Here is a 123,845-nt window from a genome sequence, read left to right on the forward strand (position 1 = left end):
ACATTTTCTAGAAACATGATTTTGATGAGGTAAAATGCGCACAATTTTACAAATTATATGAGCAATTTTTCTATAATCGTGAACTAATTTTCATTTCTGAAGACAGAATGTGGATAAAACGAATCTACGGTCGAAATATCCAAAATCCATTTGTTTTATTATCGGCCAAAATATTTACTCGTCAAGAAATTTGTATTAACTAATTCAACTTATGACTATAAATATCATTTCAGAGAATAGGTAAAGGCGGAAACATTTGAAAATGTAAAATTTTTTTAAAATGCCACCAAAATTCAAAAAGGAAAGGAAAGTTCTAAACTGAACTCTGATAAATCTCGGTTATTTTCAGTTTATAAGTTGTAATTATGTATGAATTGTTATTGGCTTTTTGGATAAGTATTTAAATGAACTCAAATGTACGTGTTTTAGCTTGAAGATATGTGATTATTATTATATGTAATCCCAGTCTCCGACTATCACTTGCTTGTTCTTGCAGTGATCGCTCTTACATACCGTTTTCTTCTTCTTGTAAATCTCATTTTCAATTACTGTTCCAATTTGCCGCTTACTAGCGTATTTAAACTTAATACTAAAAAGTGCTAAGCCAAAATTCACATTTTCACATGTTAGTTCATTCCGGAATTATGGTCGTAGGGCCGCCCCTAATTGGGACGAACCGTTTCGCCATATAAGGGGATAGCCCAAAACTAAAACGGAAAAAACAAAATCCAAAAGTTACTGATTTAACTGATTTCTCAAGCTTCCCATCCCCGAAAAGTGCAATCTATTAGTGAAAGATCCGAAAACTGCTAAAATATTCACTGAAGCAACGGAACTCACTGGTATTTGCAAAATAAAATTCACACCATACGGTGCAGATGTAACAACCCCGCTGATTGTATCCAAGTGCAATGAGCAAACTCTTCACTGGAGCATCCAGCTTCTGCAAATACATGCCCGAAATTCATACAACAAAAACATCTTTTGAAAATCAAAAAATCAAAACGGAGAACAAATGTACAATTCAAGCAAATTATTAAAAATATCGCCCCCATTGCTGGTCAACAACGCTCTTACTCAACCGTTATCGCCTCTCCCACCAAACTCATACCTACAAAGAACAACATTGACAATCCAAATTCTCTTACTCCTATTTCAATAAGCAACGCCACCTATATTCCATAAAACACAACTAGAACAGTACAAAGCCGATACGAAATTAACTTCCACAAATACGCCCCTCTCATTCCACAAATCAGCAATAATACAACAGAAAAACGTTAATCTCACTCTCTCTTCCAACATCAACAACAGTCCAAAACCATAACAATAGAATTAACATCCGCAAATTACAAGCCCAATACAAAATCTAAAAATGGAATTAACTTCCACAAATTACTTAACCAAATAACAAGATAACATTAAACAAATAAGTTAACTTAAATAATATAAATACATCCAAACAAGGAACTGCAACCCTTTTACACAAAAATATACGACATGAACGTATATAATTAAATACAAATCTTTCCCTAATAATTCTAGAAATTTCTCGCATACATAATTCATTTACACACATTGACCTCTCCCTTTGTACATTTAATTTTTTGCCATACTTGAACTGGTGCGCAATAAAATACCTTCATAATAGTGATCATTATCCAATAACCACACACATTACAGATAACTCGATCATTCCGGGGTTACATACAGTTGGAATTTTCAAAAAATCGATTTTTGTTTTCTTAATGTACATATATTTAAGAATACACACAGAAAATTTCATATCGGTCCGGTGAATATTTTCGTAAGTTGCACGCAAGTTTATGCGTTTCAAAGTGCTTGGAAGTACAAGGCCGGAGCGGGAGAACTTTAAACGAGTTTTTCTCAGAATGGTGTTTTCAAAGTCGGTGACCAACATTACTCGAAAACGGCTAAACCGATTAGTCTCAAATTCAAGCAAGAGCTTCTCAAATATATTTTTTAGTAATTAATCGAAGATTTTTTCTCTCCGATAAATATTTTTGGTTTTATAAACAATTTACGGCCGAAGTTTCCGGGAAAAATCGATTTTTTTTTGAGAAAAAAATTTTTTCAAAAAAATTTATTTTGCTTATTCCTTCGATTAATTACTAGATTTAACATTACTTTAACGAAATCTGTTTAGTTTTTTAATTTCAGGTGATCCAGTTCAGAGATATAGTGGTCACCGCAAAACGTATTTTTTGAGAGGAGCTCCCAGAGATAAGCTGTAGCTCTTTTCCAAATAAATATTTTTATTAGAAATAGGTCTTATAGTTAAAAGATACCTAAGAAAGATACATTTTCTGATCAATAAATTTAAAAGTTTTCACAGAAAAACTTCTGAAAAATTTACTTTTTTTGGCCTTCTAACTGTATATAACCCCATAAAGTATATTAATACAATACAAAAAAAGCAAACTTTCCAAAATTCCACAGCAACATAGAATACATACATGACCCCTACAAAGATCAAACTAATTTAGCTTCCAACCCAAGGCAAGTACAACCGACGCCTCCTTTATACCATTTATACTCCATAGACGACATTGTAACAAAAAACCTGTCTGCACGCATCCACGCGTGATAGAATAGAAATTCAAGTCGTTCTGAAAAAACTACGAGATTGGGGCATCGGCCGAAAAATGTACAATTTCACTAAGCTGTGTAAGGTCAACAACGTACTATCCTCTATAGCAGCTCTATACAATGGAATCCTCCAGGGATCGCCCTTTTCAGTGACGCTATTCATTATCGCCTTCGATCACCCAACCAAAATCATCTGGCAAATTAGGTATGTCCAACACTGCATCTATGCTGATGATCATAGCGAAACATCAAAATAACAGCGAAATAAAAAATACACTAAATACCATCATAAAGGAGATATCAATTTGGTCAGACAACTCTGGGGCCCGTATATCTCTTGATAAATCCAAACATCTGCCCATCTGTAATACAAGTATTTGTAACAGCTGTGAGTTAACTTACATCAATAATATAATCGACAATGCTAAGCAATTAAAAATGTTAAGCAAATAAAAAATTTTCTTAGATTGTAAATATAATTTTAAGTATCATTGTAATCAAAATCAGAAAAAGCCTAGCTGCCAGGGTAAATATCTATCATCTACAAAAAGCCATGTACATACAAATTCCTTACTACAAATTACCAATTTAACCATTCTTTCCAAAATTGAAAATGGATTGCCTATGAACAGTAACACAACCAAATCCAACTTAAAATGCAAAATAATATATGTACCATCCAGCTATACGCTACGCAGAGAGCGGTTTTGAATCACTTGAAGACAGTCTCATTAACATAAAATGTCGCTCAATACCAAAACTTTTTTGTGCACGATCAAATCTCTTATATAACGCGCTCCAGTTAATTAAACGTCGTACAACCAAGATGAAGCAGCCTTCAGAAATCAGCCAATTTCTCGAAATAGCAAAAAGGACCAATGTGGCAGCTTATTCCAAGATCTGCATAACTTATACTCATCCACCCTGGCATCTCAATCACAGCTGGTTTATTAAGGAATTTGCGCATTTACCAAAAAACACGACAAACATTTTCATCGGGTAACCCATGCATACAACAAACTGGAGGCCCTTATTTTCTAATTTTTTTAATGGTAATAAAGTCTTAAATAATAATAATAAAAATAATAAATGTTATCCAAAAATTAATTTAAATAAATGTCAACTTTCGTTTTCGACGGTCCCGAAGCTAAACCTAATGTATTTATGATCAGGGAAGGTATGATCGTCCAGAACTCTTCATTCCGAGATCAAGATAGGCCTGGAGGCTGGCGTAACTCCGCCGTACTAGTAGTCTCGAAAGCGGAGAAGTTCTCTCTTTTGCAAATAAATAGGTTTTCACTAGATATAAAATCAAAAAGTGACTCACCTCAGCATCATGCGGCATACAGGCCGAGACAAGCCATAGTCCTCCGGCACTTTCCTCTAGCCCAGCTATGACGACATCCTCGTTGCCATACTTAAAAAAGGAAAACCTTAAATTTATTTTTGGTCAACAAACAAGCTCTGGTTCCGCCTGTATTACTTGCCGGCAAGAGTTTGTGGCTCTTTGTCCTTAATTCAGAGATACTCCTGCTGCCTAGCTACGGCACGGCTACTGGATTAGAAAAACATCCGTTTCGTCTCTTCCTCCACTAATCGGCAGAGGCCATATTAGCGTGCCTGACTTTAATTTGAACGAACTTTATACTCTTAAATAAATTTAAAAAACTAAAAAAAAAACACGCTTTAAAGAAATTTTTAAACTTCCTTCTATAAAGCTCTTCCCTATTATTTTGTTTGTGAAAATTAATGCTTATGGCGAATTTATTTCGTCAGTTATCGCACTTTTAGTATATTTACACAACTGTTATATGGGGAGTGGGCCTGGTTATTATCTGATTATGCCCATTTTCACAACGTATGAAAAAGGAATAAAAGGACTTTCTCTCAGCAAATTTGGTTGAGTTAGCTTTAGCGGTTTGAAAGATATATAGATTAAACCATTTAGGGGCGGGGTTACGCCCACCTTTAAAGTAATGGGGAACTGTTATCAAAGTATTGCATTGTCATCATTCCTTGACACGTCTGCAAAGTTTCAAGTAGATCAGACTTGTGAAAACCGGTGAAAATTGAGCTCTAAGATTCCATTACAAACATTACGTATTAAAAAACACAAAATTATACAATATATCACTTAGTAAATAAATATATGTCAAAGACCTAATGGTATTCATATAGTGAAACTTCGATCTTAATATTTGTAAAAAAAAAAAACCAAAATTAGAAGAAAAAAGGCGCAGATCTCTTGTTAATATATTGTATTTATGTCAAATGATTATAAAAACCTACGAAACTAACCACGAAATCATCAAGCTCAATGGGTTATTCAAATATTTTGCTTAAATTTGCGAAAAAAACTAATTGTGAAAGTATCTTTATTTAGTGTATATATAGGAATTTCAAAAACAAATTGATTTTCTTAATTTAAGTGGACAGAAAGTTAGTAGTTGAATTCAGTTAAGCTAAGATTTAACAATCATTCAAAAGCCTGAACAAGTATCTAAGTGTTATTTTAGAAAAATTTGCGTAGATATTTAGTAGATATGTTTGCACTTGTAATAATCTTAAGTATTCAATTTAATAATCAAATATGCTGAACTGCGCCTTGTGCTGGTAACGTTGTTTTTGTTGTTTTTACATTAACCTTAGATAAAATTATTTCAATCATGCGAAGATTGTCAAAACAAGACCCTTAAAAATTTACCAGAACAGGCTGTTGAGTTAATCCTACGTGATTAACATGGAAATAACGGTAGTGATGATAATGATAATGACGTTGGTGAAGGTGAGGACTATTCTAATGTCAGTTTGGATAAAAATGGCGACGATACTGACAAAAAGCTTTTTACCTCTGTTTTTTATTATAACTGCATCCAAATTTTCTTAAAAACTTTTTGTTTTGACTAACTGTAGTTATATTAAAAACTAATTATTGAAAAATCATAGAAATCAAGCTTCAGGGATTTGATTCGTAAAAATTGGGCTCCCGACTCCACTGTGCGATGGGATCCTCCACGAACAAGCCGTCGAGTCTGAAGACGCATCCATTGACTAACGATCTGCCCCCCGTGTTTACAGCGTCTAAGATGATAAAGTTGATTTCCATATCCGTTTGCGTCGCCTCTCTCTTTTCTTCCGTTCCCACTGAAGGCAGTGGGCTGCTCGCCTCCGTAGCGTTCCAAAATCTTGGCTGTCAACCGATGGTCTGACTTCAGCTTTTTAGCAGCCGGCACATGACCCTTAGTCTTCGCTGGGGAACTTGTGGTTCCCATAAACGTAGAACGGTAAGCCCTCCAACATCTCCCGAAAGATAGTCGCTATATATGGACCCCTGGTTATCTCTGTTACTAGGCCAAGGCGAGAATTGAGGCAAGCAGTTATGAAGCAGTGCCTTTGGAGCCGATCAGCACAAAGCGGGAGGCATCTCAACCTACACCTATCACAACTTCATCATCAACTTAATGATGACCGGAGGGGAACCGGGTTTTAGCGGGACTGAGGCAGCTTTGGCATTAACTCATTAGTTATTTCTGATACGATATCAGCACTGCATACTCAGGTGAAGGGATACCTCGACCATTAACATAGGGTTCAAGCAATTCTTCTAATAGTCCTAAGCAAGCTTCGCTTCGAGCAAAGAATCAAAACTCCGTAGGAGTCTAAAGGGTCGTGGAGAACGCAGGTCTCTTAACGCTACCCAGGATGTACTACGAGATGGCGAATCTGCTTTACATCCCTTTTCTGGGTATTGGACCCTTTTCTGATTGAGTCATATGTACTTTCTCAGTTTTTTGAAGTAAGCCTTCATAATAGAAATATTTGTCTTCGTTGTTGGACATTAAGCTTACATAAAATATCATTATTAATTATAATATGTAAATTTCTAAAAAAAAATTCTGTTTTACTGTCACGCTTATATGACAGATGTTATAAGCGTCCAAGGTCGGATCGTCAAAAAAAAGGTTAATTAAGTAAAGTAGTGGTACAAGCCTGCGCTTACATGTCTTCTGAAGCATGTGCCATAGTGTTATGATTCTTACTTAATGGAGAAATTATTTTTTTCGCATTAAAAAACGTTGCAGTAACTGTTTATTTTTGATTTCCACAAATCACTATACTTGTTTTAATGTCTAAATTTTTACAAATAGAAGCAAAAAAGGAAAAATGTATTTTCATTTGTCATTTGAGCCCATCACAACAGCAAGACTGATCTAAAATATACAAAACAAAACTTGGTAGCATTGAATGAGGTATCCGCATACTCTCTTGTACGAATTCAACTCGTGAACTTTGTTATTGCTTTCACATGTAACTTTTTTAACAAGAGAGCAGAAGCCGGCAAAGAAATGGCGAATCGAATACATTAATATACTTATGTATATAGAACAACTTAAATATATTTTATTTCGAGTTTCACTGAAATCCGCCAATCAACATGGATGTAAACTATAAAATACTTTCTCCTGTAAAATTTAATTTTTGGCGCTTTCCAACAGAAAATTTTGATGAGGTGGATGATGATGATGAATATGATATTAATTATGAAGATGAAAAAAATAAAGATTTAAAGTAATTTGCAAAAAAAATATATATACATTTTTTCTTTAATATATTTTTTCAAATTTTAATACAGAAAAGCTTTACTACGCATATTAGGGGAAAGAGTGCTATGTCACTTTTACAATTTTAAACTCTTAAAACAAACTTAAGCCTGCTCAACACAAATTTACTTTAAAACAATTGATAAAATTTCACTCTAAGTGATTACTTCAATTTGATATCTCCATACATAGGATAGCGGAAAAACTATAAAAAAAACATTTTCCGAACGGTTTATTAAGTAATGCTTCAGTAGGAGGGAATAGTAAAGATTATGTATAGGTATAGAGCCTGTGAAGCAAGATTGCATATTCTTGTTATGAAACACCAATTCCTATTCTAAAGTAATATAAGCTATTTGCAAAATTTGAAAAACTAATAGTTTGGCAAACGCGTAGAGGAGTTCCATAGCATCACGTTAGCCTCAACGAAAATTGTATCTTTGGTCCCGGAATTGATAGTTCTAGACGATCAGTCCTGCTCTAAATGTAGGTTATTTTAGTTTTAGTTTGGGTAGAGTGCACCAGCTAGTAGATCTGTACCACAGGATGTTTTGGTCCTCTCTTACAGTCGCACACAGCAAGGATTCGTTCCTTAACTTCGATTGACGAGTTTGTCAAGGTACCAGCTTTGCGTGTAAAAAAGCTCTTGTCAAGGATCAACAATTTTCATCGATCATACTAGTCACGGGGCAGGATTTCAGGACTTAGTACATTGTGCCTAGAGGCAGAATTTGCCAAGAAGCTGGATTTCCAGACTATTATCGCTGCAATTGAAGATTGGTGGATTTTAAACTGCATGTTCATAAACTTAATCTTGATAGTCAACAGAATTCCAAACAACCGTATTTTCATTAATTAGCTCGATAAATAAATGTTTAAATGAGATGTTTCTGTCCTTTGATTAACTGTCAGGTCTTGCTATCTCTATATTCATATATTCCGGTATAATCTAAAATAATATTTTTGTTAGAAAGTTTATATATGAACTGATTTCTACATTCTGGATTTTCAAACACGTACAAGCGCTACGTCGGATTTGACTTATTCTTTAAAAACATTGAAGTAGTAAGTGGAAAGGCTAATAATAAAATTTATAAATAATTTGAAATATTCCTTTACTAACAGGTATAAATCCTCCTCGGAAGATTCTCTACTTCAACTCGATTTCCTTCTACTGTAAATAAATAAACCAAACACAAATTATGCTATTAAAATGTACCAACTCTTATATAAACACGGTCGAAATTGCAGTGTACCTTTTGTATACGATAAGGAATATAGGAATCTTCAAACCTAGAGACGACTTTATATCATAAACTAATTGCTGAATATATCGGTCAGCTTATGATTTTTGTTAATAAAATTGGGAGGAATTTTCAACTTTGCGGTTGAATTACACCGGTCAAATTGTGAGATATAATACTTTAATGAATTTAAGATAATATGTTTTCTTGACCACAATGTGGTTCAACTTCAAAATTAAACGGCCCAGACGTCATTCTAACTCATCTTCACTTTACATAATTAATTTCGACTCTTTGGTTGACTTATTATAGTATACATTATAAATCTTAACATATTAAACAAGAATATTTCGATTAGTACTACACTATTCGGTTGTGATTACTTAGGTTGATTTTAATATAAATAATTCGGATGTAAAAAAAATATTTAGGGATGAAAAGAAGATTGAAACTGTAGATTGAAAAGTTCTTATTTATTCATCAATATCTATTTTGTTCCCTTCAAATACAATACACTTGTGCCAACGCCTTTTCCAATACTCGAAGCACTTCTGAAATGAGTTTTTCGGTATGGCCGTCAGCTTTTTCTTCGATTCTGACTTGATCTCATCAATTGTGGCAAAACGCTTTCTTTTCATTAGTTTCTTCAGTTTTGGGAAAAGGAAAAAGTCGCAGAGAGCAATAGTCACCAGTTATGACTCGTTTGAGCAAGCCCGGATAGTTTTTGACGTCATTCAACAACTCCTGAGCGATACTAATGGGACATTGCTTTTGCTCTAAATTTAGCAATTTCGGAACAAACTTCGCTGTCACACGTTTCATGCTTAAAACATGCGAGAATTGAATGGCAACTTCCCAGGATGCTCATAATCATCAAAATCTTCTCGGCCTTCTCTAAAGCGCTTGTACCTCTTATAAACACTTTTTTGAGACAAAGTGGACTCACCAAATGGTTCAGTAAACATCTCAAGTGCCTTTGGAGCACTTTATTCCATTTTTAATGTAAAATTTAATACATATTCTTTGATCCATTTCCTTCAAAAGTCAAAGTCGAAGAGCATACAAAAACGTGACTAACCTTTTCTGTTGTTAAAAACAAACTACTAATCGAAATGATTAACATATGTGTCCGATTTAAACAAAAAACAAAACATCGATAATCGAATGTACACAGCCCGTGAAAAATCAAAATTTATTCATTTCCTCTGAACACACCTCGAGATATTAAACCTAATAGTAAAAGCGTACAAAACTTATATTTTACTATAAAGGTTACATTCTTTTAGAAAATTACATATACTAACAATATTTACATAAGATTTTGTATTTAACAATGTATTAATTAGACTTAAGGTGTTTTTGCCTTATATTCTCTAAAGCTGGGCAAATATTGCATATGTGTTTCATGGATAATATGGTGGAGTAGTATGGGTATGATGGTTTAGGGCAGCCCCAGAGAAGAGCTATTTTTCTTTTATGTTTAATGTAGACATCACGAATTTTTTATAGCAAGACAGGCTGTCTGAGCAAATAACAAACTGGCCTTTTTGTAGGATAGTGTATATGTATATTCCCATGGCCTCAGCGGTAAATATGGATGAATATGGTGGGATAATTCTGCCTGTAATAGTTGTCCTGTAAGCTGTTGTAACTGCGTAAGCTGTATTCGTTGATTTGAACCCATCTGTTTAAATTGTTTTAACTTTTTGTTCTCTAACATATATTTTGTTGGTGATGTGGGAAAGGCGTTTAGGTTACGACGAATCGAGTTTCCAATATTTGTGTTCGACCACCATCCGTATATCGGCAGTCCGTAGTCTATTTTAGAGAGTATTATGGCTGTTGTGATATTAATAAATGTATTTTTGTATATAAATGAGCGTTAACTCGATAAATACTTAATTATGTTTGGTCTACTTGAAAGCGATTTTCTAGGGCTAAGGCAGTTTTTCTTCGGAAAAATTTCCGTCATCAGAATATTGCGACCAATGTTTTGCGAAAATTGCTTCAATATCTATGGAATCGCTTAGAACCGTTTCACTGGATTCAATGACTGTTATAAGGAGGTGTGGAATACTGGTTAGAAGTTTGATGTCATACCAAATTTTTTTAGGGGTTGATGAAGGGGAAGCTTTTTTAGAGTTTTCTCGCATTCAATTTTTTGGGCGCGAAGATTTTTGAGCTTCTTGTTCCACCAGATGGAGGAAGTTGTGGAAAATTTTTGTTTTCTTTGGGAAATTGATTTGTACGCGGCAGAACGTCTAGTTTTTTTAATAATAGATGATTCCTGGCTTATAGTGCCTTTCGGTGAGTTTTTTTATATTGTTTATTATTTCTGCTTGAAATTTGTTCTATTTTGCTAAGTCTGTCTTAGGGAGGTGAGTATATTTTGCAGGATGTAGGTTGGTACTAATATTGATTGAAAATGGGAAATGGTCACTGCCTTTATGGTCACAAAAAATTCTTCACTCGATTCTGGGAGAGTATTGGGGAGAAGAAAGGGAGATGTCTACATTGGTAAAAGATGAATGGGTTGAAAAGTGGGTGGGCGTGCCATTACTAAATAATGGACGCTGGTGGTTTGTTATGAGATTTTCAATTATCAAGCTTCTTGAATTTGATTTGGGAGAGCTCCAAAGTGGGTTCTAAGCGTTGAAATCTCGTACCCACAAAAAAGGTTTGAGAAGCTGTTGGTATATATACCTTAGGTCGGTTTCGTTGAAAGCTTGCTGAGGGGCATGTATTCATATTTAACTTTTAATTTGGGTTATTATCTTTGATACGTAATTGTAACTCATGGTAGTTGTTCCAATCATCCATCCATCCATCAATCCGTTTACGTTCTACAGATAATTTTTAATACCATGTGATGTAACCGAGAAAAAAGCAGAATGTGAAAATATGTGTTCTTGTGCATAGTTGTATATAGGTAAGGTGTTTGGTTATTCTAACATTTCGTTTTCTAATGTGCTTTATTGTTGAATAGAGGCGAGAACTTGAGAAAGAGTTGGGAGAGGTTGGTAATATGATTGAAATTGTGAGGACGAAATGGTGAATTTGGTTGGAGGGGTGGGTTTATATTACAATTTGTTTCTATTTCGTTGGGATCTGTGAGTGCAGGTGAAATTTCGAAAACAGGAGAGTCGGAAGAATTATTTAGTTTGCTGGCATTTATTGTTGATGAAATGTTGTTATTTATTATTCGGCTGTATGAGATTCTATTAAGATTGAGTCACGTAGGTTGGATTGTTTGACAGGAGAGATGGGTATGTGGGAGTGATCCATGTTTAAAATGTTTTTGTGTTCTTTTAAGTTATTTATACTAATATTTTGTTGTTTTTATTAATTGTTGAATTGATTTTGTTATTTGTTGCGACTGTAGTATAGCTTACATTGATATTGGCATTCTCTGGATGAGGAGGGCTGTGGTTGGGAACAGTTGGCGCAAAATATGCGTTCACATTCAGAAGGGGAATGAGGAGGGAGTGAACCATTTTCACAAAGAGGACAGCGTTGGCATTTATTTTTTGAATGTCCAAGAATCTGGCAAGATTTACATTGCATGGGAAGGGGCATGTATTGGCGAACTAATACTTTACACCACGCTATGTCGATTTTGCTGAGTAAATTGTAAAGGTTGAAAGTGAACAACACAACTACCGATGGTAATAGTTTTCCATAATTTTTTTTTTAACTTATATACTTCTACCACAGCTTGGGAGGTTAATTCTTGGATGATTTCTTCTTCTTCATGCATGGTTGAGTGATGTGTGTAGCGTGGCTGATATGGGGCACACTCCTACAATTTGTTTCACTTTTAGGAAATTTTTCAGCTATTTTGCTCTTTTTCACAAAAAGTAATATTCGATCACGAAGAGTAGATATGTTGTGCACTTCACTGCTAATTTACTTAATAGCATGATGTATCGCGAAGCATGAGTATCTTTTTAGGTCCCATATTAATTATTGCGAAAGGATTCTCTCTGATATTTGGTGGCTTCCGAACCATCACACACGTGTAATTGATGAAGTTTAAAAAGTTGAAATGTTAGTGAAAATTATACATACGAATAATAAAAAACTAAAATAGAGTACTTGCGAGCGGTGAGAATCGAATTTTATAACAAAAGTGATCAGAAAATAATCAGTTAGCGCAAAAAAAGGCTTCTTATCGGTGCGAGATCGATGACTGATCACAATTTTAATTTTCATATGTTTCTTTCACATTACATTATATAAATCAAACACCAAGTACTTCGTCATAATATATATATCGGAATAAAACATTGCACAAATAGTAACTTAAAGGTATATATTTCACGTCTAAAAATTGTCGAAATCGGACTATATCGGCTCAAGCCTCCAGACGCCAAATATGTGGACCCCAGTGCCTGTGGCTGATTCCTGACAGAAAAAATAATCAATATGTGCTTATTACAGAGGTAATATTTTGCAGATAATAATGCCCCTGTGTGTCTTAACTGGGTCAATACTGCCCCTGCCCCCATATACTTAATATAAAGATATTCGAATTTGCGGTTAACAATATGTAAGTTATCTTAATAACGATCAGAGAAGGTCTATTTCTTTTAACTGTGTACGTGTTTATTAAAAATATTAACAATACAATAAAAAAAGGACTGAGTGGTTTTATGAAACCACGGTAGAAGTGAGACTTTTTTTCACATTATAGACATTTAACAAAAATTGTCGGAATAATATTCCATTAAGGAATATGCTTCATCAATCTTAACTTTATACTTGGAAAGTGGGAATGATAATGGGAAATGAAAAAACTAGACTAGATCTCCTAATATTTTTAATGAACTGTGGCTTAGATTACGACATACTTAATACTTACATGCTCTAAATACATACATATTAAAAAACTGAAAACAATATTTTATAACGTTGAGTCATTTTGATCCGTTTTTCAATTATTTTGAATCATTCTATTATCAATTCCATCTTCATCATGAGTTTCACAGTGTTCGTTGTTTTTGACGTTAAAATTTTGCTGTAACAATATTTGCAGATACAGGCTTACCAGTTTGAACGATACTAGTACCCATCATGGCATCTGTTAAATAAAATTAAATATATTGAATGGACTGAATATATACAAAAATACGTAATTTATTATTCATACGAAATAAGTTAAATGATAAATTAAAGCACTCAAAATTGAAAAAAAATTCCCTAAATAACAACATGCACGCAAAAGTTCAAAAAGTTCTATATAAAAACTATTGTTACTCATATTTTTCCTTTTGCTATAGTCTGTCGAGCGCCTTTCGCTTTACTTCTATTCTGCGGCCTACCGTCACGCGACATTCAACACACAGACGAAAAAGTTGGAGACGATGTAATAAAAGTTTCACTTTAATAAAGTTAACCTAAAACTAAAACCTGAGATAAAGAAATGCCCAACTCATCTCTCACTGGAAATGAGAGAGCAATTGCTAAACGTCAAAACCTCCTGAACTCAGGCAACTGTCTGATTTCAGGAGGTCTGACGTTTAGCAATTGGAAAAAATAGGATGGCCAGATTGAAATTCTACCAAAAATATATGTGAACAGAGAGATTTGTTGCCGCTGTTGAAGATCACTACTAAAAATTGGAAAGCAATCAAAATTAAAGAAATTGAAATATATGTGATGAAATCTTTTATGATGCCATGCTTAGTAGTATTAATTTTCAATTAAAAACTATAAAAAAACATTAATTATTTGAGAGCTAAACCATTTATTCTTTTGATTAAGTATTGAATATTCAAAAATCAGTAGGTTTAATATACCAGAAAAAAGGATTTAAATAGTTTCTCCATGTGTTAAATGGATACATATATTATAAGTATTAGTCTTAATAAATGTTGGGTGTTAATTTTAATGTAATTAAATTTAAAATTTAATTAATTTAATTGCCATACAATTTTTATTTTGACTGATCTGGCTACAATGCAAAATGTTATATAAAACGCCAATTTTGAGGAGCTCTCACACTGAAATAAGTTGGGCATCTCTTTATCCCTGGCTAAAACAATACATTCATAACATATAAGGATTCGTGATTGTGTTGAAAACTAAAACGTCTTGAAGCACGTAGATTTGGTTTTATCTTTTTACATTTAGCACTTAACATGGCGCAAATTTAGGGTATAAAAGCACGCGTATGAGTAGATTTCGAAATTCTACCTATTTGATGTTCGAGGAGTCGGCCTTCTAGGTACGCTATCTAAAAGCTTATCATATGGGTCTCTCTGTCCAGAAATAGCTTTGTCCCAAATCGCTTCTTCGTCAGGCGCATGTGTTGAATTTTCTCATTTAATATCCATGAGAGCATCCAAACAAAATATACAGTTTCAATGTATGCATATATATATCTATACAGTACATATATATTTACATACATTCGTAAGTATATAGATGTATATACATATATAGCGTTAAGGACATTGCATGGTAGATACTTATTATATAAAATTACTGTCGCCTCAATTGGCCAATGACAACCATTCATATGGTTGGATTTCAAATCTAAATTCAGCTACACTGAAGGGTGGGTCGGAAAAACGACACGCCTCACATGAATAATGAAAATTTGTCCTTCCCAAATAAACTGGAGTTAGTGAAACTCATCATAGAATTCTTTATCATACGGTTGTCTAGTTGTAAAATCTGTTCGGGTCCGTTTAGTTTAAACAATCGTGAATTCTTGTGAATAAAGTACTTTAGATATAATTATGTGCGTGTTTTTATATTAGTCGTTTCATAATTCATTAATTTGTAATTCATAGTTAGTTTTGGATCGGTGCTAATATGTGCATATACATACAAACATACATGTGAAAGGTGCCGTTGTTTACGAGTCAACGGTGTGAGAAAGAAAATCGAATGATAAATAATATGTTCCATCTTTATTAAGAAAATAGTATTTAAAAGTTTAAAGAAAGAAAATTATAACAAGTTCCTCAAATTTCTATTCGCTAATATCTTGTCCTGCATATTTATATGCGGGATATAAATAGATTCAAAACCAGTGCTTCAAAATTTATTCGCCGACGACTTTTGACGCCTCTCGGGCGTTTAAGCTCGAGGAGGATTTTGTAGGGAGTTGTGTAACAATGTCGATGTATTCAACGACGGATAAAATGAAAATGTCTGCTCCTACCTGCTTTCCTGGTCGATACAGCCCGACTTACAGAGGTCCGGATCAAATGAGGAGATGTATGCCGAATCCTTCTGTAAGTATAATAAAAGTGTGTAACTCTAAATTAGTGGGAAATTGGTATCTTTGAAAGTTAAAGAAGTCAAAAAACAAAAGGATAATTTAAATATCAAGATATTCGATGTGGTGTATACATTAGACTGCTTTTTTTTTTGAACTATTTTTTTTTTTCGATCCCATGGTGAAATTTTTTTGGAAATACCAAAAAAAAAATTCCCTAAAAATTTGGGACTTTAATTTTAATATTAAGTACCACTTCAACTTAAAATCTCTGTATCTCAAAGAGTATTAATATTATCGATTTGGTGCCAAAGACTTTTTTGTAGGAACAATTTTCTGTAGCTAGTGTTGTTTACGAGATAATTCCAAAAAAACGCGAATTTCATGGAAAAATTAGGTTTGGGGGCCCGTACTACCCCGCAGGTGCAAGTTTTAACTTTACCGCAATGGAGACTTTTGTAGAGCGTTCAATTCTGAGGAATACCTAATGACGGGTGAGATAATCCCATCAACTGCCGCTGAGTTATAAAATGAAAAAGAAAAAAAAATCAAGTTTTACGTGTATTTTATATGGGAAATATTTTCAGGCCTAGGTCTAGTACTTAATATTAAAATTAAAGTCCCAAATTTTAAGGGAATTTTTTTTTTTTGGTATTTCCAAAAAAATTTCACCATGGGATCGAAAAAAAAATAGTTTAAAAAAAAAGCAGTCTAGTATACATACAAGCAATTCGGCTTATATAGAAAATTAAAATTTATAATATAATTAGGGTATTCACAAGGTGTCATATTGTGTCATATCGTCGTATTGTCTTATTTTTTTATGACTGTCATATCAACACTGTTGTTGTTTCCCATACAATATTGAAATACGACAAATACAACACGGCGAGGTATGTTTTTTGAGTGTGCTACTCTATCAGCATATCTGTTTACTTTTTTTTTGTTGACGTTTAAGTGTCTAAAATTAATAAATTAAATAAATTTCATCAATTTCTTTAATAATATGGAAGGAAGCCACGATATTCAGGTAAATTAAGTTGAAGAAAAGTAATATATAAAAATATTTTGTTGTTTATGTGGTTGCAATGTGAATCAAAATGCCGCTGTTTCAATATTAAGAATTTTATTTTTATTACTTTCCTGTGGCATTTTTGTATTCTTAATTTTTCATTACCAGCTGGTGAAGTGTAGAAATATTACATAATATGACATACAACAATTAAGGGGTGCTCACAAGTGTCGTATTTTTTAAGCTATTGAAATACGACATAAGACGAAGCTTGTGAATTGCCTAATTATAAATATTCTTATATCGCTAAAGTTTTATACACATATACATCAGCTGAAGGCCTTGCCGCTAGTGCTGTTATATTTTATAGGTAGTATATTTATTTATAATTGTATTTTCTTTAATAAATAAATAAAATAAATAAATAAATACATATACATATATGTTTATTTACACAAAAAGGTAAGCCAACATGGGTTGTTGAATCAAAATGGAGTTTTTTAAACTAATGAAAAACACATTTTTATAAAATTATCTATTATACTTGTATACATAGCTATATCTTCAAAGTCGGCCAAAAAATGATCCGTCATAGACGCTGAAAGTCTTAGTGTAACCGCAGAGATGAAAAACTGTTTTTTAATGTGTTTATGCATTCTAATTTTTAATGGGTAAAACTTTACAATACACATACACGGGGCGTTCCAAAGTAAGCAGGAGTTTAAAAACAATATAGAACAAATGGTTTTATCGGCAAAATCAATTAATTTTATTTAAAATAGTCTCCGTCTGCTTTAGTACAGCTTTTTGCACGGTCCAAAAGCATGTCGAACGAGTGTTTTAGCTCGTTGCACGGTATGGCCGCCAGTATGCCGGTGCAAGCCTTTTGAATGGCCTCCACGTCTGCATAACGCTTCCCTTAATCGGCAAATGCATTTTTCCGAAAAGGTAGAAGTCGCACGGTGCCATATCAGGTGAATACGGGGAGTGGTTGATTGTTAAAATGTGATTTTTGGTCAAATAATCGGCCACAAGCGTTGATCGATGAGACAGCGCATTATCGTGCAACAAACGCCAACTTCCATCTTCGCGATATTCCCAATTTTTGTTCAGATAATTAAATAAGAAAAGGTGGTCGAATTTTTTTAATACCTTTATGTATATAAGTTTTTTTGGGCAAAAGTTTTTATGTAAAAGTTTTGGACTTTTATGTGTATACTTAAATTTGTGAACGTAAAGCAAAAATGGTTTCTGCTCTATAGACATTGTAATCTATAATTTTCTTTACAGCAACGGACATGTAGTCACATTTTTTATTCAGTAAAACATTTCTTGTAGAATTTTTACAAAGTAATATGCACGGATATTAAAATACAATATGAGATATGGCTACTAAATGAACAATAGTCGGAAGAAATTCTAAAAGCTCAAAAAAAATATTTTTACAGAGTTTAGGGAAAATGAATTAAAAGACTTTTAATTGCTTTTGATGCCTTGCAACTAAGGAAAAGAAAAGTTTGTAAAATATTAGTAAAAATATATTTAAGTTTTGGAGTGAGTTTTGAAATAACCTCGCCTTCTTTCTTTGATAACTTACTTTTACTTATTTTTATATTTTAGCTTATTGTGGTTACTTTTTATTAAAAACTTATAAAACTCTTCGGCATTGTAATTTCGATAATAGGAATAATCTTTATATTGCAATAACAAACCTAATTTTAAGTTGTTCAGTGTTCAGGCCTTGTAATGGCCTATAAAAATTGAAATTCGTTTTCAAATTATCTAAAATAGTTAAATTAAACTTGAATTATGGTATTTGGATATCGCACATAAAATAAAGATATCGCAAATAAAAACAAGTAAAGTGCAACTTCGTGTACGAACATACGTACATAAGTGATTTGGAAATTAGTCTGAAAGGTGATTTGATAACAAGAGTATAAGTACACTTACTCAATTGCTAAATCAGCACATAAACTAAGGTTCACTAAAAAACCGTTAGCTTTTAAACAGTTTTATATAATTCTCAGCTTTTTCAGCTTGAACGAAATTCCTCAAGGCCAACTAATAGAACTTTATGGAAATAAAATAGTCACTCTAGCAGCAATTTTTGGTAATCTAATTATCTCGGAAATGTCACATTCAGACAATTCCTCAACATAAAGATATATATACCTATTTATTATTTTATAGTTCGAATATTATAAATATCTCCTAAAGATTTAGTTCACTTTGCTTTTAATTGCGAAGATGTCTGAAAAAAAGTTGTAAAAAGAAGTCTCCATTTTTCATCTCGTATTTTCTTTTCGTTGTGAATAATTTCGAAACATTTTTCAAGAAATAGTCAGAATTAATAAAATTTTACAATTTTCACTATAGATGTAGTATATAATTAAAAGTTACTTGAAAAAGTGTTGGCGCAGGAGTGCATAGAATAGCTGAATAGCCTATCAGCATTCACATACACTTTCAGGTTATGTGAAAAACGTCTAAATACGAAAGTTATAGATCTTTTCATTACCTACAATATTGCCATATAACGTTTCGTAATTCAACCATGTCCTCCCCTTCCTTTTCCCGACCACAGATCGCCCGTAAATTAATTTTCCTATAATGTTTGCTATTTTAACTTTCCTTTCCAAAGGGGTTCAAACCTACTATTAATTTCTTCTTTTTTTTTATCATTATCAAAAGCTTCTGCCTTAGTCTAGTATTGAAGGCAGCTAGTATATCTGAACTTTAACTCGTTGCATGTAAACATATGTATGGTATAAGAACAATTTTAGCAGCTTTGTTATTGGCATGGAAAGTCCAATTGTTTGAACGTGTTTAATCAAAGAAAGAAAGTGTTCACCAACGCGTAGTGGTTTGTTTGTGCAAAATTTGTTCGGTTAGTTGCTTTTTATACTCTTGCAACATGTTTTTTTCTGTATCACCTAAAGCTGATCGAGATATATATAGGGTTATATATATATAAATGATCAGGATGACGAGACAAATTGAATTCCGAGTGACTGTCTGTCTGTCAATTCGTCCGTCTGTCCGTCCGTGCTAGCTGTAACTTGAGTAAAAATTGAGGTATCGTCATGGAACCTTGTACACGCTTTCCTTGGTCTAATGACGAGTTCGTAGATGGGCGTAATTAGACCACTGCCATGTCCACAAAACGCCATAAATCGAAAACCTATAAAATATAACGAATTCTTAAATTTAGATACAAAATGGTTATTTTGTTCAGGGGATCGCAGAAGTAGCGGACACATGTGGGCTGAAATTTAAAAAAAAAAAGGGCGTGGCCCCAACCTGTAATATGTTTATTGTATACATCTACCAAACAAATGAAGCTATTTCAGCCAAATTTGCACAGGACAAATCCTATCAACAGTTCTTGCGATAATGGGAAAATAGGTGATATCAGATGATAATCCTGCCCACACCCCATATAAGGGTTTTGTTAAAATTTACTTAAAGAGCGATAAATCAATAACAAAATGCGTCAGAGACCTTAAATATTACATACACATACAGGATGGTACAAGAAGGCTTTATAGGAGCCAGTGTCCAAATTAAACGATGGGCGTGGCGCCGCCTAGTTGCAGGAGAATAAAAGGAAGAATTACACCCGAACTTAGCCCTTCCTTATTGGTTAGTTTTAATTTTCATTGATGATAATAAGTTATTTCTTATTTAAAATCGCAGAAACTCTTAAGTTAGGTTTGGGATAATCTGAATTTCGGTTTTTATATATCAATCTTGGGTCATTCCATGTCAAATCGACAATTAGTTGGAAGCGACCATCACCGATTCGAATGAATTTTGGTGGAAAGTTTTATCTTATACGAAGTTATGCCAAAGGAAAACATTTTGAAAAAATGTTCCTAAGAGTTAGGCGAAATTGCAAATTTCACTGTTTTCCCGATTTTATTAGTTTATTTGTTTAATATTTCATAAACTACTGTATATTTCAAAGAGCATTTAGAGGTATGGGAATAAAATTGATTTAAAATAAAAAATTTGAAAATTACGAAAATTAAAAATTTTGAATTTGTCAAAATCCTAAAAAGTTACCATCGCGGGAAAATTTGACCTCAAAAATTTTTATACTATACCTTTAACATATTTAAAGAAATTCTAAAATTTTCAGAGGGGTGTAATTTTTCGTTTCAAAGATATGAATTTTTGAATTTTGGCAAAATAGTTTTTTTTCTATTTTTTCAACTTTTTTTGTTGAATATCATTACTTATTCATGACCCTCTTGTGTTTGCTAATTTTTTCTTTCAAATATAATGATCTTAGTAAAGAACAAAATTATGTCCAAAAACTTTGACTTTGTTTCACTCGTTCTGTCCAATGTTGAGAATATTTAGGGGATTCAAAAAAAATAAAAGTTATACATGGAGATAGTGTTACCCTAGTCGCAAAGGAACAGGTGACTAAAAGCACATCCGAAATTTTTTATAGATTGATCCTTTTCTTAGATTCTTAGTCTGGGGTTGAGTTTCTATTGATATCCAACTTTTTTGACTTTTGACCGGAAAATGGCTGCATATTGTTATTTTCTTAAAATTTATGGAGAAGTTGCACCAAAAATATAGGTTATATGTAAAACTTTTATATGTTTTCAAAATAAAATCTGTTTACTTTAACATATTTTCTTAAAGGAGCGGGTATTATTAGCAATTATTAAAATAATTATGTTTTATATACATGCATATATGCCTCTTTTGAACTATGGTAAATTACTAAATATTCACCACTGAAAAATGTTAAGTGCAATTAAGCAACCATGTCAGAAACAGGACCCAGAAAATGCATATTCTACGAAACTGTTTAGAAGTTGGCAACTAAGTAATTGCGGATTTCACTCATAGATGGAATTTTTAGGTTTGCTGGCGTAGTCCAAATGTAAAACGCATTTTGTTATTTGATAGTTGGCAATTCAGCTGTCAATCAGTAAAAAAAATTTTTGATTGGCTGCGTAGTTTTCGGTTGGCGTTCGTTGAAAAATGGAAGTTCAAAAGGAACATTTTCGTCATATTTTGCTTTTTTATTTTCGCAAAGGGAAAAACGCATCGCAAGCTTACAAAAAGTTATGTGCTGTTATGGCGATGAAGCCATAAAAGAATGGCAGTGTCAAAATTGGTTTGCCTAATTTCTTTCTGGTGATTTTTCAGTCAAAGATGAAAAATGCTCTGGTCGTCCAGTTGAAGTTGATGACGACCTAATCAAAGCAATAATCGATTCGGATCGTCACATTACAACACGTGAGATTGCAGAGAAGCTTCAGGTATCATTACGTAAATAAACGTAATGAAAATTATCCATTTTTAAAACGAATGATAACTGGGGATGAAAAATGGGTTGTTTACAAAAATATCGAGCGGAAAAGATCGTGGAGCAGGCCAGGTGAACCAGCTCAAACAACATCAAAAGCTGCTATTCATCAAAAGAAGGTTTTGTTATCAGTTGTGTGGGATTATAAAGGAATTGTCTACTTTGAACTCTTACCACCCAACCGAATGATCAATTCTGCTGTCTACAACTAACGAAATTAAACTATGCTATGTTGAAGAAAAGCGGCCCGAATTGATAAATCGAAAAGATGTTGTATTCCACCATGACAATGCAAGACCACACACATCTTTGCTCACACGGCAAAAATTATTGGAGCTTGGTTGAGATATTTTGCCACATCCACCATATAGTCCTGACCTAGCACCATCGGATTACTTTTTGTTTCGATCTTTAAAAAACTCCTTGAATGATAAACATTTCAATAATGATGATGATGACAAATCGTACCTGATTCAGTTTCTTGCTAATAAAAACCATAAGTTTTATGAACGTAGGATTATGATGCTGCCTGAAAGATGGCAAAAGTTAATATTGGGTAATTTTGATAATAGTAAAGCTCTAAACCCGAATGGACATCATTTTAAAAATATTCAAATATATTGCCAGTATTTCTATTGAACTGGGCGTTACAGGGTTGCGTAAGCAAATTTTATACTATACAAAGAAATATTGCACATATTTTAATCGCTGAATGCTGAAATATAAATCGTTAAAAAAATTTGCGATTAAAAAACGTATACCTAAATTACAGAAAATATTGTCTCTATTGGTTCAAGTAAATTATTATGACTTATAATAAAAAATTATGTTACAATAGTTATTTCTACCGGTCCACAAAACGCTAAAAGGTATACTGCGATCTATTTATAACAAGACGGTATGAGTTAATTTTTTTTTAACAGAAACATCATTCTATAACCAAAATTTAAAATAGTTATAAAGTTACAGCTTTTTTTGTTTTGCGCAACCCGTTCTGACCACTCGCCACCCTGATCACCAGAGGCGGCCATGTTGGTCTTATTGTGAACGAATTCTCTGGAGGTGGGATTGTGCTGTGAATGGTCACTTTCGCTACTCCTTTATACCATGGTAAATTCACCTGCCCTAATTAATTTTAAAATAGTTCTATAATTTTACAACTAATCAATTTCCAATTATGTCCTTAATGTATTTGTCTGGGATAAATTAGTATGCTATCCTAATTTATAATTCCTATGCTATTATTAGTAATGCTCTCCCTGCATTGAAGATTAGTTCATTATCAACTCTCTTTAAAGAATACTCGCACAATTTGCATAAATATATAATATATATTTTAAAAGGCTTTTTTCGGTTCGTAAAGCTATCGAATGGCAGTATTTTTTAATTTCGGTGATTGATTCATTCTTCTCATTGTCTTTGGCAAAAGAAATTAAAAATTAAGAAAATAGCGTTAATGTCGGTTGCACTGAAGCTAGAGTATACATAAATAAAAAAGATTCCTTGCAAGAACTTGATTTTGATTGGTCAGATCGTATGGCAGCCTATGATAAAGTTTTTTTTGGAGATTGTAACGTTGTTTGGTATAATATGAAGAAATATTGTAAAATATAAAAGTTTTCCATACAAGGACACGATTTTTATAGTTTAGTAGTCTCAAAAACTTCGTCGTAGATTATAGCATTGACTATGGGAATATTACATGCCCAATTTCATGAGTATAATTTGTAAAATTCGGTTGCCCTGAAGCTGGAATACCGTTCACAAATAAAAAAGTTTTTCATACAAGAACTTGATTATGATTGTTTAGTTTGTATGGCAGCTATACGCTATAGTGGTCCGATATCCGGTTCCGACAAATGAGCGGCTTGTTAATGAGAAAAGGAAGATGTAGCAAACGATATCTCAAAAACTGAAGGACTAATTAATATAATTTTCTAATTTTAATGAGAATTTGATGTAAAGTTGCCGCTTTATTTCGGCATGCCACATCGGAGTTAACAAAGAAGACCTGAATGAGTAAATCCACCATCGCGCGCAACAATTTGAGTTTATCCCATCCACTTTATGTAAGATTATGCGGAAGTCCGAGTTTCACTAGAAAACTTTGTTCAGCAATAAAGCTCAATTTTGGTTGAATGGGTACGTTAATAAACAAAATTGTCGAATTTGGAGTGATGAGAATCCATAGGCATTGTTGATAATCCTCAAAAAGTCGCTGTTTGGTGTGCTCTATGGGTAGAGGGAATCATTGGTCCATATTTATTTAAAAATGAAGCCAGCCATAATATTACAGTTGAATGGGTACGTTAATAAACAAAATTGTCGAATTTGGAGTGATGAGAATCCATAGGCATTGTTGATAATCCTCAAAAAGTCGCTGTTTGGTGTGCTCTATGGGTAGAGGGAATCATTGGTCCATATTTATTTAAAAATGAAGCCAGCCATAATATTACAGTCAATGCGGAACGATATAGAACCATAATTAATGAATATTTTCTGCTTAATTGGAAGATGTTGATGTGGACGATTTTGGTTCCAACAAGACAACTAAACAGTCCATTTATTAAAGGAAACTTCAAGGAAAGTTTTTATTTAAATATAACTCAAATATTTTCCCCCCACATTATTCTATCCGTTCCACTAAACTTTTTCACCATTAAAATAATAAATTAATTATATTGAACGAATTAACAAAAGGGATTATGTTTTTGTTTACAATTGACAAACTATTTCAGAGTTTTTCTATGTTGCCTCTTCTCATTCTAGAAGAATGACGTGGCATGAATTTGGAAAGTACAATTTGTAACATTTGGCTCAGCCGAAACCGATAAAAGTAACGGCAAATACTTGGCATAATCTCTACTTTATCAGTCTTAGTTTTGCAGAATATTTCTTAAAAGTGGGCGGGATTACGCCCATTATCTAATTTTCACACTGAGTCACATTCAATCCTATCGTGCACACTTTCGTAAAATTCTAATACCTTAGCCGTTCTTCTGTGACGAGTTAACTCCCATGTAGTAGTTTTCAACATTTGTTTTTAAGTAGAGTTAAAATGCGATTTCACTTTTTTACAGTGTACAACGAAATGGTAGAGGGAAAGGTTTTCAGCAGGTTTTGTTGATATACCATTAGTATTTCATGAGATATTTATAAAACCCATTGGGGGCGGATTGACTCCCTTTCTACATAAATATAATCGTAAATGCCTTTTTCCACTTTGTTCTTCGGCACAAAATTTCACATTTGTAGCTTAATTTATGACTTCTTTGTAACACTTTATATTTTTTCGATTAACGAAATTTTATGGGCGTGGCAGGGCAATGTCAATCACCCCAGAGTGCAAACGAACACCTGATTTCATTCAGACATCTTGATTTTTAAGCCTCGCTTGCGAAGACAGACGGACGGCCCTAAACTCGTCGCTTCATCCTAGTCATTTTGATATATACGTCGTAACTCTATAGAATACTTAAATAGGACAGTTACCTGATTGTATTTTGTAATTATTTGCAAGTTTGATTCCAGCACTGATGCCCACGGCAGAAATTTATTGTCTTTATATGTAGGTGCTTCGATGTTCCAGCCTTTGGAAACATGTTATATTATATATTGAGTGGGTAATCAATAAAACAGGTTTGATTTTAGTAAAAGTATTGAGGTTTGTTGCTCATTTTTGAATACCTAAAAAAATTTTCCCATATCATCATATTTTTCTCATACATTTATATCTTTTTCTCTATATAATATTATCAATATTGCTTGTACATATTTTCAGACCCGTATTTTAGAAGACGCTTCCCTTTTATGCAATTCTTGGTCAGCTCGTCAGAATGTAAGTAACTATGTTTGCTAATTGCACAATTATTGTACATTTTAGTGGATAAATTTCGTAAAACATTTCCAATATGGAGACAAATGTTTGATATGTTTCTTTAAGTTATGTGTATAAATATAATTCTCCGAAAAGGCGAAATCAGCATTGGGCACTCATAATCTTTAATAAATAAATATTTATGGGTAAATTTAATTTCGCCAGCGTCAAAGAAATGAAGAAACTAAATAATTTATGCCGGAGATAACAGAAAGCGATAATTGTTACTTACATACAACTATGTATGTATGTAGTATTGTTTAAAATTTGGAGTAATGCTTAGGATAATATTATATAATAATATATATAAAGTTTACCAAAATATTCCAAGTACATATTTGCCTTTTTCGAATTATTATCTTTTGCAAAAGGTGTTTAAAATTGAATAAATTATAAATATTATAATATATAAATATTAAACATAAGTTTTTGGAAATAATACGCTAAATGTATTTCTATGATATAGTTACATTACGAAACAGTAATTTGGTTTAAATTTGTTTGGTTCACAGTTACTCTTAATTATTATTTTTTGGATGAATACATATTGAGTTATCTGCCACCCGATTTGCATCTTCATTATTTTTATACTACTTTATCAAGGTGTTGATACGTTCGACTGCTTCCGAGAAACCCTCTTTCGCTTGTTGAATATCTTGCTAAATAAATTATTTGATTGAGGATGCATTCTGGTGATTTCGAATTTTAAAATCGGGCAAGTCGATGCACAATTACATCGGTTTATGTAATGTTTTCTTGTTTGTTTCATCATATGTGCTCTCCCTTCAATGACGTTTTTTATTGTGCCAGAGCCAGGCCAAGCATTCCTCCGACACACAAAACAAAACTAACCAGACTCACATAAAATAAATAGAAATTCCGAGAATACCCGTAAACAAAGAGGAGCACGCACTTGTATTTGGCGGCAAATAAACTTTTGGTTTAAAAAAAGAATACTCCCTGATAAGTTAACTCAAAAGCTCACTATTAGAGTTGTTCGTGAACGCTGAAAGTCCGTTAACTTAGCCGAATTTAAAAACTAAAGTATCACTAAACACTTTACTAATATACAATGTTTATCTCATTAATTTATATAACCACTTTTGAATGACCTGATCCATCAGAAGAAGAGTATTGTGATGTAAAAATAGATGTACTCATATTATACTCTCGTAACATCTTGCTACAGAGTATAATAGTCTTGTTCACCGTACAATTGTTTGTATCACGTAAAACCAATCGTGATTGATATAGGGTTATTCCTTGGCACGCAAAAAATGTGATTAAGTTATAAATAGTACAAATGAGGTGCATCGATATAAAAATTTGACAATGAGGGTGCCACCGTTCACTTTTAGGTGATGTGCCATATTTCCGGAATTACTTATTTTAACTTTATTCTGATTTTTTTATGTTACATTGCAAAAAAGGATTACAACCACACCTACCTCCTATATAACACAACCATACAAGTATTCCATGGTTCCAGTATACAAATGAATCCAATCTAATGAATATATAGGAATATAACTTTGCACAAATAGGTATTTAAGGTATGCCATCTCGAGTCTAAAAATTGTCCAAATCGAACCTAAACTGTTCCAGACCCCATATACCGAATATGTGGACCGCAGGGCATATGGCAGACTTTTTGCTGCAAATATCTGTTAATCTGTGAGATATATAATATTATGGAAATTCGGGGAGAATGTTGTCTTGATTAAAATACATATTCCTAAAATAAAAATTTTCGAACTTCCAGTTGACTTTGTACCACATATATTGGCCAATAAGTGAGTTATTTTAATGAAATAAAATGGATAAAATCTAAAGAAAACTTGCCATAGCCCCAATATAACTGATACTTACGATTTTAAAACATCCGGCTGACATTACTCCATATATGGTATATTGGTAATGGTATGTGAGGTAGTTGGCAAAATTAGATAAAATCAGGTTAATACTATCCTTATTTCCCATATACCCAATAAAAGATTTTCAAACTTTCCGTTGCCTTTATACCGTATATAACAGTCAACATGTAAGATATCGTAGCAAAATTAACTGGGCGTATAATATGGTATGCTATAGTTTAATGCCGAAAATAAGTGATATTGTTTGTAGACCAATTTCCATATATTATCTATAATATATAGTTAAATACCATATATATAAAATTGCCTGAAAATATGCTGTCGAGTATACCTGAGCAATGTCAAAAATTAATGCAATCAGCCCTTCCATCTTCCCCAATATACCCTATATAATGATTTTCGACTTTCGCCTTGACTTTAAACCGTTTAGGTTGATCAAAATGTGTGATATTTCAATGCAAATAATTGAAGAAGTTTTCTTAAAAGTTATAAAATTATATTAATTGATTAGCGCTCAATATAATTGGAATTTATCTTAGTCTAAACCTCATACCCCTAATATAATAAATTCCGATCTTTTGGTTGACGTTGTTCACATTAACTCAATATATTAAATTTAGCCTTTTCGGTTGAGTTTATGTCCGGCATATCTTATTTGAAGATGATTTTGATATAATTTTCGATGACGAGAAGTGAAATATATTAATATTGCTAATTGAGTCTATGATGTATGATATAAGTTAATAACATGCAAATTTGATTGTAATCCATTCATGATTTCGTTCAACAAAGAATGTTGAATTCTTTGGCAACATTTTTTAAAATAAAGATTTGCCAACAACTGAAGCTATTTCCCCGCCTTTGATCCTTGCAAGTTGTAAGAGTGTGAAATATTCGGCTACACCCGAACTCAACCCTTCTATTCTTGTTTAATATAATTATTATATATTTTGCCAACATCTGAAGGTATTTGTCCGGCTTTGATCTCTGCAAAATGAGAAAGTATAAAATGTTTGGTTACACGCGAACTTAGAGCTTCCTAACTTTTGTAAAACATATGTAATTCTTAAGTTAATTACGAATTTCCATTAAAATACTCATATATTAGAGTGCTACTGTATCATAAATCCGATTGAACAAACTGGTAAATTGATTCTTCAGTTAATTTTTTATGTGTTGTAAATGGAGGAATACAGAATTACTTAGTTAGAATTAAGGTTATTTGTTTTGCTCACATTGTACATTATTGCAATAATATTTAATTGTTAATCGGACTTTATCCGAAATATTCAATATATTAACAAAATAATTAAATTCTCACAATCAATCAAAATAATTTAAAAATGACTTTATGCAATGGAGTGCTACTATTAATGTCATTTTTGTAATCAGAACAGTAAGGTCTATATTTCCTTAAATTATAAGCCAATGAAAAGTCCCCACATGTTTCATTAATTTCTTTAAAGACAATACTATAATAGTATTAATTTGAGAAACATCAAATATTAAACCTTTCAAACTTTCAATACCAAGCTTCGGAAATTTTCTACAACTGTAATTAAAACAATTATTTCCACGTCCAATTCTTTGACAAATTGGTTAATCATTCTTAACTTGATCACGTATTAAAGCACTGAGTTCATTTTGAGAACATAACTTTGGTGTATTTGTTTCACCATCCCTCCCATTCCCTTCCATTGGTAGAATGTACTGTTGCTGCAATATTGTATCAGGAGCTATGGTTTGTTAAAGAATCTTGTTGGACCCATTTAGCACTTAAATTGATTTTGAGGTGTGGAAATAATAGGTCGCGAATAACTTTCGTGTAATAATAAAGTAAAAGAAGATTTACTGCCAAGAACAGAAGTTATATACAACAAATCAATTAACATGATATTTAAATGTCGTAGTGATAGTTAAATCTTTTCTGTGTAAGGTTCTTAATCGAAGCACTTTTTGCAAAATATTTTAAAATCGAAGGAGCTCCTGCTTAATTTGATGGAAATATAGTCTAAGATTTTGACCTTTCAAAATATAACAAAAGAAACAGTTTTATATTTTCAAAATATAACATTGAACTATACCCCATTGAATTTAAGCACTATGAAAATAAGCTGTTCATTAAGCTTTTAAAATAATTACAGAGTTTGTTTTTAAATATTTCTTCTAAATATACATATGTACATACCATACGTATGTCGCATCTAAATTCAGCGTTCCTAGGAAATTTGGATTCTACGTAAAATTCTTAGAAAAGAAGATTCTAAACCTTAATAAAAAGGACACTTTAATAATCTGTATGGCATTTGTGTCAGATGTTATAACCATCCGATCGCCATGATTTTCCTTATCAAATATCTTCTTATGATTGATGAACACCTGTTGCTCTTATCAAATTATTTTTGTGTATCAGGTTTCATACCTCATAAACTAAGGACTATCGTACTTTTAAATAGAATAGAAGAATACAAGTATATATCTTTAACCTAGATATATAGATTTATACTCTCGCAACATGTTGCTACAGAGTATAATAGGTTTTGTTCATCTAACGGTTGTTTGTAACACCTAAAACTAATCAAGACAAATATAGGGTTATAAAAATATAAATGATCAGGATGACAAGACGAGTTGAATTCCGAGTAACTGTCTGTCCGTCCGTTCGTCTGTCTGTCTGTGCAAACTGTAAGTTCAGTAAAAATTGAGTTATCGCAATGAAACTTGGTTCGCGAATTTGTGGATGGTCGTAATCGGACCACTGCCACGGCCACAAACCCCATTAATCTAAAACTTATAGAGTGCCATAACTAAGCACTAAATTAAGAAATACAACCTCGATTCAGTAGAGGGGATCGCAGTAGCAGGGGCAACATGTGGGCCAAAAATTTAGTAAAAAATGGGCGTGGCCCCGCCCTCTAAGAGGTTTCATGTTTAAGCATAATAACCAAACTTTATCAGTATAAATCGCTTAAGCAGCACTATTGACACTGTAAAAATGGATGAAATCGGATGATAATCCTACCAACTCCCCATATAACGATACTGTTAAAACTACTAAATGCGTGACAAATCTATAAATAAATTAAAATTAGACCTCAAAATTATTGGATGGAAATTGGATGTGGCACCGCCTACATTAAGGTGGAACCCCAAATCTCGGAACCCGCTTTAACCAAATTCCGTAGGTGGCATTATTTTGACATTCTTATGCCGCAGTGTAAAAATTGTAAATGTAAATTAATTTTAAATTACATCTGATTCTTTCACTTTCCAGTATACAAATTAAACACCAATGAATATATCCGAATAAAACTTTGCATGAATACTGACTTTGAAGTGTGCTAGCTTATGACCAAAAATTATCTAAATCAAAACAAAACTGTTCTAGCCTCCAGGTATCAAGGTATCGAACTTTTTATCGAAAATATTGTCAAAGAGAATCTTTATCTGATATTAATATGCCCGTGTGCCAAAAATGGGTTGAGTCGGATCAATAATTCCCTTAGTCCCCATATACCTAATTGAACAACTTTCGAACTTCCGATTATATCGATTTATCTTAATAAATAAAAAATTAAAGGAGCATGTTTTTCTTATAACAATGTGCATAAAATGGAAAATATCTGGATATGTACATATAATATTAATTTAAAAAAATTTGTAGGCAAGTCAAAATATGTAGGTACGTTGGGTACCTTACGTAGGATATCTCTCTCTTTCTTTTTTTTGTTAGGTGCTTCGTTGCACGCAATAGAAAATTTCTCTTGCGATTGAGTACCACTTATCGGACCTTCCCCTCATGGGTGTTAATCGAGAGACACATAATTTCCGTACATGTGTCCTGAATGTTAGGGTTAAAGGTAGTATTTCTGATGTTAAAATAATATGAAACAAAAAATAATAATTTTTATAATCTGGCGATAATCTTAGTCAAAGTATTTTTTATTACCAAATTGTTCGCACTCGTTTCTATTTCTCACACCACTTTGAAATATTATTTAGAGAAAGTCACAATCTAATTTGAAACAAATATGGAGGCAGACGTGTAGCTTTTACGGGAAATACCGAAAACGTATTTTAATGAAATGGTCGAGCAAGGAACTTCGAGCAAGTGAAATCCACTTTTGAAAGGTATTTTATTTGTCATACTAAATGAAAGTGACCCTGCAATTCAGTTTTATAGTATTTGGTATTACTCTACTCTATATATGAAGGCTCCTTTTAATATAAGTTCATTTTGTTAAAATTTGTAATTTATCCTATACACTCTTTAAAATATATATCCCTACTTTAAAAAATATACACTTCTTTTGTACACATTTTTTAATATTTTTCGCAAATTGCTGCCGGTTGTCAAAGTAACTACTTTGGTTTATATCATATGGCTTATTATATTATTTTATTAGTTGTAGTTACTTGTATACTTAGGTACAAGTATATGTAAAATAAATTAATGAATAAATTTCGTTTGTACATTACGCATAACTTTAAATATTTAAGGCGAAATTAAACAAGTAAAAGAAGCGTTATATTTCGGGTGTAACCAAAAATTTTATGTTCAAGGGTCAAAGCCGGCGAAATAACGAAAATCATTAATGAAGTATATGGAAGTTTAGATAATTTGTAGACCGATTTCACATTGTTTCGGCATTAAACTATAGTATATTCAATATTATATGTTCATTTAATTTTTCTAAGATATCTTACTCATTTATCAATATATATGGTATGAGGTCATTGACCCGATTTTATCTATTTTTATCATTACTACATATTATTTACAGAAAAAGATGTACTCTGCGTTTCATTAAGGTGCTTCACATACCATCACCAATATACTCGTATATTTAAGGCTCACAGATGCATCGTTATTAGAAAAACACGCCTGCACAATTTTATTAAGATGACTCACATATTGGCCGAAATATGCGGTATAAAGTCAGCCGGAAGTTCGAAAATCTTTCTATTAGGTTATGAGGGCTAAGCGAAGTGTTGACCCGATTTAATCCATTTTTGACATACAGACATAATATTATCATGAAAGGGTTTTCTCCAAATTCCAATTATATATCTCATACATTGACCGATAATTTCGGTAAAAAGTCGACCATGGACGCCATGAGAAGATGTGCACCCAATCTTCGGTTTATGGAGGCTTGAACACTTACTGCCCGATTTCGACAATTTTTAGGTTTGAAATGACTATCTTGAAGGCACTCTTTTTGAAAAGTTTTATTTCAATATAAAATAATAAATTTAAAGCCTCTGACTTATTTATTTAATTCGTTATTGCAATTTTAGTAGTTTTAATCAAAACCGTTATATGGGTAGTGGGCAGGATTATCAACCGATTTCACCTATTTTTACACTGTCTGTAGGGATGCTAAAAATATTTGCCCTGAGTGAATTTGGTTATTATAGCTTTAATGATTTAGGAGAAATGTACATTAAACCTATTAGAAGGTAAGGCCATGCCCACCTTTTAAAAATTTTTTAAACTGCAGATGCCCCTTCCTAATGTGATTGGTTGTACCAAATAAGACTATTGTATGCTATTGTGGAGTTTAGTTAAGATAATTTCATCAAGATAAAATAAGAGAAAATATAGACTTATTGAAACAAAAACCAAACATAACAAGTAAGGAGTGGTTAAGTTCAGGTGGAACCGAATATTTTATACTCTGAATACTATAAATACTTTCACTATACTGAAAAATACTTTCAGGTGTTGGCAAAACTTTATAATATAATATAAAATGTTGCGAAAGCATTCAACAGTCATTATTTGAAGAAATCGAATGGATTACATTGAGTTAAGCAGCAATATATCCAATATTAAACGTTCACTTCATTTTGCTACGAGCTATAAATTCAACCAAAAGTTTTAAATTCATATTTATAGGTATATTGGCCCAATTTTAGCCATTTTACGTACAAGATAACACTGTTGCTCAGGTCATCCGGTCAGCAGGAGGAAGTTCGAAAATGGACCGATATTATCCATTTTTGGCATCATTACATATAATTTTTAGAAAAAGGTGCCATCTGACTTTCATTATGGTACTTCACAGATTGACCGATATTTTCGGTACAAAATCAGTTATAGGCACTGAGTTCCACATATTCTGTATCTGGAGACTTGAAAAGTTATGGTCCGATTTGGACTATTTTTGGAGTTGAGATAGCATACCATGGAGGCTTCGTTTGAACACGGTTTTATGCCAATAACGTCATTGCCTTTAAAATTTTGGACGATAAGAAGAAAACGTGGTTGTAGAGCGATTTTGCTCATTTTCACAACAGAAGAAGAAGAAATCCAAATTAACACATGGTTGAATTGGTGAAGTAGTTCTTGAGGAATAGAATTTCATCAAAACGTGACTGTAAATATCAATTGGTTTTACCTATTTTCACAGTACTTGAAGAGAGATATGTACATTAAACCTATTTTTTTTTTTTAGATTTTCCACTAATAGCGTTTTGTGGGCGATTCTGTACAATGGTCCGTTTCTGCCCATCTGCAACAACAACAACATTTTCATGGTGCAAAGAAACATGTGTGCAAAGTTGCATGTACATATCTAAATTTTTACCAAAATTTTACTCAAGTACACCTTGAACAGACGAATAGACAGTCACAGTTTCAACTCGTCTCATAATTCTGACCGTTTATATATATATATATATATAATATTTATATTTGTGATGGTTCGTAATCCTTTGGGCATACTCTATATTTTGCCGACTTCACTTTTTTTTTTTTTTGTTTTTTTTGTTTGCGGGGGAGGGGGTGAAAAATGCCTTCCGCATCATCACTGCTGTCGTCACAACAGCGGTATGTACCGCTTGCAGGTCACTAAAAACCCCCCCTCTAGGGAACCGTCGCCCACCCTGGGACCGCGTTTGCATTACTTCAGGGTGGCGTTCCATTTTTCTCATTGAGAGATTTACATCTGCGCACCTGCGTCCAGGTCCCGCTTTTTGCTGCGTAGTAAAATTGCTGCGAACTTCTGGATGTTCCCCCAGTTGATTTCACTCTCCAGCTAATTAAGTTGTCCGTATTTATTGGACCAACCCGGTCTTCTACGGCGCTGCGTTCCCGTTGCCATCGCGCACATTCAAAGAATGTGTGTTCAGCGTCGTCTTCTCTCGCGTCGTTGTATGGGCATGACGGCTCTTCGACTTTTCCCATTCTGTGAAGGTACTTTTTGAAGTATCCGTGACCTGATAGCAGTTGTGTCATGTAGAAGTCGACTTCTCCAAATTTTCGGCTTGACCATTGATTTACATCTTTTATAAGTCTGGCCGTCCATTTGCCGCGGCTCTCATTCTCCCATCTTCGTTGCCATGCTGACATCGTGTCTTTCTTTATTTGTTCGATTGCCCTTTTATTATTCTCAGATGTTTCATTTAGCTTCCACAGCTTTTTTCTTTCGTATGCCAGGAGGTCGATTGGGATATTACCGCTGATAACTAATATTGCATCGCCCGACACTGTTCGGTACGCTGATTGCAACTCTGAGAGCTGCGTTATACTTTGGCCAATACCTTACGCTGGTTTTCCTTTTTTAACACATCTGCCCAAATCTCTGCTCCGTATAATAGAACGCTGATGGTCGTGGACATAAGGAGCTTATTTTTTTCTTGGCTGGGCCCCCCTATGTTGGCCATTAGTCTGCTGAGTTGGTAGGTGATTTTCGCTGCCTTTCCTGCGGCGTGCTGGATTTGCACCCAGAAAGTTAATCTGGGGTCCAGTCTGACGCCTAGGTAGTTTACTACTTTTTGAGTCTTTAGAATATCCGTGGTCGTTTGCATACTTATTTCGAGAGGTATGTGTTCCATAAGTCTGGGACTAAAATGGATCCTTGTGCTGCTCCTGACGTAACCGCTATATGTCGTGGTCCCTCTCTAGTTTGGTACGACAATTTTCTCTTGCTGAGGTAGCTCCGCACCACCGCCCTGAGGTAGTCGGGGATTCTGAAGATTTTTTCGAGAGCGTCGATTATGTCCACCCATCTAGCGCTGTTGAAGGCGTTTCTGACATCTAAGGTCGCCAGCAAAACTATTCTTTTGTACTTATGACATCTGCGCTGTGCGGCTTCTACACTTTCAGTGATGCATCTGATAGCTCCTAAAGTTGACCTGCCGGGTCTAAATCCATGTTGTCTAGAGGAGAGTCCTCCGGCTTCGTTGATGGCCGGTTCAAGGCTGGGCTTAAGTAGCCTTTCATAAAGCTTTCCCGCTGTGTCGAGCATGCATAGTGGACGGTATGCTGATGGCAAGTTGGGATCTCCTTTTCCCTTACTGATTAGGACTAGCCGTTGTTTTTTCCAAGGTTCAGGGAATATTCCAGCTTCGAGGCAGGCGTTGTACATATTCAGAAGTACTGCCAGTCGCCCTGCAGCGATTATTTTAAGAATTTCTGCTGGGATTCCATCCGGGCCGGGTGATTTATTAGTCTTGAGCTTGCCTGCTGCCAGTTGCAGCTCTTCGTGTGTGGGAATAGCGCGCTTACGATGTGGTCCATTTTGACAGCGGTTAAGTTAGGTGGTTTAGCTCGGACTCCTAGTTTTTTCATTACTATTTTATACCCGAGTCCCCAGGGGGTTTTGTTAACATCCTCGCGTAGTTCCTCCCCGCTTGATATTGCTCGGCTTCCTGGGATGCGGCTCCTCTGCCCATGGATCTCGTGTACGACCTGCGAGCGCGAAGACATGTGCGTCTAAGTTGGGCGATATTTTCTGTCCACCAATAAACTGCCGCTTTACTTTTGCTGTGGGAAGCTTTGGGCATTGATTTGTTACAGGCTCTTGTTATGTTAAGCATTGTGTGCTCGACAATTTTCCTCGCAGTTTTGGGAGAGCTGCTAGATGGGTTCTGCTCGTCTATTACGGAGATTAATTTCGAATTGTTTAATTTCGAAACGTTCAACTTTCGGCTGGCGGTATTATTTCTCTGGTTTTTATCGTGGATGCCGGTGTCAATCGCGAAGGAGATGTACTGATGATCGCTGCCAGTATATACTTCTAGTACCCTCCATTCCTTTATTAAGCCTGCCATACGTTCTGATGATAGCGTGATGTCTGGTGTGGTTTCCTCGCACCCGGTCTTCTAGACGTAGTTGCGTCTCCTGTATTTAGCACTATTAGACCGAGGCGCGCTGCAGTATCTAGGATGCGCTTACCTCTCGAGTCGATGTTTGGCATATCCCACTCTATGGCTTTCGAGTTAAGGTCTCCAGCAACAATTAAAGGTCTCTCTATGGACCTAGCCGTATCTTCAATGTCGTTGAGCTTTTCCTGTATGCTATCGCTTGGCGTCAGGTAGCAGCTTATTACTGTGAAAAGGTCGCAACTGGCCCAGACGAAACCGTTGCTGTTCCCTTCACATGTGATGGTGATTTTACTTCTTGGGGGTAGCCATATAGCGACGGTTGAGCTGCTATCTTCTAGCCAGATTCCACTCTCTTTCTTTCTATATTGTTCGCTTATGATGATTAAATCATAGCCGTTCTCCACCACCATCTGGGAGAGTAGTGCGTCAGCAGCCTTGCATCTGTGCATATTGGCCTGTAAGATATTCACTTATTCAGGTATTTCCTGTATACTACGCATTTTGCAGAGCCCGGTATATGGTCAACCGGTTGATGTTTGGCTTCTGTACAGAGGCAGCATAATGAAGGCTTTGTGCACTCTTTCAGTTTGTGACCTGGTTGGCCGCATTTTATGCAGATGCCTTGCCCTCTTCTATCAGGTCCTTTGCAGTCCCAAGTTAGGTGTCCTCGTCCAAAGCAGCGGAAGCACCTCTTTGCATTTTCTTTGAGTCGAATTCTACAGTAAACCCAGCCAATGATGCGTGCCTGTCGCATCAGCGCTTCTGCTTTCTCAGTATGGAGCGTTATGTACGTCTTTGCTTGCTCTCTTGTGTTAGGTTTACCTTGATGTCTTCGTTTAAGTCCTTAATCGCCTCTTTTACAGCCTCTTCGACTTACTCTTTTGTTGTGAGAGAGTCGAGGTCTCTGATCTCGATGGTAGTCTTTTGTTTAAGGTCGGCCACCATTGCAGATTCTCGAAGGGTGCTTTTGAGTGCCTCGCAGAAGCTGGCCTTTGTGGTTTGCCCCTTCTCCAGTTCTAGTAGTATCGCCCCGGCTCTTGTTTTGCGGATTCCTTTGATCTTAACATCTGCTTCTTTAAGAATCACCTTGCTCCGGATATTCTTCAGGACCTCGGCGTAGCTATTACCTTCTGTTGGCTTAATGATCACGGTCTCTGATTGCCGCTTGATCCTATCATTTGCAGCTGTGTTCTTCCGTTGTGGTCTTACTTCTGCTGTTCTTTTCATTTCGTAGCCGCACTGTTTCGCGAGGTTCCACAGGGCTTGTCGCCCGTCGCTTGGAAGTTGTTGACTCTGGGCTTGCGTGACGTCTGCTTAGATGCTCCCGTCTTGGTTATTTTTCCGCGGTAAGCCAGTTTTGCGGTAACTCTTGTTTACGTCGAAGAGTTCGTCGAGTTGTGCCGTTCCATTCTTCACGTCCATGCTGACATTCTTTTGTTTTGCCATCGCCATCTTCATTTTTTGTACGACACCCTTGCACTTCTCTAGAGACTCGTCTTCTGCGAGTCTCATTTGGGTAATATACTCTTCCTTCGGTAAATTCTGAATGGTCCAAGGCTCTACTGTGGTGGCAGCTGGAGTGCTCCCCGCTTCTGGTTGCTTTGCGGTTTCTGCTTGTGTAGACGGAGTTTCCCTGTCCGTCTTTCCTTCTTTGTCCGGTTGTTTTGGTGTGACCGTTAGTATAAGATACCTAAGTATCCTGCAGCTCCTGCGGAAAGCTGTTCCGCATTCCTCGTCTTGGATGTCTTTGTTTTGTTGTTTTTTCCGTATTGTTCTTTCTCTTGTGATTTTTGTTGTTTATGCTATTGGATCTCCGCTTCAAGCCGCTATCTCCTCACGTTGTAGCAGTTGCCATATGAACCCCGTGGTTATCTATGCGAGCAGGGAGGCCACGCAAGGGTTGACAAAAGTTCTTATGAGTGCTTATGTTCAGAGCCAGGTTCGGGCACGAATCAGGAGTTCGTCTCAATTGAACCTGTACGACCAAATTAATGGCGACGTGCATTGAACGTACTTGAAGTCCTGCCAGGGTTTTAACGAGACAGAGGTGATTACAGCATTACCCTGTCAGCCATTTCGGTGAGATTTTACTCTTACCTACTGAGGTGACAGAATGCTGCTCTCACCAGCCCTTTGTCTACCTGGTCCGTTCCGAATTTCCAGTATACCATAATCAGAATCTTACTGGTCTCGATTCTGATGAGCGCTTGCCCGGAGTTTCTTCGACATCTTTGCGCATTTTTGGGCTGATCGCTGGATTGGTCCCTCTTTGCTTTGTTGCCTTCCTCTCGTTTGTAGGTTCTACCTTGGTGCAACCCTGGTGGGAGTTGTGGACGTTTATTTACAGGCGGCATCTATTCGCCTCTTCGCCGGAAGTTCATTGGGCGCATGAGGCTTTTTGAGCCAAGCCCTCCTCTCCAGCAGCTCTTGGTCGGGTGCTGCGTATTACTATACGCAGCTAACCTACTTAATCTAGGCCGTCCACTATCCGCCAGCTGTGACCCCGGTAGTAACCAAAATATATATATACCATATTGTTCCTTAAATACTTAACCCTTAAGAAATGTGGAAAATCCTGGGGGTGCTCCCCAAGGACTATCAGGTGGATGTACACCATGATTGTGAGACCGATTATCACGTATGGAGCGGTATCGTGGGGTTCGAAAGCATCGCAGACTTCGGTAGGACTTAAACTGTCGAAGCTGCAAAGACTTGCCTGCATCTGCGCGTCGGGAGCAATGCGAACGTGTCCGACCGCAGCACTGGAGGTCATGCTAGAACTTTCACCGCTACACCTGGTAATCAAACAGACAGCCAAACGAACTCTGCTCCAAATGACAGCAGAGGGAGCTGGCAAAGGGAAGGTAATCTCATCCCAGCAGATGAAAGAGCTAAGTGAGGAAATACCACTAGCCCTTCTCCCAAGGGATAGCATTACCAAAGTAGTAAACTTCAGCAGGAAGTTCCAAGTAACCCTTGGCAGCAAATCTGAGTGGAAGGACTCTGCACTAGACCTGCTGCTAAAGGGTTGCACCATCAAGTGGTACACCGACGGGTCGAAAACGGAGGAGGGGATTGGTGCAGGGGTCGCTGGGCCAAGCACCAAACTCTCCATTCCCATGGGAAGTTTCCCTAGCATATTCCAAGCCGAGGTCTATGCTATAAGTCGGTGTGTAGGAATAAATCTCCAGCGCAACTATCGCAATAAAAGTATCGCTATACTCAGCGATAGTCAGTCGGCACTAAGAGCGATCAATGCCTATTAGGTCAGATCTCTCCTAGTGATGGAGTGTATAGAACGGCTGAACAGCCTATCTGAGAACAACCGAGTGCACCTTATTTGGGTGCCTGGCCATAGGGGTATAGCTGGGAACGAACTAGCCGACGAGTTAGCTCGCTCTGCAGCCTCTACAAGAATGGTAGGGCCGGAACCATACTTAGCGGTTGGTCCACATACCATCAAAGAGCTCCTCCGCAGGGAGGAAAGATCAGACAGGGAGATACACTGGCAACAACTCCAGGGCATGCACCATGCCAGACTGCTAATGGAGGGTTACGACCTCAAGCGGTTCAATGCCATAATTAATCTCCCAAGAAACAAATTCCGGCTACTGGTAGCGTTCTAAACCGGCCACTGCAGGCTCAAGAAGCATCTCTTTAACATAGGCATAGCCTCTTCTGCAAACTGCCGGTTCTGCGACATAGAGCCGGAAGCCCCCGAACATCTGCTGATGAACTGCACAGCAGTCTGCAGACGCAGAATCAAGGCCCTGGGATCCATGTTTCCACACAGGGATTGTATCGCCTCACTAGCACCCAGCAGAATTTTGGAATTTATCAATATGCTGGGCCTAGATGACACGATATGACTTAGGGGAGGGCACAATAGACCGTAGGTCGCGGTGCATACCTCAAAATTAATCAATCAATCAATCAAACCCTTAAAATAAGTTCTACAAACCCATGGTATGATATGACTTAATAATGAATCAAATCGCTATGCTTTTAAATTAGCCAAAGGTCCGATGCATTTCATGTAAATATTAATTTAAATTAATAATGATGTAGTTATGTATATGTACATAGAGTACAATAACTTATATTTTATTAAGTGCTACATTTTATATTTCGCAAAATAATATAGTTTTAGTGTCTAATTACGAGGTAGCTTACGAATCGTGCTACAAAAACAAATCATAATCACTTTTTTTTATCACTTCATTACATTTATTCTTCTTTTATTGTATAGAAAATTTTAACTTGTTTTACAAAATTAATTATTTTAAAAATTATGGACCGTAAATGAAGTCCATGCTTAGCTAAGCTTATGCGACACCTAATTAGAAAATTATTAATTGCGACCTGAAGGGTTGAAGCCGTTCCTCAATTATCGATTTAATAGACTGTTTCAGTTCAGTCAGATTTCTGGGCTTTGGCTTGTGTACCTCTTGCTTGACATAACCCTATAAAAAAAAGTTTGGTGCAGTCAGGTTAGGTGACCTTGGGGGACAATGGAAAGTGGATTTTCTTGATATTAATTTGTTTTCAAATTTTCGTTGGAGCTCCACAATAACCAGTCTGGCTGTGTGTTGCTTGATCTTGCTGGAACTAAACGCTATTGAAAGGGATATGTCTTCAACGTAGTTTTGGATAAAAACACTCAAAAACCATCTTTAAATAACGGTGCCCATTGATAGTTACTGTTACACCGTTTTCTTCAAAGAAGTTTGGCCCGACATACACCTTGAGGAAACTGCGCACCACACAGTGACTCGTTCTGGGTGAAGTTCCGTTTCGAAATTTTGGTTGCTAACATTTCCGTTTAGATAAAAATGTTAAATCCAATTAAACAATGATTCAATTTAATTCTCTTTGGACGGAAATGACGGACTGCAACATAGTACCGCTGATCTTTTTGGTATCCTAATTTTAAAATTTTTTAATAATAATCTGCCAAATAAACAAAAGCAATTATTACCTCATATATTCATTCTTCATTTCTAATATTATAAATAGGGTGACATATTTGCGGGAATCAATGATGGTATCCTTAGTAGAGCGGAAGCACTGGCGGCGGTAGATATGGGTAAACATCAATCCACACATCATCACAGTCAAATGCCGGGTCAAATCAAACATGACGTTATGTACCATCATCATAGTATGGCTGGACCTCCGCAACGACCACTACAGGTAAGACTAGACCGATTTCATTCATATTACACACTTAACCACATTATGACTAAGATAAAATATTACACGTCTTTATAAATATAAACGATAAAAAGTCAACTTAAAAGTTGAATATCACTATATTGAGTATATCTGAGCCGATGGACTAACATTTAATTTTGCATTACACTAAATTAATCTTCAGACCACGCTTCCACGCAATTTGATTAATGTAAAATGCAACATCACACACCCATATACATATTTAGTTCGTGGATTGTATATTTGTATTTCTTTAATATATCTCACAGATTCATCGATATTTTTGGCAAAAATTGAGTCATTCGCACTAAAGTCCTCATATTAGGCATCGGGGCTTGAAAATTTATTCGAGTTTTAGTTATTATAGTTTTCGAATATTTTTAGATAAGAGTTTCTACACATTGAATACACTTTTCATGCAAAGTTTTATTCCGATATCGATGCTTGATATATACATTTTAAAGTGAAAGAATCAGATTGAATTGAGAAGTAGTAGGTGTGGTTGTAGTCCGCTTTCACCCATTTTAAAACTGTAACATAATATACTAAGGAATTGTATTTCACGTCAAAATGGGCGGTGCCACGCCAATTTTTCATGTTTAATTCCAATTCCTTTGTATTATCAAGCTAATGCACTTATAGTATACTTTAAATAGTAACTGGACTTGGTTATAACACGATTTGAATAACTTTTACGCAGTATGATTAAATACTAGAAGGCTCTGTTTCCACCGACTTTGCTTAGTAACAACCTTGCCGGCCGACCCGCTGTGGTTCGACATTTTTGGACAACTTTAACCGGGTAACAACCATTCAGCGGACTGGCGATTAGACTAAGGAGTATAATACTTTGTCTATGCATTCAGAGCCAGGTTGTTATTTGAAATTCAACATGTGTCTCTTTGTCACTTTACTCTCAATATTATGAGAACGATTGAATTAAATGTCATGAAACTTTGACATGTTATTGAATTTCTTACAGCAGAAAGGTGTTATATAAGTTTCATTAAGATAACTGACAAGTTGAACGATAAAACCACGGATACCACTAGATACTTCGATGCCTTGTATCAAATTAAGTTTGGTTCATAACTTCTGGCATAGTTATAACACTTTGTAGTATTTCGTTAACGGCATTTTGCGACTGTGTCAATGAAATAATTCCGTCTATTTGCAATACCAAACGTTTTACTTAAGTTATCACTTTCATGCACGGACGGACATACAGACAGTCCCCCGGAATTGGACTCGTCTCTTCATCCTGATCATTATACATATACCTATATACCTCTATATCTACATATATTGATTAGTTTTAAGTTACAAACAAACAAAAAACTCTGTTGCAACATGTTGCGTGAGTATAGTCGTTTTTGTATAGCCTAAATGTTTTTTCCACAAAGATGAATATATTATTTATTCTGCATAAAGTTAGCCATTTCGCTATAATTTCTATTAGAATGATTTTTTTTGCTAATTTAACGGAAATTTGCTCTTGTGAGAAATTAATTTGGTGAGGATTCTTCTAAGATACTGCCACAGTACAAGTTGGTCAAATTGTAATCGTAAAATCTATCAAATACGGAGAAAATAAATGTCACTCTTGTGATGAGCTCAGTATGTTCTACGTGGGCAATGATTAGTTACTTTTGGCTAGTTGTGTATCGGCTGTTAACTTGAACCCTTGAATTTGCATAACTTACGAATATTTCTACTGATTGTTTTCATTTGACTTGCGTGAAAAAAAATCTGTTAACGAATTTCCTATACATCAAAAAAAAAGTGAATAATTGAAAAACATTAATATTGATGAAATAAATACCACCACTAACTTGTGCTAGCAACGTCTAGCTCTCATTGTGTTAGTCAAAACGAACAAGCGGATTGATCGTAAATAGTTTTTAGCTATCTCGCATTCGCTCAGCTGAAGTAATCGAATTCTCTTTTAATGAATTTATGTGTAAGAAGAAATGTACTTTAAGACAAAACAAGAGAAAACGTTAACCTTGGTTGCACCGAAGCTATAATACCCTTCACAAATACAAAAGATTCCATACAAGAACTTGGTTTAGATCGGTCAGTTTGTATGACAGCTATATGCTTTAGGGGAACACTTCGGAGACTGAACAATTTCTTTGGAGATTGCACAGTTGCCTTAGAAAATATGAAAATGTAAAATTTTTGAAGATATCTCGTCAAATGAAAAAGCTTTCCATACAAGCGCTTTATTCCGATAGTTCAGTTTGTATGGCAGCTACATATACAAGGTGTGTTCCAAAGTAAACAGTAAAAAAGTAACAAAGTAAACTCTAGTGGCGCCATCTATATGTCGACTAGTGCGTTAGAATCTGCTATCCTTTATCGACTTCCAGTAAAAATTTCATAACATTTCATCTATGAGAAGTGTAGTTATTGCAGTATGTTTTAGATAGATAGAAAATGAGCTTCGAACAAAAAGCCAGCATTAAATTTTGTTTTAAAATTGGTAAAACGTTTCAATTGATGAAACAAGTATTATATATGGCGACGATTGCCTATCCCGTAGTAGAGTGCACGAATGGTTTCAACGTTTTCAAAGTGGTCGTTAGGACATATAATAAATGAATAAATAGACTCAGATTATGATTTTTTGCATCCATCGAATTTATATATATATATTATAGGGTCCCCGATTTTTCCTTCTAGGTGTTACAAATTTCATGGAAATTAATTAATACCCTGTTCAGGGTTAAACTATTATCGTGTATTACATCCTCGTATACGATTACTGTTTTGACAACATTTGGAAAAGTTTATTTCTGACTATTATTGTTATTAAGACATGTCTTTAAAACAAAAATGTAAATTAGGAACTTTGTCTATCCATAAAGTTTTCCAATTTTGTCTGTTGCGCTCCAACGCCTTCAATTTATTAAATGATTTACCAGTTTCATTGCGAATTGGATTTCTGTAAGTAGTTTTAGGCTCCTCTCGATTTCTATTAACCTGCGGCGTCCGTTCTAAAGCTGAGTGCTAACCATTGATACTTGCACCTTATAATCTCCTTTTCGAATCTGCACTGGGCTGTAATTTTACTCTGATCTGCTGAGAAAAAATTGAAAGGTTTCCAAAATTAACCTTTTTCTTCTTTAGACCAAATCATTATTGGACCAACCTCGTATGCTCCAATAAATCTTAAAGAACAACAATTACATTCTGTATATTTATATACAAGTATATATAAGGAAAGTGCGGAAAGCATACATTTGGATGAGATCAAACATTTGACAATACCATAGGTATGGCAGACAGCTCCTTATATCACGGTGTGAGATATACTCAAAGAGCAATCATCTCGTATCGATCAATATTAACAATGTGGAACTGAATAGGTATAATTTTATATGCAGGAGTCATACATGACCCAGTACACTTCTCAGAAACTTCAGCAATTTAAACAAAGTTTGTTGAAGTACATTTTTGGTAAGATCTTAATACAAATTCGCTTACTTGCTTAATTATCATGTAATGCACCTTTACTTTATATTATAATTATCAGGCATTTATAATTTTCAAAAATCTACTAAACCTGCACTATCCAAATGATACAGCATTCGTTTTTGTTAATATTATTCAGAACTAACTATTCAGCTGTTTCCATGTGTTTCTATCAAATCAAATCATGGAATTCACCTGAATGAAACAAATACAGCAAGCGATATATAATATATGTTTATAAGAAAGTAAAGCGCAAAAATATTATTACATTAATCTATATATACTTGTATGTTTATTATGTGCTTGCATTAGGAGCCAATTTCGATTAGTAGTTTACTCCAAGGCACTTGAAATGTTGACAGTGGCATTCGGTGAGTCTACTTTGTTTCAAAAATGTGTGTATAAGGGGTACAAGTGCTTTACAAAAGGCCGAGGAGATGTTGATGAAGTTGAGCATTCTGGAGGTGCGACTACGTCAACAAGCGAAGAAAACATCGAAACAGTGAAAAAATTGTTTTTGAAAATCGTCGAATTACTATTAGGGAAGTTGCAGAGGATGTTATCATATCAAACGCCTTAGGTCATTCAATTTTCTCGAATATTTTGAGAATTTAACGTGTGGCAGCGTAGTTTGTTCCAAAATTGCTAAATTTCCGGGATCCGGGTTTGTTCAAACGGATCTTAACTGGTGACGAACTTTTTCCTATTCCTAAAAGTGAAGAAACCAATGAAAGGAAAGCGTTCTGCCACAATTGATGAGATCAAGTCAGAATCGAAGAAAGAGCTGATGGCCATTCCAAAAAGCGCAATTCAGTAGTGCTTCGAGGATTGGAAAAAATTGGCACAAATGTATTATATCCAAGGGGGATTACTTTAAAGGTTACCAAATAGATATTGATAAATAAATAAGTACTTTTCAAAAAAATTCTAAATTCACCTTTTCCTTTAAACACACCTTGTATATTATATATTATCTATATATTAACTCCTTTATTATAGGCGTCTTGAGGATAAAAAGGAGAGGCCTAACGCTGGCTAAAATATTTATGGTATATGTAAATTATTTTTATAGTAGATACACTCAAGAGTTTGTTATTGCGTGCTAACTGATGGCCGCCTCCTTTTCATTTCATAATATTTTATTTTAATTTTAAGAAATTTGCAATATAGTTTTGATTAAAAGTAGGTGTAATAATTGTAATAGTGTAATTTTTAATTAAAAGATAAAATATTAAATATAGAAATGGTTTGGCCACAGTATAACTACCTATTAATTTATATATTTGCATATGTATCACGAAAACTCAAGTACTTTATATCAAAACTCTCTCGGCATATCCTAACAAAATGTGAAACAAAAAGCAATCCAATTCAGTGTCAGATAGATTTTTAAACTTAAAATTCTATATACTCATTTTGAAAAAATGGAAGGATGGAAATTATCATATGCGGTATATGGAGGAAAAATGTAACGAATATATGCATGTGTTAACTTTGGTAAAATCAAATAAAGGGAGTGAACTCAAACGGCCGTATATATATATAATATTAGTAATATAAGTAATTGTAGTCGTGGTCCAGTTTTATCCAACTCGAAACTATATTAGGAAGGATTATGAAAATCATGCAAGTATTGCTCGAGTGAATTGTGAGATATAAATTTGATTGAGAAGTTAGCGATGCTACACTGAAAGTCCAATTATGAAACTTATCTATACGTGAGTATATCATATCAACCTGACTCGTTTTCCCACATTTTACCATGTGAAACACATCTGGAATCGATATTAGCCGCCACAATAGATTTGTGATAAGTTCCAATTATTTGCTGTATATGTACATTACGGTCTCTAGATCCATTTAAAGACGTATTTGGTATCAAAAATTACCGGTGTCTCAACTGCCTAAATGTAAAACCCGTACCTTAATTGTTTTAAAGCGTTAGGTGAACACTGTACTCAATTATGAACGTAAAGCACACAGGTTGCTAATGTTGAAAATAGATGGAATACTCATTGCTAATAGTTTGCTTGTGTAAAACTCGTACATTTACATTGAGGGGTGTTTTACCAGTAGTATATGTTGTGGCGTCATGCCCCATTGTTCAGAACAGGTTGTGTAATTTGATTACAATCAAGTAGCAATCGAAATTTGTGCCCAACCCTTGAAATGAGGTTTAATATAATTAACGACACGAATTGTGTCCTTACCTGACAAACGACCGTCACGTGGCAATTTCCCAAAAGGCTTACACGTTATAATTTTAATTTTATTAAAGAAATATTCGGCACCGCATGGAAATATGTCATGCATTCAATTTCAATCAATGACTCGAAAAATATTGCAATCGATGTTTATGGATGTGTATGGACAATATATGTATGTATGTAAATATAGATGTATACTTTAAAAATGGAAATGCGTTAAGCAAGCTGTTTCAATAACAAGTTAAACTTTAAAGTTAATAAAAAAATTGCTCGAAAGCTCATTAACCTCTGCAAAAAATCTGGAAGTAGTAGCAACAACATGAGACAATAGGACTATGTACACATATACGTATGTGTGTGTCTTGAAAGTGTGTAAACATGAAATAGGTAGAATATAAGAGCAGTACTAAAATAAATACGCATAGAACATTTTTGAATTAACTTAATGACATACATATATTAATGTGTCTCAAGTTTTTATGTCGAATTGAAGTAGGTGACGTCCTTTTCACCCTTATCTATGTGGAAAATTAGTTCTATTTAATTTATAGTCGCCGATATGTACAATATGATGCATATATGGACTTCCGGTGGGGAAATGAAACAGTAAATTATATTTAACAACATATGGTTGAATTTCAGTTAGCGATGTCTTAGCGAAGCCACAAAAAGTTTACTTACATGCACGTAACTAATTTAATGCACCTGTTTGATTTTCGTTTTTTCTTGAATAGACCCCCGAACAGTAGTCGACAATCAAATTAAGTTTTACTTCAGACATATTTTTCACGTGTTACAATGAAATGCTGAAGAAAAGCACATGAAATACATACATACAAGTATGTTTGTTGTATAATGCTTTTTCTGAGCATAAGTATTTCTTTTGTTTTTTTGTTCAAGCAAATTTTTTTACTATTACCAGAAATTAAAAATCGATACAAATATATGTTAACTTTTAAAATATGCAATATAAATATTCCTAAATAGGTGCAATCGAGGGTTATACACCGATTAAAACGATCTTTCACTCTTGTAACAGTATTTGAAATTTTAAAATCAGTTGGAATTTTGTTTTCCGTGTTGAAAATATTCTCCTGGTTACCTTGAATCCAACAAAGACTTTTTTAAAACTGAAGACGTGTCGTTATGAGCGCTAAAGCAATTGATTGTTTTTAGTGGATGCTCGACTAATTTTTAGATATTTTTAATTTTTAAATACGATTAATTACTAATTTTCCGAACAAGCAAACCAATTCTGTTTCTTGAATATATTCTCGTTTTATGACACTCGTACTTTCCTCACTAAATGCAAATCTAAAGTCATTCAAACTGTGTTCGATTTTTCGTAAATACATTTTTTGTTTTTCAAATAATAAAGAGTAGTCGTAATCGGTTCATTACTACAACTATAAACCTATGCGAAACAAACACTTAGAAAAATCAGAAAATTCAATATTTTTACCAATTTTACTTAAATTTGAAAGCTTTATTAATAAGTTAAATAGTGTTAACATTTAACAGAAAGAATAGAGTCGTTAGATATAATAGTAATTATACAATAGTATCATAGTAAAATTACAATAGTTAGCTATACAGCTTTTTATTTAGCTTTGTAAGATAAATACATTAAACTTATTTAAGGCGGCGCTACCGTCATTTCTTAAAAATGTGTTAATGCACGAATTCCCTTCAATAATTTGTGGCTAGTTGTAACAAATTAAAGTTTTTCGATTAACAGCATTTTGAGGGAGTGGAAATGGTCCCATTTGCAATAGCAACCATTTTAATGTGACAACACAACTTGTCTCGTCATTCTGATTAACTTGATAGACATGTATATCTTGTTTATGTTTTAGGGTTACACACAACCCCTAGGTAAACAATACTATTATACTCTATCCAACATTCTGCGAGAGTATAAAAATGCTTATTCTCACTCATTATTGCCAAAAATGTTGTTACAAAGTTTACAATGCATACAGTGAGGACAAATTCGCAGAAAAAATGACGTTATGTAGTTTGTAACACATGGGTTGAAAATAACCGGGCCTTACACATAGATGGTGCTAGTTTTATTGAATTTGCTTCATTTTCAAAAGACAGCTGTTGAAATTTCATGATATTCTATTAATTAATTCGCGAGTTATTGTGCTAAGAGTGACGCTATTTTATTTTAAAAACAATGTGACAAAGGGATTCAACACCATCAGAAACGAAAATAAAACGTTTGTTTGCTGACCTCTAACGTGGTCGTAGAGACACCAATGATGGGATCGGAAAGTGAAGTAGCGTGCTATAGCTGACGTCGCAAAGATTTTAAAAGAACGTGTTGGCTTTATATTGCATGAGCATTTGTCCATGAGAAAGCTGACTGTTGACCAAAAACAGCAACGTGTTCATGATTTGAGCAGTGTTTGGCCATGTTTAAAGGTAACAAACCGAAATTTCTTTTGGCTCGTCGGTTACAAACTTCTCTCGAATGAAGAGGTTATCACTGAAACTGAGGCCTATTTTGAGGGAAAAGAGAAGTCGTTCTACAAAAGTGGTATTGAAATGTTTTTGGCGCGGAAATGATTTGGTTGCTCTTAATGGAGATTATATTGATGAATAAAGCCAATTTCGAACAAAAACAAAAACAACCGTTCTTTCTTTGATGGGCCCAGTTATTTTCAGCCCATCTCTTATCAGGGATGGCATGTGATAGTTTTCAATTGTCACGAATTTAGTGCAGAAAGTGTGCGAAAATATATTGGAGATTGCCGGCATCAAGTTCGAATAAACTTTCTATAAAACAGATGTTAATAGAGATATTAATCGATTGCCGGTTTTTATATTTTTTAATCAACTCAATCACGTAAATCTACATGTTTATTTTCATTCAGGTTCTATATACATGTCTAAATAACGAAATGTAACAGCTGATTAGATAGCAAATAAATATTCGTTCAATTCATTCTTGTTAAAACTCGTTTACCTCTGAAAAGGTATATAATACTCTATATTCGTAATTAATTGCTTCAGCACTTTTTACTACGAAGATAGTTTAGATATATGAACATATTTTCGTCTTTTTGTCAAATAGTGCCAAAAAAATGGATTGTGCGTAAAGTGGTGTCTAGAGTTAAAAGGGCGAAAAAATGCATAACTTTGCGTACTTTTCCATCACTGATTTGCATGCTGTGTCTACTCATATAATCATAGTCAGTTCACTGTTTGCTTTCGCTTATTACAATGGAGTTGGGAGATAAAGAAAATCGTTTTATGGTGATTGCATATAAGTAGAAAAAGCAAGTAAAACTTATGAGCTTCTTAAAAAACTTAATAGTTCGAAAATGTTTATTTACTGCATCTTTTATCGTATTTCTCTTCATCGCGAACGCATTCGCAGAAATCCGATTAGAAAGAAGAAAAAGATTAGAAGAAAGAAAACTCTCGATACTTATTCGAGATGATCTCCACATGAAAACCTACTGTCGGTCAAGTGGTTACCTTTTGATAACGCGTTTGAAGTAAATTAGGCTCACCAGATGCAAACGGTCCTGAAAGTACCCTTTTTACTGATGTAAAAATTGTCACTGATGAGTAGTTTTTAATAAGCAAAGCGACAAAATCCACACAAAAACTTCCAATGACGCATAATTTGTTATTCCCAGGGCTCAACGTGGTCACTACTAAAGGCGTTACAACTCTTCACTTCTGTGAATAAGGGGTAAGAGCTGGGGCCAAATTTTTTCAGCAGAATGTTTTAGAATATATGGTAGAGCATTTATGCAATACTCCATTCGATGGAGAGCATTGGATCTTTCAGCATGATTCTGCTCCAGCACAGAAGGCAATAGCCGCAGAAGTTTGGCCGTCTGGAAGTCCAGATTTGAATTCATTGGACTACAGTTAGGTTAGAGCCGCGTCGCCAATACCAATGGAAGCTGTGCGTGCTGCTATTAGTCAATGGTCGAATGAGGGCTTTGAGGCCTGTGTAAAAGCAAAAGCTGACCATTTTTGATTGATTTTGTTGATTGATTATCTGCAGAAAGGCAAAACAATTAACTCTGAATATTATTGCAGCCTTTTGGATGCGACGGATGAAAAATTTCGTGAAAAAAGACCTGGTTTGCAATACAAAAAATCATTTTGCATTCAATGCACCTGCTCACCAATGACAAAATTCAACGAATTAAGGTACAAATTGTTTGAGCATCCACCGTATTCACCAGATTTGGCTCCCAGCGACTGCTGCCTCTTCAGAAACCTGAAACAATTTCTTTGTGGAAAGCGTTTTTCGTCGAATGAAGAATATATTTCAGCCGTAGACGGGTATTTTGCAGAGCTTTCGGAAAGGCATAATTGGGATGGCATAAAATTATTGGAAGATCATTGGAATAAGTCTATTGAATTTAAGGGAGATAATACTGACTAAAAAAATATATTTCGTCTCAAAAACAGTACTGTTTCATTTCTAGCGCATAAAGTTTTCCCCTGTATATATGTATAAGTTTACTTGAAAACAACTAAAAGCGGAAAACATGAGTATAAAAGTGCTTATAATATTGCAAAGAAAAGGGGAAACATATTATTGTATTTCATTTGTATGTATGTATGTACATATGGACATATTTAATGAGCAATTTCGTATACACATTATAGGTATATGTTTTTTATAAACATTATTTTAATCCGTTAAGCTTTTACAAGCATCTGCTGCGCATCTATTCAATACGAACTAAATGTTGCCACTTTTAATTTATTCAATAAGGTCGTTGTTTACTCACACAAAAGTGAAAATCAAATTGATCGTATTAATGACAATAACTAGTTTATCCCGCCCCCGTTATCAATTCAGAGATTATATGCGGATTTCCATTACCGTATAGAACATTGAAAACAAAGAAGGGGTCCTGGCCCTAATGCAATATCAAAGGTATTCAAAAAACATCACTTTTCGATTTATACAAACACATTCATAGATATACATATATGTCTATGGTTTGGCATTATGTGCTTGATGTGCAAAATTTAATTCTCATTTCATCCGCTGCTGTTTCAAAGCTATGTACATACAAATTGTAAGGCAATCCCTTAGGAATTCCCAAGCAATATAACTGAAAGCAAAAATGAAGACAGCAAGTGCAAAGCATCCGTCTATTTAACAAGTGCCTGCTCAACCTCCTATATTTGTGCATCTATCTCTCATCTCATCCAGCCGTTCCGACAAAAGGTACATGTATAAGCACGAATTTATCCGTTATACCCGCTATAATAAAAATAAATCATAATATTCCTAACTCACCCTTAATCCACCTGCATAACGTCCGTACCAGTTAACGGCAATGTTACAAGCATACGGTGAAGTTGTAACCCCGAATACTTAACGCATCTTCTTGTTAATATCATTGAAACCTGTTTCGTCCTTCCTCACCTATTACTTGCAATCAACCTGTCAGTGTTTTTATTTTTTGTTTGTTTTGCTTATAACTTTTTACCGCTAGTTGTATTTGTATACTCTTGCTTTCGTTGAAAAACCTTTGCTACAATAGTTTTATTCTTCAGGCTGATTGAGCTTAAATACTTGTATATAAATGGCGCGCCTACTTGTGTCTTGTTGTTGTTGGAAAGGACGGTATTAGTAGTGGGCATGCAACCAACAAGCACATTATAGAATTATATTTCTTACCATATCCAGCTAACATCACCAGTTTAAACGTTCTACTTTACAATTAGTTGGCACATAGGTGTCAACAAGAGGCGCTTGACGGACTGCTTTTCTTTGGTAGCTAAATTTTGTTAATTATAATGGGTTCAAAGAAATACAAAAGTTTAATCAGTGTGAGCCCGTGTTCAAATATACTTTTATATGATACAGTGGGATCTCGATATTTATCTGATTATCTCATGCTCTCGGGCAGGTGCCCCTTGCGCCATAGAAAAAAAAAAAATTAACGAACCAATGCTTATGTTCAAACAGACTTTATGAAAACGGCAAGCAGAATATTAAACGGATGTTTTTAAAATAATATTACTTCATAATTTGTAGTACTAAATTTACTTTCAGATAGGAAAAAGTTCATTATTTGCAATATGTGTGGTTTTCATCTTTTAAAGAAAAACTTTGTAACTACTTTTCACAAATAAATTCAAATATTTCTCTAATTAATGCATTTTCTAAATAGCAATACCCAATGTTATGAAAGACACGTATCTGAAATTCATATTTCAAATCCTATTATCGAAACTCTACTGTACTTACATACTTACATATATATGTTGATATTATGTACATATGTACATTCGTATAAACATATGCATGCATGCCAATATGGATGAACTGGTGATACTTTTGGGCGTTGTTCTTTTATTGCCGTATAGGTTGCTGGTAGCTGTTCGAGCAGCCGACCGACCGTCTGCTGAGTATATTGATATGTTTCCCAAAAGAGTACCTAAGCCGGTAGCGGAAACTATGAATTGGGACCGCAATGTGTAAAAAATTAAAGGAAAATGTTTGTCGGGGTGGCATCAGTTGTGTCCTCCCTGCGGTAACAATATGTTAACCCCACGACTTGTATAAGGAAACACCTTTTTCTCGCGGCTAATGTTTTTGGTACAATCGAATTGTGAATGTTTTGAGTGCGACCGTATGCACCCTTAAACGTTCAGATGCAATGCCACAGCGACAATGTGATAAAAGCAAAAGATGCGGAACTTTAAGTACAATAAAACAAAATCTATTACGTGGCAAACCACCCCATATTTATGTGGCAATTTGTTGTTTTATGATTGTGTAGTAAAGTGTATCATTTTCCCATTTGAACCCCTTGCCACAATTTCAATTTATAAAGATTTGTGAGAAGCAATGTTGCCCTGTGCACTTGTTTTGATTTGTTTGGAATAATAACAGATGCTAGCAAAACATATTATTCATTGTTAAAATTATTAACGGTTTACGATGACTATGCAAGTACTATAAAGAAATAGTCCATACATATGTATGTATGCTATTTACCATTGTAAGTATAATTTATAAGAGTAAGTATGAAGTTTACTTGAGTACAAACCTAAGTGTTTGTTGAGCTCTTTAAATTTCGTGCCAAATTAAAATAGTGTAAATATTTACCGTTATTGTTCGAGACCGCTCATTTGTGTAACACCAATTATTTCACTTGTATGAACTGGTGCTCTAACGGTTGCCTACACACATATGTATGTACGTCTTGTTTCAAAATTGTCTTATTTTTTAACATGGAAAGAGCTTTTATTTTTAAATTACCTGTAGCGCAATAAGGATGCAAAAGCTTTACTTTTATTATAATAATTTTTATTTTATATAATATAATATATAGTTATAATATAAAAATATGCAATCTTACAATATATCAAGCATGAGTATATGCATATAACAACATAAATTACATACCGTTCTAGGCGTTTATTGAATTAAAATACTTTCCTTTAAATTTTGTGCAAATAAGAACGGCTTTGTCGACGTTGGGTGAATTTTGCATACAAATACGTAGATTGCCTATTATATATCGGGATTTGGCAACCCTAGTATTGCATTCTGGCAAGTCACAACTTCATCCTAAAGTTTGATATTTTTAATGTTATACACACTCAGATTGTTCTGATATTCGAACACTATTTGTGTTGTTTACAGTAACTGAAAATATCTAATTTGGCAAAGAAATTTAATTAAATCACGAACATTTTCGCATCGAAGCACTTAATTCAATTTTTGGCGATGAAGCTCCATCAAGGACCAGTGTTTATCGATGGTATGGTGAATTCAATCGAGGTCGTAGATCACTCCAAGCCGAATTTCATAATGGTTGTCCGAAATCAGTTGTTGTTCCAGAAACTATTAATGCTGTGGCAGCACAGTTTTTTGCCAGTTGTCTTTGAAGAAATCAGGAAAAACCAACTGACGAAGCATTTATATATATATATATATACTTACAAGTATATATCTATCGCGATTGATTTTAGTTGCAAACAATCATTAGGTGAACAAAACTATTATAGATACGTAGAAAAATGTTGCGTAAAAATTCAGCAATTGTTATTCGACAAAATAGTATTTAGTTTAATTATAACAATAAAATTTTGGATAGCGTCTGCCAATTAACTCAAATATGATATACATATGTGCTATAAGCTCAACCGAATGATCTAAATTTAAACAATCGAACCCCTCAAAGCGACAAAAATTAACTTCGTTGTACAGTTGTATTTAAAACAATAAATTGGCTTCCTTAATTTGTGTTAAAATATTCAATAAAGTCTGCTTTCTTTAGCGCTGTTCCAGATTAAGGATAATATTACATTAGTCTATTGGCTGCTACACTGAGACCATGTTGGAAGGGAAATATGTTTCTCTATATTTTCAATTTATCTTTGACGTTCTTGTGATGCACGGTGTAGCTATTAACGAAAGGCAAATTTTTCTGTTGTGAGAACTTTTCTTCGTGTCCAGATTCAAAAGCTATTTTTAGTACAAAAATTTGGTGAACTCATAAGCATCGCAGATTTTTTGATTTTCCAATAGCAATTTTGAATCTAAGCTTCTCTGACCCTGTCGTATTACAAGCCACAATGACAGTTATAGTTATGACATTCCGTTTATTGATTTTGATCATCAAATTTGGATAGAAAATAAAATTGAAATAAAATGTACTATAGGAAAGGGCATGAAAATCGAGTTATAGGTGTGAAAAAAATTCTTTTTGTAGAAAAATTTGCTATAAGCAATTAGTTACAAGGAGAGAAAACCAAATTTTAAAGAAATTATAATTCGTGGCCCGATTTCAGGCGTTTTCTACATTAAACTGTAGACTATTCAATATTAGATGTTCACCTAATTTTAATATGGTATCGTACAAATTGACAGATTACTCGTATGTATACCCTACAAAACAAACCGAAAGTTTGAAAATGTTAAACTTCGTATAAGGTATGTATGTACCTATATGAGAGTTATGGATAGCACTGACTCGGTTTTTGCAATTTTTGACATCATGGCATACGATTACCAGAAAAAGATGGATTCTGAGTTAGAGGAAGTATTAGCGCATATAAGCGGTATCTGAGACGGACGGACAAACAGTCTCCCGAAATCCGAAAAAAATAAACTAAGAGGTCATAAGAAGTCAACGTTTTTCGACACCTGAAGAAGCGGTTGATGCGTTCGGAACCCTTGTTTTGAAGATACCTCAACCAGAGTGGCAAAAGTGCTTCGACGATTGGTTCAAACGCATGCAAAAGTATGTAGATCTTAAAGGAGATTATTTTGAAACGCAATAAAACGATTTTTGATGATTAATATTTGTATATTGGTTTTTGTGCTCTAATCCCGAAATATAAAAAACAACCCTCGTATTGGGATTTTGCATGCTTCAAATGCAACTACTTAATTAAAACTAAAAGAAAATATATTTTTTAACAAATATAATAAACATAAGTTAGCACATAGGATAGATAGGCAAGTATAATTTTGATGGGTCTACCGATTATATTTCATTAAGATACCTTACTAACGTTCGCAATTGTAGCGGTAACGGAGATCACTGTATGAGGAAAATATGGACAATCAACCACATTATCTTATAGTATGGTTACACTCGTTTTTCCGCTTTATTTCATTATCAAGCTCTCTAGAAAAAATCGTTGTACTTACATTTACATTTTAGTGACTTAGTTATAAATATTATTATCTATGTATCATTTCAATCAATGGAATTTTGTTGGCGGGAACGGATCTATAATACCAACCTTCTAATTTCCTATCAAACGTACTCCAAAACAAATAAGGACGAACTAAGTTTGAATCTTTTCGAGTATTTTATACTCTCGCAATTGTGAGGCGGTGTAATTATACAACGAAATCGTGAATGGATTACAATCAAATTTGGTATTTTATTAAGTTACATTATATGTTATTGAATCACTTTGTTTTATAACTACATTTTACTTTGAGTCAGCTAAAATTATATTGAAATCATCCTCAATGTGAAATATACTCAACTTTTAATATAATTTTTTAAATTTTAAGAAAACTTGTTCCTTTCATTTCATTAAAGTCTCCCACTTTTTGACCAACTTAAGCGGTTCATTATTTAAACGTTTAAAGTCAGCTGGTAAGTCAAAAATCACTATACAGAGTATATGGAGGGCTTGTTGAATTAACTCGATAACATATTTTCAAGCAATTTTATAAATAAATAACTCACACACACTCTGACATATTCTGCATAGGGGTGGTAAAATAACGAAAATAAATATATATAGTATACACCCAATTCTGCTTTTACCCGGTCTTTTATTTCACGGGTTTGATTTAACACAGTTTGAAAATAAAATTTTTTAATATTTTTTACACAATTTAATTCCATCTAGTACGATTGAAAATTTTTTGGGTTTAATTTTAATTGTAAGATTTAAATTTTGCGAAACATATTCATATCACAAATTTAGGGAAATTCCCTTTTTACATAACTGTTTTTAGTTCCTCAACTTGCCATACATTTATTTTACATTGCATGTTGCAAAGGAATTTAAAATGCATTAGTCAGTCTCATTTCTCTAGTCAAAAGCTAGCAATACCTTGCTTTGTTTTTGAAGCGCTAGTGGCTTCTAGCTGTCAGGAAGAAGAAGAATACGAAAATTGACAAGCTACTCTCACAAAGATAGAAATGAAGTATAGAAACGGAAAACTAGTAGAAATTAGATGTAAAATATCAAATGTTGTTTTTAAAAATTACTAACACTTGAAAATTAATAAATACAAGTTTTATTTTCACAACTCAAAGCTATTAAAATGATCAAAATCAAAGCATATTTAACGGCGGTTTCTTCTTATAGTAGTAATTATTTTTTATTTATTTATGTCAATGTTAATTCGCATGTTTTTGTCACGACACTGTTAAAATGTCTTTATTAATATTAAGAGTACATTATGAAATACAGTACAGTACAGTCATAAAAATATTCGTAACTTCGTCTAATCGACTTAATATTTTAACACAATTTTCTTGAACTATTGTGAATTTAAGTAAATGTATAAAAAACATGTAAGGAAGTTCTAAGTTCGGGTGTAACCGAACATTTTATACTCTTGCAACTTGCAAGGAGCAAAGCCCGGGAAATTACTTCAGGTGATGGCAAAATTTTATATTAAAGGAAGTATTGATCCGATTCCACAAAAACATACTATTATCGAGAGTTTCATTTATTTATATTATTATATAAATTTCAATTATACATTTTATACATTGACCGATATTTTTGGTAAAAAGTCAACTATAGGCACCGGGGTCCACATATTCAGTACCTAGGAACTTGAAGAGTTTTGGTCCAATACAATCATTGATCAAGAAACAATGATGCATAGTCAGAATTAGATGGAATTTAAAATGGTGTTTTATGGGAAATAGGCGTGATTGTAATCCGATTTCAAACATTTTTGCACTATAGTATAGAAATACAAAAAGAATGTCATGTACCGAATTTGGTTGAAATCGGTTAAGCAGATCACAAGATATGGGCTTTCACCTTAAAGTGGGCGATGCCACGCCCATTGTCTAATTTTGAACGCGGTTCCCGTAAAGTCATTTCATACCATCCCTAAGTTACCATCTCTGAGTTAAAATGAAATGACTCTGGCGTGTTTAGTGCTTGATCGCACTTTTAGTAGTTCTTAACCGGACCGTTATATGGGGACTGGGCGTCGTCACCAAATTTCAGTCATTTGCACACTGTAGATAGAGGTGCTAAAAACATTTGTTCTCAGTAAATTTTGGCATTATAGCTTCAACGTTTAGGAGATATGCACATTAAACCTCTTAGGGGGCGGGACTACGCCCACTTTAAACATTTTTTAAATTATATAATAAATGCCTAATTTGATCCTTGTCTTGTATCTTATTGTGGAGTTTAGTTATAGCAATTTATTTGTTTTTGATTGATGGCGTTTTGTGGGCGTGGCAGTGGTCCGATTACGCCCATCTGCAATACCAACCGTGTTATGGTACCAAGAAACATGTGTACTAAGTTTCATAAAGGTATCTTAATTTTTCCTTCGTACAATTACGGCGTCATGATGTAAACTAATGAAAACTGTTATAATGATTTTCGTTTTTCTAACAAATTTTATGCCAAATATGCCGTTCAATGCCCCTAATATAATATATAATATAATTTTTAGTATAATTTTAGCTGAGGTGAACTGAGTAAGTTTATGGCCTTCAATATAAGTCACGAAGATACCAAATTTGATTGTAATTTATTCACGATTTCAAAGAATAATGGATTTTTAGTGTTCAGCCGAAGAGAAATTGTAAACATTTATTTATAGATTTTAGTGATTAAAGATTCGAATAAAGATATGTGGTTTATGTACTTGTATGTTTGTTTACAGAAAACTAAACCAAGGAATTCTGATAGAAGCGAGGGGATTGGTAAAATGTTATTTTTCATGGAAAGAAGAATTGCTCCACCAAAGAAAAAAACGTAGCGCATATGTTCATTTATTGGAGGACATGCTGGCGCAAGGTTTCTATATTTATATATCTTTTGTTAGATAATTTATTAAATTTTTACATCAAAACACATCCACGACCAATAGCACCGTCAACATCCGCTACAACTTTTGTGCCTAAATCAACCTTAATGGGTATTATGAAAGCAAAAAAAAAAATTAAAATAACCAAAAATACAAAAAAATAAATAAGGAAGGGCTAAGATTGGGTGTAACCGATATTTCATACTCTTGCAAATTGCAAGGATCGAAACCGGCTAAATACCTTCAGGTGTTGGCAATATACAAACAAAATATAGCGAAAGGGTTCAACTTTAATGTTCGCCGAAATCGTGAATTATAATTAAATTTAGTATAATTTTTACTTATTTTGAAGGTCATAGACTCCCTCCATTTTATTATCATATTTTACTTCCCGTCATTATAATAAAATCATCGGAGAGCAGAGAAATGGAAGTGCTGATTGGATTAATTTTTGACATTGCTCAGGTATACTTGAGAGCTTATTTTCAAGCAATTTTATAAATATATACTCCTAAATATAAATCTATGTGCCGTAAAGTCAACCAGACGTTTCAAAATCCTAAATAACAATTATATGGGCTCCTATAAAACCCTTTGGTACTATCTCAGGTGTAAAATTGTATTTCTCTCTTCTTTTTGATTTATCGCGCTTTTTGTAGTAAAGCCGTTATACAAGTATGTGGAGATGGCGTTGTTATTTAGATTTCATCCAGTTTCGCACTGTCGGTAGAAGCTCTTAAAGGATTTCTCCTAAGCGAATATGGTTATGGTGGTTTTAGTGGTTTAGGAAACACGTATCTTAAACCTATTAGGGCTGGGCACGCCCATTTTTTCAAAAGTTTTAGGCCGCAGATGTTCCTTGCTCTTGCAATCCTCTCTAACAAATTACAGTTTTATATCTTAATTTGGAGCTTAGTTATGTCTATTTATAGGATTTCGATTGATGGCGTATTGTGGGCGGTTCAGTGGTCCGATTACGCCCATCTACGAATTTGTCCTCATTACGACGTCTAAATTTTCAATGAAATTACAGCTTGCACGGACGGACGGAGAGGCGGGCAGACACCCTATATCTACATAATTATTTTTTAGGTGATACAAACAACTGTTAGGTGAACAAAACTATTATACTCTGTAGCAACATGTTACAAGAGTATTAAAAACGATTCAATAATTCCGTACTCCAGACCTCTCTCATGACTGAATTGAAAAAATTGGAGATATCAAAAAGATAACTATATAAGTGAAGGTGTGATTCATATTTTATAAGTAACTGTGTTTTAAATATATTTTTATTTGTGAAATATTGAAATGAAAAATAAAATTCGTTTTGTTTTATTTAAACTTTATAAAATATGTTTATTCATATTAGATTTAAGTCAATGAAAAATAAAATTCGTTTTGTTTTATTTAAACTTTATGAAATATGTTTATTCATATTAGATTATGGTGCTAAAAATACTGAAATAATTTTTCCCTACTATTATTATTGGTTTGTTCTTCTTGCAAACTGTTTTCTAAATCTTAATCTCGGTCAATTTCAATGTTCATCAATATAATATACTTGTATATGTATACTTACTATGCATAACACAATCACTAACAAATATATTTACGACAAAACAAATATTTGTTTATTCAGTAAAATATAGTAATATTCTAAATCTAGTTTTTAATAAACTAAAAGCATTTGTTACAACTAATCGGGCAGACGTATGTAATTTGTTGAAATTCGCGGTCAAGTTTCCAAAGTCCTTAAAGGTGGCACTAACCAATTTGTAGCAGGATAAACTGAATCACCCAAAATTTGCAAATAAACTTTACGAACCTGACTGGGCTTTTGCATAAACTCTGCTGTCATGAAGAGAACCAGGTTCGCCACAAGTTACATCTGTAAACCTTTTATCTGCATCCACTTCTGCTTGAAATACAAGGCTACAGGTGCGTTTCCTATCAAAATATTTTTTCTTATTTTCTCTAGGAGCTTTTTAGCGGATATGAGTCTATACTACCGATGATATCTATTAAACCACTCCTTCTAAAATTTCCTTTTTGTTACAACCTTATGATGATTTCATATTTGATGTACTCGTGGCAATGGTTACAAGCCAACTACAATAGATACACCGTCGACTATAGTCGACTATAGATGCATCAAAAATTATTAAATTATAATTACGTATACTATATAATATATTTGGCACAATGTATCTTGCCATTTCTCTGAAATTAAAATATTCAAACAACATTTTATAGACAAAAAAATTCTAATATATGTGTCCATAAATACCAATTGAAAATTCAATGGTTGAAAGCCCCAATTTCAAGTGCGATCTAAATTTGCTTCTGCCTTAATTACTTCGCAAAAGTTTTGGCATTTGCTCGTTTCCTTCCGTTTCGATTCCTCAGAGCTTGATGACGATTTCTATCTGGAGCTATCATTTGTAAATATGACGCGAAACCTGCGTAGTAATTTTTTAGTACAAATACAAAACTTATAATTTAAAATACTTTCTTATCAAATTAAACTACTCGTTGCTTTCCGTTTTAAAAAGGATCCGTTTGTTATTCTGAATAGTCAAATAGCTCAATGTAATCAAACATATACATACAATTTACCAAAGTTCTTCACCAAAGTTCGTTTCCAGTGCTACCAGTCTGTTTTAAACATAGTCAAGGTGTTCGATTGGCTGTTTTACAACGCTTGGCGAATCGAAGACAACTAATGTTACTAATTTATCTACAATAGAAACGGAACAGGCCAAATCCAGCACATTTTAGGAGAATAGTGTATCCATTTACCACTCTGGTTTATCCAATGGCTTAAAGTAGTATTCTCGTAACTTGCATTTTTTAATGTTTTTTTGGGAATCTTGTATTTGGAAAAAATAAGATTCAATCAGTTTAATTTTAAAATATATTGTATTATTAATATTATCTCAGAATGTACAAAAAAATTATTTTTGTCTTTTTTTTTAATTTGTTGTTTCGTAGCAAAAAGAAGGTGGTGATTTGGGCGCTTAAGGACATCTGAAATAGAAAACTTAAAAGGATTGTTATTTTCTGAGCTTGTCATTCTGGTTGGATTAAACCAATTCGTTGAAAAATAAAAAAAAAGATGAACTTCGAAAAAAGTAAAATTTTTAAAAATAGAAATCGGGCTGTAAAATAGAAAGTTAGCGATAATTTCAGCTAGCGTGTGGCTTATCGCGTACTTCTACGAGACGCTTACGTAGGTGCTATAACTTCGTTAATATTTCGATTTTCGTTATACAATTTTTACAGTGTATTCTTAATATACCATATAGTACTTTTTGCATGTATCGGCGTTACTTATACCCATCCGGCTCGCATATGAGGCCAGTAGGTTGTGACCAGTCAACAGGCCAACAATCGGCCGGTAGTCCTTTCGAGATCGTGTGGGTAAAAGCATGCGAGTATACCTTCAGGGCTCTTGGACATGATTTTGGCGATCTTATATGTACTTAAAGCATTCCATTTCGCTCTGATCTGCCTGTCAGCCCTTTCGGAAGTTTCCTTATATATCGTTTTTAGTGATTTTCGTATATCCTGCACTTGTTCGGCAGCCAGACACTTTTGACAATCTCATCAGCTCTTTCGTTTCCCGGAATCCCTTTATGGTCTGAAACCCAGTATATATGCATCCTATTTATCTACTGCATCCCTGCTTTTAACGATATTCCTTGATTGCCGCCTGGCTATAGACATATATATTTATCTCTTTTATATTGTTACCTGTGTTGTTAGCTATCTCCGCTGCTTTCCTGACTGGAAAGACTTTCACAAGTATTCCGGAAGCTTTAATGGTCGTCTGAGATCATGCTCCGAGCAATAAATTCCGACTCCCATTCCATTGGCCATTTTTGAGCCATTTGTATAGATGTTGTAAGTTTTGCTGGTGAGTCGCATGCTTCCACGTCAACCACCCTCTTTTAGTGTGACCTGGAACCTTCTCTTCCAAATAAAGCGCGAGGGTATGTGGTCTAATTTGTCCACCAGTCTGCTGCTTATTGAGCTATACCCAAAGGTTCTTGTTGTGAATTCACCAAACGCCGCCAATCTTGCAACTGATTCTGTTTCATAGCTTTGTGCTCAGTGGTTCTTAAGGCTTCCGTTAAGCAGAGAATAGCGAGTAGCTATATCCACTCCAACGGTTTTCTATATGAAATTTTGCTAACAGCGGTCCACCTCACCAAAGCACCGCAAAGCAAGATTAGCTTAACTTCTGCCGTATAAGTGATAAGCCCCATGTGAACCCTAGCATCTTCTTACGTGCATCTAGGGCGCCACTTGCCTTTTTCATTCTCTCCTCCACGTTGAATTTCCACATCAGTTTGAAATCCAAAATTACTCCCAGGTACTTGGTATGTTCCTAAATTGTTAACTCAACCCCGTTGAGCTCCGGGGGATTTCCACGTCGGGATTTTGTACCTCCCTGTAAAGAGTACCATATCCGTCTTTTCGGCATTTACCTTTAGGTTGGCCGATATCGCCCATTGGTAAATAATACTTAGACCGTTGTCCATCATGTTACTGATTGTGTCTAGCAAACTCTCCGTCACTAGTATAGCTATGACGTCGCAGAGGCTATTAGTTTGGGTGCTTTTCCTTCTAATTTTCTCAGAAGCTCATTATCTACAAGTGATCATAGGGGAGGTGACGGTACAGAAGAGCTTTTATCCATGCTATGATGGTAAGCTCTATCGGGGCTGCTTCCAGACTGTTAACGATTGCGTTATTGGAGACATTGTTGAATGTTACACGTATGTCCAAAAAGACGCCTAAAGCATATTCCTTATGTTCCAGAGCTTTTTCTATAGTTAGGGTTAGCGAGTGAAGTGCAATCTTCGTTGATCTACCTTTCGTACATGCGTGCTGTACTTTTGATATGTTAGTCCATAGGAGCTTGTTTTTAATATAGGCGTCTAGAATTTCACATGCCTTCAGATGGGATGAGGTTACTCCGTTACCCGCCTTCGGTCTGAATACAGATTTTTCAAAAGTAAGTATTTAATAAAATTTAGTCAACTGAATTACAAAATTACTGAGATAGAGCAACGAGAACGTTCACAGTAAAGTGTTTTCACGAAGTATCAATTAACGAATTACCAAATTAACATGCTCGGTCTGAATTATATTGCAGAAGTGTTTTATAAGTTTGAGTATTCCCTACTTTAAAAAAAAAAAAACGATACAAAAAATTCAAATTTAATGGGGAATATTTGTTATCATTCGGATGAAGATTCCTTGGAATTTATTTTTTGAAGTTTATCTCTTTCAAATGTTGGCCGCGGCTACGTCTCAGATGATCCATCCGTTGAGTTCAATTGGCGAATAAGACGTGTGATGCTTTGTTCCAAGACCTGAATTGAAGCGGGATTGTCCACATCAACTTTAGATTTTACATATCCCCACAGAAAAAAGTCTAACAGTGTGATATCACACGATCTTGGTGGCCAATCAACCTACCCAAAACGTGATATTATCTGCTCACCGAAGTGTTCTCTCAATAAATCCATTGATTGATGCGATGTCTAGGAAGTGGCGCCGTCTTGTTGAAACCAAATCTCGCCGAGATCATGAGCTTCAATTTCGGCATAAAATAGTCGGTTATCATGGCGCGATAACGGTCACCGTTGACAGTTACGTTCTCACCGGCATCATTTTTGAAGAAATATGGACCGGTGATTCACAAACCACACCAAACCGTTGTATTTTCTGGATTGAATGGCAGCTCTTGAATCTCTTCAGGTTGCTCTTCGTCTCAAATGCGGCAATTTTGCTTGTTTAAATATTTGAACAAAATTTGGCTCGAAAACGTCGGACCTTTTCAAGAGCCCATAGAGCAAAGCGATATCACTTAGGAAGCTCGAGCGGCTTCAGTTTTTGCACAAGCTGTTTTTTATACGCTTTCGATTTAAGATATCGACGTAAAATGCGCCAAGTCGTACCAAACGTCAGTCCGAGTTGCTGCGAACGGCACCGAATCGACTCTCCACTGTCTTCGTGTACACTCTCAATTACTGAACAAAAATAATATGACAGCTTGACACGACTAACGCATGATCTGTCAAAAAATAGCTATTGAAAAAAGTACTTCTACTTGGATCACCCATTATATTGAGTATATGAGAAAAAATCCTTATAGTAGAGATCTTGGGGTTAGACCCAGATCTACATCAATTTGATTCATGTTCAACGGTTGATCTTATTATTTTAAGAACACAACTTTTTAAAAAGATATTTTGCTGCGATTCCCTGTATTAAATTACAAATTTGTATTTGTAATTTGTCGGTGAGTTATAGAATTTATAATTTTTCGCTTAACAACATTATGCCCTCATCTCGTCATATTTATAATTTTTTGCTTAACAACATTTTGTCCGATTGCACCTATTTGTAATGCCAATATTCCTATAGTGCTGAGGAACACTTACTTTTAATTTTATTTTCTTAAAATACTTAAACGTCCGCTATTTAAAATACTAAACTGTGTGATTTGCAATGAAATTTATACACGTGTCTTTCCAAGGCTAGGTCTAACTATAAAACATTCGGATGAAATTCTTATGGTGCTCCCTCACAGAAACTTGTCACCTAGTATAATCAAAGCAAAAACCAGAAAGTCAAAAATATCTTGAGAATTCTGGGCCTGAATCGCGGCACTGGTTAACGCGCGAAATTCTTGTATTTTTTTATTTTCGGATTGCGGCACTCGCTATCGAATAAAAACTTTCGAGATTACGAATCTTAGTTAGTTTTGAAGAAATCGAAATCTGACTAGTAAGTCAGACAGTAGTAACTTTCAAACGTCAAAGTTCGAATTACAAAAATGTTCGTCCAACAATTCATTAAACCTGAAAAACAATCGATAGTCAGTCAACTCGATAGTTTCGATTGTTTAAATCGATAGTATCGATAGTTTTTACCTTTGAAATCTTCCAATTTTTTGCTGGTTTAAATTAAGAGACCTTGGCTTTGTACATTTATTTTTTATGAAATAAACTTAAGATTTATTTATAAAACCAAACATGAACAATTACGGAAATTCAAAAAAATCAATAAAGTTACATATACAATTTTTCATGTTACTAAATAAACTGCTCTGAGAGCTGACGAGTTATAAAAAAGAAAATTTTTGTATACACTTACTCAATGTAATATATGCGACTTAGTGTCATTGAATTAAGACTGCGGTTTTCTATTGATAAACATATGTTTATTCGCAATTGGTTTTTGAAGACTAAAACGTGTAATATTAATACATACGATAACTTAAAATTTGTATAGTTATTTGCATTTCTAATCACCTTCATTTAGTCGACAAATCTACCTCCTGGAAGACTATATTTCTTAACAAAGTATTCTATGCAGTGAGGTAGACGGTCTGGCGAAAACCTAATGAAATGTGGACAAAGTTTCGTTTGAATTTCTTTAACTACATCCTCTACAGTTTTACATATTGCGGTTGATAGATGCCCTTTAAGTTTTAATTCCAATTGGATGAAATTAAATGCATCGCTTCCTAAATCTTTAAATGATTTAAAATTCTAATTTAAACGATATAAATAAATAGCTTCAGGTAAAGCCATAGGATTGCTTTTATTGCGAATTCTGCAGCTTGTGGCCATTTGAATCTAATGAACTAAGAACTAAATTTAATAAATTTCTATATAAACATATAATAAATTTTAATATTTACGTTTAATTTCAATTCAAATACTTTTTTGTTCTATTTTGTTTTTAAATGCCCTACTCGACACGTTATGAAATTTTAACGATTGCCATAATTCCAACCCAGTACTTGTTTTCAGTATGTTTCTAAAACAAAGAACAGGTTGATATGTGAAAAAATGAATTACACCCATGATGGTAATTTAGCCAACAACTGAGCAGCGCCAATTGTGGCTTTCAAACCAAAAACAAAAAATTTAAATTATCGATTGGCATACAATATAATTACTGATATTCTAGAAATATAATATATCCCTATTTATCATCTACTATTTTGAAAAAAAATTCCTATGACATCGCGTTTGTTATTGAATCGTAATTCAAATCAGCAGTGTATAATTTCAATCTTTGTATTTTTATGAATATATTTAGAGACTATCAAATACATACTATAGTCAAGTATGTATGCATATAAAAAGAATGTTCATATACACATTGATTTAAATGGTTCCAGCCAACCACAGAACAGATTTCGGCCGAATTTAAGCGACATATAAATGTATACATACTTTAAGACATACATACATATATACTAGAGAGATCTATATAAATGTCGGGTACGTAAATATGTATGTATTTACTCGTGGGGTGGCTGCACTGCGCCGACGTACTAAATTCAGCTACCATAGTCAGGGCTGAAGTAACGTTGATTCCAAGAACAACAACTTTGATTTGGGATTGGTGTATAATTGAAGAGCTTCCCCTTTTTAGCAATGCTATTTGTACAATACATATCAGCCAAACATTCTTGGTGCCTTTTGTTATGGTTGATTGCTACATTTGACGTTGTTGTTTTTTCATTACCCCTCATACATATTGGATTTACATTGATATTTTTATTTGAATGCAATTTTGTGGTTCTGTGTAGGAGCAAGTATAAGCTCGAATTAGCACATTGTTATATTCAACAAGAGTACAACATGAACATATGTCTATTTTGAAATATAATACATATATATGTATCTAAATACAAAAAAGTAACTAATAATATAATTAACTAAATTTAAATTCATCGGCTTAAACTACGGTAAACAAAAAAAAAACATTTTAATTAGAAACCTATTTAAATTAATTACTTTATAAACATGTGTTCATATTATTTAATATTTATTTAATAATACAATCTCAATTTTGGACGATTTTAGAAAAAAATATTTTATTTTAACCTCCTCGAAATTATTTTGTACATGTTATCTACGCAAATTCTGCTTTGCCAATTGGATTAAATTAGGGAAATAAACCGGAATTCATGCATTACATAATATAAAAAATTAAATATTGTCAAAAACCAAAAGAAAAAAAATCAATAAAATGTCTCTCAATAGAGACCACAGAATAGGTAAACAGCAAAACAACGATTTAATAAGGCTGTCGAAATGGCGTCATTTATTACTGTATTAGAATATACTTAATTGTACAAACAAAAGATTTTAACAGAATTTTCCTAAGGAGATAATTCGGAGTAAATGTTCCTAAAGAAGCAGGTTTTAAAGATAAACATTAGATATACATTGTTTAAACATATACATACATAGTATATTACATTCATTACATCCATTTCTGTTTGAAAATGAAGTGAAATACTTATTACTATTCTCTTATTGTTTAAAGATATTTGAGCGATCGCCTATCAAGTATAGTACACAAAAGGATATTTTAGCAAGAATAAATTTAGCAATAGGGGCATATGCTACGCCAAATCTGGAACCCGACGCAAGTATTCTTTTTAACAAAAATTAGTCTATTTCAATCCAACATTATCTCTGTATTGCTTTGCAAATTGTGAAAATGGAGATGTATGGATCACACACTGTGAAATGATGTTACAGAAGATTGCCGACAAGCTCTAGACTTGAACCCTCTCGGAAGGCGTAAGAGAGGCCGCCCTAAGGCCACGTGAAGGAGATCCTTACACAGGGCCGGCCAAGTTAGGCAATTGCCTAGGGCGCAAAAATATATTGGGCTTATTTTCATATTGGTAGAGCAGTAAATTTCCTATAAAGCAATCAGTTTTGCAATTAAAAATTATTATGTTTTCATTGAGTTATAATGTTCATAAGAAAAAAAATTTGCCTCAAAATAATAAAATTGAAACCGTTAATAGAGTTTCATGTACATTCGAATCAGACACGGCACCAGTTCGCTTGAGAAAATAGAAAATACAGTTCAATTATGAGGGAAACGATCTTCGCGTTGCTAAGAAAATTTTAAAACTTATTTCTACTTTACCATTCTTGATAGTGCATTATCTTCAATCGATAAAATATACGGTCAGTTAAAACAAGTAACTAAAACTTTTGTATTTTTATTTAATATTGACCAGCTGCAAACTTTTACACTCACTTATATGTGTATGTCATTAACTCATGTTGAATTAAAGGATGTAAGTAGATGCAACAGCGTTATGCAACGAAGTACAAGCCATTGGCAGAAAAATTGCTCATAAAAGTACAACAATGGGCGTTTGAAATGAGATTGGTTCAATCGAATTAATATGTAGATATCGTTCTAAATTTATTTACGGCAATATAAATGGAGATCGCTACAATGTGGCTTGGCAACAATAACAATTGTTTAATTATATTAAACCTTTGATATTTGAGTGTTTTTTTTTATTAAAATGAGCTGAATAATTTTCAAAAGCTATAATTTTTTTGTTAAGGCAAAATAGGCTCAAAATGGGCGCAGAATTTGGTATTTGTCTGAGGCGGTAAATTGTCTCGGCTCGGCCTTGTCCTTACAAAAAGAAATTGATAAATGCGGAAAAACGGGGAACGAAGAAACAGGGGCAGATGGAAATGTTTTATTAAAGTCCTATGTTCCAGTGGGAGATACAGGAAATACTGATGACATCCAATAATGTAATTTATTTAATTTTTCTATGATATCTTAAACATTAACCAATAAAAAGGTGGCAACACTTCAAGCTGTAAAGCTGTAATTTTTTTGCTGTGAACTATTGTGTTTAATTTTGCAAAGTTCTTAAACTTTAATTGATTTTTTAGTAATTTAATTCAATATTTAGGGATTTAACTCTGAGAGTAAGTATTAAATGTTCTTAAGTTTTGTGCATTATTAGAAAGTTTAAATTTTCGAATTTTTGGTGCCGAGTCAGCTTTTTGTTTTATTTTATACTTTTTTTCTCTTTATTTATCTCATTTACTTCTTTATTCACAGCTGCGTGTAGCTTTTATTTGTTCCAGTGCATCTAAAACTGCTCGCTATATTGCTTTTTCAAAACATTGCTAAATTACCAAAAGCAACCACCGATATAAAAAACTGAGTGGTAAACATTCGCTAAGCATTTATTATCAAAATGTTAGAGGTCTTAATACAAAATTAACCGACTTGTATTTAAACAGTTCCAATTTTAGTTTCCATATAATTGGATTTACAGAAACATGGTTAAAACTTCACATTTTTGATAATGAGATTTTAAATAGCGAATTTCAAATATTTAGATGTGATCGACTGAACATAATCGGTGGAGGTATTCTATTTGCCGTAAATTCCTCTATCTCATCTGAAGATTTTCTTGTTCCAGGAATCGACTCATTTGAATTTAAATGTATTAGAGTCTATGTTAATAGTTGCTTTATTTATTTAACCCTGTCTTATATACCACCCCAATCGGACTTATCTGTAAACATGCAGCATGCTTTTTTAATAAATAGTGCTACTTCGATGGCAAATAATGCAGATTCGATAATCGTATTAGGAGATTTCAATTTACCGTGTGCTTCGTGGAAAGCTTTCGATGACTATATCGTACCGATTTGCAATCGGTCATGTTTTCATGAGTTTTTCGAAAAAATGTCCGAGTTGGGTCTGAAGCAAATTAATTTGATTTCGAATGAATTTGGTAAATGCTTAGATTTAGTATACCTCTTCAAAGTGTTCCGTTATTCAGAGTAATCCTCTTATTCTTCCAGAGGATTCGTATCATCCTGCTTTGGAAATATCTGTCGAAATCATGAGCAATGTACACGATAATAATTATCAAACTTCGTGCTTCCGTACTCGGTTCAACTTTGCAAAAGCTAATTTTAAAAAGTTCAATACAGAACTTTTTACAATATCTTGGCCTAATTATAATGGGGATATTGAATTGAGTGTCTCTCATTTTAATAACATTATTACGAAATTATTTGAATAGTATGTTCCAATAGTAATTGTTAATAAAAGTAAAAGTAGAAGTCCGTGGTCATCGAAAGAGTTACATAAATTGAAAAACAGAAAAACTCGAGCCTTTAAACATTAAAAAAAACAACCGGTTCACTATTTTAAATATTCCGTATTGCGTCGACAATATTTTAACCTAAACAAAAAATTTTATAATAATTACTTAAATAAAGTAAAAAAGAATGTTGTAAGTAATCCAAAATCGTTTTATGATTTCGTCAACTCCAAACGCAGGATTTCCAAATTTCCGTCCGCTATGAAATACAAATCTATCATTTCAACTGACAATGTTATTATATCCAATATGTTTGCAAAATTTTTTAAGTCAAACTACTGTAATAATTCTTCCAAGACTTCATCTTATCAGTACGTGCTATGTTCGAATACTTTAATTAACGCTCCAATTATTTCTGAAGAAGACGTCCTACTTAAATTAAATAAGGTAAAACCATCTTTTAGTTACGGCCCAGACATGATACCCTCATGCTTCCTAAACAATAGTGCAAATATATTTACTTGCCTTTGACAAGGATATTTAATTCCTCTCTTAAACACGCTATATATCCTTCAATATGGACAGTCATTTATAATTCCTTTGCATAAAAGTGAATTTAGATCCAACATTGAAAACTATAGAGGTATCGCAAAACTATCAGTTATATCTAAGCTTTTTGAAGCTATCATCACTGACCATATAACCTTTTCGATTTCTCCGTTAATTTTCTCATCTCAGCATGGATTTCGTAAAGGGAAATCGACTCTAACAAACTTGCTTGAATTTGTAAACCATGTATCATTGGGTTTTAAGGAACATAAGCATACGGATATTATATACACAGACTTTAGCAAAGCTTTCGATAAAGTAAACCTCTCGATTCTCATACATAAACTTGATCTACTGGGCTTTCAGCCAAGATTTCTTCAACGGGTAGGTTCCTATCTTTATAATAGAACACAACGAGTGATATTTGCGGATACACCTTCAGATACAATTAATGTTGCTTCAGGTGTTCCGCAAGGTAGTCATCTTGGCCTGATTCTGTTCTTGTTGTTTATTAACGATATCTCTTCAGTAATTGAATTCTCAAAAATTTTATTATACGCTGACGACGTAGAGCTTATTAAATCATACACTTCAACTGAGGAAAGGTGTCTGTTGCAAACAGACTTAAACAATATGGTTGCATGGTGTGATAGAAATGATTTGCCATTGAATCTGAATAAATGTAAGACGATGTGCTTTTCCTGTAGATCTGTGCACCCCTCTTCTTATGTAATAAAACACCATATTCTGGAACAAGTTTTTAACTACGTTGATTTGGGAGTTAATATGGACCCTAAGCTTAATTTTTGTCTTCATATTGACACCATGGTCTTGAAAGCAAAAGCTGTCCTCAGTTTTGTTAAACGTTGATCTAAAGAATTTAGAGATCCGTATATTACTAAAGCACTTTATACAACTTTGGTTAGACCTATATTGGAATATGGCTCTGTTGTATGGAACCCTAACTACCAAATCTATTCTGACAAGTTAGGGTCTGTTCAAAAACAATTTTTACTTTTCGCCTTAGCTCATTTCCGATGAGATTCTAGGGTAAGTCTACCTCCATACACTAGTCGTTTAAAACTTAGTAATCTACCTACACTTTCTAAAACTTTACTGTTAAAATCCTGTAGATCAAATTTTGAACTAAACGAGCCATTCCGCCGTATATGTCATGATTTTAATTCTCATTCCAGCACATTTGACTTATCTGACTCACTTTTCAAAATTAAAAAAACTTTAGTTTTCTCTTAATGAATGAAAGTGTAACAATTTATTATATTGTAACTATAAATCTTAGCTGTTGAAATTTTTGTTTCTGTAGCTGAGCAGTTTTATATCTCAACACTTAAAAAACTCTCTTGCCTTTTCTGACTCGGCTAATTCCGCACGTATGAGGATTGCGCCCCTCACGCCGGTTGGGCGGGAGGAAGGTAATCGTTGGGAGGAGGGTAACCGAATGGGGTGGTATATAAGATAGGAGGAGACGTTCTTTTCTGTACAGAAGAACTAAATGTTACTTCATCGGAAGGACGTTTACGCTTAGCAGCAGGTTTAGAGGATTCGTGAAAATCATTCAGGCACTTAAAAGATTTGAACAATTTTTCAAAATGCCTAAATTTTACAGTGAGGGTTACAAGATTTCGACCGATTTCGTTAAAGCCATTGCGTGTCTCCCTATAAACTTTAAATAGATCGATTTCAATAGATCTACAATTTAAACAGGACCAACACAATCCCTTACAGTCGAGAATATAATCTAAGATTCTACCTGTCAGTCCAGCACATTTAATATGGGCAAGCCCATCACAAAGCCAGCATGAAACGTAGCGATCTGACTCGCCTTTAATGTTACAATTGGGGAAGTTACAAGACATAATAAACAACAAGAATGAAGATCAAATAAAATAGTAAGTAGAACAAAATTTGATAGATATATAATAAATTAGTGTGTTAATAAAATAATAATAATAATAAATTCAATTAAGAACAAACGCAAAAGTAATAGCAATTTTTTTTTTTAATCAAAGTTCAAAACCAAGACAGTTTGAAAAAGCAATATAGCGAGCAGTTTTAGATGCACTGGAACAAATAAAAAGCTACACGCAACACAGATGTGAATAAAGAAGTAAATGAGATAAATAAAGAGAGAAAATAGAATGAAATAAAACAAAAAGCTGACTTGGCACCAAAAATTCGAAAGTTTAAACTTTTTAATAATGCACAAAACTTAAGAACATTTAATAATTATCTTGCATCTCAGAGTTAAATGACTAAAAATTGGTATTAAATCAGTAAAAAAAATCAATTAAACTTGAAGAATTTCGTAAAATAAAAACACAAAAGTTCACAGTCAAAAAATTACAGCTTTAGAGCTTAAAGTGTTGCCACCTTACTGATGACAGTAAACATGTTCATTCTTACGCTTCAAGATCCATCCGTAGAAAATTTCTCAAACAACTGTTAGATATTAGCTACAGAGAAGTTGCTGTACAACTACTGCATGCATAAAATTACCGACGGGTTTCCCAATCATCAACTCACAAAATACTCTCATCGACAATATATTTCCTGATGTACACACAAAATATAAAAGTGGCTGAAAGGGTAATTTTGGCAGCAAGAAATAGGGACGTCAATGGATTAAATTCAATGATACAACAGTTGTTGCCACGGAACTAGGTATCATACAAATCCAACCAACAAAGCTGTGAATTATTCAATTCAGTTTTTGAATATATTGATTGTACTGGGTATGCCACCGCACCACTTACAACTGAATAATGAGTTTCCGGTTATTTTGCTTCTTAAATTAACCCACCACGGCTTTGAAATGGCACAAGATTAGTCATTCAAAAATTTATGAAACACATTATTGAAGCCACCAGTTTGAATGGCAAGTTCCGAGGCTAAAATCCATTGCTGTCAGCAATCCTAATTATTCTTACAGACTTGCTTCATTCAATTGAAATGTACTCAATTTCTAATTATATTAGCATTCGCAATACCGATCTATAAGTCACAAAACCAAACTTTGGTTTTTGTAGCTTAGATTTGAGTATATCATACTTTTCCCTCGGAAAACCTTATGGGGCATGTTCTCGCGTGGGCAAACCTTCCAATTTGTTTGCATTTGCTAAAGACGGATGAACCAAAAATATTGTACAATCCAATACGTTAGAAAATTAATCTTTGTTTATTTTTAATTTTACTAGTAGAACTATTTCGATATATGTATGTATGTCTTTCGATTGCTTTCAATAATTGTAATTTAATAGATATTTGTTATTGTACTTTATTAAAGAATAATTTATTAATTTAAAAAAAGTATACTTTAACACCAACGTACCAAGCGCAGTCAAATAACCCCTTTTGAAAATTTACTATAAATTCGTTCATATATTATTATTTCTGTCGATCATTTGACTTTCTGTAAATTCTTATATCATTCGATTATTCAATTTCCCACTTTCCGTTTTTATCGTAGCTTATTTTTTTACCGACAAAAATTCTTTTACCTCACGTACCACGGAGGGTCATTTGAAGTTTTTATTTTTTAGAAGTTTTCCGACTATAATGTAGAATTCTTCATTGTGTAGTCTTTCAATTACATGTAGAACCTTAGTTCTAAATTCAGATACGCTTCTCAAGTGACTCTTCCAGGCGTAAGCACTTGAGTGACCCACCAACGCATAAACAACCCATCACTTCTTCCCCAATGTGTTCCGTGTAGCTAAACAAATGCAGTCGTATATTGAGAGTCGGAGAGTAAAGATCAGTGCATACAAGAAATAAAGTTCAAGCAGTTGCAATATACGACAGTTTTAGTTGCATTTTGACTATTTCTGTTACATTCGATTGGATTTGTATTTCGCTGCAACCCTGAAAATGTTAGCACGGTCACTGAGAGAGTTGGAAAGAATTCGACAAATAAGTGAAGTGAATTCAGTTGATTACGATTTAATTTCTAAGGATGATCCAGGCGAAAGTTTTTTGAAACAGAGGCGCTAAAGATTTTTCTCGGATTCTGAAAGTGATAGTGAACAGAATTTTGAAGACACAGTCACGGCTGATGATGGAACTTTTTGGCAGCGAATCTGAGAAGAGCCGGCAATCGGAAAACCATCACTTACTTTCAGAGAGAAGGAGTCGGTTGCATTTTTATAACAATGACATTTAATTTAAAATTTGAATAAAGAAAGTAGTTTTTACCAAAAAATCTGTTTATTTCATAAGGGGTAAAATGACCCCCTATGGTAAGATTAGACATAGAAAAACACCGGTACGTTTAGTGTTAATTGTCTACAACTCTTCATTCCTCTTTCAATTATAAATACGTATCTCACACATTATAATGTTGGTTATTTTTAATAACATTTCCTCAACAAATGTTTCCTAAAAATAACGTATGTACAATATATGACAAAACAACGTTTGCCGGGTCAGCTAGTTTATATATAACTCTATATCTAAAAAATTAAATTTCACTGTGTTACGCGATGTTGAAGTGGAGGGGAAAAAAGGAGATTCCATTACAGTTAATTGGAATTTCCTTTTAAGAAGATATTCTTCAACTATCGAAATATTTCTAATTCTAATTTAACGTTATAACGGAATTTATAGCTTTTTATGTACATTTATGTTTTGGGCGTCACACATAGATGACGCTAGTTTTATATTATAGTACTAACCTTCAAAAGATAGCTGTTAAAATTTCATGACATCCTATTCATTAGTTTGCGAGTTATTGTGCTAAGAGTGACACTACTTTTTTTGTTTAAAAAACAATTAATGATAAACAGTTTCGTGTTTTAATTTTACACCGCTTCTTGATGGGAAAAATACCGTTCAAGCGAAGCAATTGTTTGAAAAGTGTTATGGAGATTATGGTCGTCGAGACACCCATGATACAAAACACAGTGTTCGTCCATATTCATCGACTGTCTTGAGAAGGGAAAAACCATCAATATACCGTTATTGGAACGTTTGAAATCCGAAACTGTAAAAAACCGGCCGCATAAGACAAAGAAAAAAATTTTGTTTCATCAAGATAACGCACTGTGTCTCAAGTCAATCAAAATAATGACAAAAATGCATCAATTGCATTTTGAATTACTGCCGCATCCACCTTATTCTCCACATTTGGCTCAGCCCAGCGACTATTGGCAGACCTCAAAAATATACTCGCCGGTAAAAAATTTCGCTCGAATGAAGAGGTTATTACTGAAACTGAGGCAAAAGACAAATCGTTCTACAAAAGTGGTATTGTAATGTTAAAGCAACATGGGAATGATTGTGTTGCTCTTGATGGAGATTATATTGATGAATAAAGCCAATTTTGAACAAAAAAAAAACTTGTTTTCTTTGTTAGACCCGCTACTTTTCAGCCCATATGTTAAATAAACTTGGACTTATCTAAAACTATGGTAAGCTAGCAAAAACTGGCACTGTCCACACATTTAGGAAAAACAGAAAATGTACATATGTAACTACATAGTACGCTAAATAATACATTATGCCGACTTATCCGACAGTTAAAAATTAATATATTAATATATTTCGTCCGTTTTTAGGATATTGATTTCATTAACGTTTAAATATTGTAAAAGGATTTAACATTTAAAAATAGCTATTAATGTTGATATTTGTGTGAATAAATAATTTTACTTTTTCAGATGCATCATACGATGGATCAGTTGGATATGTTGGACCCAACGGGGCCAATGACGACGTTAGCGCCCATGTCAGACACATCATTAACACCGACCCATCAGCATTTACATGGATCGTATCATAGTATGAACCATATGATGAGTCATCACCACCCTGGCGCTTTAAGTGGGCATTCTACAAGTAATTCGTGAATTTATAAGTTCGACGTATCAACTTTAAGTTTTATATTTTTAGATCATGGACATTCTGCAGTACATCATCCTGTTATATCTGCAGCGGTGGCTGCGGCTGGACTTCATCCCGACACTGACACGGATCCTAGGGAATTAGAAGCATTCGCAGAAAGATTTAAACAACGACGAATAAAGTTAGGTAATGGCTGCTTAAATTCTGCTGCTAACATCAACTCAACCCTATTTTGCTGTAGGCGTTACGCAGGCTGATGTAGGTAAAGCTTTAGCAAATCTAAAATTACCGGGAGTTGGGGCGCTTTCTCAAAGTACAATTTGCCGATTCGAAAGTCTTACATTGTCACACAACAATATGATTGCATTGAAACCAATCCTACAGGCGTGGTTGGAAGAAGCGGAGGCGCAAGCGAAAAACAAACGAAGGGATCCAGACGCCCCCAGTGTACTTCCAGCTGGTGAAAAGAAAAGGTAGACAACGTTTTGGTTAATGGAAACATTACATTCTTACTGACATGAAATATAAATCAACAACTCTGTACATTAGGTTAGTGCCTTAACGCCAAATAGTCACGCGTACACTAAGTTTCTTGTATGTTATTTCCATAAATGTACATACGTTTGAATGGGGGTATTAAATCGAATAAGTGAATATAACAGTACAGAAATCTCCCTACAAATATTTTTTTATTTTGGCAAACGGTTTCAGCGCAATATATTCATTATACACTTGATTCTTTTTGCACGGTTAACTGGGACAGTAAATTACTCGTGCAAACAAAAAAAAAAAACTGTGTAAAAACATCAAATTTTCATATAAAACTCACTATTAGGACCTATTTTAACCTGTGCAAAAAAAGAAAAACCTGTTAAAAAAAAATCAAATTTTACATGTAATTCTATATATTCGTACAGTGTTGTCATTAATGACGTCGTATTTAGAGGAAGAAACGTTAACATCACATTTTCATGAAGAATATTTGGATGACCAGGAGCGTTGTCGATGATCAGCAAAACTTTGAAGTCAAGTTGTTTTGAACGCAGATACTCTCGCACGTCAGGCACAAAATAATTTAAGAACCAGTCCTTGAAAAGAGAAGCTGTGACCCGAACCTTTTTATTTGTAATCCAATGCAGCGGAAACTTGGTTTTGTTGATACCTGATGAACGAATTATCGAATTAAAATACATACCAGTGTTTAAAACCAAACATTCAAACTGACCTTTTAAAGCCCTAGGGTTAAGATTTTTGTAAGCAAGAGAAGGCTTCAACTGGCGGCTGAAACCGCCTTTCTTATTGCGCTTTCATTTTTTCTGATAGTGTGAATGGTTGCTTCATTTATTTGATTACGTTTAAAAATGGTGCAACCCTTTTGAAGGCTTTCAAATCATCTAAAATTTTTATTTTTTCATTTAAATTTAATTTATATCGCTTGGCCGCCATGTCGCTGTGTTTTGTTTTGACACACCCCGATACGATAACATGTTCTAAAATGAAGCATAGCTGTATATATGTGTGAAATTTGGTTTTATTGCAAAAAAAAGTATATACACTTGTCATAAAAAGTCTGCATACACTAATATCTTGTTTTTTTTTGTTAAAAAATATCTTTTATATAAAAATTTTTAGAGCATTATCATATTAAGTGCTCTATTACTAGTCTATTGCATAATCCCATAGCATTTAAAGCAATTCAAATCTGACAACATAGTTTTATAGATAAATTTACAAAGAAAAGTAATTTGGCAACGCAGAAAAAGTCTGAATTTTGTTATTAAATTAAAAATGTCGAATCTCGCCTAAAAGAAAAAAGCCTTTCTGAAAGCGAAATAATGGTCAAACTTTACGACCCTGAAATCGGTCGAATTGTTGGGAGAAGACTTTCTTTTATACAAAGCGTAATAAAAAAAGTACAAACATACTGACGTTTTGATCTCGGCACGTGAAACTCATAACGTTTTGCAAAGTGTGAAGAAAAACCTGCATCCAAAATGTTAAGAAATTTTTTAGGAAATCCCTCTGCACTGACACCATTCGCAAAATTAAAAAATAAACAGGCTTTTATGGTCAAGTCGCACACAAGAACCGGGTCATATCGCCAGTCAATAGGTATGTGCATAATGTTGTCGTCAAAGAGCACTTAAATTCCCGATGAGAGCATGTTTTGCGTCTTTGGAATCAAGGGGCGTAAGATTTTATGACGAAAAACGGGCGCACCACCATGGTTAAATATGCATACCTTAATATTTTAAAAATAAATTTGAAGCAAAGAGCGGTAGAACTGGGTCTTGGAAGTGACTCCTATTTTCTACAGTATAATGACCCGAAGCATACAGCAGACATAGTTAAGCTTTAGTTACTCTACAACATTCCTAAGCAGCTTCAAACACCACCAGAATGCTAAATAGCGCTCATGAGATTCACTTCTACGTAAAATCCGCCAACACACAATTACCTCAAAGAATATGCTCAAGGATCTGCCGCACGAGAAATAGGCTCACATTCCTTAAAATCCAAAGCGGAAATGTTAAAATGTTGGGGATATCCAACTTCCTATTGAATTTTGAGAAGAACTCGTAGGAAGAATAACTTTATTCGACTTATGTACCTTTTTCTAATGAATTTTCTATTCGTCCCTATGTTTTGTTTTGTTAATATGTTACTGTCGACTATTTAATCACTTTTATTTCCATAAAATTATTTATTGAATGTTATTTAAAGAATATCAAATACATTTTTTAACACGCTTCTATATTAGCTTGGTTTGTATGTATGTATACATATATGTAATGGAATCTGAGAGCTCAATTTTTACCGGACTCTGATCAACTTGAAACTTTGCACACGTGTCAAGGACCGATGACAATGTAAAAATTGATAACAGTTTCCCATTACCCTTGTTGTATAACGCTTTTATAAGCTTCACGTGTGCCTTTTTTCCGTGGCACTGAAACTGAATAGTATTGAGAAATCAGCCAACAGTTTTATAGGCACTGCAAAAAAACACATAAACAAACAAGTAAGGAAAAGCTAAGTTCGGATGTAACCGAACATTTTATACTCTCACAAAGTCAAATGGTATACTCGTTTTAGATTTCTTTGTAAATCTTGCCGCCGCTTTGTTCTATGTTGACCGATATTTTCGGTAAAAAGTCCACTATAAGCACTGGGGTCCACATATTCAGTACCTAGGGGCTTGAACAGTTTTGGTTCAATTTAGAGAATTTTTGGTCACAAGGTGGCATATTTTAAACGTATTATTCACGCAAAGTTTAACGCCGACATAATCATGGGTTTCACCTTAAAGTGGGCGGTGCCACGCCTACTGCCTAATTACGAACGCGGTTCCTATAGAGTCATCTTATACCATCCTAGAGATAAAATTTAATATCTCTGACTTGTTTAGTGCTTGATTTATCGCGCTTTTAGTAGTTTTTAACAGTACCGTTATATGGGGAGTGGGAGGGGTTGTCACCCGATTTCACCCATTTTCACACCGTCGATATAGATGCTAAAAACCTTTGTTCCCAGTGAATTTTCTTATTATAGCTTCCGTGGTATAGGAGATATGTACATAAAACTTATAAGGGGGCGGGACCGCCCATATCTTGGGATCTGCTTAACCGATTTCAACCAAATTCGGTACATAATATTCTTCTCATATTTCTATGTTATAGTACGAAAATGGGCGAAATCGGATTACAACCAGGCCTATTTCCCATATAACATAATTTTAAATTCCATCTGATACATCTCAATACAAATCAAGCAAACATGATTATATCGGGGTAAAACTTTGCGTGAATAATGCGTTTAAAGTATGCCACCTTATGACCAAAAATTCTCTTAATTGAACCAAAACTGTTCAAGCCCCTAGGTACTGAATATGTGGTACTGAATATGTGCCTATAGTTGACTTTTTACCGAAAACATCTATCAACATAGAACAAGGCGGCAAGATCCACAAAGAAATCTAAAACGTATATAAAACGAGTATAAAATGTTCGGTTACATCCGAACTTAGCCCTTCCTTACTTGTTTAAACTTTTTTATTTATGGAAAATATATAAGGTTATTTTTTCCAACAATTTATTTTTGTTGGTACCTTGTACGCTGACTTTTTCTGCCCAGTGTAATTAAAATGATTAATATGTGCAAAAAAGTAAAACCGTGTAAAAAATGTAACTAGGAAGTGTACAACAAAACGTTTTACAAAATCCCGTGCAAAAAGAAGATCAAGTGTATAGCATATAAATATACATATGTACAGAAAACTAATAAGTTTGTATCGTTTTGAAGAAAATCCTGTTTTGAAAAAATTCTATTTATTATTTTTCTTAAAGTAATCCGATTCTATAGACCAGAAAAAAGTGTCTGATGACTAAGTTATAGGAAGTCCTAATAGACTCCGGATTTAAATAATAAAACCAAGTTGTATCTATTGTTAAATATTCGTCCAAACATTCGGGTTTACTATTATGATTTAACGGCTTCACTTCTTAGTTTCGGTTGTAAGGTCTGACGGATTCCACTTTGCACATTTTGGTTTCATGATCATAACATCCAACACATTACTTTGATATATTTATTGATAATATAACATAATTTATCCCCTGCGTTCATCGTCTTTGGTGCTTATATGACCTGTATGAAATTAAGAATCCCGTAAAACACTCAACAAGTTCTTTTACTAAAATAAGAGTGTTTCACTAATATACGAGATTCACTTTTTATCCAGTGTCTTAAAATACCAACACTTGCGTTACTCAAATAGCTCCCAACGACACGAAACGTAGGATATTTTAGTTCAAGTCTTTTGAGGGTGTGGTCTAATAATACGATAGCTGCTTTGTATAATAGAGAAAATATTTTTTGATCGTCATCAATCACGTCCCCACGTAAGTAATTTGTAGAGTGATTAATAGCTTAATAGCCTTTTCGCACAGGTAAATTAATTTAGTACATTAAAATTATAATTGAGACACCAGTTTTTGCCTTTCACACAGCCGCTGTTATAATCTTTTTTTTTGCTTGTTAAAAGAAGTTGGTAAAATGGAAAACAATTAGCATTTGAATGTGTTTTGTAATATTCAACTGTTGCAGTCCGTGCAATTTAATTTCGATTGCGCACTGGCTTTATATAAAAAAGGAAAAGACGAAACTTTTTAATACTACAACATTTGCGAAAACACCTTTCTTATTGGGTTATTGCAGGGAAACGCTAATCAAAATTAATCAGTTTATTGATATTTAATCAATAAACACAGCCAGATACAACCCACAGAGTTGCATTCCAGTATCAACTCGATTTTTATTCGATTAAGAATTAATGTAGTAAAACAAAATTAGTTTTTGTATGGTAAATTGATCTAAATTAGTGCTTTAATTTAGCCAAGGTCTTTTAATTTGATCAATTAACTGCAATGCGAAAAGGCTATAAAGGTAAAGGTTGTTAAACTTTGTTGGGGAATAGTGTACCTTTTATAAAACTTTTTAAGGCTGGAAAATTAAAGTGGCTAAAAAAACAAGCATGTAAGATCTGTGTTCGGTTGATATCAACCATTATAAATGCATCCCAAAACCAAAAGCGTGATTATCAGGGCCATTCAATATAAAACCACATTCTACGTAAATATTATAAATGAACAGATAGAGTTCATTCCAGAATATATACTTGTATATATCACAATGAAAACTATCAGGTATTAATTTAATAGTGTAAGCTTTGGAAGATTTTCGCACTCTGCCAATTTGAATAATTTGTATAGGCGGCTTTCACTATTGCTAGTATTAATTATTATTTTTTTTTTGTGTAAGCAAAAAATCTGTATACCCATTTTGGCTAAAAGACATATTTAGTAGTTTGTAGTCTATGATTACATATGTATATGTAAGTAATTCTTCTTAGAACCTTTATTAAAACTTTTATGTTAAATGCAATTCTTTTTGAGCAATGGAAAGAAATCTATTTATTCTATAGTAAATATACAAACATATTTGTACTATTATAAGGAAATTAATAAATGTTTTAAAACCCAATACATAAAACTATTAAGTATCTATACAAGCATACATATGTATATAGGGTGCCCATCTGTTATGAAACCTCTAATATTTTATATTTTATTTCAACCATCACTTAAAGCTGTAATTAATTTGTTAAATAAAATATTGTGTTCACTTGAGAAATGGGCTTTTCAGTATGGATTACAAGGCATTTTAACGAATCCCCCTGTGGGCACCCTGTATACGACATCCTTACATTGGCAAGAAAAGCATGAAAGTAACCACTTTGTAACAGTAATCTATATCGAGTCTTTTTTCAAGAAAAAGGACTTCCATTGCGGCGCCTGAAAAACGTTCCCTGGAAGCGTACTTTGCCGTTCAACCGAGGCCTTCTGGTGAGAAAATTGCTGCTATCGCTGAGAAATTGGACTTGAAGAAAAACGTGGTGCGTGTCTGGTTCTGCAATCAAAGGCAAAAACAAAAACGTATGAAATTTGCAGCACAACACTGACAAACAAATAATACAGCCACACAATTAGGTATAGTTAGTAGTGTTACTCCATCAATGACTGGGCATGGATCAGCGGGATTCGGATACTGATAGTCGTTTTTTTCTGGAGACTTTTACCTGTAGCTCTGCCACAACACATAGCCATGATACATATTCTTGGAGAAGAAAAATTGTAATCAACGAGCGCAATTTTGACCAATCATTAAAAAACTTAACAGGGTTAATTAAATTCTTTTATTGAAGGTAAGAACAAAAATCACTTACAATAACAAATTACACAATCAAAAACTGCTTTATTGAGGTAGTATTTACATTTTGTGCCAACTGTGAAATCAAATTATGAAACAATTATCAATCGACTTGTGAAAAAATGTAAGTTATGCAAAAATTAGCCGAGCAACATTCAGATAAAATCACAGGATTTTTAAACACACTATTTTTACTACGCTCCAAACAGAATTGATGGATCTTGCACGCGATGCAATATGGATGTACAACACCTCCGCAAAAAAAAAAATTACTATAATACTAAAATTTTTGGAGTAAAAAAAAGATAACGTACATAAAATGTGTCTTCATATGCAAAAATCGGAAAAAGATAAATTTAATGTCCGTTGATTATATCAAACCAATTCAGATTTCAAAAGCAAATTACGTTCTATGTTTAGGATATTTCCTAAACTAGTGTATCAACCAATTACTTTGCTTCCTAAATTTGTGAGTAATGTATCGGTTTTTTGTTGTTTAGTGACACTTACAAATTACATAGTGTATCAGTAAAAAATGTCAAATTACACTTATAGTTGGCTTAATATAATATATAAACTTGGTTATATAGAAAATTTTAGTACTCTAGTAATGAAGTAATTTTACTAACTTATACATTTGTTTTAAATCAAAAATAAAGAATTTAATATTGATGACGGTTTAAGCCCAGAACCAACATTTTGTGAAGATAATATGAAAATTAAATCCATATTTTATCCAAAATTCGTGTTAAATAGTGTGTATAGAGTGGACAAATAAGTTAACAATTTCCTAACATAATATTTGAGAGGATATTCACCTTTGAAGAGGAATCGAAATACAGTTTTAAGTTCCCCATACCTTCATACTTATCCGCTCTGTTGTTTCGTAATAACAGTTAAAATTCAGGCAATTATTAAAAACAGTCTGTTTTAAATAATTTGCACATATACAAACATTTGTATTTGAACATAAACATATTTATTCGAGTATTCTCGGCAAATAATCATAAGTTCTTCAAATATTTAAATTTTCTTGTTCCAGAATCTATATTTTCGAGATGTATCCCGTAAAATTTAAGGACGGTACTTTACCAAACCATAGATCCTGTGGATAATTGACGTGGTTCTTATGCTTCCTTTAAAGTAATTCATTAATAGAAATACATAATACGCAACGAATTTAATTGTTGCCAAACATTTAGGTGTACATAGATAAGTAGTTTTGTATTTACGTAGCATGAAATTGAATAAACAAATTGTAAAGTGTCGAAAGTTATTGTAAATATATATAGATACACACGTGCATATATAACTAAGGTCATAATTAATTATGTATATGAAAATTTATTTTGAATACACATTGAAATTTTTAATTTCGAACATTAACAACATCAAATAATTGTAGTGTTCTACTTTGATAGCAAGATTTGAAAGAAATAAAAATCACAAGAACTTGTATAAATAATTTTTTTTTATTTATATATGAATGCTTACAGACCCATCCTCGCGTTGCTGCGACGAAAGTATAAGTAAAATTATATTGTGGTAAACTACTCAACACATTGAAAATATTCTTTACAAATAAAAACTAAAACGTTGTCATCGATATAAGAATCCACTGCGTTGGGATTTGAACTTAAGGTTGAAATTTGATAATAACTAATCGACATTTTTATAGAGCTAAAAGAATAGCTAACTGCAACCGTCTGAATCGAATCGTAAATTATAAAGATTTCACTGGAATAGGTGGTAACAGAACCATTTTTCATTTAAACTTTCCAGTCAAAATGTTTGCTCCAATAACACTGGTTAACACTGTTTTTGTGACATGAACTTTGTGATGATTTTTGTTTATGTTGGTGTACCCTAATTAACAGTATATCATAATTTTATTACAATCACGTCCAGATTTTGTGTGACAGCTACATATTTATTTCTGATCTCATACACGTGTGTTTTTTAAATAACCTCATTTATGCGACTGTATAAGTACTGCATTGGACTAACTTACATCATATCCACGTTTGTTACATCGCAAACATGCCACGAAAGTCTTCTAACGACCCGGACAGTTTTTGTTACGTGTGGGTATATTAACATTTAAATTTCAGCGTCGTCATTAATTGAACAGTACTATTTAGACAATTTTGGATAACCTGTGTGAGACTGCTATTAGGTTGGACTAAACAAGAACCCAAGCAAAAAATATTAGAACCAAGTCCAAACACTCTACCCAGTATCCAAACTTGTCTTCAGCCAACAGACCTATACTACATAGTGCCGAACAGTGTGTGCTGCTTAGGATTCTGAATTTGTTTATCTGAAAGAGAAATGCTGCTGAAACTCGGCGAAGCAAAAATTAAAGAGGGAATATTTGTAGGTGCTGAAATAGTGCAACTGATAAAAGATAAGAGATTTGAAGAAAAATTGAAATATCAGGAAAAACTCGCCTGGAAATTTTTGTGTGAACGTTGTCCAAATATTTCTATTAAATCTATGTGTTGTGAGTGACGAACAAGACGAGAGGTTCCATCAGGACATTTCTTATATGGAGAAGCGCTAGCAAGGGAAATGGAGCGTCGGAATGCTAGCAGATTATTGTTGGAGACTTGAAAAAGACCTTCCAGAAACCAAATATTCACAAAAGTCATAAACATTTTTCTTTATCAAGCAATAATTTCTCAAAATGTAGCTAATGTTTGCACTTTTTAAAAAACTATATGTTTTAATGTCACAAGAAAACCTGACGTGTCAATTTTTTTTCATTCACATAATATTGTTTATTGACCCTAGTTCATTTAAAATGTGATATGAGTTTTCATGTGACAAAAGAAGTTTAAAATTTGTTAAGTAGTGTAATATTTTCAGTGATCTTTTTTATAACCATAAAAGTGGATTCAAATTTCGTAGGCGAAACAATCTTTAACCGAAAATTACGTGGTGACGTTCCGGGTATATCTAGAGATTTTAGAAATTCAATTGGAAAATTTACACTTTCATTTTCATCAAAAACTGTAGCGATTGATTTAAAAAACATCAAATCTCCTGACAAAAATTGCTTTATCTGGGAAATAATTTCGTCAACATCTTCATTTTCCCCATTAATAGATCCAATAAATTCAAGTAATTATTTAGTTTGTCCGGGAAAATACTTTAATATTAATTTATGTATTATTGCGAGAACAATAGTGCAGAAATTTTCTGGGTGTTTAATGTATTTGATCACTTTGCAATTGTCAAATACACAAAATGTTTATGTTTACTCACTCACACAAATTCCTTAGTTAGAAAAAAATGAGTTTGGTTGATAATATACGCATGTTCAAAGTAAAACCCCGAATTAGTTTTTTTACAGGTTGTCGTCATTATCATCACTGTTGTACTTGTATTAAAGTGACTTGACACAATCATAAAGCGAATATTTATGATCAATTGAAGAATGCCATAAAAAGTAGGCAAGAAATGACCGACAAGGTCTGCCGGAAATCCCCAGACTGTGGTCCGAAAAGTTTATCGATGCCGATAAATATCCTGCACTGTTCTGTCATCTCATCCCAAATCATAATTAAAATTTTTTCGCAGCACTGCAGCTTACGAAATTTGGCATGAGTTATTATTTAAGCCAACAATGTATTCTCCGAAGAAATCAGAAAATCAGATCAGAGACCTATATCATATAGCTGTAATACAAACAATCGGAATCGAGTGCTTGTATGGGAAACTTTTTTATTTGACGAGGTATCTTCACGAAATTAGGCATGAGTTATTTTCTAAGGCAACAATGTATTTTCCGAAGAAATCAGAAATTTAGATCAGATCTCTATATCATATAGCTGACATGCAAATTGAGCGATCGGATTCAAGTTATTATTATACCTATATATATTATTGCTTCGGGGCAACTATAGTTAAGGTTTTTTCTATTCGATTCTAAGTTATTGATTTTTTCATTCAATAAATAAGGTACACCAATTTCGAATTTTTAATGTAGCTAGTAAAAACTGTATCAATCGTACTACTATATTTTGTAGATGGTATATTTCTTTAATTTTTAATTTCAAGGTTAAAAACTTCCCAAAGAAGTGGAGCAGATTCCAATTTATTAAAATCTGTAGTGAAATCACCAGCTAGCAGGCATTCGCGAGTATATTTCTTGAGAACGAAAAATTTGTACCTGTTTCACCTTAAACTAATCCAGATAGGTATATATGTATGTACATTTCTATGTCACAGAGCGTAAATGGAAGAAATCGGACAACAACCACGCCTCGTCCCATATACAATATAACACAATTTCTAATTGCTTTTGTTTTTTTCACTTTCGAGTATACGAATAAAGCACAGATGTATGTACCGGGATAAAACTTTTCACGAATAGAGCCTTTAAGCCACAGTATTACCAAAAAGTGTTAATATCGGACTAAAATTATTCAAGCTCCCACCTACCGGATATGTGGACCCTTCCTATTTGTTACTATTTCAAACTTTTTTCTGAAACCATAGGTAAATCGGTGAAGTATATTATTGAAATTCGTTAAAAATTCTTTCTGATAATAGTATGTCCGTATGTCAAAAAAGGTTTGAAGTGAATCAAAAGTTCCATTAGCTATAGTCACGTCTTCCAGTTTCGTGAAGAATAAGTCCTTCTCAACTTCACTAGCATCATCGGTAGGCGCCTATGCTGATATTAACGTTAGGTTGTTAAAAGGCTCTTTGCAGCGCAGTTTAAGTAATCTGTCGTTCATTGGCTCGAATCCTAGCATCTTATATCTTACTTTAACGCTATTCCAGAAACAGTTTCGATTTTGCTGTACCACCTAAGTTGTATACATTTTTCCGAATCGGAAGACACTGTAGTGGGCGCTCGTGGTATCTAATTCTGCTGAAAAGACCTCCCACTCGATAATCTAGTTTAGACCCATCCGTATAGATGCTTATCCCTGTGTCCCTGTCCACCTCGCCCCTTTCCAACTCTTCTATGAAAGGGAAGTCAATATTGGGGACCGAATTCAAGTTTAATTCTATAGAATTTCATAAATCCGTAGTATTGGGTAGAAAGGGAAACTTGCTAAGAACCATAGAATGCCCCTTATTATCCAGAGAAGTGGAGATAACACGCATACTTGAGGTGTACCTCTTTGAACAGATCTGCATATCGTTGAAACTTCCAGCGTTCAAATTATTGATCTGCCTAAGAGCAAATGTTCAATCAAGCTCACCCGGTATGGCCTTAGGCTGGATGTTAGTAAAAGCGCTTTCTAACTATGTCAAGGAACGCTAGGAGGGCGTATGATTCTTTTACCTCCAAAGATTTTTTAATATCAGCTACATGGTACTGTCTCTGTGGATTTTCCTTAAGAATACGCATGTTACCAAACTGGGGTTTTTCTGGGGTTAATTTGTTCCTTAGGTGTATATATATTAAGGTTCCCAATGTTTAAAGAATGAATGAGAAAGACTAATTGGCCTGAATACCTTTGGACTTGTATGAGAGCTTTTACCCGCCTTTGGTAAATATATTACTTTAACTTTCTTCATAACGAGGAAATATAGTATAACTGCAACGCCCCTTTAAGAATGGTTGCTAACCAGACTTTTATGTAGCTCTGGAACCGCTGTAATTGAGACGGTAATATACCGTCAGGTCTCGGCGATTTGAAGTGCTGGAAACTGCTTATCGTCCAATATACATTTCCCACGGAAACTATATTTACAGGTATGGAATATACCTCTACTGCACTGTATTGTGCGTACTCCACTGTATGATTTTAAGAACTGCCCGGGAAGTGAGTATCCAATAGTAGGCCTTAAGACTTTTCACAGTATACCGCCCAGCTGTGGTATGGCTTCCGAAGGTACCCAATGTTGAGCACCGACTGTGTTATTATTGTCATTCGATATTAAAAATTATTTAATGGTACATTACCATTGTAGCTTCCCATAGCACTAAAGAATATACCATAAATACAATATAATAAATAATAATTGATATAAATAACAAGTAAGGAATGGCTAAGTTTGGGTGTAACCGGACATGTTATACTCTAGCAACTTGCAAAGATTAAAGTAAAGGAAATACCTCATGTGTTGACAAAAAGAAATAAATTAACGGTCATACGAAATAGTAAATGGATTACATTATATATTATAGACTCAATAAGTTTTATTACTACATATTGCTTCGTGACCAAAATGTTTTTATTTAAATCAACCTAGCTGACTCAAATGATATATACCTATGTTATAAAAACTGAATAACAAAAGGCTAAATTTAACACACGGGGAATATGAGGAAAGAGTGATTGCATTAACTTTTGGCATTACTCAAGTACATGTACTCGAGAACAGAAGATGTTTCCTCGCAATTTAATGAAGTTAACCCGAAATATTTAGGATAAAGACTGGAATAACGAAAAATATGATAGATATGGACTATATTAATATAAGCTGGAGTAATTCGTGAACCGATTTTACACATTTTCGGCATATAACCATATTATATACAGTATTATACGTACACCTAATTTTGCTAAGATATCTTACATACACATATTGACCAATATACCGGCCCATCTTACTGGTAATCGAGTTTTCTTTTCTGACAAAAATTTTGCATTTATTCTGATCTCTATGCTCGGACTGTCAAATTTGCGTGTTCTTTTTTAATACTTTTTTCAGGTTCGTTTGATAGGAAAAATGTTGCCTTCTAACCAGAAAAAAGTGCAGCATTTCCCGCCCTTCGGATGTTTATTTATCGTTTTTGATAATTATGTTTTTTAATAAACTTTTTCTACAAAATATTTTGAATCAATCAATATTGTTGAGCTCAATACTGAAAATTCCGAATGAGTTAGTTGCAGGGACCGAAAATAATGGCTATTGTTCGATTTTTAAATAAATCAATCACTTTAAATCGACATACAAAAACAGATGACGTAATGTTAATCCTTTTTAGCCGATCTCAGCATTTCGGTGATGATTTTTTAATTTCGGATTTTTATAACTTTTTTATTAATAATTATTAATTTTGATTGATTTTTTAATAAATCATATAAAACCATTATTTTTGAGCAAAAAAAGTAACAATCACAAACAATCATGATTATTTTTTAATTTTTTCGCTCAAAAATAATGATTTACCATTTATTATAATAATAATCAAAATTAATCATTATCGGTGAAGTAAATAAGACTCAATATGTAATTATTATTCCGTGACGTATAATGATTACGGTCTCTGGTTAGTGTCCATTTTTTGTTCTTTTGTTATTTTAAAAATGGAACATTTTTACAAAGTTTAATGGAGCATTTATATATTCTTCGTGAGAAAAACTGTCAATTATCTTCTCTCTAATAGCTAGCAGCTACCAGCAGTTAAGATACGAACCTATTGGCTAGATGAGTTACGCCTCCCCCCTGCACACACGCCACTGCGCGTCAACACACCACATAAACACGATCCACAACAAGACATCACAACACTCAGACCACCCACACATACACATCACATCACACCACAACCCAACACTCAAAAGGGACTAACAGAGGACCAGATGGTCTCTTTTTCGTTAGCGAATCGAATCGACCAGACGTACGCAAGTTTCCGCCCGTGTTTTTTCAACAAGCCTTTCATTAGCCGTATCCGTTTTTAATTTTTTAATTAAATTGGTGCAAATAAGTGCAAAAGGTGAGTGCGCAAGCGAAACAATTATTTATTGGTCCTTGGAGCCATAGTGAGCGGCACTATGGAGTGAAAAAAAACAAATAAATTATTATATATTTGATGACTTATGTGAGAAACAAACACATATAGTGCTGTGCAGTGCAGTAACACAAACATATATACTTATACAAAAAAAAGAGTAACAAAACAATAAAAAAAAAGCAAGGAAGGGCTAAGTTCGGATGTAACCGAACATTTTATACTCTCGCAAAGTCAAATGGTATACTCGTTTGAGATTTCTTTGTGGAATGGCTGATATTTTCGGTAGAAGGTCAACTATAGGCACTGGGGTCCACATATTTAGTACTTAGGGGTTTGAACAGTTTTGGTTCGATTTAGACAATTTTTGGTCACAAGGTGGCATACTTTAAACGTATTATTCACGCAAAGTTTTACCCCGATATAATCATTGTTGCTTGATATGCATAGTGGAAAGTGAAAGAATCATATGGAATTGAAAATGGTGTTAGATGGGAAATAGGCCTGGTTGTAGTCTGATTTCGCCCATTTTCGCACTAACCCTTAGAAATATGAAAATAACGTAATGTACCGAGTTTTGTTGAAATTGGTGAAGCAGATCTCAAGATATGGGTTTTCTTCTAAAAGTGGGCGGTGCCACGCCCACTGACTAATTTTGAACGCGGCTCCTATAAAGTCATCTCATACCATCCCAGAGATAAAATTTAATGTCTCTGGCGTGTTTAGGGCTTGATTTATCGCGCTTTTAGTAGTTTTTAACAGTACCGTTATATGGGGAGTGGGCGGAGTTGCCACCCGATTTCAACTATTTTCACACTGTTCGTAGAGGTTCTAAACAAATTTGCTTCCAGTGAATTTTGTTATTATAGCATTAGCGGTTTAGGAGATATGCACATTAAACCTATTAGAGGCGGGACCACGCCCACTTTAAAAAAAAATTATTTTAACTGCAGATGCCTCTTCGCAATGTAATCCTGTGTACCACATAACAGTCTTATATCTTATAGCGGAGCTTAGTTATGGCAATTTATTTGTTTTTGATTAACGGCGTTTTGTGGGCGTGGCAGTGGTCCGATTACGCCCATCTGCAATATTAACCGTCTCACGGTACCAAGAAACATGTAAAGATATCTCAATTTTTACTCAAGTTACAGCTTGCACGGACGGACAGACGGACGGACGGACAGACAGTCACCCGGATTTTAACTCGTCTCTTTATCCTGATCATTTATATATATATATAACCCTATATCTGACTCGATTAGTTTTAGGTGATACAAACAACCGTTAGATGAACAAAACTATTATACTCTGTAGCAACAGGTTGCGAGAGTATAAAAGTTATATATATATATATGTATATATACATAAGATAGAAGTGCTGTGAAGTAAAGTGACACAAACATATATACATAACAAAAAAAAAAAAAGAAGAAAAACCAACAACGTGCGGCAATAACAAAAAAGAGCGGTTAAAAAACTGTTTCTATATTTCGGTTAATTTTCCGGTAAAAACCGAAATACCGCTAACAGATAAAACAGTTTGGTAAAAAATATATATCCAACGAACTCTTGAATGCATTTTCTTGTGCAAGATCTGAACTCTGCATAAGCAAAAGTTGCGAACGCAGATTATGGCAGCACTTCCACCGGAACGCTGTAACTTCGCTCTGCCTTTCACAGTCACAGGTGTCGATTTTGCTGGGCCTTTTCAAATAAAGGCGTCCATGCTAAGGTCGCCCACCATAATGAAAGGCTATGTGGCTGTCTTTGTCTGTTTTACGACAAAATCAGTGCACCTCGAGCTATGTACAAATCTGACTGAGGAGGCTTTTCTCGCGGCATTTGCTCGCTTCGTCGGACGACGCGGCTTCCCCTCAAAACTAATGAGCGATAACGGCAAAACATTCATTGGAGCCCAAAGAGCCACTGAAAAACAGTTTGTGGATTTTATTAAACAAGTATCACCTGAAATTGTTCAGAAGTATGCTCCCCAAGGCATTAATTGGCAGTTTATCCCCCAAGCGCTCCTCATATGGGTGGTATATGGGAATCAGCTGTAAAAAGCTTTAAATCCCACTTCAAAAAAGTAGCTGGAAATTATCACAGCCCTAACTCCAGGGCATTTTCTCAAAGGAGCACCCATTCTGGCCGTACCTGAGCCAGGCGTGGTTTCGCTATCCCTATTAAATCGATGGGAAAGAATCAAAATTCTTCATCATGATTTAAGCCGCCGATGGAAAGAAGAGTACATCAAGGACCTTCATAAAATGTACCGATGGAAAACTCCAGAAAAGGCACCAAAGCTTGGAGACTGTGTCATCATACACGATGATTGTCTACCCCCCACAGAATGGCGGCTTGGCCGCATAGAAAAACTATATTACGGTTCCGACGGTCATATACAAGTAGTTGATCTCCGTTCTCAAAGCGGAACGCTGACAAGACCGCTCGTGAAATTATGTTTTCTGCCAACCGCATCTAATGACAAAACCGCAAATAACAAACAATCCGCCGATATTACCGCGACGCAAATGAATTAGTCGTATAATTCGTACATTCGCCATAAATTTACATGCCACAAATGTATAATCATTCCAACTTCTTCATACAGATAAATATGGAAGTAGATATGGCAGCAACACCAACGCCAACCGCTCCGCGTAATGGCCCGTGACCACTACCACCTTCATCAGCACCGGCAACGGTACCTCAACGCAGCCGATGCCCACTGTGTCGACGCACACACCGGCTGCAACACTGCAGCATTTTTCGAAGCATGCCGCCCCTTCAACGTCAGCAGGTTGCCCAAGCGCACGGGCACTGCCTCAACTGTTTGGCTACGGTCCATACGATGTCTGAGTGTACGTCGGTTACGCTTTGTCAAGTGTGCAATAGGCAGCAATACACCATGCTACACGGCACCCCAAAGCGGGCCGTCGGGCGACAACTCGCCCCAAGCCGCAGATCGCAGCAGAGCAGCCATCCGGATCGCCCCCAAAGACAGGCAGCTCCACCTCCCTCCAGACCAAGGCGACAGGAGGCACCAACGCGGCGTCGGCAGCCCAGGCCAACATACCGCCGCTCCACTGGCCTCAGCAGTGTTGTTGCCACGCTGCAGCAACTACAGCGATTGGTAGGCTAGAATTCGCCTAGGGGGGCCGGGATGGCTAGATGAGTTACGCCTCCCCCCTGCACACACGCCACTGCGCGCCAATACAACACATCAACACGATCCACAACAAGACATCACACCACGAAGACATCACACCACGCAGACATCACACCACTCAGACCACCCACACATACACATCACATCACACCACAACGCTACACAACCCAACACTCAAACGGGACTAACAGAGGACCAGATGGTCTCTTTTTTATTAGCGAATCAAATCGACCAGACGTACGCAAGTTTCCGCCCGTGTTTTTTCAACAAGCCTTTCATAAGCTGTATCCGTTTTTAATTTTTTAATTAAATTGGTGCAAATAAGTGCAAAAGGTGAGTGCGCAAGCGAAGCAAATATTCACCTATGTTCGGACCTACATTCTGACCGACACGTATTCGATGCGTTTTCATTGACAATTCACAAATTTATTTGTTTGTTTACATTTTGAGCAACGAGAATGCTAAGTTTTGTTATTTTTAATACTTGCTGAACCGAAGTTTATTTAAAAAATTATGCGACATTTCCCGGCCTCTACGAAAAATGGATATGAAATACCGGAAAGCTTTTCGCTCTTTACAACACCATTTTTATACGGAATCATGGTATAGTGGAGTAGCGAAAGCACAAAACAAAAAACGCTATAAAAATTATTTATAAATATTTCCAATTTTTGTTATAGAAATAATTATTGTAACATAATTTAGTTACAAGTCATAATAATTCATTTAAACAATAGAGCAAAATTTATCATTGTAAGATATATCATGAGATAATTACAGAGCCGATGTTTCTTGTTATATTAGTATAAATTTTTTTAATAACAAATTTTATTTACAATTTATATTTCAGCATTTAGCGATGAAAATATGTACAATGTTTCATTAACAACTCTTTAGATAAAAAAAATTACTATAATATTATGTAGTTCTAGGTTTAGTTTTTCAATATAGTCTGTACACTTCTTAAATAAATTATTTGTAGATTCTATTCAAAATAGTATATGTAAAATACGGTGGGTATGCCCGGTAGCTGTAGTATTTCAACAATTAGCGCTGATAATATATACAATATTTTATTAACAACAATCTTTACATAAAAAATTACCATATTATTACAATATATAGTTTTAGGTTTAGTTTTTAAATATAAAGACTACTTAATCAAATTATTTGTAGAACTCGCAATATCTTTATAGTATAGAACAGTAAAAAGTAGTATAAAATTAGCTTAATCAACAGTGTTATGCCTTGCTCAATGGCAATACTAGAAACATATTTGAATATTTTTGAAACGTACGGACGGACTAAAGGTGGGCTGTTTATGATAATTTTAATACTCTCGCAACCTGTTGCTACAGAGTATAATAGTTTTGTTCACCTAACGGTTGTTTGTATCACCTAAAACTAATCGAGTTAGATATAGGGTTATATATATAATATATAAATGATTAGGATAAAGAGAGACGAGTTGAAATCCGGGTGACTGTCTGTCCGTCTGTCCGTCTGTCCGTCCGTGCAAGCTGTAACTTGAGTAAAAATTGAGATATCTTTACATGTTTCTTGGTACCGTGAGACGGTTGGTATTGCAGATGGGAGTAATCGGACCACTGCCACGCCCACAAAACGCCATTAATCAAAAACAAATAAATTGCCATAACTGAGCTCCTTAAAAATATATAAGACTGTTATTTGGTACACAGGATCAAATTAGGGAGGGACATCTGCAGTTAAAATTCTTTTTTAAAAAGTGGGCGTGGTCCCGCCTTTAATAGGTTTAATGTGCATATCTCCTAAACCGCTAATGCTATAATAACAAAATTCACTGGAAGCAAATTTTTTTAGAACCTCTACGAACAGTGTGAAAATAGTTGAAATCGGGTGGCAACTCCGCCCACTCCCCATATAACGGTACTGTTAAAAACTACTAAAAGCGCGATAAATCAAGCACTAAACACGCCAGATACATTAAATTTTATCTCTGGGATGGTATGAGATGACTTTATAGGAGCCGCGTTCAAAATTAGTCAGTGGGCGTGGTACCGCCCAATTTTAGGTGAAAACCCATATCTTTAGATCTGCTGCTTCAATATCAACAAAACTCGGTACATAACGTTATTTTCATATTTCTAAGGGTTAGTGCGAAAATGGGCGAAATCGGACTACAACCAGGCCTATTTCCCATATAACACCATTTTTAATTCCATCTGATTCTTTCACTTTCCACTATGCAAAACAAGCAACAATAAATGTATCGGAATAAAACTTTGTGTGAATAAGGCGTTTAAAGTATGCCTCCTTGTGACCAAAAATTGTCTAAATCGAACCAAAACTGTTCAAACCCCTAAGTACTAAATATGTGGACCCCAGTGCCTATAGTTGACCTTCTGCCGAAAATATCAGCCATTCCACAAAAAAATCTCAAACGAGTATACCATTTGACTTTGCGAGAGTATAAAATGTTCGGTTACATCCTTTTATTTGACATGGTTGGTAAATTGCACCTTAAATGTTTCTGTGGTGAATATTTATTAGTTTACGATGGACGGAAGTAATTATATGCAACCAAAGTTAACCTTTTTATGCTCTTTCAACATGATACTACAGAGTATAATAGATTTTTTCTCTTGACAGTGGTTTGTATCACCTATCGAGATAGATATGGAGTTATATAAATATGTGGACTAAAAATTAAAAGAATGGTCCTACAACCTAATAGGTTTAATGTATATATTTCCCAAACCATTCAAGCTATTTCACAGGACAAATCCTTCCAACAGTCTTTACGATAGTGTGAAAATGGGTGAAATCAGATGATAATTCCGTCCACTTCCCATATAACGGTTTTGTTAAAAACGACTTAAAAAGCGATAAATCAGTAACTAAATGCGTCAGAGACAGTAAATTTAACATACAGGATGATACCAGAAGGCTTTATAGGAGCCGATGTCAACATTGGACGATTGACGTGGCACCGGACCTATCTGACCAATTTCAAACGAATTCGGTGGTTGACATTACCTTGACAATCCAGTTATACGGTGCGAATATAAACGAAATCGGATTATGCCACGTCCCTTTCCCATGTAACACAAATTTACATTCCTTTCGATTCTTTCAGTTACCAGTGTTTATAGTATTGTAAATCTACAAGTAAGAAATATATTGGGATAAAATATACACAAATAATGCCATCTTCAGTCTAAAATTTTCAGAATCGGACCATAACCGAAAATGTGAAACACAGTGCCTATGGCTACCTTTTATCGAAAATATCGGTGAATTTGTGAAATATATAATTGAAATTCAGAGAGAATCTTTCCTATTAACAGTATGGTGGAATCGTCATAATTCGTCCCTTAGCCCCCATATACCTAATAGAAAGATTTTATAGATAATATAGGATCAATACTACGCTATTTCCATATACCTTATATAAGATTTTCAAACTTCCTTTTTGCTTTATATTGTATATATCGGTAAATATGTAAAATATCTCTGTAAAATTAACTGAGTGTATAATATTGGATATATTATAGTATAGTGCTGAAAAAATATGAAATTTTAATATATAATATTATACTACATATAATGATTTTCGTTATTCTACCAAATCATATGTCGAATATTTCGTTCAGTGTGCGATTTATTTGTTTATAGAATTGGTTGAAAATACATATATATATATACCCAGTGTAGAGATTTGCGACCCTTATATATATATCCAGTGTAGTGATTTTCGACCTTCCTTCCACCTGACTTAAAGCCGTTTAGGTTGGTTAAAATGTGTGATGTTTTAATGAAAATAAATAAACAATGTTTCTTAAAAATTATGAAATTATATTAAAGATTTACCATTGAATATTAATGGAGTTGGTCTTAATCTCATATCCCTAATAAAATTAATTCCGATACTCTAGGTGAAGTTTTCAATATAATAAATTTAGCCTCTTCGGTTGAGTTTATATCACATATGTCACATTTGAAAATCTTTTCAATATAATTTTAGCTAGCCCAAATTCAAATATAGTTAAAAATTAACTGAGTCTATGACCTATAATGTAGCTTAACAAAATACCAAATTTGATTGTAAGCCATTTACGATATCGTCTAATAATGACTGTCGAATTCTTTCACAACAATTTTGAATATAATATAAAGTTTTGCCAACACCTGAAGATGTTTCCCCCTTTGATCCTTGCAAGGTGCGAGAGTATAAAATGTTCGGTTAGATTCGAAATTAGCTCTTCCATACTTGTTTTTAATTGTTTTAGATTTGTTTTTAAATATTTGCATTTATATATGTACATACAAACTAAATTTTTCTTCGTACATATATTTTTGTGACTAACATTTATATATGTATACATATGTACTTGTAAAGTACAAAATATACATTATCATTATTTTATTGTTGAAAAACATACATATATTACATAGATAGTTAAAATTAATTATTATACTTTTTATAACTTAAAATTTTACATAAGTTCTATCAATTACTTTTGTTGTGTTTATTTAAGTACATGTACTTATTTGTTATGTATAACAAATTTAATTTCCGTTATTTCAAATAATAATGTTAAATATTAAATCGCAGTGTGTCACAATAATATGTACATACATATGTATGCAAATTAAACAAAGATATTCTAAATTAATTAATTTTACTACTTAACACTAACTGGTAATTTAAATATTGATAATTTAAAAACGAAAATGGTGAACTTGAAATCCTAAAGTGAATAAAAATTAATTAAAAATTATTTTTGCTTGTATTTGTTAATAAACTATATTATAATTTTAAATAAATCCATCGCTAGTTTGTGGGCAATTTTTATAAAATTTTGAAGACTACTTAACATGCTACTCAAGATTATTCCATTACAATTCACTACTACAATACATTCGTAAAGTTTCTTGTCTTAAACCACTACATATCCAAAGCTAACTTTGCTTGAAAACTTCATTTATCAAATGGTTTCCTGAAATATTAAGATCACAAATGATTAGAAGTTGGTCCAGTTGTAATGGTTACAACCTTTTGTTTCCATTTTGCACGACATATAAGCGTTGATAAGTACTCATGAATTCATATTTTCCAAAACCGATCTTTTAAAGTTTGTGATATGCGCCACTATTTTCGTGTACATACATTTCCATCATCGAGGCATTGTGTATGAGTAAAATTCAGACAATCAAGTAAAAATGATTTAGTGTTAGTGGTTCTTCATCGTGTTGCGCAGAGATAAGGAGATGCCCAACTCGTCTCTCACTGGAAATGAGAGCGCAATTGATAAACGTCAAAACCTACTGAACTCAAGCAACTGTCAAAGTTCAGTAGGTCTGACGTTTAGCAATTGGAAAAAGAGGGACGGCCAGATTAAAATCCTACAGAAAAATATGTAAACAGAGAGATTTGTGCTGCTGTTGAAGATCACTAACAAAAATTAGAAAACAATGAAAATGAAAGAAAACGCGAAATTGAAATGTATGTGATGATATCTTTTGTGATGTCATGCTAAGTGGTATTGATTTTCAATTGAAAATTTTTAAAAACATTTATTAATTGAGAGCTAATACATTTATTCTTTTGATTACGTATTGAAAGTTCAAAGATCAATTGCTTAATAAATCACAAAATCACAAAAAAAAGAGTATAAAAAGTTTCTGCATATGTTTAACGGATACATGTATAATAATATTTAATCTTAATAAATGATAGGTATTTTAATTTAAATTCCCAAAAATTATTGTTTTGTACCATCTGGCTACAATGGAAAATGTTATAAAAAACGCTAATTTTGAGGCGCTCTCACACTGGAAAGAGTTGGGCATCCCATTATCCCTGGTGTTGCGAGACCAGCATGTCTGAGAGTCGACGGCTGCTTCTGATATTCTCAGCTTTAATCAGGGTTCTTCTAAATGATTTTAGGCGTGGAGTCTCCCGGGTTTTGTTGTCGGGCATGTGCAAGTTAGAACATCACGTGCGACCTTATGAAACTTTATGTGAAATTCAAAACTCACTTCAATAAAAGTATTTCAACACATACCCAGTACTTTCTTGATAGTTGGTTTCCGTTTCATGTCTATAACACTCGCCGTGGCCAACTTCTTTATTCAACTCATTCTAAAGAACTTTGTGATTTTATACAAATTTAGGTATAATAAACCCTGTAGGAGAATTCATGGCAACTGCTCCTTTGACAACAAAAATTATCGACGATAGTTACTCATTTGCTTTTATTCTTTCAGAAATACAATTTCACTTATATATAATATAATATTATATTTTGAATTTTTTAATGTTAAATACACTTTATCCCGATTAGATATAGAATCCCACTTTTATACACTATAACACTATAAATTGTTCAATGTTAAATAATCTTGAGTGACTATCTGCCAAGCAAGTCATACAGTGTCCGTGGGCTCTGGCGATCTGTTGGCGTTGAGCGGGCTTCATGCTCTTGAAGATGGTACACCTCTTCAGGACGTGAGGTCGACGGCATAGACTGCATCGTGGAGACAGATGCTCATCAAACTGCTCCTCGTTTGCATCTCTGACTGCTGCTGCAGATGATTGGCTGTGCGGAGCCGTGGCGCTTTGCATCCTTGGTGCTGCGATGGGTGGACCAGATGCTCTAGGCGCAGCAATTACGGACCTCACAGTCTTGGGAGCGCTGTGGATATCTTATACGTCCATTTCTATTGGAATAGGAATATATTAAAATATGGTTTGGCTCATAATTTTGGATTATGATATTTGTTGCTTGGTTTGAAAAATAGATATATATATATATATACATATGTATATGTAACTATATATGTTGTGGTTAATTTTTAATCGCGTTTGTTAGTGTTAGATTTGCATGTACGGACTATAAAACGGTAGTATTTCGAGTTAAACGAATTAATTGTCGGTTTTGATTTCATTTATGCGTTTGTCTTGGCGGAGTTTGTGTAATCGGTTCTTCGGTGTTTGGAAGAAAACACAATTTTACTAATGGTCGAGTTAGTATACCAGTTTGTGTTCGTACGTCTACTATTCTTATGTGACCATCTCGTCCTTGATGGAACTTTTCAATGCGGCCTAGTCGCCATTCGGTTGGAGGAAGGCATTAATCATGTATGATGACGCATTCGCCCGTATTTGGTCCCTTCTGGATCGTTTTCCACCGATGTCTCTTATGGAGATCTTTAAGGTAATCTTCCTTCCATCTATGCCTGAATTCATGATGAAGTATCTTAATATTTTCCCATCGGTCTATTAAATTGAGTGAGTCTCCTTCTGCCTCAGGTATGGCGAGAAGTGGAGCTCCTCTGAGGAAATGTCCAGGTGTAAGAGCTGTGAAATCGGAGGGATCTTGCGAGAGTGGTGAGATGGGTCTTGAATTTAATACGGCTTCTATACGAGCGAGTAGTGTGGTAAATTCCTCATAATTGAATTTATGATTACCTGCCGTTTTCTTTAAATGGGACTTAAAGATTTTTACAGCTGATTCCCAGAGTCCGCCCATGTGGGGAGAACAAGGGGGTATAAACTGCCAATCGATTCCTCCTGGTGCATATTTTTTAACAATTTTTGGGAAGACTTCTTTAGTAAATTTTACAAACTCTTTCTCTGTGGCTCTTTGACCTCCGATTAAGTTTTTCCCATTTCCAGAAAAGCCGCAGTAGACAGATCTCGAGGTGTACTGCCTTTGTCGTGAAACATACAAAGACAGCCTCATACCCTTTTCTGGATGAGGAAGACCTTAACATAGAGGCCTTTATCTGGAAAGGTCCAACAAAATCGACCCCAGTAATGGTAAAGGGAAGAGCAAAATTGCAGCGTTCAGGTGGCAAAGCTGCCATGATCTGCGTGCGTATTTTGTGCTTGTACAATGTGCATTGTTTACACATAAAAATCGTTCTTTTAATTTGTAGCTTAGGCGCGGTATATAAAATTCTAGTCGGACCATTTGTTGCATCAAACGATGCTCACCATGTAATGTAGGTTGGTGAAGATATATTAAAAATAAATAAGTAAAACGGGATTTCTCGAAATGATGGTAATTGATGGTTACAAGATCGCTGACGAAACAAATTGTAGCGCACTTGATCGTTGTCGTATCGATGTGTTAAAACGAATTAAATGAATTGACGATCCAATCCCTTTTTTATTGTTGATTCTGTGGTAACATCCTGTGTAGTGTGGTCGTGAGTGTGAGTTGTGTTCCAAGGTGTGGTATGTTGTATTAGGGTGTGCCATTATTTACCCGGATGGAGCGATGTACTTGGAGGAGGGAGTTTATAGTCATTTAAACATCTTGGGCCCTTTAGGCGAATATTTTGCTTAGTAGTACATATATGCTGTAAATGGGCGTGGTATGCCTGATAATCCCGTAGTGGTATATCCATATTTATCTGTCGGTATAACATAAGAGGCAATTTTGGTTTTATATCAAAATTTGTATGTTTATGTTGGTACTAGTGCTTAGATAAGATAAATAACTTTATGGTACGTGAGGGGGTCATATTGATATACTCTTAATATGAAATTTCTGACGTGACGACTTATTATTATGTGATAGTTGTATATACGTTATTTTTTATTGGCGGTTATTTATTATTTATTTATTATCGGCTTATAGGAAAGCGACTTCACGCCTGGCTCAGATATGGCCAGAATGGGTGCTCCTTTCAAATCCTTAAAGAGGGCTCTTGCAGTACAGTGATTAGCCGTGAATTAAGAATGGCTTTTTTTAGAGTTAGTAACGTGGTAAATTCGATATATTTATGTTTGAAATATCTATCTACTTTTTTAAAGTAGGATTTGAAGCTTTTATAGCTGATTCCCATAAACCACCCATATCATCAGCGCTTAGATAGATGCGATAAGTGCGACCTTTGCCTTCCGTAAGTCTAGGTGCGTCACTCTATCACATTGGGAGTCCCTTAACCTTATTTTTGAATTATTTTACAATATAATTATGAAATTTGAGGTAACTAGAAGCCACTATATGTAGTAAGATAGGTGTCGATTTTTCGGCTTTCTAGGATAATTATGCTGCGAACGATATTATGTATGGACGTCCGCGATTGTGATCAATAAGCGAGAGATTCGGATATCGCTTAGATTAGAACTGTGACCATTTTTTTAAGTGAAGCAGAATCAGTTCAGGATCTTCGCTTGTATTATAATTGGCGAAAACCATCCTGCGGGGTCAAAATTGTTATTGCGGATAATACGGTAGAAAATCAGTAGAAAATGAAAATTGATATCGCATTCCACTGGATCCCCTGTGTTTTCGACTTTAAGGAAATTAGTGCCCAACAAATTTTCTTTTGGTATATTTTTTACTATTTTTGGGTGATTTGCAGTAATTTTTAATGAAACCCTGCGGTCTACATACGTTTCTGTTTTTAACACCTGGGTTAGCAGAAGAAATTCTGACTTGGTGTTTTCTGCCAATTCGTGCAGTTTTCGAATGGCTTAATATGAATCACAGTAGACGCCAAAGGTAACTGTTTGTAATTTATAGTCGCGTAGTGAACTATTGGGAGAGGAGGAAAATAATTCGCTGAAAATCTTGGTCGTCTTTATGTACGACTATTTGTCGATACATTTTCTCAACGTCCCCATTGAATACGTATTTAAATGTAGGCCAATTTAATATGAGGAGCATTAAATCTGATTGGAGTGTGGGTCCCTTAAATAGAATACCATTTAGGGAATTTCCTGAGCTAGTGGGTCTTGAGGCATTGAAGACGACTCTGACTTTTGTTGTTTTTTTATCAGGCTTTACTGCACTTACTTCCTCCATGTGATCTAAATGGAGGTATTCTTCTAACACGCCATCGTATTCTGGTTTAAACTCACCTTTTTTAAGTAAGTTTTTTTCCATACTTATAAACTGCTGTATTGCAGAGGTGCGATAGTGACGTAAAAGTGTTAGAAAATTGTTGTCTTAGTATGGTGGTTGGCAGAAATCTTCCGCTGAACCCTCCATGAGGGTGCCGACTGGGAATAGATACCACAGTTTCACGACGTAGGCGAGGACGAGCTGGCAGCAGGTCGCCTGTTGCAGTAGTGAGGTATCTAGCTAAGGTCAGGATTCTTATCTGGGTGTTCGGTACTCTTCAATAGTGCAGCATCCATATAGGAGGTCTTACTATGGTAGGAAGTGCGTAAAGGGATGGATCAAGGTGTCATGCGGTCCGTGCGAAGATCAACCTAGCTGGGGGCCCTTAAATAGCCCAGTCTCGCACGGAGCTTACGGATACCTGGCGCCTTACGTAATAAGATAGCCTTACTTGCGTAGCGGGGGCTATGCGCAAGCGGACATACTTTCCCCTAAACTCCTGGGTCCAAAATATGAACCAGTCCAAATTTAATAAAAACTTAAACATAAAGGAGTTCGGGCCTCCTTTAAAAAGGCCAGAGGGAGCGAGTAGTTCCCAGAGGAGCGCGGCGTTTTGCACGAGCTCGACAACAGCCAAGGAGAGGACAGGAGCGAAGCTTGGTCCTGGAGCAAAGGCAAACACTAAAGGTGCAGAAGCCAAGACTGGCGCCAGGAAAGCAACAGCACCGGAGGCAGCCCATACCAACCCCTGCAGCCAAGGCTTGGCTGTTAAGCAGTTGAAGGCGGGAGATACCAAAAGTGATCCTGCCGGTAGTGGGTCAGCCAGAGAACGGCCTACCTTTAAGATCGACGACCCTGCGAAGGCAAGGTACGCAGAGAGGTATGGAAGGTGGAGCTGCAACCGCCAAATAATGAGGAACTCACAAAAGAACTCCAGGCATCCATTGATTGCGCGAGAGCTGTCTTACCTAACTTCATGCTGGAAGCGCCGGTAGTGACAGCTAAGAGACAAAGGTCAGCTGAAGAGGCTAAACCAACAGCTAAGAGACCGAAGACAAGATGTGGCCCGGAACCGCATTATCATTGGGGTTCTGGATGAATGTGCTCCCGAAGGAAAAATCCCCAGAGCCCAATGGAAGTGGGTGCAAGCCGCACTGACGAATGTGGCGTTGGAAGTGTACTAAGCAATTCAAGTCAACCCCCGTCATGTACGGATGCCGGATGGTCTCAGGGTCAGATAAAGATGATAGCGTCTGACAACAAGAGATCGGTCCAGCTATATAAGGCCGCAATAGCTAAGGTACCAGACTAGTAGTGGTAAACAAAAAATATATCCCATCCCGACCGAGGGCAAGGGTATGGATCAGCCGGACCAGATAATACAGCTCATAAGGGAGTAAGCTTTTGTTATGCAGCAATGGTAATACGCCAACATTTATAACCAGAAACCGACAGAAAGTATAAGATATTACACTTGTATCGGAAGAACAGGCGGATAAAATAACACATTGTAGAGTACTGGAGGAACATTCCTTCTCAGATCACCACTACATTATGTGTATAATTGAAGAGAATGTAGTTAGGGAAGAGAAATTTAACTGGCAGCTGCACCTACAGGAGCTAAAAAAAAGAGGACCTATACACCCTCGTTAAACAGTTCTCAAATTCTTGTCAACATGCACTGGAGGTGGCTGGCAGATGCATCTACAGGACCTAAAAAAGCGTATTCCTATGATTCCACCATTTCAACCAGAGAACAAAGAGGACTTAGACATCCTCGTTAAACAGTTCACAGATTCTTGTCGTCAAGCACTAGAGGTGGCTTGTCCATTAACCAACAGTAGGGGAAGAATTAGGCCCCCTTGGTGGTCTTCCATACTTAAGAAGATGCAGAAAGATTGTAGGAAGCAATTCAATTTTGCCAAATTATCCCACAGAGAAGAAGAGTAGGATAACTATTACAACCTCCTACGGTCATATAAAAAGGAAGGCAAAAAGAAATTTGTGGAAATCTTTTTGTAATGACATCGAGAATACGGCAGAAGCGTCTCGACTCAGAAAAATAATGACACAGTCGAAACATAGCATCGGATACCTTCAGAAGCCAAACCACAGCTGGACGGTATCCAGTGAAGAGACTCTAGGCCTACTAATGGATACTCACATGGATGATGTGGCAGTTTCAATGCAATTCAACAGATAATATTAAACGATATTAATCGATGGGCCGTATCATGCGGACTGAATTTAAATGCTAGCAAGACAGAACTAGTATTGTTCACTAAGAAACATAATACTCCAGAAATCATGCCGCCATCTTTAAATGGCACCAGACTAACGATAGGAGATAAAGCAAACTACTTGGGACTAATTTTGGACAGGAAGCTTTCTTGAAAACAAAACTTGGAAGCGAAGGTAAAGAAAGCAGCTACAGCGCTTTACACGTGTAAAAGTATGGTGGGGCCCAGATAGGGACTGACGCCTCGGGTAGCCTACTGGCTCTACACAGCAATTGTAAGGCCGATCATGACTTACGGTATATTACTATGGTGGCCAATTACAGGAAAGAAATATGCGATTAGAAGCATGGAAAGTATGGTATGATGGCCAATAATGGATAAGAAATACGCGGTGAGGCGTATGGAAAGTATACAAAGAGCAGCCAGTATTTGCATCGGTGGAGCTCTCAGACAGGCACTCAACGTAATTTTACACTTACTGCCAACAGATCTGTTTTGCAAGCAAATGGCAGCGAAGTCAGCTCTGAAACTGAGGGAATCCTCCCTAATAGTCGCTAGTAACAAGGGACATTCTATGATACTTAGGAACTTCCCGTTTTTTCCCTTAACCACAGATTTTCCCAATCCTCCAGAGCTGAATCTAAATCCGGTCCCCAAGATTGCCTTCCCCTCCAGAGAGGAGTGGGAAAGGGGCGTAGTGGGAAGGAAGCAGGGATAATCTTCTATACAGATGGTTCCAAACTAGATAACCGAGTAGGCGGCGGGGTCTTCTCAGCTAAACTAGATGCCAAAATCGCCTTCCGGTTATCAGACCACTGCAGTGTCTTCCAAGAGGAGGTCACCGCAATTAAAGAAAGCCTTCTTGTATTGACAAGAAGTGTGCTCACAACAAGGAATATATCTATATATACAGACATCCAGGCGGCTTTGAAATCTCTGATGTCTCATAGGATTTTGTCGAAAACAGTGAAATAATGCTATGATCTTCTAGCGGATCTGACATCCTATTTCACGGTAAACCTGCAATGGTTCCCGGGACTCAGTGACATCCCCGGGAGATGAACTAGCCAGAACAGGCACCACCCTACAACTAGATCCTGGTAAAGAGGACATAAATATGCCTCTGGCTACTTGTAGATACTTAATCGACAAACATGTCATTAACATAGCAGAGCGTCAGTGGAATCAGTCCCTGACTTGCTCAACAAGCAGGCAAACGTAGCATGAATGGAATATGAGCCGCACATGCCGACTGTTAAAATTCAGTCAGGAAATAGAAAAGGAGGAGACCATGAAACATCTTCTATGCGACTGCGCAGCACTATATAGGAAAAGAATCGCAGCCATCGGTCGTGGGTTTCTTGACGACGTCTCGGAGGTTGAACGGATAAAACTTGTCTCACCGATGAAGTTCATCAGAAGTATGGGGTGGTTCAGAGAAGAGCCAATAGAGTGAGGGAACCACAGTCCCGGTGGTATCACAATGGGCCTCCTAAAGGCCTAGGTGGGTCGAAAGACAGCCACTTTACCTATCTAGTGGTAGTCGTACGACATACCGACCATTATCTGATCTAGTAGTTGTGGCTTTGTAAAAATCTTCACAATACTGATCTTCAGGAGTTGTGATTGATATGGGGGGAGCTCTTCTAACTCCCAAATTAGAGATTTTCTCAACTTGAGTGGTCATGGTCCACTTAGGTTCCAACGCAAAATAGTATTTTGTGCCAATTGTGTGTTTGAAATTTTCTCAATGTCTTCGAGTAGTATCTGTGGTATGAGATCGCTGCCTAATAGAAAATCTATTTGAACGGGAGTGTTGCAGTTGGGATCTGCTAGCTTTACGTATGAAACCCTTTGCCAATGCTAGCTATTTATGCGATAGCTTGGAAGCATGTTTGTTGGTTGCGTTATCCGCTTTGGGGGAAGTTAGGGTAATGGGGCAGATTTTGTTTGAGTTTTAAACTAGTCTTCCGCCCATTTCCGTGATTTCAAAATTGGCTAGTTTTGTGGCAGTTGTAGCCTATTTTGTGCCCTGGACGCTATAAATGATCGTTGTTATCCTTAAGGCCCTAAGATTAAACACTTCTTCTCGGTGTTCGATGGAGACGACTGCTGTACCCTACTTTGGTTTTCGATGTGTAGCGTTTTAAATGCCTTTGAGCAGCAAGGTGCTTCTTGGCGATTTCAGGATTTGCTATTGCAATTAATCCCGCAGCCCTTTTAACATTATTTTGTGGTGAGCTGGAAAAATGTGTGATATGTAACATTGAATGATGTCTTTTGTGGCAATATACGCAATTGAATTTGCTTTCACACTCTTTTGGAGTATGCGCACGTGACAAACAGTTTGTGCAACGTTTTTTTTGTTGTTTTCACTATTATTATTCCTATCGACAAAATTTAATTTTTTGAATTTGACGTTTGTTTATACTGTTGACCTTTTGTTTTGTATCGGAGGTAATACAATTTTTGAGAATTTGAGAGTTTTGGGTGGTTTATGTAAACGGCTGTAAACATGTCCCGGAAGGACGGCCATTGTTCATTACCACCATGAAAAGTTTCTGTGTCACATGCATGCACCTTGAGATGGATGCCTGAACTTGCCTCTTGATTTTGTATGGGTGGCCTCTACTCTCGGATGTGGAGTAGATGCAATTGTCTTAATAAATTTTAATTGATCCGAAATCATAGCTTTTGTTTCTTCGTACTGGTCTAAGCAGTTTTCGTACTTGGCGTAAGCCGAGGATTTAAAATTGTCAGGTAGATCTGTTCATTTTTTTAATAAACGTATTTAAACAGTGAGTGCAAGTGAAAACATTATTCATGGTGTGAGAGAACAGTGTGAAAAAAGTTATAATACGCAGGTATTTTAGCGACTGGTAATATATTCGGATATAAGTATATATGTAATTATATAAATGAATGTTTAGTTATAAGATATATTGGAAAATGCAATTCGCATATTGTTTGCTAATTGAATGTATATATGTATATGTATGTTTGTATAATATTTTGTCTTTTTGCTGTAGGTTCTAGCTTTACTTGTTATTGTGCCTTGTATATACCTATATCCACAAATGTAAGCGCAGATGTCAAGGCAAGCAATAATTTGGTAATATAATATAATATATATACATATATATGTAAATATAAGAATTATATAAGTATACATATGTGTATGTATATAAGTATATTCATCCGATTTTCTTTTAAATATCGGTTTTTTGGAATTTGCTATTAACGTTTGGAAAAATATAAGTATATATTATTGTACTTAAATTTTGAGTTCCTTTGTTTTTTTGCTTTATATTTTCCGTTAACGTTTCCTGTACCCGTTTTTTCAACTTGTTAAAACGGATTTTCCTAGTTTTAACAAAATACAGGATGAACAAACATCCATATTTAATTAATAAAAAATGAAAGCTATGCACTTACTTTGTCTCGCCTCAAGGGGTTTTTGGGAAGAATATATGTATGTTTTTTTTTATATATTTTTGGGTTTCGCGCCCGTTTTGGTCTTTTTGTTTTTTGGTTTCGCGCCCGTTTGTTTTTGTAGCACATATAATATGTTTGGCCGTTTCTTTTTTTATATTATATGTATATGTACGAATGTATATGTACGAATACATTTATACATGTATACATACATATACTACTTATTGCACTTCGCTTATGTTCACATTTGATTTTTTTTTTTAAATAAATGTCACCGCACCTTTTTGGTTATTTTGTTTTTGTTCAAATTGTTTTGTTTAGTTTTTGTTTTTCTTTTTTTGTTTTCGTTTTGGCACCGCACTTTATTATTTTAATAGTTTTTTTTTTTTTTGTTAATAGCCCATAATGCCGTTCACTGGGGCACGAATGACGATGATTAAATAGGTAAGCGCATACCACTGTAATGTTTTGATGTGGCAGTTACACTCGCGGTTAATGTTATAAACGAAAAGTAGATCTCTTTGTGATATGAAATAATTGGTAATATATTTGTTTTTACAAAACATTTTAATTTTAACACTTATTATATATATATATCATATATATCAGTATTTAATAAAGATTGCCGTGTAGAATTGATGTCGAAGAAATTATGGTAGTTGACGGTTACAGGATCGCTGACGAAACGAATTGTAGCGCACTTGATCGTTGTCGTATCGATGTGTTAAAACGAATGAAATGAATTGGAGATCCAATCCCTTTTTTATTGTTGATTATGTGGTGACATCCTGTGTAGTGTGGCCGTGAGTGTGAGTTGTGTTCCAAGGCATGGTGTGTTGTATTAGGGAGTGTAATTATTTAACCGGTTGGAGCGGTGTATTTGGAGGGGGGAGTCATTTAAGCAATAAGGTTGCCATCTAATCTTAAGATTTAATGTTCCGTAAGCGACCCAGTGGCAGTGGCAATTCCCAAAAAACTATTATCTAGGCCATGTAAAATTACTGGTTGGCGTTCGTCAGCTAGTTATCGACAATGACAGCAAATTACTAAACACAAAACTCCGCAGAGCTACCCTTAATAATTACTGATCTAACATTTTTCTTTACTTTGGCCTTCGCCATACCATTGTAATGTTAGTGGATTATTTGATCTTCTTAGACCTAACATGGCGGCTTTACTTTCACGTCCACCCTAACATCGCTGATGCTATCACGCCGCTGCTGCCATCACTCTTATGCTGCCATCACGTCGCTGCTGCTATCACATTCGCTGCTGTTTAAACCGTCGTGGGGATGAGCTGCCGCTGCATCATGTGCCAAAGGGACGTACACGCCGGCAAACAGCCGACGCACCAGGTAACGAATGCGAATTATTGAAAGTTGGTCAAAAAAAAAAGTAATAATAATAAAAGTAAAACAAATTAAACGCACGCTTTCAGTTTTTGGCAGGCCTTTTTTCACATAAAATTCCTGTTTAAATAATATATTTCTATATACATATTATATATCATATATGTATATACTGTATTGAAGAGAATGTGAAGGGATTCTGGGATTGCGGTAGCATTTTCATTTACTATATAATAATTTAAAATTTTTAAATCGGTCAGTTTTTCGCAGATTATGTCGGTTTTTCGCAAATTTAATTCATGAATAAAATTCTTTCGCTTTAAATTTTTACAATTGTGCTGTTGCTCATTTTGAGTTTATTTCTTTCGTTTGGCTATTCAGGTAATTGCGAATTGATATCTTTTTTTCTCTCTCACAACTTGAGACTCCCAAAAATGAATTTGCCGAAATTCAAGGTAGAATATTGGGAATTTAAAAATTTCATGAGTTTGTTTGAGAGTTTGGTTCATTATGATCTAAATATCCTAGATATTGAAAAATTTAACCGTTTGGTTAATTGTTTGTCTGGAGAGGCTCTGGGAACAGTAAAAGCATTTGAAATGTCGGATGAATATTATCCGAAGGCATTGGCAAGTCTCAAAAAGGTTTACGATAATAAATGTTTGATAGCCTAGTGCTACAAATACTAAGCAGCCAACGAGCCAACAGTGCCAGTCGAAGGAGCACCATTTAACTGCCTGCCCCACTTTCAAGGCGCTTGCGGTACTACAGAGTTTCGAGTTTTTGAAATCGGTGCCTAAGGGCAGAGCGGATCGATGTCGTGTATTTAATCAGTCCCATCACACGTTGTTGCCGGTTTCCTTCCCCGCTGCAGCTCATCCGCAACCATCCTATACTATGCATACAGCGAGTATGCCGGATCTGGTAGTGTTGGCGACAGCAGTTATTCAAGTGAGGACCAGTTATGGAGAATACAGGCTCCCAAGTTAACTTTATGACGGAGTATTTAGCCCAAAATTGCGTATTCGACGTCTAAACAGGACGTTTCATATTATAGGAATTGGAAATTCCACACGAAAGTCGGGAAAATAATAAGTCCCCGGTAAATAGTTTCGAATTTTCGACGAAATTCTGGATGATGCGATGTTTCTCGGCAAATCATCCAGAGCATAACATCAATGTTAATGGCTGGAAAACTATGCACAATATTAAATTGACAGTTCCAGTGTAAGTCCTCCTCCCGAAGTAAATAGCACATTATGCCAAGCTGAAGAAGACTTAACGTCAATTAATTCGGTAGTTCAAAATTTTTGGGCTCTAAAAGAATTACCTTCAGAAACAAATGGCATCAAATTCACACCAGATCAAATAGAGTGTGAAAATTTTTTCGTTAATACTATAGATCCAGATCTTTGCAAAATGTATCCGAACTGCATGAATGAAAACAGAGCACAGGGTCATATGAGCCTAATGAGCAATAAGATCCCGAGTGAGCCACACTACATCAATGCGTTTTAAGGCCCGAGAGCACATCAACCAAAGAAGAATTGTACTCAACTCTTCTTCGTTTTCGCTTACATAAGTACGCTTTAACGGCAGACATCACTAAGATGTACCGCCAATGAATATGCATAAAGAAGACAGAAACTGTCAGCTTATTGTGTGGAGAGAGCATCTCTCAGAGCAAATTCAAAATTTTCGACTTACAGCACTGCGCCTGCACTATTTCTCACCACACAGTGTTTACAAATGCTCAGCGATGCTAATACAACTAAGTATCCACTCGGTTCATTGGCCATTAGAAGACACTTTTATGTTGATGATTTATTAACAGGATCAGAAAATTTTGAGTCTCTAGATCTTATAATAAATATTTAAAATTAAATATTAAACTCGGCTAGATTCACCTTAACAAAGTGGTATTTGAACAACCCTAAATCTTTCGACCATGGATAAAATGATCCGAAACTCTTTGATTTTAGAGAGCGCTGTCAAAGTCCACATTTTTTATAACATTTGACAATTGGCACCACTAGTGAAAGAAATACGTTTTGAGATTTTTAAATGTATTTTTTGGGTATCTTTCGGTTTCCATTTTACAGAAAAATATACATAATTAAAATTAGTTTAACCAGCTAGATATCCTATATGACTTCTAAATATATGCACGTGTATATTTTAATCACAAAAGATTTTCTAAATTAACTTTTAAAACTAATTTAAACAAAATATTTTAATATTTCAAAACACTTTCAAGTTTTAAAAAGCTAAACATGAACATTACTTAATTTTTATATACTGAATAAACAAATATCTTTCGATAATTTATTCGGAAGTCAAAGTTTACATAACATTTGCTGGGAATTCTAGCCAAAATATGTATATACGTTGAAAATTGGTACTGCTAAGCAAAACAATACTCTGCGACAAAATACACACTCTTTCTTAAAATCAAAGCTATATTAAAACACTTTAAATAAAGATTAGAAATATGCTTAAAAGTCACCAAAAAAGCTGATCTCACAAATAACCCACTGATTTCGCATTTTATTTCTGCAGGATTTTAGTGGTAGTTCATTGTTTTGCTTGTCATCTGTTCAGTAGCTCATGAACTCGTGGTTTTCTTTGGCAGCACTGAAAGTTCATGTGCTCTCTCAGAAAGCAAATAGAGGAGTTTCGGATAATTTTATCTATGCTTTCGACAGTGACTGCACTGAAAAGTCTTTAAGCTTCAATGACAAAAACTCAACTAAAACACTAGGAATCCATTGGTTGCGAAAGAGGATTTGTTTCGATTTGTTTTGGATGCCAATTTTAATGATCTGCGAGCCACTAAACGAAACATATTGTCAGTCTCCGCTCGCCTCTTCGATCCTCTTAGATTATTATGCCTTCTAGCCACCAAAGCAAAAATCGTTTTGCAAGAGTTTTGGATCCAAAAACTAGATTGGGATGAGTCGATTCCATTGCGCCTTGAGACTAGCTGACAGAATTTTAAAGCCAACCTATTGTAGCGCTCATCTATTAGCTTTCCTCGGTACGTAAACCTAGAGTCGAGTGCTATCTGCCAAATACATGGCTTTTCCGATGCTTCAATAAGACCGTACGGATGTTGCATATATGTACATACGAAGCCAATCTGCTAGTGGTGTCAAATGTCTACTGCATACTGGCTCCGCTAAAGGCCAAGTCTCCTCCGTCTCGAGCTCTTGGCAGCACATCTTCTTGCCAAATTATGATGGCGAATAGCCCCAATTTTGGTTCGACGATTCGAGAAAATTACATTTTGGACAGACTCTGAAATCGTGTTGTATTGGATTATAACACATCTATTCACATTGCAAATTTTTGTAGCAAATAGAGTGTCCGAAATTAAAGAACTGACTGACAATGTACATTGCGAATCAAGTTTCTCGGAGTTGCAACGTGGATAAATTGCATAATTCGATATTGTTTGGAGGGTCCACAGTTTCGCTTAGAAGACCCCGCTTTGTGGCCAATTAAGACTCACTTCCAGCTCTCTTCAGAAGAGGAAGCTTTAGAGAAGAAGAAAAATACTTTCACGCTAACTGAAAATGTGAAAGAAAATGCAACAATGGACGTTATCGAAAAAACTCTCCTCATAAAAAATTGGTTCGTGTTGTCGCATACTTATTACGGTGGATTAGACGACCAAAAATGCCTACACTAAGTACACTTAAGTTTTTTGAAAATTGTTCAGGTGGATCAACATGGAATGAGATCCAAAACCACGCCACCCGCGAACTTGGAAACTTAACCCGTTCTTGCATGAGTACTCGGACATATCGCTTTCATTTAAATTAATCCGAGTAGAAGGTCGCCTATTATATGCACCTCTCCCATACGATGCCAAATTTCCATTATTACCTAATAAAAGTTCACATTTCGTTATCACTTATTTACGGTTCCACGTTGGGGCAAAAGCGTTGGTTACACTTCTTCGAGAACGCATATGGCTGATTAATGCCAGAGAAGGATGAAGTAGAGCCGTAAAAAACTGTATACACTGCTTTCATTTCAAGCCGCAGTTGCAAACCCAAAGTCGAAAGTCGTGGGAAGTCGAAATACTTCGAGCGCTATATACAACTTTAAAAATACGCGGTCGACCACCCGTTAAAACATATATAGCAGTTTTCGTTTGCTTCACTTCAAAAGCAGTACATTTAGAATTAGTTTCGGACTTATCTACTAATTCTTTTATTTTCGCCCTAAAAAAGTTCATTTGTCGCCGAGGGGTGCCACAGATACTTAGCGACAATGTAAACAACTTCGGCGGCGCCGTCCGTAAGCTGCGCGAGCTGAAGTGGAGGCCATTTTGAATTCGCGTCCCCTAGCAGCATTGAGGCAGGACCCAAACGACTGAGAAGCACTAACTCGAGCATACCTCCTAATCCTACCCCTGCGGGCAGGGGATAGAATATGCCCGCGGCAAGGCATGCCTGTCGTAAAAGGCGACTAAAAGCCAATATGCACTATGACTGTTATTATATTCTTTGCACAGTAATATCAGCATAGTATGTGGAGTGATAGTGCTATAATACTCAGCTTGAACTGATATTAGAAACACTTTAAATGAAAAAAGCGAATAAAAAGACATTTGAAGTTCAAGTGACAAATGTCACCAGTCATTTGAGTAATGGGGAGCTCAACTGGCAGTAGTTTAGGCTACGCAGTCTGACCGGAGACTTTCCGGTACCACGGGGAGCAGAAAGCCCTTGGACTTCTGTTCAATCTGCTCATTGGGTTCGGCCCTTTGGGGAGTATCGTGGTGGCTGTGGTTTAAACCTAAATGCTGGAAGAACTGAATTTTCAGTTCGAAAAAAGAAGTTACACAAGTAACTGGGTGCCGTACCCGAAAACGGAAGAGGTTTTTCGGCCTCGAATCACACCAAGATGGTAGTGTGGACCCAGACACACTGCCACTGGTATCCAAATAAATACTTGCAAAAAGCTCATATTGTTTGGGGCGCTGATCAACGCATTGTATTGATACGTTGTGTTTTTGAGCACCGTGAGGTAAGGCCGTCGCCGGCAGGTACTCACGTAAATCTACAACGAAAGTTATACCTCCTAATCGGTTGTTCTCTGCGAACACTGCCACCAGCACAAGTCCCAATGGACCCAATTCGTTGCTCTTGTTTGCTGTCTCAAGCAACAGTTTTGGGAGCAGAGGTCCAAAACATACCTGACGAGCCTTCATTAGAGCAACAAATAGCAGCACCCGAAACGCAATCTATATCGCGACGATCTCGTCCTCGTTCGCGAAGACAACGTACCACCGTCAAGGTGGCCGGTGTTGCGTCAAGCGATTTCACGAATACTAAAACTAACTTAAATATTAAATTTATTTAAAATATAAAATGAATTATTAGAATATTGTAATTGAATTATAAAGTTTCTTGTTTATATAAAAATACTTACCTTAACAACCCTATGTAAAATACTCACCTTAATCCACTACAATAATTACCGAGAGTTCGAAATGTAATCATATGATACTTACCCCATTTTTTACATATTTATTTATTTATCTTGAGAATTTTCAGATATTTATTTGGGTACAAAGTTGTATGATAATCGGTTACGTAGTTTCGACATGAAAGCGTAACTAACATACTGTGGCGAGCACGAATGCCAGAACAAATTAGAATGGTTGATAAACTGCTAGAATCAACTAGATAACGAAATTCGTAGTTGCCATAATGTTCGAGTAGCGTAGTTTTGTTAACAATCTACTATATAAGAGCTGCCGGATTGTGCAGCACACACAGTTCTAATTAGAGTGTTGCCGTGTAAAGACCAATTGAGCTATAAACAAAGTGTTAAGTTGTTAAATTAGAAATAAAGATAAGTGTATAGCCACTAAATTGGGACCTTTATTTAACAATCCAGTAATCGAACTCTAGAGTGAGTTACAAAGTAGACGATTTATCGAATAATCCCTTACAATCGGTGTCAGAAGTGGGATTGTCAAATTAATTCGCAAGGAGAGAATTATTTGAAAATGGCTATGAGTTACAATCACGGATGCAAGAAGCAATAGAGGCGAAACACATTAATGTTCATGAATATGTCTTTTATTTAAAATTAGAGGAAGAGACAACAAAGATAGAAGAAAAGGAAGATACTAAACATGATTTTGGCTGCATTGTCCCAGATGTCAACGCAAATATCGACACAGTTTAAAGAGCAGGATGCACGTATGACCCTACAAATTTCGCAGTTAGTAACTGGGTTGACAACGCAGTTGGAAGAGCTCGTATATCAGCACAGGTGTCCTCACAGTTGAAAGAGCAGGATGCACGGATATCGCAGATGACCCCAAAAATAGCAGAAGTTTCTCTCAGATTTCGGAATAGCGGGAGAAAATTAAAAATGAAGTAGATGACTTGAAAGTTCGGCTCCGCGAGCTACAATTAAATCGGCCAATTATGTCGTCAGCTTCTGCTAAGGTTCTCCATCCTTTGATGGCATTGTTCTATTCCATGTTTTTAAGCTTCAATTCGGTAAGACAACATCTTTAAATAATTGGAAAACTGTAGATAAAGTAGCTGCATTGTTCATTGCATTTAAAGGCTCTGCAGCGAAGATATTACAGACAATTACAAACTGCGAGGCAAGTAGTTATGAAACCTTGATGGGTGCATTAGATAGTCGGTATGGTAGTGAGCATAGGAAGCATATCTTCCAAATAAAGTCCGAAATCGCCGCCAGAAAGCCAATGAGTCTTTGCAGGAGGTTTCTACAGAGATTGAGAGGTTAGCTCACTTAGCTTATGCATATAAATCCGTGGAATACATCGAGGACACGAAAGTTCGGACCTTCGTCAATGGAATACGAGTTAACACTATACGCTTCGTTGCAGGAAACTCGATATCTGCTTAGCAATTGAACATTTAAAGCTCGTAAAATAGATATAGAAGAACACATTTGGGTGAAGCAATTACTTGAAAACATTGGCAACATGCAGAAAGCACTGGAAAAATCTACAGGAGCGTGTAAGAAAAATGATGGTGTGGTTAAATGCTTCAACTACGGAAAAAGTGGACATATTGCACGTGGACTGTTGTACCAATCCAACAATCCAGTTGGACGTAAACGCAAAGCTCAGGAAGATCAAGCAAACGTCAAATCCAAGCAATCGTTAAACTAAAGCGACCCAGCTGAAAAGGGCACGGGCTGGCTCCCGCAAGCAAATACTCTGTAATCTACATTTGACAAATAAGCAGTAATACGAGGAATGTTACCGTTAGTGGATGTGTAGATGGCAAAAATTTCATAGTGATTATGGCTACGGGCGCATCACATTCCATAGAAGATATCCAAGTTCTCGGAAAAGTAACGTGCGAGATCGTAATTGAAAAGGCAGCCTTTCTAGCGGATTAAGGAATTAAAATTGACATGGAAAACAGGATTACGACTTATACAAATATGGTAGTGCCATTTATGTTCGGTTACGATAATAAGGTTAAGGATAAGGTTAGACGAGTGATAACAACAGAGAGCCAGCAGATTCCATCAAAATCAGCAGAATTTGGGCAGAAATAGATGAAGACTATAGGCAACAAACGAACATACAGCAAACTAACTTATAATCAAAACCCTAACAAGATAAGATAAACCAGTAAGAGTACTTAACGAGTGCAAGTTGCAAGCCAATCAAACTCTCGAAAGGAGCTATATTAGGGCAGTCTCAAGAGATTGAAGCCGTGATAAATTGCGAAATAGGTCTTGAGGAAGATTCCATGGACGAAAACGACATATCGAGCGAAATAAATGCATGGACCGAGGATCTAAAGGCCAACCATTAAAATATGGCTAAACAACTTCTTCTAAAATACTCAATACGTGAAATGAGAAAAAGCGGCGTAATCGAACCATCAGCTAGTCCATGGAGTTCATATGTAGTACTGGTGAAGAAGAAGGATGGAAAAAAGAGATTCTTTGTGGACTATAGAAAGTTGAATGATGTTACGAAGAAAGACAGTTACCCACTACCTAGAATCGACCACACTCTGGACTCGTTATAAGGTACAAAATGGTTCTCAATATTTGATTTGAAAAGTGGATACTGCAAGTGGAAGCAAACAAAGAAGACAAAAAAAATACAGTTTTCAACGTTGGAGATGGTCTATGGCAATTTACCGTAATGCCCTTTGAATTATGTAACACTCCTGCTACTTTTGAGAGACTAATGGACCAGTTACTAAAAGGATTACACTGGAAGACCACATCATCATGTTGGGTAAAAGCTTCGATGAAAACCTTAAGAATTTGGAAGAGGCTTTCCTAAATCTGAACCCAAGAAAGTGTTTCCTTTTCAAAAAGGAAGTAAGCTACTTAGGACACACAGTAACAACGGAAAGCACAGCTAAAGAAAAGATAGAGGCAATAAAAGACTAAAAAGACAAAAAGGAACAGCGCCATTGTTAGCATACCCGATATTTTGTATACGGATATTTGTGGGTTTGCAGTAGGAGGCATTCTATCACAAGTTATTGATGGGCATGAGAAAGTGTTTGCGTATCACAGCCAGACAATAAGCAAGCCAGAGAGAAATTATTGTGTAACTCGAAGCGAATTACTGGCGTTGGTGAAGTACATCAAACATTGTCATAAGTACCTTAATGGCCAGCGATTTCCGATGAGAACAGATCATGCAGCACTAAAAGGGCTTCTACAATTCAGGAACCCAAGAGGGCAGTTGGCAGATTGAGAGACTCCAAAGTTACGACTTCTCTATCTAACATCGCAAAGGTAGTAGTCATAAAAATTCTGATGTCATGTCCCGCCGTCCCTGTAATTTGGAATGCTGACATTGCTCGAAAGCTGAGGCCAAAAAAGACATTATAGTTGACCAACTAATGACAGTAACATCAGACTGGGACCGGAAGAACTGTGTAAATGTCAGCAAGAAGATTCAGATATGAAATGTGTAATACATGGATTGGAGATGAATAAACGTCCAACGCGAGAAGAAATAGTAGCAGAAAGCCCAGTCGCAAAGGATTATTGGGCACAATGGAATAATTTAAAGTTTGTGTCTAGTAAAGGCAGGAACAGTAGCGGATGTATTCATCAACAATTGGGTATGGAGATATGGTGTTCCAATAAAATTCCATTCTGACCAAGGAATTTTGAATCAGCTTTAATTCAGGAGATGTGCCAGAAACTGGGTATATGGAAAACCCGTACGACTGCACTACATCCGCAGTCTGATGGCATGGAAGAACGATTCAATCGAACTTTAGAAGAACATTTGAGGAAAATTGTGGACAAGTATCAAAAAGATTGGGTTACCCATATATCCTTGTTCCTGATGGCTTATCGGTCTGCTGTAAATGAAACAACGGGGCAAACCCCAGCAAGGGTAATTTTTTGTAATTATCTTCGACTACCGATTGATTTGAAATTTGAAGCTAACGCTGACGAAAGAAGAAATGCTAAGGAAGTCAACAGCATCCTAGAAGACGAAAATAGGGATATATATGCTATGGTGAGACAGCGCACCAAAATTATGAGCGATAAAATGACAACAAAATACGATAAGAAAATTAACTTTGAGGGTTTTATTGAAGGCGATTGGGTATTGTTATATAACCCCCAACAAAAGAAAGGGCTGTCTCCCAAATTACAGTGTAACCATACTAAGTTATTAAACGACTCAACAATGTAGTGTATCGCATACAAACCATTGGAAGACCAAGGAATAAAATGAAAGTAGTTCATATGGAACGGCTTGCAGCAAATATGTATAATCGGGACAATCAGACTTAGGTGGAGGGCAGTGTGGCAAACACGAATGCCATAAAAAATCAGAATGGGTGATAAACTGCTAGAACCAACTAGATAGCAAAATTCGTAGTTGCCAGAATGTTCGAATAGCAAAGTTTTGTTAACAATCTATTATATAAGGGCTGCTGGATTGTGCAGCAAATATACTTGTAGTTCTATTTAAAGCTTTACTATATAAGGGATGCCGGACTGGGCAACAAACAAAGTTCTAATTAGAGTGTTGTCGCGTTAAGAGCAATTGAGATATATGTAAGAAGTTCTAAGCTCAGATAATGAGAAGTAAAGCGTTAAGTTGTTGGAATTAGAAATAAAGATAAGTGTATATTTAACAATTCAGTGATCGAACTCAACGGTGAGTTACAAAGTAGGCGATTTTTCGAGAAATCCGTTACAATTACATTCACATTTAACTTATTAGTATGGAAGTATGGATTTTTAAAAACAATAATACTTATTCAACATACCAATATACAATATATATGTACAATTTTGGCCACAGTTAGGTTTAATTCTAATTAAAAAAATATTACTCCAATGCCGATATATGACCACAATTATATATATACAATATCCATAAAAGTTACATAATTTCCTTTTTTGATTAAACTTGCTAACAAATTAACTACCTCAATAATCGTTCAGAAGTGTAGCGTTTACGAACTAGAAATGAATTACAACTAAAACTCATTTACCTAATCATTATCATTATAGATTTGGTATTTACAATACGAGTGGCGTCCACACACGCCCAACAAACTTTAAAGGAATTTTTTCTTCACCAGAAATTAAAGCGTCTTCGTCTTTTGACTGGTAGCACGGTATTCAATAAATTTTTTAC

General features: G+C 34.9%; 1 protein-coding gene, 3 long non-coding RNA genes and 1 pseudogene across 7 annotated transcripts; 1 reads left to right on the plus strand and 4 right to left on the minus strand.

Moving 5' to 3' along the window:
* Positions 1 to 9,664: 9,664 nt before the first annotated feature.
* Positions 9,665 to 54,482, minus strand: LOC138857264 (uncharacterized). 3 transcript variants are annotated; one of them, XR_011396347.1, is made up of 3 exons: positions 54,046 to 54,482; positions 15,627 to 15,697; positions 9,665 to 13,535 (listed from the first exon to the last, which is right to left on the minus strand). It is a non-coding gene; the product is annotated as an uncharacterized lncRNA (long non-coding RNA). The 3 variants fall into 3 exon arrangements; XR_011396348.1 differs by lacking the exon at positions 54,046 to 54,482 and adding an exon at positions 48,896 to 49,124; XR_011396346.1 differs by lacking the exon at positions 54,046 to 54,482 and adding an exon at positions 48,475 to 48,887.
* Positions 15,116 to 86,893, plus strand: acj6 (abnormal chemosensory protein 6). 2 transcript variants are annotated; one of them, XM_014238965.3, is made up of 9 exons: positions 15,116 to 15,699; positions 25,812 to 25,868; positions 41,912 to 42,088; positions 78,497 to 78,674; positions 78,729 to 78,866; positions 78,922 to 79,153; positions 85,011 to 85,174; positions 85,229 to 85,443; positions 86,491 to 86,893. In XM_014238965.3, the coding sequence occupies exons 1-8, from the start codon at positions 15,580 to 15,582 to the stop codon at positions 85,288 to 85,290; spliced, it is 1,128 nt and encodes a 375-aa protein (XP_014094440.3). In that variant the 5' UTR covers positions 15,116 to 15,579; the 3' UTR covers positions 85,291 to 85,443; positions 86,491 to 86,893. The 2 variants fall into 2 exon arrangements, with proteins under 2 accessions (XP_014094440.3, XP_069965575.1); XM_070109474.1 differs by having other exon boundaries at positions 85,017 to 85,174.
* Positions 55,432 to 55,884, minus strand: LOC138857265 (uncharacterized). The gene is made up of 2 exons (XR_011396349.1): positions 55,742 to 55,884; positions 55,432 to 55,680 (listed from the first exon to the last, which is right to left on the minus strand). It is a non-coding gene; the product is annotated as an uncharacterized lncRNA (long non-coding RNA).
* On the minus strand, positions 61,793 to 64,890 carry LOC138857299 (uncharacterized; annotated as a pseudogene).
* LOC118682715 (uncharacterized) lies at positions 79,351 to 88,934 on the minus strand. The gene is made up of 4 exons (XR_004978516.2): positions 88,720 to 88,934; positions 79,906 to 80,170; positions 79,596 to 79,842; positions 79,351 to 79,528 (listed from the first exon to the last, which is right to left on the minus strand). It is a non-coding gene; the product is annotated as an uncharacterized lncRNA (long non-coding RNA).
* Positions 88,935 to 123,845: the final 34,911 nt, after the last annotated feature.

The sequence above is a fragment of the Bactrocera oleae genome, chromosome 5 (assembly GCF_042242935.1).
Source record: "Bactrocera oleae isolate idBacOlea1 chromosome 5, idBacOlea1, whole genome shotgun sequence".
Taxonomy (NCBI): domain Eukaryota; kingdom Metazoa; phylum Arthropoda; class Insecta; order Diptera; family Tephritidae; genus Bactrocera; species Bactrocera oleae.

What these genes read in the sequence shown, in the direction of transcription:
- acj6 (XM_014238965.3), top strand. Translation starts at nt 15,580, where the DNA reads ATGTCGATGTATTCAACGACGGATAAAATGAAAATGTCTGCTCCTACC. An exon ending in CTTGGTCAGCTCGTCAGAAT is followed by an intron (nt 25,869 to 41,911) that starts GTAAGTAACTAT and finishes TATTATAAATAG; the next exon opens with GGTGACATATTTGCGGGAAT. An exon ending in CCAGCTGGTGAAAAGAAAAG is followed by an intron (nt 79,154 to 85,010) that starts GTAGACAACGTT and finishes TCTTTTTTCAAG; the next exon opens with AAAAAGGACTTCCATTGCGG.